Source organism: Cervus canadensis, chromosome 1, assembly GCF_019320065.1.
Source record: "Cervus canadensis isolate Bull #8, Minnesota chromosome 1, ASM1932006v1, whole genome shotgun sequence".
Classification (NCBI taxonomy): domain Eukaryota; kingdom Metazoa; phylum Chordata; class Mammalia; order Artiodactyla; family Cervidae; genus Cervus; species Cervus canadensis.
The window spans coordinates 97,801,436-97,945,614 of NC_057386.1; the positions used below are offsets into that span (position 1 = coordinate 97,801,436).

The following is a 144,179-nucleotide window of genomic DNA, read 5'->3' on the forward strand; positions in this document are numbered from 1 at the left end:
GAGATAATGCCATTTGCAGGAATATAAATGAACCTAGAGATTATCATACTGAGTGAAGTAAATCAGACAGAGAAAGATAGATATCATATGATATTGCTTATATGCAGAATCTAAAAATGATACAAATGAACTTATTTATGAAACAGAAACAGACTCATCGATTTAGAGAATAAATTTATGATAACCAGTAGGGGATGGGTAGGGAGGAGGGCTAGAATGGGAGACTGGGATTGGTATGTACACACTGCTATATATAAAGCAGATAACCAACAGGGACCTACTGCATAGTACAGGGAACTCTACTCAATACTCTGTAATAACCTAAATGGGAAAAGAATCTGAAATAGAATAGATGCATGTATATGTATAACTAAATCACCATGTTGTACACCTGAAACTAACATAACATTGTCAATCAACTATACCCCAATAAAAATTTAAGAAAGAGTATTGAAGTACAATGGAAATCAATTTGATGCTTAAGTTCTCATGAAGTTTAGACAGAAACTACAGGTATTTCTAGGCCACTGTCAGTATTGGAATTGTCCTGTCCCATTCCTCCACATGGCAGAACTTTTAAAGAGGAAGAAAGATCTGAATTTGAGTGCTTAAAGGAACAGTTCTATTACAATTTTTGGTATTTTATCACTTGGAAGTTAATTCTTTCCTTCTATATATATTCTAATGCCTTGATCTTTTTTGCATTGTCAAATGTAGTCTTTTTAGGATTACAGACAATACTCTAACTTCTCCCACCCCCATATCACAACCTTCTTTTCCGGGGGGGGGAGTCATTCCCTGTCTGCTTCCGCTGCGCCTGCCTGTTTGCCTTCTAGATTCTATTTGCTGTAGAAGCAAAAACGGTAAGTCTAAGTGAGACCCAGAGGTCATCAACCCTTGCCTCTGTGCCAGGACACACAAATCACCTAAACCAATCACTAACCTGTTTTTTAAATACTTCCAATCAGAGAGATTCCACAACTTTGTTTTTGTGAACGGTTGTACTGTACAATGGCACGCTGTAAATGTCTCTTCCTACCCATGTGTACTCCTATTTGCCTGTTCTATTTTAACCCTCATTTGCATTAACCCTTTCTTACCTTTTAATGGATTTCTAGGCCACTTCTCAGAAGAGGTGGGAGATCAGTGTGACTCTGGACACAGCCAGGATGAAAAGGTGAGTCACTGGGAACTCTGATGCTCTAATCCCAGGCCTCGGGGGTGATGGCATTCATCTCAGGAGGCCTTTATTCTACTGCTGCTAAGCAAACCCTCTCAAATGCCTTTGAATTCCAAGAGTCTGTTTCTAAACAGGACACTAGAGGGCTCCCGGGGGTTAAAAATGAGCGGAGAAATATTTGAATGAAAACTGCTTCTGGACGGCATTTGTTTTTTTCGGAATTTAAAATTAAAGTTTTTTTTTTTTAATATTAAAAAAAAAACCCTCACATGTCTTAAAAGTGGGTTGTCAGCAGCCAGTTAACAAGTATCCGCTTTGCTTTGCAATCAGTAGTTTTCAAGGGAACTTCTAAAGCTGAGCTGAAATATTTGAAATGTGGAACACTCTTGACCATGAAATATGTTCTACTTACATGCCTCAGCCTTTAAAAGTTCTTTGCATTAGAGTCAGAGATTACATTCTTCCTGGAGCCAAGCATGGGGCCAGCTGTGTAAGTAACGTTGCTTACCAGTTCTTCTTCTTTTTAATAATGTGAAAAAAGACAGCTAGAGAGCTTTGGGTTTTCTTTCAGCTGAATTTGGTGGAAAGAAAAGGACTAAAAAGCAGTTTGATGCGTGTTTTGTGTTTATGTTTGTGTGTGTGTAACCGAATAAATGCAATTACTTCCCAGATACGTGAGCATGCATGGCTTTATAGTATAATGACCCTTAATGTAAGATAATGAAATGTATTATGAAGAAAAGATTGTACCATCAGATTAAGAGAATATATTTCTGAATTTGAATGTTAATACTTGGTGCTTCTGCCCAGTTAATTAATGCAAGGCTTATAAAAATAAATAGAAGATAGCTATAGATTTTTAAAACCCTTTGTTGCTTTTCTTAAAACATTTTTTAATTTCAAAGAGAAAAGCCTGGATTTGTCCAATTTTAATGCTTTTCCTTCAGGATCAAATTAAAAGACTAGCTACAAGTTATAAAACAGTCTTGGATTTTGGTAGTTTGTTTTCACTAATTGTAACTGAATATCAAATGTATACATCTATCTTGTTTATTTTTAAACTCCATTTAAAAATCATTTAGTGGGGACGGTAACGAAAGGAAAGCGTCCCGTTTTTTAAATTTCCTCTTGTGGAGGAACTGAACGGGAGTTTGAAACTGACTCAGTGCACTGTTTCCATTCATTCCCAGGAACTAGTCAGACTTCTCCTTGGGGAGACTGATGGGGGTGTAAAAGGTTTGTTGTGGCCAGTGTCAGAAGCCCTCCCGGCTCCATCACCAACGCCGAACTTCCACCTCGACCCCCTGGAGACCACTTAGACACCTGAGCGGAGGCGACAGCTGCGTTCAGAAAACCATGCTTCATGTCAGCAGGCACCAACGGCCGAGTTTAAACTCTGTTCAGCATGTGGACACGGCGGAGAAATGAGCTGTCGGGACAAGCCAGGGCAGCTCATAAACTGGTTCCTCTGCTCCTTGTGCGTCCCGAGGGTGCGGAAACTCTGGAGCAGCCGGCGCCCCAGGACGCGGAGGAACCTCCTGCTGGGCACTGCCTGCGCCATCTACCTGGGCTTCCTGGTCAGCCAGGTGGGGCGCGCCTCTGTCCAGCACGCAAGGCCGGCAGGAAAGGGGCCGCACCGGAGCCGGGCTGCCACCGAGGCCCCCTTCCCTGAGATACCCCTGGATGGCACGCTGGCCCCTCCCGAGTCCCAGGGCAATGGCACTACGCTGCAGCCCAACGTGGTGTACATCACCCTGCGCTCGAAGCGCAGCAAGCCAGCCAACATCCGTGGCACAGTGAAACCGAAGCGCCGGAAAAAGTATGCGGTGGCTTCTAGAGTCCCGGGGCCCGAGGCTTTGGTGGGACCATCCCTTCGGCCTCAGGTAGCTGCAAGGGCAGCGGATCCTGGAGTGCCCGGGCACGTCCCAGGGGCAAACCTGGCCAAGGCTGGGGAGCGACCCTGGAGGTGGATCCAGGGTCCGGGAGCGCGAGGTTGGGGCGCCGATGTGCATCCGCCCCTGGCCGGGGAGAGCAACATCCGGATCTACAGCGAGAGCGCCCCGTCGTGGCTGAGCAAAGAAGACATCGGCCAGATGCGCCTGCTGGCCAACGGCGCCGTGGCGGCTCTCCAGCCGGCCCAGTCCAGGAGCGGAGCGCGCCTGCTGGTGCTGGAGGGGACTACCCGGCCCTCGGTGCCTGCCTGCGGTCCCAGCCCCTGCGGGCTGCTCAAGCCGTCTCTGGACATGAGCGAGGTGTTTGCCTTCCACCTGGACAGGATCCTGGGACTCAACCGGACCCTGCCCTCTGTGAGCAGGAAGTCTGAGTTCATCCAAGGTAACCCTTTCCCAGGCTTCGTTCTTTGCAGCTGTTGGGGATTGGGCTTGATTTTCTCTTTTGCCTCCCTCTCTTTTTCTAAATGATTTTCTCCACCCACGGTTCCCATTTGGACAGCAGCAGCAGCGTGTCTATCCACGTGGTTGGCATCCTTGATTTTCCCAGCTTTGGGAGGATGCAAGAGTGCTGGGGAGAGGCTGTCCTCCACAGGCAGGAGAAAGCCCCCACCACGGTAATCTGAGCTCTCTGTTGCCCTGACCTTGCTTCCCAGAGGTTTATTAAACCTAATTAAAGCCAGTGGCAATTTCAGTGATGAGGAGTGGAAGCTGGGGTGGAAGAAAAGAACTTGCGGGCAGTCAGACATATTATTAAATAGGATACTACTATGGAAGTAAGTAGAATGTTATGCATGGGAAGTTTTTAGAAGTAAGGGGATCTGTTTCACACTTGATAATATACATGTTTCGATGCTGTTCTCTCAGATCATCCCACCCTCGCCTTCTCCCATAGAGTCCAAAAGTCTGTTCTATACATCTGTGTCCCAGCCTCCAACTAATAAAAATAATTGGGAAGAAAACAAAACAAAACAAAACAAAAATAAATAAAAGAAGGGGAGAATGGGTTATCTTTTTTTCTGCAGATGGAATCTTTTTAAGAGGCCCAGAACCAGATCATGTTAGATTCAACACCTTCTTTTTTCACAAAGGTGGGTTTAACTGTTTTCATTTACAAAGCTAATGAGGTCAAAAGAGGTGATTTTTTCCATAGATACACTAATCAGCTGGTGGTTTCTCCAAGTCCATGACTATGGTTTATGGAACCTGAGTGTCCAGATGCCTTCAGGTGATAAACATTTTGTCAAGTTCCGGGGTGTACAGCCAGTTGCTTCGGTTGCAGGTGGCCAGGACTGGTGCGTGGCCATGCCCATGCCACAGAAAGAATTTTCTCTGATGCCTGAGGCAATTCCAGAGTGTTAGGACAAAGTAGGGTAGGTCCCTTGCTTGTATTTGAAAACACAGTGATCCCAGAAGTTGTCACTAGCTCAATCCAGGCTAGTCCAAGAGGCTAAAAAGAACCCCAAAGAGATTCTAAGCTCAAAGGCTGTTTCTTTACTTCCTGTCACCATGTGAGTACGAGCTCAGTCACTTCAGTTGTGTCCGACGCTTTGCAACCCCATGGACACCATGGAGCCCGCCAGGCTCCCCTGTCCATGGGATTTTCCAGGCAAGAATACTGGAGTGGGTTGTCATGCCCTCCTCCAGGTTATCTTCCCAACTCAGGGATTGAACCGGCATCACTTATGTCCCCTGCATTAGCAGGCGGGTTCTTTACCACTAGAGTCACGTGGGAAGCCCCTTCCTGTCACCATAAAAGCATTTCATCCCAGGCCCTGTGGAGTATGGACTGGAATGCATTAAAGCCTTGGGAGTGGTCAAAAGCCAAACTGCATTTTAATGACTTTAGGAGTATCTTAGCCTTAGAATGGGTACTTCTTGAACTAGCTGTGATTTGCTTAGAGAGACTGGTCATTCCCTACTCTTCTTGGTTCATGGCTAAGTGCTTCAGATTCACAGGTGTGTTTCCATGTCTCAAGTTCGCAGAGTCTTCACCAGGATGAGGCCAATGTGAGAAAGCCTCTCTAACATTTCAATCAAACGTTGGTAAAAGCTCATTTCTAGCGGGTGCTTGCTATTTGCTAAACACTACACAAGTTGAGACATACAGTCCATATACACCTTGATTCCTGTGTTTATCACAACAGTGCTAGCAGGTAGGTACTATTATCATTTCCACTTTGTAGATGAGAATACCGAGGCTTATTTAGGCAAAGTAATTGGCCTCATATTCATAGCTAAGCTCGGTTTTGAGCACAGGTCCAGCAAACTTCATGACATCAGCTCTAAGCCTTTGGGCTTAGGTGGCTGTATCACTTCCTCCAGACAGAAGCATCCTGGAGAGAAGGGAGATCCGGGAGGGCGCAGAGACAGAGACAGCAGGCACACGCTGAGGTTCTCCTGGGCCAGCAGCACAGAGGGTCCCCCAGGAAGGCTCTCTTGCCATTCATTTCACGTTGTAAAAGCCCTTGAGAAGAGGTGATGCGTGCTCGAATGTATCCTGAGGAACCATAGTCTGATCCGTCCTTCCAGCTTCCCTGGGAAAATGCTGGATGGAGTTGGGAGAGTGAAGTAGAGTTAGAAGCCTGGGCTCTGCAGCCAGACCGCCTGAGTTTGAATTTACCAGTCATGTGACCCTCCATGAAACAATACCCACCTCAAGAGGCTGTTGTTTGTTAATCCATAGAAAACCTTCAGTGTGTGTGTGTGTGTGTGTGTGTGTGTGTGAGTCACTCGGTTGTGTCCGATTGTTTGCGATCCCATGGACTGTAGCCCACCAGGCTCCTCAGTCCACGGAATTCTCCAGGCGAGAATACTGGAGTGGGTTGCCATCTTCTTTGCCAAAACCCTCAGTCAATATTGGCTGTGTGTATTACTACACTAAGCATGTGAGGTACCAAGTTCATTGAGTATAGCCTCCAAGCCTCATCTGTCGTCTTATTTGTTTTAATTGAAGTGTAGTTGATTTACAGTGTTGTGATAGTGTTGGGTGTACAGCCCAGTGATTCAGTTATACGACACATATATATTCTTTTTATACACATATATGAGCACTCTGCACAATATAATTTTATTCATGGAGACACTGTACTGATATAAAGATTCTTTTCAGATTCATTTCCTATAGTTTATTAAAAGATTTTGAATATACAAAATAGACTCTGTGCTATACAGTAGGTCCTTGTCGGTTATCTGTTTTCTATATAGTATTGTGTATCTGTTAATCCCAAACTCTTAATTATGCCTTGCTCTTTGATAACCATACATTTGTTCTCTATGTCTGTGAATCTATTTCTCTTTTGTAAGTAAGTTCATTTGTATCATTTTTTTGGTGGTTCCACATCTAAGTGATATTGTATATTTGTCTTTCTCTATCTGACTTGTTGTACTTAGTACGATAATCTCTAGGTCCATCCATATTGCAGCAAATGGTATTATTTCAGTCTTTTTTATGGTTAAGAAATATTCCATTGTATATATGTGCCACATCTTCTTTATGCATTCCTCTGCTGATGAACATTTAGATTGCTTCCATGTCTTGACTATTATACTGCTGCTACGAACACTGGGGTGCATGTGTCTTTTTGAATTAGTTTTCTCTGGATACATAATTTCTTTTTTTTTTTTTCATTTATTTTTATTAGTTGGAGGCTAATTACTTCACAACATTTCAGTGGGTTTTGTCATACATTGACATGAATCAGCCATTGGATACATAATTTCTTTATGTGACAGGACGAGGACTGAAACCCAGGTGTCCTGCTTGCTCAGTGAAACTTCTTGGTGCCAGGATACCTCTAAGGTATTTAATTATGTTCTCCAAATATCCAGCATCTTTGTGAATGAAGAAGGCGGTTGCATTCAATTTGAAGGAGGCATTTATAATCCCAATACAGACGGGTGTTCCCCTCTTCTTTCAGAAGTAAGTGGTTATGGATAGAAACTGGCAAGGTTGCACTGACATGACTCTCTGTGATTAATTAAATAGCAAAGATCATATTTCAGGTAATACCAGAACTTTCTTTGTTCTTTCTTTGATTCTTTCTCCTAGAATGTAGTTATTGAGAGTCATAAAATCAGGCCAGTTTCCTCAGGAGGCTAGGACCTAATTTAGATATAGTTATGAGCACTCTGCACAATATAATTCTATTCATGGAGACATTGTACTGATGTAAAGAACATACATAGGTCAGTTCTGGTTGTGGTAAGCGATCCATAGTCTTAGTTTCCTGGTATCTACCTCTAGCCTTTTTCTGACTTGTGTCTTTCTCCCCTTGATTTCCACAGATATGTGTATCTTCCCTCTAGGGTCCTCCTAGTCCTCTCTTGGTCCAAGCTTAGCTTTATTTGCGCCTCCGCATCTACCTAAGTTGGTGATAGATCTCATCTAGGTACCCAGCATCTGCTTCTGGCTCATTCTGTGTCACTGCTTTGTAACTACAATTGCTTGTTGGATCATCTCTTCCTTCCCACTAGGCTCTAGGTCACAGGGTAGGTGCTCAGTAAATATTTTTGAATAAATGTAAGAATGCATTTTTGGACTGTTCCACTGACTCTAAGCAGTAAATCTATATTTGCTTCAGGCTTTCAAAACTCAGGACAACTGCTGCCATTTTTTTGTCCTAAATCCAGGCTGGTCTTTCTCCTGCAGTATCTTATAAATAGCTCTTTGGAAAGGGTAATGAAAAATGTCCTTGGCAGCCTCTGAATTATGCAAATAATAAGGTTTATGGAGCTTATTCTTGTGAGACCCATCAGTGTAATATGGGCTGCAACCTCATGTGCTCAGTCACTTAGTTGTATCCAACTCTGCAGCCACATGGACTGTAAGCCGCCAGGCTCCTCTGTCCACGGGATTTCCCAGGCAAGAGTATTGGAGTGGGTTGCCATTTCTTCCTCCAGGGTATCTTCCCAACCCAAAGATGGAACCAGTGTCTCCTGCTGGCAGGCAGAGTCTTTACTACTGGGCCACCCGGGAAGCCCTTCATACCGTAATGTATGGTGGCATCATACAATGGTATGGTGGCTTCATACTGTGATGTATGTGACCTCATACCACTGAGCCACCTGGGAAGCAACCTCATACAATAATGTAATTTGATAATGAGTTTTCTGTAGGAGGAACAGTGGAACTCAGGTATGTGTTTTTCTGATGATCTGGCTTGGTCTGGGAGTAAAGCTTTTGATATCTGGGAGAGTGGTTAGGGAGACAGTCCTGTAAGTAATCTGCTCTAAGTGTTGTTTTTCTTCTCTGACTTTTGATGAATGTTTGTGAAAATGAATTAATGCTTGGTGACAAGAACACGGCTAGTCTGTCTTGTGTGGTGAATACAGATATTTTGCTTATCTCAGTTAATCTTTCAAAGAAACCTATGCAGGAGACACTGTCTTCAATTTTGAGAAGAAAGAAAGATAAGAAGGAGGCAGCTCAAGGTCATACAATGAGTTTATTTTCCAGGAAGAATTCAAGCACTTGTCTTGTAACTTTCTGTTTATCATCTGCTTTCCTCACCAAATCATTTCAGGGGCTTTAATTAACTGTGTCTTCTTTCCCCATCACCACAACCTATTCATGTACTCATTAGTCAGTTATCTGACACAACTAGACACTGATGACTTGCATGCTGATGAACAAATATGGGCTGTTTTATTTCTTAAGGAGACAACACTGTAACCATAGCAAGAATAATATTGAATGTCACCACGTGTCAGGCACTGTTGTAAGTACCATGCGCCTATTATCTCATTAAATCCTCCTAAACTTTTATGACAGGTACTCTATGAGAGACATTTTGTGGACGTGGAAGGAGAGGCCTAGTGTAATTAAATACCTTTGCTCATAGTCATATAAATTACCCTGATGTTAAAAGGGTCCATAAGATGCAAAGGGAGATGTAAAAGAGCATCAGAGGCTGTGATTGAATGATGTGCCTGTTGCAGCCCCTCAGATGAAGCTTTCTGCCCATTCAGTCCAAAGACAAAATGTCCCAGTGATAAAGCTCATCTCCAGGTGTTTCTTTATTTGTCTTTTTGTAAAACTGACAGAGGTGATCCTGTCATCCCAGAGCCACTGGCTAAGGTTCATCTGGGGCAGGTTCTTGGTTGTACAACTTGATGAATTCTAGATGTCTCTCCTTGAATCCCAAAATATATAAATGTGAAATTAGCAGGTATACTGAACCATTTTCTGACAGATGTCACTCCAAATATATCCTAGAAAATAAGAAGGGTGTACTTGGGGAAGCGTAAGGTTGTAATTAGGTAGGGAGGGTCAGGAGGGGACCATCCTAAAAAGTCTAGCCATGACCACTGGGCCAGAATCCCATCCTATGATACCTGTGTGGGAAATACAAAACTGAAAGATAGCATCAGAGGCTTTGTAAAAAAAATGCATGTTTGCAATAATGAAATATTTTTTTAGTTGTGAGTCTATAAAGAATCTAGTGTTATGTATCACAGAACATCTTTACTGCATTTGATGTCATTTATCTGTTGAATTACTTAACAATTCCGCACAGCAGACAGTATTAATACTTTATATATGGGAATCCTGAGACTTGGTAAGGTGTATATTTGCACAAGGATACATAGCTAGTGAGCAGTGGAAGTGGAATTTGTTCCCAGATCAGTCTCATACTACAGTCTCCCATGTTGCTTCTCTTACCCACAATACCACTCAAACATAATTTGATATAATCATGAGATAGTGACAGCAATGTGCAAATTTTAACCTGGTGACTTCTGACTTACCATTATGCCAGCCTTTCTATTTAACCTATTTTTTCAACTCAGCCATTTAATATTGATACAATTTTCACTCAAGGGAAGTATGACCATACTACTCTAAACACGGCTACAAGGGTTCAGTTCAGTTCAGTTCAGTCGCTCAGTTGTGTCCAACTCTTTGCGACCCCATGAATCACAGCATGCCAGGCCTCCCTGTCCGTCACCAACTCCCGGAGTTTACCCAAACTCATGTCCACCGAGTCAGTGATGTCATCCAGCCATCTCATCCTCTGTCGTCCCCTTCTCCTCCTGCCCCCAATCCCTCCCAGCATCAGGGTCTTTTCCAATGAGTCAGCTCTTCGCATCAGGTGGCCAAAGTATTGGAGTTTCATCTTCAGCATTAGTCCTTCCAATGAGTACCCAGGATTGATCTCCTTTAGGATGGACTGGTTGGATCTCCTTCCTGTCCAAGGGACTTGCAAGAGTCTTCCCCAACACCACAGTTCAAAAGTATCACTTCTTCCACGCTCAGCTTTCTTCACAGTCCAACTCTCACATCCATACATGACCACTGGAAAAACCATAGCCTTGACCAGACGGACCTTTGTTGGCAAAGTAATGTCTCTGCTTTTTAATATGCTATCTAGGTTGGTCATAACTTTCCTTCCAGGGGAGCAAGCGTCTTTTAATTTCAAGGCTGCAATCACCATCTGCAGTGATTTTGGAGCCCCCCAAAATAAAGTCTGACACTGTTTCCACTGTTTCCCCATTTATTTCTCATGAAGTGATGGGACCAGATGCCATGATCTTAGTTTTCTGAATGTTGAGCTTTAAGCCAACTTTTTCACTCTCCTCTTTCACTTTCATCAAGAGGCTCTTTAGTTCCTCTTCACTTTCTGCCATAAGGGTGGTATCATCTGCATATCTGAGGTTATTGATATTTCTCCTGGCAATCTTGATTCCAGCTGTGCTTCTTCCAGCCCAGCGTTTCTCATGATGTACTCTGCATAGAAGTTAAATAAGCAGGGTGACAATATACAGCCTTGACATACTCCTTTTCCTATTTGGAACCAGTCTGTGCTACAAGGGTTATTGTTGTTTAAGTACAAGCTAATGCTTCCCAGATCTTTTTGTTTTACCATAAACAATTACTTGTATGTAAATGTGACTGAACATATTAGTATGTTTTCTGCCAAACTGTCCTTGGGAAAGCCATCAATCAGGACAGAGGTCACCAGATACTGTGTAGTGTTTATACATTTAAATAAGTTTTTAACAAAATATTTCAAATATGTATCTAAGGCAATACAAAGCAGATTATGTCCATGTAAAGGGCAGAGGAACCCAGCGGCCCCTGTGATCCTCCACTTAGCATCTTGGCCAACCTTTGTGGCAGTCTGCTCAGCTCCGCAAATGAATCCCAAGGGCTACCATTTTGGTAGCATTTAAGCATCCTACTCTTTTTCATGCCTAGCGTGGAAGATGCATTATGTTTGCTTTATTTTTAGGATACTGCTTTACTGCCACAGAGATGTCAGACTGAATTAAGGTAGCCTCGTCCCAGGAACTCTGTGCAAGGCTGCTTGGATGACGAACTGCAAGCACCCCACCAACTTGCATTGAAATTCATTGTAAATCCCAAGTTGCTCACTGTTCTCTGCCTGTACTGCCTCGTCTTATCATAAAGCAGGAGAAATATGCTGTGTATTTTCCACTCTCCTCTTGAGTCCATGTGAGCTGTGCTGTGAGTTTCTGGCTGATAGTGAGACTGCCAGGGTAGGGAGATCACAGCTGCACAATTCATGTTGTCTCAAGCTCACAGGTAAGGACAGAGGTGTTTTGCAGGGAGTTATAAAAATCACCCAGATGCCCATACAACTTGGAAACACCCTGACTTCAAAATCTTAGAAATCTTGGACACGGGTGCAAACTTTCTTAAAATATTAACTCAAGAGTGTAGGAATCATGTCTTATTTTTGAGGAGCTGGGAGGAAAACACGCTGTGTTCTTTATCAGAAAAGCCTTGAGGGTTTATTTCTTTAGCAATCAAATTGAGTTGGTAAGCTTCACACACAGGTTTACTGAGCATGGGCTCCAAGCAGCGCTAGGCTCTGCTATTTTCTTGTTTGCTCATTACATACTTTCATTGGCCAGGTAGGGGAACCTGGGAGCCTTCTCTGCTGTTCTTCTGGAAGGTGCCCCTGGATCTCCCATGAAGCTGGGATAGAAGGGTCAGTGGCTAATAGTTGCCACAGTGCTCACAGCCTGAAAATGGCATGTTCCTCAGTTCCATGCAATCTGTTTCCTTCTTCAGCATCACCTTATCTTTTTTTCTTTTAAGTAATATTTATTGAGCACCTGCTATGTGCCAGCCACTCTTCACTGGGGGCTATATCAGTGGACAGAACAGCCAAGAACCCCTGTCCCCATGGAGCTGACATTGTTGGACCAGGTGACAGCTCATAGCCTGGAGAGGTTCTTCATATGACTCATGATTTCAAGATTCAATTAGCATGAGCCTGAGCCCAAGGTCATGACCTTTCTGTTGGGACTGAATCTGTTGCCGTCTCTAGGTGGGTTAAGGACTACACAGGTGCCGATCTCAGTTAATGGGCAAATATTGACATTTCAGTTGAGTTTGGTTGTAATTTGTAGCATGTACTTTTTCTTTGTGACTCTAAACATGAGGAAGAAGCTGTAGAGTTTTTAATTCAAATAGCTTTGCAGTTCACAGCGTAGACTGGCATATCTGTTTGCTAGGGCTGATACCACAAAATACCACAGACTGGATGGCTGAAACCTTTATTTCTTACAGTTCTGGAGGCTGGAAGTTCCAGGTCAAGGTGTTGGCTGGTTTGGTTTCTTTGAGGCCTCTTCTCTGGCTTGTAGACAGCCACCTTCTCACTGTGTCCTCCTATGAGCTTAACTGTGTGATCCTGGGCCCCTTGCATTCCCTTACTGTGTCCAAATCTCCTCTTTTTTTTTATTTAAAAAAATTAAAATTTTTCAAAAAAATGTTTTTAGGATTTTTTTTTTATGTGCAGTTTTTTTTTTTTTTTTAAAGTCTTTAAGTTTGTTATACTATTGCTTCTGTTTTATGTTTTGGTTTTTTGGCCAAGAGGCATGTGGGTCTTAGCTCCCTGAACAGGGATTGAACCTGCATCCCCTGCACTGGAAGGAGAAGCCTTAACCACTGGACCATCAGTCAAAGTGAAAGTCGCTCAGTAGTGTCCAACTCCTTGCGACCCCATGGACTATACAGTCCATGGAATTCTCCAGGCAGGCCAGAATACTGGAGTTGGTAGCCGTTCCCTTTTCCAGAGGATCTTCCCAACCTAGGAATCGAATATTTCTCCCGCATTTCAGGTGGAATGTTTACCAGCTGAGCCACTAGGGAAGTCCCCAAATCTCTTCTTCTAAGGATATGAGTCATATTGCATTTAGACCACTCTTAATTCCCTCTTTAAAGGCCTTTCTCCAAATGCAGTCACCTTCTGAGGTGCTGGGGTTGGGACTTCAGCATGTGAATTTTGGAGGAACACAGTTCAGCTCATAATGACTGGCAGTCTAGACTTCCTGCATTTGAAGCCAGGTTCTACCACCTGAGAGTTGTGTGGTCTGGGAGAAATGACTTAATCTTTTCCTACCTTATTTTTTTCAAGAGTATCATGATATTGGTAATGGTACTAACCTCATCGAGGTGTGAGCATTGAGTGAGCTGATGTGGATAAAATATATATAACAGCACCGCCCCTCCCAAAAGGACACTCAGTGATTGCTATCTGCTATTTTCATTTGGTTTCTAAGCTAATTCAGCTCTTCGTGATAATGTCTCCTTAGATTTTCTTAGTTTGTCTCTCTAAATTGATGTTTACATGAACTAAATAAACAGACCCGTCATGTCATTTAATGAAGGTACTTCGGGTGGATGGTGGATGATCCCAGTCTTTCCTGTTTGTGGAGTGCGAGGCACTTTACCTTCATCATCTCACCAAATTGTATGGCAGCTCCACACACCAGTTAGTCTTGAACAGGTTTCCTGTGGGGAAAACGAGGCTCAGAGAGTAAACATTTCCTCCAAAGGCTGGCAGGTCGTGTGCAGTGGGGCTGGGGCCCAGCCTTATCCTTATCACTGTATGAGCCTTCACCATTATCCTCTCACCTTAATGGATTCTCAGAGGGTGTGGGCTGGGCCTTCCCAGGTAATCACCATCCACACCAGAACCTGCTACCTCCATGGCTTTTTAGTATGATTCCCGAATGGAGCCAGGATGCCTTAACTGTCCCCTTCTCAAGACGCTGATTTAGGGTCACAAGGAGTGAGGCAGTGTGTCTGCACCACTCCTGTCTTTATCATTCCCAGTCTCAGAAAATTATGGAGATGTGGGGCTGGGTTGTAGAATGAGGGCCTGGAAACCCCTGGACATCCCCACTTCTACTCCTCAAGGGCCTCTGATTCTTTTTGATCCATTTATACTGTTGTTGTTCAGTTGCTCAGTCATGTCCAATTCTCTGCAACCCCATGGACTGCAGCACACCAGGCTTCCCTGTCCTTCACCATCTCCCAGAGTTTGCTCAAACTCATGTCTATTGAGTCGGTGATGCCATCCAACCATCTCATCTTCTGTCATCCCCTTTACCTCCTGCCCTCAATCTTTCCCAGCATCAGGGTTTTTTCCAATGAGTCGGCTCTTCACATCAGGTGGCCAAGAGTATTGGAGCTTCAGCATCAGCATCAGTCCTTCCAGTGAATATTCAGGACTGATTTCCTTTAGGATTGACTGGTTTGATCTCCTGCTGTCCAAGGGACTCAAGAGTCTTCTCCAATACCACATTTCAAAAGCAAAATTTCTTCAGCACTCAGCTTTCTTTATGGTCTGACTTTCATATCCATACATGACTACTGGAAAAACCAAAGCTTTGACTATACAGACTTTGGCGGCAAAGTAATGTCTCTGCTTCTTAATATGCTATCTAGGTGTGTCATAGCTTTTCTTCCAAGGAGCAAGGGTCTTTTAATTTCATGACTGTAGTCACCATCTGCAGTGATTTTGGAGCCCTAAGAGATAAAATCTGTCACTGTTTCATTGTTTTCCCATCTATTTGCTGTGAAGTGATGGGATTGATACCATGATCTTCATTTTTTGAATGTTGAGTTTTAAGCCAGCTTTTTCACTCTCCTCTTCTGCCTCATCAAGAGGCTCTTTAGTTCCTCTTCACTTTCTGAGTACAGTGAAATCATCACTTACTAGGAGGTCACATCAACCAAGTGTTTATTCAGGGGCCATGGACCATTGATTAGAATCTACAGGCTGGAGATGGAAAGTGGGGGATTCTGAAAAATTCACTCATTTATTCATCAGCATATTTGAATGCGTGGTCTAGACATTATATCAGCAGCTGGAGAACCAAAGATGATTGGTGATGAGTCCCTGTTCTCAAGAGCTCCCAGCTTGGAAGACGGGAGGTGGCTAAGCAAACCCATCCTACAAAAGTGGTCAGGTAAAGACCCCAATGGAGATATTTTTGGGGAACCCTGCAGGCACAGGGAGGGATGTGTATTTAGGGGGATAGTTAGGAGTACTGCAAAAAGATGTAGAAGCAGTAATGTCAGACTGTGGATGAAGTGAGAAATGGGTGGGTGTAGAAGATGGAGAGAGCATGTGCCTGGAAAACAGTTCTGGGAAAAGGACATTAGCGGTTGGAGGGGGAGAGTGGAGAATGACTGGGTTTGTGTCATGGAAGGACATGGACTTCATCCCACAGACCATGGGGAATCATTGATGCGTCTGAAGAAGAGGGGTGATGCGATGAGCTTTGGACTGCAGGAAGCTTACTCCAGTCAAGAGTTCATGGCTTCTTCATCTATATTAGCAAACACTAAATGACCCAGGACTGCATCACCCAGATGTGACCAACACTTTATTGGCAAAATGTGATTGTCTGTGGGGCCTGGCAGTGATCCCATCCTCACGATCCTCTGAAGCTGAGGTCGGTTCCTGTTTTTCAAAGTGGAATATTGAGGCAGGAAGAGTCTGGAAGTTTCCATTTTCATAGCGGAAGTCCTGGGCAGACCTCGAAAGCAGAAGTTCCTGTCCATGAGTCAAAGCTTCAGAACAAAGAAGGACACGTTTTAAAGTGGAACTGATGGTTTGGATTGTTTGAGTTGTCTGTGGTGGAGGAAGTCACAAGTGCCTCACGCTTAGCTAATGCTTGAGGAAATGTGGAGATTATTTAAACTCAGTTCAACCTCAAGAAAACTAGTGAAACAGAAAAGTAACTAAATGCATTTGTTTTTTTTTTTTTTGTTGCAAGAACTAAATCATCCAGAAATCGGATTCCTAAAACAAGCTCTTATATTCAGGGCTCGACTGTCTGCATAGATTCTTAACATATAAAATATGTGGAATTCTGCCTGTCTGTTGTCTTCCCCTTTTAAAATCATAAAAACCTAATATAAATTGGTTCTTTCTAATATGTGACAGTGCTGTATTTCAGTGTCTGTCTGGATCTCTTACCACCCTGCCAGACAGGTTTGGAAGATGGTCGTTTTACCTCTTGGGACACTCAGTGCCTCAGTCAGGGTGGCTGGAGGACTGGGCTCCAGTCCTATGGAGACCAGAGATACTGTCAAGAGTGGAACCCTGGGACTGCCCTGGTGGTCCCGTGGCTAAGACTGCATCCCCAATGTAGGGGACCCGGGTTCTATCCCTGGTCAGGGAACAAGATCCCACATGCCACAACTAGTGATCCTGCATGCTACGATGAAGACCCAACATAGCCAAAAAAAAAAAAAGGGGTGCAAGCAATAGTTGTGACTTCTTTCTTGACCCCATCCACACTCTCAGGTCTTCTTTAGAGAAGCTTCTTCTCCTTATCAAAGGCTACAGCCCAATTCCGGAGCCCAGCAGTTTTTTGTTTTGCTTGTCTTTGCACTGAGAGCTCAGACTTTATTTTAGTCCTTCATTCACTCCCTTCAGAACATTCTTCAACTGGCAGACATGTAACCTGATCATCATTACACACGTGTTTGCCTGATTCTACTGAATTCCTAGCTACAGCCTGGGTCTTGCCTGGGCTGGGATCTGGTAGGGCCTCCATTTTTGGTATGCTTCACTCTGAAACTCTTTCTATCAAAAACAAAGGGACAAAATGGGTCCAGAAATTAACGGGCAGTGGTAAATACATACTTTTGGAATAAGAGGATGTTTAAAAGCCTGAGTGTCTAATTCTCTGTCCCTACCCTCTCCCCCAAGGCCATCAGAATCTTGCATTCTTATTTACCCTCTTTCACATTGACTAACTTGTCCATGTTCATCAACACTAAGCCAAGAGGTCCTGCCTGCTTTTTTCACTTCTGTCTAATACTTTTAATCACTAGAACCCTACTATGAAAGGCACTGTAGAAAAATAGAGCAGATCATTCATTAACAACCAGACACCTGCTACTGTCTCACGGGAGGTACACCCCTTCGACACTTGCTTTTAGCAGATTAGAGTTTTACAACGTTCAAATTTTCCTTCACTGCATCAGACAGTTGCAATGGTCCTGGGCAAAATTTGTTTCCCATAACAGAGATGAGCCTCAAGTTTTGGTGGGTCTTGGTTTTCTTTAATGGATTTTGGAGTTATTTTAATGAAAGGCTCTAAGCTGAACTGTCTCTTTCCTTTCTGTCTTGTTCACAAGAAGTCTTGGAACTTGGCCCATGTGATAAAAAAAGGCTTCTGACTTCAGAGCTCAGGGAATTTTACTTATTTTTGCCCACTGATAGATACAGATTGACAACTCCACCTGTAGTTCACAAAGACAGGTCACCAGTTCAAGGTGAAGGGCAGTTAGTAAATTAGGGTAGAGGAGGCTGTGTATAACATTCATTCTTAGTGGATTTTCACATTCATCTTCTCAAAAGAATGTCTTCTTTGTGCTTTTGAATAAAGAACAGACTTGGGAGAACATAAAAATTCAGGGGAACTATTCAGATTTTGGAAAAAATAAGTTTTCCTGGCAAGTCTCATTTTCTTAAAAGACAGCTGTATAACCTTTCGTTTACGTGAGCACCCACATATCTTCTAAAACCCCACTTCCTCCCCACTCTGACAGTTAGAATTTTATTTCTTCACTGTAAAATTTCTCTCGAGAGCAGAGTGCTGCATCATTTTGACAAACTCGAATGTGAAGAGATGAATGCAGCTCATCTCTGAGGCACTTCAGGTAAGTTGCTTTAACCCATTTCCTGCTTTCAGAGACTATTTCTCTGTCATGCCTTCAGATCTATCAAAGTTCATTTAATGCTGTTATCAGCCATGTTTTATACAAAGTGGAGTTATCCTCGCAGTAGCTGCTCACAGTTCTGAGCTCTGGAGCCATCCTGGCAGCTGTCACTACCTCAAGGGAGGGCAATGTGCACAAATACTCTGCAAGACCTGTTTGTTGGGAGGAAGAGCGGGTGGTCTACCCACTCTCAGAACTGGCCCTGGCCCTGCTTTCTGGAAGCCCCTTTCCCGTGGTGACTGATGTCAGGCAGGGCAGGACAGAACCTCTTTCTCTGACAGTCAGAATATTTGCTAATGGGAGATGGATGTGGAGGAAAACAGTCGATACTGACTGAAAACCAATTATTCCTATCTGCTGAAAGCTCCCTGTGGCCGTTTGAGAACAATTTTTAAAATGATTTAATAGCAAATGTATCATTCAAAAAAATTTAAGGTTTAAAAAGGAGAAATGGAAAATGAAATGCAACATACTCATAGACTGAAATGGTAATAATTGATTCACTACAGTCTGTGGGTGAGAGATAGCCCACAGCCCATTTTTGTGTTTCGTGAGCTACCAGTGGTTTCTACAATTTTTAAATTGTCGAAAAAATATCATCATCATAATAATATTACTATGACACTTAAGACATGTATAAACTATATACATCAGTGTCTAATAAAGTTTTATTGGAACTTAGTCACCACCCTTTGTGTATGTATTGTTTTCACTGCTTTGTGTCAAAATGGAGGTGAGTACCTGCTAGTGGACACTGTATGACCCTCAGTCACCATCTGACCATGGGGCTAGATATCACAGTTAAAGTGATAATACTTAAGAATATTTAATTGTAAGAGACATGTTTGCAATATAACATTTAGTGAAACAGTTCTGACAAACTATATATGTAAGACGATTCCAAATAGTTTATTATCCTTGTATGATTTTTGTGTCTTTCCCTTGGTGGAAATGTAAGTTCTATGAAAGCTAAACAGCCACAAAAAACAAAACAAAAACCAAACAAATGAAAACCTGACATGTATGCATGTGTGTATGTATGTGTGTATGCTTTAGGCCTAGAGCAGCACTTGAGATATAGTAGATGCTCAATAAACAAATAAGGGCTAAGGGAAGGTTGATGAATTATGTGATTGTATAATGCATACATGTAATAATAGTCAAAGCAAAACCTTTCTAGGATATGCATATATGTGAGGCACCATGCTGAGAACTTTAAATGCATGATCCCATTAACCCTAATGCAGTTAGTTTTGGAAGGTACAGTATTGCCCACATTTTACAGAGGATGAAAGCAAGGTTTGAAGAGATTATATAACTTGTCTAACATCACAAAGCTAAGAAGTAATGTGACCAGAATTCAGAAAGTCTCTTGGGTTCCAGAGTCTGAACTCTAACCACAAGCTCTATTCCTTAAATTTCTAAAAACAATTTATTTTTTCAGGTGCGAAAGAAAGACATGGGAAAGTATCTGATGTAAATATACAATTACTAGGATAGGAGATTTTAGATGATTGTTGTTTTCTGGCTGTATATATATATTTCTTGGTATTATAGTTGATTAGAATATTTTATTAGTTTCTTGTGTAGCATAGTGGTTCAATGTTTCTGTAGTTTTATACTCCATTTGAAGTTATTAAAAATCATGGTTATATTTTCTTGTGCTGTATATTGTGTCTTTGTGGTTTCTTTGTTTTTATGCATAGTAGTTTGTGACTCTTAATCCGCTACCCCTGTCTTGCCCCTCCCACTCGCCTTCCTCCACTGGTAACTACTAGTTTGTCCTCTGTGTCCGTGAATCCGTTCCTCTCTTGTTATATAATTTGATTTGTTTTATTTTTTAAATTCCACAAGTATGTGATAACATAGAGTATTTGTCTTTCTCTGTCTGACTTATTTCACTAAGCATCATACTCTTCAGGTCCATCCATGTTGTTGCAAATGGCAGAATTTCATTCTTATTACCGGGTAGTATTCACTGAATGTATACACACACACACACACACACACACACACACACACACGCACACACACCACATCTTTGTTACCCATCCTTTTGTTGATGGACATGTAGGTTGTTTCTGTATCTTAGCAACTGTAAACAGTGCTGCTGCAAAGATTGGGATGCATGTATCTTTTATAATTAGTATTTTTGTTTCCTACAGATATATGCCCAGCATTGTAATTGCTGGATCATATGGTAGCTCTAAATTTCATTTTTTGAGAAGCCTCTGTATTGTTATCCACAGAGGCTGCACCAATTTGCCTTGTTAGTAACAGCGTAGGAGGGTTCCCTTTCCTCTACACTCTCTGCAGCTTTTGTTATTTGTGTTCTTTTTTGTTATTGAAGGATCATTGCTTTACAATATTGTGTTGGTTTCTGCCATATATCAACTTGATTCAGCCACACAGATACCTATGTCCCCTCCCTCCAGAACCCCCCGCCTCCCATCTCTCACTCCATCCTACCCCTTTAGGTGGTCATGGAGCAGACCTCCCTGGACCACACAGCAAATTCTGACTTACTCTTTCACATATGGTGATATATGTGTCCATACTATTCTCTCAGTTGTCCCACCCTCTCTTCCCTCGCTGTGTCCACAAGTCTGTTCTCTATGTCTGCATCTCCATTGCTGCCCCACCAATAGGTTCATCAGTACCATCTTTTTAGATTTCATACACATGTGTTAATATACAAAATTTGTCTTTCTCATTCTTATTTCACCCTGTAGAATAGACTCTAGGTTCGTCTACTTCATTAGGACTGACTCGAATGTGTTCTTTTTTATAGCTGATATTTTAGTAATATTTCATTGTGTGTGTATCTATATCTATCTATCTATATACCACAGTTCATCTGTTGATGGACGTCTAGGTTGCTTCCATGTCCTAGCTATTGTAAAAAGTGTTGCTACAAACACTGGGGTGCATGTGTCTTTTTCAATTATGGTTTTCTCAGGGTGTATGCCCAGTATTGGAATTGTTGGGTCATAAGGTAATTCTAACTCTCTTGCATTGTTGATGGGAATATAAATTAATATAGCTACTATGGAGAACAGTATGGAGATTCATTATTTGTATTCTTTATTATGTTAGCCATTCTGACAGATGTGAGGTGATATCTCATTGTGATTTGATTTGCATTTCTCTGATGATAGCAGGTTAAGTGTCCTTTCATAACCTATTGGCCATCTGTAAGTTTTCTTTGGAAAAATGTTTATTCATGTATTCTCATTTTATAAAGCTTTCTTTATTTTTCTGATATTGAATTGATGAGAAGTTTATGTATGTTGGATATTAGCCCCTTGTCAGTCATTTCATTTACAAATATTTTCTTCCATTCAATAGTTTTTCTTTCTGTTTTGTTTATGGTTTCCTTTGCTGTGTAAATGTTTTTAAGTTTAACTAGGTCTCATTTGTTTATTTTTGCTTTTATTTCTTTTCTCTTAGGAGCTGGCTCCAAAAAATATTGCTATGATTTATGTCAAAGGATATTCTGTCTGTGTTTTCTCCTAGGAGTTTTATGGTTTCAGGTCTTATATTTAGGTCTTTAATTCATTTTGAGTTTATTGTACATGGTATGAGGAAACATCTGATCTAATTCTTTCAACATGTAGCTGTCCAGTTTTTCCAGCACCACTTAATGAAGGACTGTATTTTCTTCATTGAATATTCTTGCCTCCTTTGTTGTAGATTGACTATATGTGTGTGAGTTTACATCTCCATTCTCTATTCTGTTCCACTGATCTGTGTGTCTGATTTTGTGCCGTACTATACTATCTTGATCACTATAGCTTTGCAGTATTGTCTGAAGTCAAGAAAGCATGCTTCCTTTAGCTCTGTTCATTTTCCCTCAGGATTGCCTTGACAATTTGGGGTCTTTGGGGTTTCATAAATTTTAGGATTATTTGTTCTAGTTCTGTGAAAAGTATCATGGATATTTTGATAGAGATTATAGTAAATCTGTAGATGGCTTTGGGTAGTATGGCCATTTTAACAATATTAATTATTCCAAGAAGGCAATGGCAACCCACTCCAGTACTCTTGCCTGGAAAACCCCATGGATGGAGAAGCCTGGTAGGCTGCAGTCCATGGGGTTGCTAAGAGTTGGACACGACTGAGCGACTTCACTTTCACTTTTCACTTTCATGCATTGGAGAAGGAAATGGCACCCCACTCCAGTGTTCTTTCCTGGAGAATCCCAGGGACTATGGAGCCTGGTGGGCTGTTGTCTATGGGGTTGCACAGAGTCAGATACAACTGATGTGATTTACCAGCAGCAGCAGCAATCCAAGGGGGTGGGATATCTTTCCATTTTTTGTACTGATATAATTTTCAAATTCCTTCATTAGTATTTTATATTTTTCAGTAAATAGAATTTTTACCTCCTTGATTAAGTTTATTCTTAGGAATTTTATTCTTTTTGATATGATTGTAAATGTGATTGTTTCCTTAATTTCTCTGAGAGTTCATTTTCAGTATATAGAAGAGCAACAGATATCTATATATCAATCTTGTATCCTGTAACTTTACTAAATTCATTTATTAGTTCCAACAGTTTTTTTTTTTTTTTTTTGTGGAAACTTTAGTGTTTCCTATATACAGTAAGATGTCGTCTTTTAGCTATACATTTTAATGTTTTTCCACATTTCCTAAAATGAATAGATTTACTTTTTAAAAAAATGAAACAAATATTTCTAAAGCAAAGGAAAAAGCAATGCAGAAATTGTTAACTGTTTATGTGCATCATTTCCTCCTTTCTCTGAGGGCCTCGTGTGCTGAGGAGACTGCTGGTTTGTCCTTCTTGTACATTAATTTGTTTTGTTGGAGTTCAGTGTTGGGTTTTGACTCCCCTTGAGTACTTTCTAGTCCTGAGAATGCAAAACACTAGCTGTGTATCACTTTGTTCCAAAGATACCAACTGATAGAGCCTCTTGGTGTTAATATTTCGAAGTCCATATCTTTGTAAGCTTCCCTGGTGGCTCAGTGGTAAAGAATCCGCCTGCAATGCAGGAAACACATGCAGGAGATGCAAGTTTGATCCCTGGGTTGGGAAGGTCCTTTGGAGAAGGAAATGGCAACCCCCTCCAATATTCTTGCCTGGGAAATCCATGGACAGAGGATCCCAGTGAGCTACAGTCCATGGGGTCCCAAAGAGTTGGACATGACTTAGTGACTAAACAACAAAAAAAATCTTTGATAGCTATGCTGTGTCTCTTACATGTGTTTGGTTACACTGGTTTATTTGTGTCTCCCACTACATGATGGACTGTTCCTGTTGTTATTGTTGTTTGGTTACTAAGTCATGTCTGACTCTTTGCTATCCCATGGACTGAAGCATGCCAGGCTCATCTGTCCTCCACTGTCTCCCAGAGTTTGCTCAAATTCATGTCCATTTTGTCGGTGATGTTATTCTACTATCTCATCCTCTGCCACCCCCTTCTCCTTTTGCCTTCAATCTTTCCTAGCACCAGGGTCTTTTCCAACGAGTCGGCTCTTTGCATCTGGTGGCCAAAGTATTGAAGCTTCAATCCTTCCGGTGAATGCTCAGTGTTGATTTCCTTTAGGATTGACTGCTTCTACCTGAAATTTATTATTATTATTTTTTAAATTGACATAGTATTTGGAGCATATACATTTAACATTATATTTATCTAGCATCTAAGAAGATAATTAGGTCCCGGTAGCACCAAATCATTTAGGACAGTAAAAGAAATAAAAAGGGGTGAGATAACAATGAAGTTCTTTAGTCATGGTTCCTCTTTCTTTATTTTTCTTTTAATTGTACATCAGTGACTGTGACCTATTTTCCACAGTCTAAAGGACTTTCTACATGCCCTGTCCTAAATTGCAAGGCTAAAAGGAGAAAGATTTTTTTTTTTTGAACAAAAGTGGAATGTAGGTGCTTAGAATGATTAAGTGAATGTTATTAATATTATTGAGGTCCCTGGAACACCAAATTGAAGAGTGGTTAGAAGAGTGACTGTCCTTGCATTAAAGACCAGAGATAAGAACTCTACATGAAGGCAAACAAGCAGGGTGGGAAAATAAATCTTTAACAAAAACAGTTATAGATTGAGAACCTCTCAGGTTATTTGAAAAAGCTTTAAAAATTCCTGTGATGTGTCTTGACATTCCAGCCATAGTTTCAGAGGCTTCTATTGTTCAGGCTTGTTAAGAATGAGTTAAATGGGATTTTTTAGATCTTTGTGACTTACTTTATTTATTTTTTTCCCAAGAGATCATTCTGATTTTTAAGTTACAAGCAAAGCTGCTCATCATCCTCTTTGAGTGACTTTATTTGACAGACATGGAGGCTTGAGAGACATACTTTTGGTTTTAAGCCTGTAGTATCATTTAATGTACAGTTTAGCAGTGAAATTTCTAAACTATCAAAACTGAGACAAAAACATTCAAGTGACATTTTCTTTGAAATATATTCTATGCACTGGAAATTGAAAAAAATGATATTTGCTTAAATATACTTTATGCAATTTTATGTGAATAAATGATCATTTACCAGCAGTGCCATTGTTCCATCAGAAAAGAAAAAAGAAAAATACCCCAAAACACCTCTAAACCTCTTACTTCCTTTTTCTTTCTTTGGAGATTATAGTGACTGGTGTGAAACATACAATTTCACTTTTAAATTTGCAACTTCTAAAAATTCTTTTTCTTCCTGACATCATACTGTGGCCTCAGAAAATCAGACAGTTGTTATTACAAATAGAGTGCAGCTCTACTCAGACACTGAATAGACAATTATAAATGTCTGGATTCTTTCCTTTTTCATGGTGGCTGCTTTTAGATGTGGAATAAAACCACATTAACCAGAGGGTGTTGTTATTGGTGGTTACAGGCCTATTCCTGCCACATCTATAAAGTATCTTTTTTTTTTTTTAATCCTTTTCTTTCCTTGTCTAACAGTAACTTTCCACCGTATAAGACTGTTATCAGGAAGCATCATAAAGGTATATGAATATTAAATTATTCAGAAGACAAAGGGACCATAAATGTCACCTAATCCAACTCTAGCACATGACAGATGAGAGTGTAAAGCTGTGGAAGAGTGAATGACATCCAAGGGCACACACAGAGTCAGTAACTTGCTAACTGTTTTTTTCTCTTCTTTTTTTTTTTTTTGCTTTTATAGATGGCCGCCCATGTCCTTTCATCCTCTGGGATCCATCTTTGTCTCCAACAGATAATGAGACCCACTCTTCTGTTAAGCTCACTTGGGGAACTTACCAGCAGTTGCTGAAACAGAAATGCTGGCAGAATGGTCGAGTACCCAAGCCTGAATGGGGCTGTACTGAAATACATCACCACGAGTGGTCCAAGATGGCCCTCTTTGATTTTTTGTTACAGGTAAGTTTATTCAATCAAGTAAGTAGTTACCTGAGACTAGCACTGAGTTATGGCAGTCTACAGCTAGGAAGTTTCTGCACCTTTTGGGTTTTTATGAAAGTGTAATTTAAATTCTATAATGTTGTATTTGTCAAGCCTGGTACAACGTCATAAGACATTATATCCTTTAGGAAATGTTCAGAAATGTCCCTTAGCCCTTTTATTAATTTCTGAATTGGGAAATCTTCAGTACATTACTACTGGAATCATCATACCTATCATAGATATAATTTATTATGATAACCCATCAGTGGCTTTTCAAGGTAGGCAGTCTCACAGCACTTGGGAGGTAAGTAAACTGAAGTTTGGTGAGGTTAAGTAACTCACCCAAGTTGTCACAACTGCTCAAAACTGGGCTGGAATCCTGGGATCTGGTGGTAGTAGAAGTTTGTCTTCTTTCTATTTTTCCACACTGTTTTAGTAGTCCCTTGGTCACTTTTCTTACAGTCACCATTTCCTGTTTTCTTTCCAGTAATTCTTTGTAAATACATCATTAAGATTGACATTGGAGAATAATAAATGTTGTCCATCTACATAACTGCATGATTAGATGTTTTATAGGTTTCTTATAACTTTTATCTCCTTCTGATGAGGATCTCATGACTCTTCTTGTCCCCTCATTCCAATTACTGCCTTCCTCTTCTTCCACTTTAGAAAAGCTGCCTTTCTGTTGTTGTATTGTTAATTAGTATTTTGTGGCAATTTAGGACTACCTTAGGACATCTGCAAAACATTCTCCTTTTGTTAATTTTGTGTGTGCATATGTTTGTGTGTGCCTTTTCAGCAAGGAACTAGAGAGGGACGAAAATGTAGGAAGAGGGGCTTCCCTGGTGATCTGGTGGTTATGAATCTGCCTGCCAATGCAAGGGACACGAGTTTGATCCCTGGTCCAGGAAGATCCCACATGCTCAGAGCAGCTGGGCCTACACACCACAACTACTGAAGCCATTCCCTTAGAGCCCGTGCTCCACAATAAGAGAAGCCACTGCAATGAGAATCCTGTGCACTGCAACTAGAGAGTAGCCCCTGCTCACTGCAATTAGAGAAAGCCCAAGCAGCAATCAAGATGCCATGTGGCCACAAAAAAAAAAAAAAGTATAGAAAGAAACCCAGTTTGGTGAGAGCCACAGGAAAGGGATTAGGAACTTTCGAGGAGAGATGATCTCTGGTGTCCATGCCTCAGAGCCACCAGTGAGAACTGAGCTGGGAGCAGGCCACTTGGTTTGGGGAGGAGGCCATCAAGAAGCACCAGATACTGATAAACTGTGTAGCTGTGAGGCTCAGGCCAGGCTCCGGATAGGTATAATCTTATTATTCCATTTATTAGCATACTCTTTCTGTGAGGTAGACACCTTCTCTCCATTGTACAAGTAAAGTCACTGAGGCATAAAGAGGTTATTATTGAGAACTGTGAAGTGTCTGAGGTCTTACTCTGCTTGGAGGCTAACAGGTTAGCCAGCTGTAGATGTTAGCAGAAGACAAAGGACTCCAGATGAGAGACAAATGACTTCATTACCCATGCTCCTCTGCCCTCAAGGCCCACTGGGGAGTTACGGAGTGGCCTCACTGAATGCTGCACACAGTGGGTTTCTTGTACCTTCTAAGAAAACCTCCAGTCTTATTTCATTTTTTTTAACTGAAAAATGAAATGATGTACAGCATTATGCTGGTTTCAGGCATACTCCACAGTGATTTGACACTTGTAGACATTGTGAAATGCGCACTATGATAAAGCTAACATTCATCCGTCCCCATACAAAGTCATTACAATATTATTAATTATATTCCTTATGCTGTATGTTACATCCTTGTGACTTGTTTATTTTATAACTGGAGGTTTGTATTTCTTAACCCCTGTCACTTATTTCACCTGTCAATCTCCCTCCTCTCTGGCAACCACCCGTTTTTCTCCTCAACATTTAGAAGTCAGTTTTCCTTTTGTTTTGATTTTTTGCTTATTTTTTAGATTGCACATATAAATATGGTGTTTGTCTTTATCTGACTTATTTCATTTAGCATAATGCCATCTAGATCATCCACGTTGTCACAAATGGCAAGTTTTCACTTTTTTATGGCTGATAAGTTTTATATATATATACATATATACAGATATCTCACATCTTTACCCATTCATCTATGGATGGACACAAGTTGCTTCCACATCTTGGTTATTGTAAATAATGCTGCAATGAACGATGGTGTGCATAGATCTTTTCAAATTTATGTTTTCTTCAGGTAAATACATAGAAGTGAAATTAGTAGATCATATAGCAGTTATATTTTTAAGTTTTTGAGGAACGTCCATCAGTTCAGTTCAGTTCAGTTGCTCAGTCGTGTCTGATTCTGTGACCCCATGGACTGCAACACACCGGGCTTCCCTGTCCATCACCAACTCCTGGAGCTTGCTCAAACTCATGTCCATTTGAGTTGGTGAGGCCATTCAACTATCTTATCCTCTGTTGTTCCCTTCTCCTCCTGCCTTCAATCTTTCCCAGCATCAGGGTCTTTTCAAATGAGTCAGTTCTTCTCATCAGGTGGCCAAAGGATTGGAGTTTCAGCTTTAGCATCAGTCCTTCCAATGAATATTCAAGACTGATTTCCTTTAAGATTAACTGGTTTGATCTCCTTGTAGTCCAAGGGATTCTCAAGAGTCTTCTTCAATACCACAGTTCAAAAGCATCAATTCTTCGGTGCTCAGCTTTCTTTATAGTCCAACTCTCACATCCATACATGACTACTGGAAAAACCATAGCTTTGAATAGATAGACCTTTGTTGACAAAGTAATATCCCTGCTTTTTAATAAACTGTCTAGGTTTGTCATAACTTTTCTTCTAAGGAGCAAGTAGCTTTTAATTTCATGGCTGCAGTCACCATCTGCAGTGATTTTGGAGCTTAAGAAAATAAAGTCTGTCACTGGTTCCATTGTTTCCCCATCTATTTGCCATGAAGTGATGGGACCAGATGCACTGATTTATATGCCCACCAATATTGCACAAGGTTTCCCTTTTCTCCACATTCTTACCAAAAATTTCTTTTGATAATAGTTATTCTGATAGGCACAAGGTAGTATCTCCTTGTGGTTATTTGCTGATTTTTTGGGGAGCAGAGCGATTGGTATGCAGGATCTTAGTTCCCTGGCTAGGGATTGAACCCTCACCCACTACAGTGGAAGTGTGGAGTCTTAACCACTGGACTGCAGGTAAGTCTCTTTCTTTGCTAATTTTTTTTCCTGTGGTTTTATATTTCCCGGGTGATTAGTGATGTTCAGTATCTTCTCATGTGCCTGTTGGCCATCTGAATGTCTTCTTTGGGAAAAATGTCTATTCATATTCTATGCCCATTTTTTAGTTGTTTTTTTGATGTTGAATTGTATGAATTCTTTGTATATTTTGAATATTAACCCCTTAATAGATATATAGTTTGCAAATATATTCTCCCATTCAGAAGGTGGCCTTCCTTTTCTTGACAGTTTACCTTGCTGTGTAAAAGCTTTTAGGTTTGGTAGTCCCATTTGTTTATTTTTCCTTTTGTTTCCCTTGCCTGAGGAGATAGATCCCAGAAAAAAAATTGTTAAGACAGATGTCAAAGAGCATACTGTCAATATTCTATCCTAGATTTATGGTTTCAGGCCTTATATTTGGGTCTTTAATCCATTTTTTACTTTATTTTTTCATATGGTATGAGAAAGTAGTCCAGATTGATTCTATTGTACACAGCAGTACAGTTTTCCCATGACCACTTATTGAAGAGGCTGTCTTTCCCCACTGTATATTCTTGCCTCCTTTGTTGTAGATTCATTGACCATATAAACTTGGGGTTATTTTGGGGCTCTCTATTCTATTCCATTGATTTATATGTTTGTTTCTATGCCAGTACTATACTGTTTTGATTACTGTAGTTTTGTAGTATAGCTTGAAATCAGGGACTGTGACAACTCTAGCTTTTTTTTCCCTTCTTTCTCAAGATTGCTTTGGCTCTTTTGGGTCTTTTTTGTTTTCATACAAATTTTGGAGTTATTTGCTCTAGTCCTGTGATAAATGCCATTGGTGTTTTGACAGGGATTGCACTGAATGTGTAGATTGCTTGAGTAGTATAGTCATTTTAACAAATATTGATTCTTCCAATCTATGGGCACAAAATATCTTTCCATTTGTTTTGCCATCTTCAATCTCTCATGGTTTTCAGAGTATAGATCTTTTTCTTCTTTGATCAGGTTTATTTCTAGCTAATTTATTCTTTTTGATATAATTGTAAAAGTAATTGTTTTCTTAATTTCTCTTTCCGATGGTTCATAATTAATATTTATAAATGCAGCATATTTATTTTTTATTTTTAATTAGAGAATAATTGCTTTATAATGTTGTGTTGGTTTCTGCCATACAAAAATATGAATCAACTCTAAGTATACATATGTCCCCTCCCTCTTGAATCTTCCTCCCACCCTGCACCCCATCCCACCTGTCTAGATTTTCAGAGAATCAGGTTGAGCTCCTTGTGTTAAACAGCAATTTCCCACTAGCTATTTATTTTGTATATGGTAATGTATATGTTTCAATAACTACTCTCTCACTATGTCCCACCTTCTCCTTCCCCTGCTGTGTCCACAAGTCTGTTCTCTATGTCTGCATCTCTATTCCTGCCCTGCAGATAGGTTCAATAGTACCATTTTTCTAGATTCCATATATGTTAATATATGATATTTGTATTTCTCTTTCTGACTTGCTTCACTCTGTGTAACAGGCTCTAGGTTCATCCACCTCACTAGAACTGACTAAAATTTGTTCCTCTCATGGCTGAGTAATATTCCATTATATGTACCATGGCTTCTTTATCCATTCATCTGTTGATGGAAATCTAGGTTGCTTCGATGTCATGGCTATTGAAAATAGTGCTAAAGTGGACCTCAAGGTACATGTGTCTTTTAGAATTGAGGTTTTCTTAAGGTATATGCCCAGTAGTGGGACTGCTCAGTCATATGATAGTTTTATTACTAGTTTTTAAAGAAATCTCCATATTTTTCTCCATAGTGGCTGTATCAATTTACATTCCCACCAATAGAAAGTTCTTGCACCATTTTCTCTACATCCTCTCCAGCATTTACTGTTTGTAGATGTTTTTGATGATGGCCATTCTGATGGCTCATCAGGTAAAGAATCCACATGCAATGCAGGTGACACCGGAGACACTTGTTCAATCCCTGGGTGGAGAAGATCCCCTGGAGAAGGAAATGGCAACACACTCTATTATTCTTGCCTGGGAGATCCCATGGACAGAGGAGCCTGACAGGCTACAGTCCAAAGCGTTGCAAAGAGTCAGACACTACTGAGCAACTAAGCACATTCGGACTGGTGTGAGGTGATACCTCATTGTAGTTTCGACTTGCATTTCTCTAATAATAAGCAATGCTCAGCATTTTGTTTATTGGCCATCTATGTATCTTCTTTGGAGAAATGTCTGTTTAGATCTTCTGCCCATTTTTTTTATTGTGTTGTTTTTCTGATATTGAGCTGCTTGTATATTTTGGAAATTAATTATTTGTAAGTTGTTTCATTTGCTATTAACTTCTCCTATTCTGAGTGTTGTCTTTTCATCTTGTTTATGCTTTCTTTTGCTGTACAAAAGATTTTAAGTTGAGTTAGGTCCCATTTGTTTATTTTTGTTTTTATTTCCATTATTCTAGGGAGTTGGTCATAGAGGATCTTGAGGTCAAAGAGTGTTCTGCCTATGTGTTCCTCCAAGAGTTTTATAGTTTCTGCTCTTACACTGAGGTCTTTAATCCATTTTGAGTTTATCTTTGTATATAGTTTTAGGAAGTGTTCTAATTTCTTTCTTTTACATGTAGCTGTCCAGTTTTCCCAGCACCACTTATTGAAGAGGCTGTCCTTTCTCCATTGTATATTCTTGTGTCTTTTGTGAAAGATAAGATGCCCCATAGGTGCATGGATTTATCTCTGGGCTTTCTATCTTGTTCCACTGGTTTATATTTCTGTTTTTATGCCAGTACCATTCTGTGTTGATGACTATAGCTTTGTAGTATAAAGTCAGGAAGGTTTATTTCTCCAGTTCCATTCTTCTTTCTCAAGATTGCTTTGGCTATTTGGAGTCTTTTGTATTTTCATGTGAATTATGGAATTTTTTGTTCCAGTTCTATGAAAAATGCCATTGGTAATTTGATAGGGATTATATTGAATCTGTAGATTGCTTTGAGTAGTGCAGTCATTTTCACAATATTGATTCTTCCAAAACAGGAACATGGTATATCTCTTCATCTGTTTGTCTTTGATTACTTTCATCAGTGTCTTATACACTTTCTGTATACAACTTTTTTGTCCCCTTAGGTAGGTTTACTCCTAGGTGTTTTATTATTTTTGTTACAATGATGAATGTGACTAACTCCTTAATTTCTTTCTGATCTTTCATTGTTAGTGTATAGGAATGCAAGGGACTTCTGTATATTGATTTTGTATCCTGTGACTTGACTAAATTCACTGATTAGCTCTAGTAATTTTCTGATAGTATCTTTAGGGTTTTCTATATATAGTATCATGTTGTCTGCAAACAGTGAGAGTTTTACTTCTTTTCCAGCCTGGATCCATTTTATTTCTTTTTCTTCTCTGATCGTCATGGCTAGGACTTCCAAAACTATGTTGAATAATAGTCATGAGATTGAGCACCCTTGTCTTGTTCCTGAAATTAGAGGAAATGCTTTCACTTTTTCACCATTGAGAATAATGTTTGCTGTAGAAAACCAATCTAATGAGGTGTTGCTAGCAGACCTGCCCAACATTTGCCCCAGAAGGAGACATTATTTTTATTATTTGGTCAGGAAGAAAATCTATCTTCCATCCCAGAAGGAGACAGTCTTTGTAAGTTGCAATGCTTTCTGCTATAGTGACATCCTTGAACAAAGGTTGCAGAACAAAGCTTGATATAAGACATGCAGAAACACCATGAAGAATTGTTTCTCAATAGTTACCTCTTTCATTTGTTGTTACTTAGCAAGTTCCCAAATAGAGATTTCAGCAAGTTTGTCTAACTGCATTTCATATTTTACACTATTATTTTACAGCAACTACCAAGTTATTTTTAGTTTAATGAAAGAAGTTGGTGTGATAAAATGTTGTAGCAATAAAGTGGATAATGTATGAAGACTTCTAGGGTGAAGTATGTAAAGGTACTCACTGTAGGGGTTGAGCGGCGTAGTTGTTGAAAGTCCTGAGGGTGATGATGCCTTGTGGGAGCAGAGGATGGAGTTGAAGTTCATGAAACTAGTGGTGAAATCTACAAGAAAAGAAAGACCTTGAGGTTTGCAGCCTATGATCAGAAGAGCTAGCCAATAATGATTACAGGGCACGTCTTGTTTCTGGTGATATTTTGTTGTTGTTGCCCTGATTCTTGGTTTTCTCTGTGTGTTCTTTCCCTAGTTGTGGTGAGTGGGGGCTACACCTCATCGTGGTGCATGGGTTTCTCATTGTGGTGGCGTCTCTTGTTGCAGAGCATGGGCTCTATTCAAGGACTTCAGTAGCTGTGGATCTTGGGCTTAGTTACTCCGAGGCATGTGGGATCTTCCTGGAGCAGGAATCAAACCCATGTTTCCTGCAGTGGCAGGCAAATTCTTATCCACTGTACCACCAAAGAAATCCGACATTTGTTTTAATTTTCGAACCTTCAACTAAATCTCAACAGCCTCTTTCTTTATCATTTTCCTTTCTGTTGAAGGAAGCTCTAACTGTTCTCATACAATGAAAATATATTTATGCAGCATCCACTATGCAGGGGCAGCAAAGTCATGTGAAATGGTTATCCCCCACTACCCTACCCCAAGTTTGGTTTGTAAAACATTATTTAGTTAGGAAAATAGAGTGTATAAAACAAAAAGATAGATCCATGTAAAATGGCTGACTGAGATAATATAAGTTCCTATTGTTATGAGGTCAAAAGAAGAAGAACCTTTGGCCATAAAATAGTAAGGAGGAAGTTTGAGTAGGGTCATAGGCTGTGAATGATAAAGAAGATAAGAAAAGTGTGTGAAAGAACATGGGATTGGCAATGTTCTTGTGATATTTAGGATATCCTAAAGACAGGCACATCACAGGAGATTTGGGGTTTGGTTCAGACCACTGGGCTTCTCTGGTGGCTCAGATGGTGAAAAATCTACCTACAGTGCAGGAGACCCAGGTTTGATCCTTGAGTTGGGAAGATCCCCTGGAGAAGGGAATGGCTATCCACTATAGTATTCTTGCCTAGAGAATTCCATGGACAGAGGAACCTGGTGAGCTACAGTCATGGGGGTCACAAAGAGTTGGACACAGCTGAGCAACCAACACTTTCTTTTACACTTTTTCAGACCACTACAACAAAGTGACTATGATGACAAAGTCAGTCACACAGAGTTTTACATTTCACAGTGCATATAAAGTTTAGTTTGATAGTCTATTATAATCTCTTAAGGGTATAATAGCATTATGTCTAAAGAAAGCAATGTACTTAGGTTAATTAAAAAAAATAACGCTGCTGAGAAATGAATCCAATGGACTTGCTCAATGCAGAGTTGCTACAGACTTAGCAAATGCAAGTTCTTGTGCCTGATACACAGTGAGACCGAACAGAAACTTGGAGTTTAGAACAGAGAAATGCTTATTGCAGGGCCCTGCAAGGAAACTCCAAAACCCGGATCACCCCCAAAGGCTTCAGCAAAGTATTTTTAAAGGCAAGGTCACCATGTTCCTGTGAACTTCCAACAAGACAAATGTTATTCTCTATCTGCAGCTTTTTTCCCCTATATGAATGGAAAAATGTTATACCCTTAAAAGTTAGAGACTTGAGAATGGGCTATCATGTATATATATGACTCTAGGCAACATTCTTAACTTGAAGCAAAAGCAATAGAATACAAAAGTTAAAGTAAAATATGGAGTCAGATTTGTTTTTTCCTACTACAAAGCCAACTTGTAAAAAACACATTTTCTGTGGAGCACAATAAAATGATATATGCCTGTATACCATTTATCTGAAGGAGTTATTTAGGGGAGTAGTTATACTCTCTGTCTATAAGAGATACAATAGAACATTGAGGAAGAGAGCTATTTTTAAAAAATATAGTTATGTTGTAACTCTCTGTTCATTACCCTGACTCAGCAAAAACCAATCCCAGCTGAGCCACAGTCTCATGAGTACATCAGCCTTTATCATCACTGTGTCTATTGCCTGTAGTTGTGAGGATGTATCTGGGTATCACTCTAACAAGTTTTCAACAAAGATAAATATTTCAAATTCTTAAACTAATACTATTAATGATCTATCAGTCATATAACATGTGCTATATGCATGGCACTGTTCTAAGACTTGCTCCTAAGCACTAAAGTATTCACTTATTTAATTCTCATGCCAACCTTATAAAGTAGATACTGTTATTCCCATTTTAGAGGTGAGGAATCAAGGCAAAGAGAAATTAAATAATGACCTGGATCATATACCTGGTATGCAATAGAACCTGGAGTCAAACTCAAAGAGTTCCAACTTGAGAGATAAATTTCCTACAATACCTCTTCCTCTTCATTTTATGGGGGGTGGAGTGGAGGGTGGGGGGTGGATGGTTGTCTTCCTGTTTTCCAAGTCAAAAATTTGGAGTTGTGCAGGTGTTTCAGGATACTTACCCTTTCATCCACACAGTGACCAAATCCTTGATATCTGCCCAATCCATCTTGTCTCAGGGATAGTTCACACTCTTACGTTAGTTCAGGCTTTGCCATTTATTAACTGGATGATTCCCTCCAATCCACTCAAATTGTATGAGCCAAGGTCACCTTGGGCTTGAGACACCAGGCCTCAGGCTACTACCTCAGCAGGAACTGATGCTCTTGGCAGATCAGCTCTATTTGTAGTCTACCCTCTGCTTCTGCTGCTTGGGTGGGGAAGGCAGTCTTTCTCACCCTTGATAATTCATGAGAATGAGATCTCAGCAAGCCTTTCCTGAAACTGTTCAAGTAAAGACACAAAGATTAGAGTTCCTAATTATGGCTCCAGTAAAAGCACTGAATCTAAAAGTCAGAATTTAATCTGGTTGGTAAGAAGTTAATCTGGTTGGTGTGTATATATATGTATACACACACACACACACATACAAAGATGGCATCTGTGAGAATGGGTTTACATTTTTTTTAAATTCATCCAACATTTATTTACTCCCAAAGTCTCAGACAAAAGGCTACTTTTTCACTAGATTTTGCAGTGTTTTATAATTCTACCAGTAATGTATGAGAGTGTCTGTTTTCTTCTCTTTCCTACTTTGGTAAATGGAAAACTAATGTTTTTGCTGATTTTTATGGAGGATTATAAGGTCTTGTATATATTCCAGTTCTTTCATTACAAGTGAGATTGAGGATATCATATTTTCATCTATTGATCATTTGCATTTTGTTTTCTGTGAATTGCTTGTTCATATCATTGATCTTTTTATTGCATTCCATAATTTTTTTCTTAACGATTTATAAAATCATTTTTATATCTGTAAAAATAGCCATTGTCCAATCCTAAATGTCTCAGGTAATTTTTCTTTATTGTTTTCTTTTGAGTTTTCCAATAGTAGATTTTATGCTAGAGAAATTTTACATTTTTTTGTAAGGTCATATCTTATCCTTTTACTTCTTATATTTAGCATGATACAATGTTTATTGAAAATGTTTACTGAGAAAATAAATGAACAAGCTTTGGCCATTTTTCATGAGTACCATAATGAATAGTTATCTTTTATACAATAATGCTTCCCATCAATTACTTTGAAATTTTTATTTTAAAGTTGAATATAGGCCTTATTCAAATGGTGTTTGGGAATATGTTGGATTGTGGTGGATAGATTTTGTAAGCAGTCTTAGAAAAGTTATGCCTGAAACAAATTGAAATCACTTGCTCTGTGATGTTGCAGCAAGGACAAGAGGATACAGAACACAGTTGTTAATTTTCTGTACACAACATTCTTTCTGTTTCACCCAGTTAACAAATCTACATTCCCAAAGGCGATGGCATTTTACTGGGTCTGTAAAATGTGATAGAGGCACAAGTAACCTTTTATTCTTGAAGCGTGGGGTTCTGAACTGAGTGGATAAAAATTCTTCTCCATTAGTATGACAAAGAGTAGTATTCTAGAGAGCATTTGAGTTTCCAAGATTTGGTCAGATTTCTTTCAAAAGATTAAATAAAATAACAGAAGATTTAGGAGGTAGAAAACTTGCTTTTTAACCTCAGATATAGTCTGTATAATAGGAACTGAGATTCTGGAACCAGCCTGCTAGGCTTGAAATCTAATTTCCAATGACTAATTTTTTTTCTAGGTCTTGGTTTCCTTAACTGTAAAATAGGAATAATCATATTGTTTATATAGATTATATATATCAATAACAATCATATTGTTATTTAGAAGATTCAATACTTTTTATACACATAATGGATATAGAATAATGCTTGTTAACACAGGAGGTGCTCAGTGGGTATTTCATATTAATTAAGAAATTGATTACCCAGAAATAATAGTAGAGGTAAATATTAACATGAGAATTAAAGTATTTTATCATTATTTTCATGTATTAAATTATAAATTATTCCCAAACCATTTCATTTTTTCTACTCTCATGTGCTTTCATACTTATATTTAGATTTTAGCCTATTAAGTTTTAATTATTTTTGATTACTCTGTCTTCTTTAATAAACTGTGAATTTCTCAAGGGCAAGTCCCTGTCTTACTCAGCTTTATAACCTTTCAATTAGCAGCAGCATGTCTGAAAATGTTACAGTTACTCAGGGCAATTTTTTTTTTTTGATCAAAGAAAACTACCTGGTTACATCAAAATATTAAATTCAAAGTGTGAAATTAAAAGTGTTAAAAGTGAAAGAAATAAAAGCGTACTTGCCTTGCAGTAAAGAAATACAGTTTTGTTAAAGGCAGAGAATGAGATGTTTAGAAAATGAAAATCAAATGAATAGAAAATGTTTAATATTTTTACTATTTAATAAAGTCCTCCCTGTATTTATATTTTTTGTTTATTTGTTGGTAAGTTAAGGGATGTTTCTATAGACAAGGACCAACATAAAGGTGTCTTGGGAGATGTTTGCTTTCACCATAAACAGAATAAGTCATACATATTTCTTTCCAGTTGGATTTGACAGATGCTTTTTGAGCTCTTCTCTTTTATAAAAAATTTTTATTTTTACTTTTTTATTTTCCTTTATATTGGAAAATATTTGATTTACAATGCTGTGTCAGTTTCTGGTTATGGAGCTAAGTGATTCAGTTATATCTATCTATTTATATTTATATATCTAAATCTCCATTCTTTTTCAGATTCTTTCTCCCATTTAGGTTATTACAGAGCATTGCGTATAGTTTCCTGTGTTGTATAGTAGATCCTTTTTGGTTATCTCTTTCACATATAGTGGTTCATATATGTTACTCTGAAATGAGCTCTTTTCTGTTCCAGACACTCAGTAGGTTTAGCGCTGGGATAAAAGGCTGAGACTGTTTCCGTGCCCACAAGAGTCATGAAATCAGATAGAAGAGACAGATCATCACAGAAGAATATGTTATGTCTAATAATTGAGTTTAACAACCTGTAGAAACAAGTGAGATATTATGTGTTCTTATGGAATTTGAGGTAAAAATATATGGACAGAGAATGTGACATTTAATATAGAAATGTAAGAACTGGCAGAAATCAGGTAAGCCACAGGAGTTAGGAAGAGAGTTTCAGAGGGATGGATGCTAACAAAGGACTGGAAGAGGGGAAAAGTTCCCCGAGTGGAAGAAATGATGTTTTGGAAACTTCCTCTTCCCTTAAATTAAGGTAGTTTCTTCCAGATGTCTGTGAGTAGTAAACTTGTGATCACAGATTCGGTGAGTAGCAACAGTGTGAACTGGTAAGCCTGGCCCCTAGCACGCTCTCTCCTCTTTTACCTTGGCTCATGGTTTAATATGTCAATTTAATGAATCAATTAGCATGTGTTAAACTCTGACCTATTCTTCCCCGCTCTTTATTCTGTGAGTTGTTTTTTGCTCTTAACGGTGTGATAATAGTAAAAAGGGCTTCTCAGATGGCGCTAGTGTTGAAGAACCTGCCTGCCAGTGCAGGAGACATAAGAGATGAAGGTTTGATCCCTTCATCAGGAAGATCCCCTGGAGGAGGGCATGGCTAACACACTCCAGTATTCTTGCCTGGAGAATCTCAAGGACAGAGGAGCCTGGTGGGCTATGGTCTATAGGGGCACAAAGAGTCGGACACTACTGAAGTGATTTAGCTCACACAGCACAGTAAGTAAAGGTAAAAATTTCAACTGACTATTAAGAGTAAACATTACTCTTCATTAAAAAGAAACTGAGTCTGTAGGAATGTTCTATATGCCCAGCAAAGAAAGATTCCTGCTGTGTGTGGTCTCCATGGTAGTTGATGACAGGCTTCTAAGCATCCTTCCCCTTTATCCGTACAGCTCAGTGATCAAGGGCCTCGCTGCCAACTTTGGAGGTCAGTGCAGAAAAACACTAACAAGCAGGTAGGTGTTCTGACAGCAAAAGGCATAGCAATCCAGGGACCCAGACACTGGTATTTCAAATACATAATTTGGGTCAGTTTTATTGTTTTTGTGTAATTAGCACGCCCCTGGCCATGTATTTATTAGTAGGTCCAAACAAGCAAATATAGGTTCTCATTCATTTGCTGGCAGATAATGAGGGATGATCCCGTTGGATTCTATCTTGGCTTCAAGTAGCAGAGAAAATCTGGGATTAGCTTTGGCAATATCTGTTGGCATGCTGCAGTAGCTGGGCTCTAGGGAGCAAAGACTGCCAAGGATGATGAGAGGATTTAGAAAACATTACATTCCTGCTTTTTTATTGTTTGTTAAAAACTCAACAGTGGTTCACTTGACTATAGAGTCACTTTACTAAGTCACTTTACTGACATGGAGAATATGTCAGTCCAGGCTTTAAAAATGGCAAGCTTCTAACTTTGCAGATACTCATGTGCTAAGCACTGAAATGTATTCTGGTTAACTAATAAATTTTCAAACTGTAAAACTAAATTTGCCCTTTTGATATTCAAAAGTCTGACTTTGACATAGTTTCTTCTGTATGTATCCTCACACTGTCACTAGAAGAAACTATTTTAGTATTAATGATGCTCTAATATAGGGACTATTTATTGAAGAGACCTCAGAAGACTTTATGGATTAACTTGTGACACTATAGTTTCAACCTTCTGAGTACTGCTTGCAATATGTGAGCAAATTGTGTAGAAAATGTGGTACCATTGGGCCGTACAGCAGCTTTATTATTTTTTATGTTTTATGTGTAGAGATAGGGAAGTGAGGTAACAGAAGCATATTTGCTCCTGATGATATCAAAGAATATAGGGATTTTTGTTTTATTAATTAAATTAATTTATTTAATTGGAGGCTTATTACTTTACAGTATTGTGGTGGTTTTTGCCACACATTGACCTGACTTAGCTATGGGTGTACATGTGTCCCCCATCCCAAACCCCTCTCCCACCTCCCTCCCTACCCCATCCCGAACCCCCCTCCCACCTCCCTCCCTACCCCATCCCGAACCCCCCTCCCACCTCCCTCCCCATGCCATCCCTCTGGGTTGTCCCAGTGCACTGGCTTTGAGTACCCTGTCTCATGCATCAAACTTGGACTGGTGATCTGTTTCACATATGATAATATACATGTTTCAATGCGTTTCTCTCAAATCATCCCACCCTCACCTTCTCCCACAGAGTCCAAAACTCTGTTCTTTATATCTGTGTCTCTTTTGCTATCTTGCATATAGGGTCATTGTTACTATCTCTAAATTCCATATGTATGTGTTAATATACTGTATAGGTGTTTTTCTTCCTGACTTACTTCACTCTGTATAATAGGCTCCAGTTTCATCCACCTCATTAGAACTGATTCAAATGTGTTCTTTTAATAGCTGAGTAATATTCCAATGTGTATATGTACCACAACTTTCTTATCCATTCATCTGCCAGTGGACATCTGGGTTGCTTCCATGTCCTGGCTATTGTAAACAGTGCTGCAATGAACGTTGGGGTACACGTGTCTCTTTCAATTCTGGTTTCCTCGGTGTGTATGCCCAGCAGTGGGATTGCTGGGTCATATGGCAGTTCTATTTTCAGTTTTTTAAGGAATCTCCACACTGTTCTCCATAGTGGCTGTACTAGTTTGCATTCCCACCAACAGTGTAAGAGGGTTCCCTTTACTCCGCACCCTCTCCAGCATTTATTGTTTGCAGACTTTTTGATAGCAGCCAGAGTATAGGGATTTTGGCAGGGAAAAGATATAAATAAAATGGCTAAGCCATGCTAAGAAAATATTTTTATTAAGGAAGAATTTGGGCTATTTTAATATTAATTCCAAGAAGATTTAACATACATTTTTTACTTAATTATTTTGTTATAATACTTGAATGTATAGCACTTTATTTTTAAATGAGTCCTTCCAGTCAGAGAGAGAGCATGAAGGACATCATTTTTGCACCTGTATAGTTAAACTGTAATTTACTTTTAACAAATAAAAGTAAAACCTTTTATTTTGACAAAATTTTATTTTTAATAAAGGCAACTTGTCTCTTCAGCCTCTCAAACTTGAAGTCTGGAAGCAAATTTGTCACTTCCTTCCCTAACCGTGTGGTTTCTCTACTTACCTATTTCTTCTATTTATGACATTCCTATTTTTAAATCAGCTAGATTTGAAATTTTTGAGTCATCTTTGCATCTTCCTTTCCTTGGTGACTTGTATTTGAGTAGCACTAAACTTTGACAGTTCTGAATGATTCCACATGTTTCTTTTCATTCTTACTAATGCTGAGAACAACCCAGACCCGAATCAGACTCACCCCTATGGGTCAAGATGCTATGAGACTCTGAAGTGATTTCCTGGTATCTGGCCTTCCCCAGCACAATTTATTGTGCAAATCACTGCTGATTTCTTCTCTTCTACTTCACTTAATCGTATTACATCCTGTGAAAAAAAAAATTCTCCTAAGACTTCTATTTGATTGGAAAGTGAATTTTAAATGCCCCAATGCATTGAAAAAATGTATTATAGACAAATTAAACATATAGAAAAGTAGAACATTATAATGAGCTTTCAGGTAGCTGTTATCCATATACATCAATCAGTCACCTCATGGCTGGTCTTGTTTCATCTCCATCTATCCATTTCCTGTGCCCACATTTATTTGAGACAAGTCCCAAACATCATATTTCATCTGTGAATATTTCAGTATGTATTGTTGGAAGATAAAACACAGAAGCACATTACCACTATCACATTCATAAAAAAAATTATCAACAATTTCAGTCAGATATCTTGTCAGTGGTCAAGTTTTTAATTGTCTACTAAATATCTCTCTATGTATCTCTCTATGTATTTATCTATGCATCTGCCTATGTATTAAAGTGTATATGTATCTGTCTCTCTATCCATTTATCTCACAGTTGTTTTCTATCAGGATTAAAATGAAGGCTACCCTTTGTGAACAGTTGGTATGTCTTAATGAATAAACTCCACTTCATCTCTTCTTTTCTTCCCTTCATTCTACTTATTGAAGAAACTAGGTTGCCTGTTTTTAGAATTCTGGACTCTGGAAATTGCTAGTTTAACTTCTTGGTGACTTTATTTTGTCCTCCCATCATCTCTTTCCATGTAAGTAGGTGTCAGGCTTAGAGACTTGATCAGACTTAGATATAACTGATTTTATCTAGACTTCTTCACAGATAGTGGTGTATTGTATTAGGGACTTGCTGGTGGGTGTCGAGCTGGTTCTTCTTTTCAAGATAGTATCACATGTATATTGATCACTCAATATTGATCCATGCATTCACTAGCCATTGAAAATGAGGGTGTTCTAATCCTGTCATTACTTCTTTGTTGATTAGTTGGAATACTTCTTTACTTTAGGGAGTAGTTTCCCTTCATCTCTTATCTGGTTCTAAGTGGTACAGGTCATGTAGCATCTGTTTATCTAGAGGTATGGTTTACATAGAAGAAAATTAGCGTTACTTTTTAGAAACATCATGACACGAGCTTCTAACTTCCTTTTTATTCTCATCTGTTATGATTCTCTTATATAATATTTGTGTACCATAGGCTGAGAACATTACAGTTAACAAGCACAATAAGGAGGTATGTTTATTAACTGCCTGTGTTAACTCTGTGTGTGAGTGTGTGAATTTTGCAGTTTGGTGTATTCCAAACTGTCAGTGATGGAACATGCCCCCAACTCTTCTTTACTCTCTGCTCACCACCAAGACTCTGCTCCTGCTCCTATCTGATGTACAGGCTGCTCACCCCTCCAAGTCCAGCTCAGATTCTGTCTCTGCAGAGTCTCTGGGACTAACTTAATCTGAGTAATCTCCCTTTCCCCCCCGAATGTCTAATACAATTTTTTTAAAAATCCTACACGTTTTTAATTCACTAAATTCACAGAGAAATAGCATAGATAGCGTTCATGTAAAACAGACTTGGGTTCAAATCCCAGCTTCTTCCAAGTCACCTCTGTAACCCTGGGCAAGTTTATAATCGCTCAGAGCTTTACTTTCTTCTTTATATGAAGAAGAAAATGATTTTACTTCCATTGGAGATTTGCTGTGAGAATACCATGAAATAATTCACATGAGGTACTTACCATGGTACCTGCCTGTCAAGAGCTGAGTGTTTGTTCACCCCAAATTCATATGTGACTCCCGCCCCCCCCAAGGTGATGGTATTAGGAGGTGGGGCCTTTGATGAGATCCTGATGACAGAGCCCCTAGAATGGCATCAGCCCTCTTAGGGAAGAAGCCCAACAAAGTCTCCCCGACCCAGTCCCTTCTGTCTGACTCCTCACTGAGTCTGGAGTGTAGCCCCAAAGAGAGCTGTCACCAGAACCCAACCACACTGGCCCCATGATGTCAGACTTTCAGCCTCCAGAGCTATGAGAAATATATGCTTCTCATTTATAAACTAACCAGACTAATGGACTAAGACCCTGATGCAGAGTAAGTACTCAATAGATTAACATAGTTATCATCTATAACCACCCCGTTTATAGGAACTGAATTTATATGGAAGCTATGATTTTCTGAATCTCCAAATACTGCAAACCTTTAGTGGTGGGAATCATGTAGGTCTATCTTTGAATTTTCTGCAGTGTAGAGTTGCTCCTGGTAGCCTTTGGTGATGCAGGAAACCATGAGCATATGGGAGACCATTTCCATGGAACTGCCATCTGGTCAGGTTGGGGTGAGGGGCATTTTTGCATACATAGGGGAGCTGCAGACAATACCTCCTTTGGTGCTTGTTAATTACAGGTTTCTCCACTGACAGAATTCAGGAAACTAGCTGGGATTTTATTCTCATATTCTATTCCTTGAGATCTCCTTGTCAAGACAAAAAAAAAAAAAAATCAAAGAACAACAATGGTCTTAAAAAGTAATGTGTTTTTCAGCTTCTAGAAATATCCTGTCAACTTCTTGTGCATATTGGCTTTCAGAATTTTCTTTAGAGATAGAAATATGTAAAAGTTAGTGAAAGTCCTTTTGACCACCACCTCATGTCCGCTTCATGCACTTTGTCCCCAGAGGTGATCACTGTCATGACATTTGTATACATTTTTTCAGCCAATTAAAAAATTATTTTACATGCACAGTACATGGATATCTGTGTGTTTAAAAAATTTTACATATTGAAAATGCAGTTGAGTACATGCATTTGTCACTGCTGGTTTTTTTTTTACCAATTGCTTATACTTTTAACAATTCAAGAAGGGCAGGGTCTAGCCAGGCTGTGGTTTTAGGATGAGGGAGGTGGGAGGTGGATATTAGGGAGGATCTATTCCTGAGAATATAGGTCTACAAGGCAGCAGCCAAGAAGTTTTTCCAGGATTGGAACTGGAGACTTAGTGCGACAAATCCCACATTATTGCTTTTGAACTGTAACATTATGTGAAAGGCTTTGCTTGGTTTCATCAGTATTCTGTTTAAATAATTTGCTTTATAACCATTTGTTCTATTTTTCCTGTAAGCATATCTTCTTGCTTTTAATTTTGCTTTATAAACAAAACTAAGAATTCTAAGTGTACAGATGCTGCTTCCAGGGTTCAATTAAATTCAGCAAACTTGGACTGAAGGATTTCTGTGTTCCAGCTAGACATCCTCAGGCATCCTTTCAGGTTTTGTGTCTTGGCTCTCAAATCTGACTCAGTGTCATTCCCAGGCCTGGGAACTATTGTTCTCTCCTTTCTCAGTGTGATTCCTCCTCAGAAGGCTCCTTGGTAGACTCACACACCCAATTCCATCTACGGAGTCAGTAACATCTGCAGAAATGGACCCGTTAGAGCACACTTCTCTTTAAGAAGTAGAGCCATACCAAAACCTCGGGGAGATTAGAAAACCAACAGTAGAATTATATTGGCCTGTATTTCAAAAGGCAAGCAATTTTACTTTTTATGACCCTCACATGGAATGTACTTCTGTTGCTAAAAATTCTCTACAAGAACATGGCAGGATGGAGAAAATCAGTACAAGGTCTTGACGTTTGTCAATCTGTGTTTGTGGCCTGGACATCATTTCTCTAGTGGAGACCTTTTAGAGACCACATTCTCTCACTCTAGAGAATTTAAGCTATTTATTTTATTTTTCACGGAGACAACTTGGAAGAGAACGAGTTGCCCGGTCACAGTAAGCCTAGCGCATGATAGAGGTGACCTGGCCTCTACAACAGGAAGGTATTTCTGTAGATCCTGTACTGTGCTCTGTTCAATCACACAGTTGTGTCTGACTCTTTGCAAACCCACGGACTGTAGCCCACCAGGCTTCTCTGTCTATGGAATTTTTCAGGAAGGAATACAGGATCAGGTTGCCATTTCCTATACCAGGGGAACTTCCTGACCTGGCCTACTTCCTATAATGATTCTATGTGTCTCAAAGCATCTGCCTTCTCTGAAGAGGCATAGAGGTGCTCAGACATCTTCTTCTGACTTCGAAACCTTTAAAATTTTATATATCCTTTCCACCTACTGTCTAGCATTTATTCTCAGAACTTTCTAGGATGGATTATGCTAAAGCCTTATTTGCATAAAATGTGGACTGGATGACATAGGTCTTTGTTGTTGTATCTTTCTGAATCAAAGGGGAAGTGTCTGGTCAAATCCATTATATTCATAAACCTCATGTTACCAAATGACAACCAACTGAGCATTTCTGGGTCAATTCTAATTTAGCTATTAATCAAAAGCATGATCTATTTTCCTTAATAACAGGTCATTTTTTCGTATTTCAATCCTTGCCATGGCATTTTTAGGCTGTGCTGAAATTGATGAGTACATAGTCAGTATATATCAGCCTTAAATCTTGTTGTATCCATAGATGGACTGGAGAGATCAGGGATTGGAGGAAGTCTGTGTGATCCTGTAAATAATATTTTGAGACTCAAAGATTGTTTAATGCATCATTTGAGCTAGCTTTTGGTATTAGTTTCCCCACTGATCCAATGCCATTGAAATGTAGACACTTTGAAACCATCCTTGACTGCTCTGTTCCAGTAAACTATGAGGTCTAAGTTTCGGAGCTCTAGATAAATATGCCACAAAGTAGATAAGAATCCATGGAAAAGGCAGCAACAGTATTGCCACAGGGACAATGAGAGGGCAAGCAGATACTTGTCTGGCTCAATATATATTATATTTTTCTATGTAATCATTTAAAAAGATTTATGGTTCATTTGGGCCAACTGAATAGACTCAGAGAGACTTAGGGGAGAGCTGGTCCATAAGGATTCTGTTAGCACAAGGCTCTTCCCAACCATATTCAAGTTGTTTATGGATGCAGATAACTAAGAGATAATGAGAGCTTTTAACATTTGTTACTGTTTGTGGTCACATTGAATGGGACTGTTTGGGACAGTGGCTTTTCTGTGGCCCTTTCAAGTTGTGACCGTGAGGTCACAACTACTTCTATAATAACACTGAAAGAGGTTTTGCTTTTTTTTAATGATGTTTACAAAATTTGCAATCATGGGGTGAATCTGTTGGTGCCTTAGGATGAATCAAAGCTGGCACCAGAACCTCCCAAGGGTCAAACTGCTCTCTGTGGCCAATGGACTCATGTGAAAAGACACATGGAATACATGCCTGATTCAATCAAGAAAGTCCTTGATGAAGCAATGTTTGTATGTTGATGATGTTTTTAAGTCTTAACCCTTAAGTGTACACCTTTTGAATATTCTGGGTAACAAAATGGAAAGTGTATATAAAGCACTTCTACTGCTTCTCACAGTGCAGTGGTTGTTTTGAGGAAAACTGCTTATTCAATTGTTTGAATCAGGGGCTGAGCTCACTGCAGAGTTTTTCCTTTAAAACTATTTTAACTTGTGAGAACAATTCCATTTCTCTTATTATTTTTAGAAAGTGTAGCAATTTCTTGTAAAATTGTTAATGTGTAACAAGTATATCTGTTATTTTTCAATGAGTTAATGCATAGCTATTCAATTTTTTTCAGTTTTAATTTCTATATGGTAGATAACCACATCAAAGAGGCTTTTGAGGCTCCCATCCTTTTAAAAATGTCAAAATGTTCTAAAATAAAAAAGTTGGAGCACTGTGGCTCTAGGGTAATTTTTCTGAAATAAACTTAACTTTGCCTATATGGACTTCCTCTGTGGCTCAGTGTAAATAATCTGCCTGCAATGAAGCAGACTCGGGTTTGATCCTGGGTTGGGAAGATCCCCTGGAGGAGGAAATGGCAACCCACTCCAGTATTCTTGCCTGGACAATTGCATAGACAGAGGAACCTGGTGGGCTATTGTCCATGGGGTGGCAAAGAGTTGGACATGACTGAGCACACACGCATGCAATTATTTGCTTGTATAGGCTCTAAAAACTTCAACGTCATTACATTTTTGTAATTCTAATATTCTTTGATTTTGATTTTAAGACTCTGAGCTTTTTACACAATACTGGATAGAGGAAGACATGGAGGTCCGGCCTGATAAGAGGTCTTTTAGTAGTTTAGTATCTCCATCAGACAGACTTCAATAGGAACCAGCATCCGTTCCTTCATTTTCCCCCACAGACTTTACTTAGAGTATGTACAATGCACAAAACCTGGTGTGGTCAATGTGGAGGATGTACAGTGAATCACACATAGAGATGATGGATTGGAATCTCCCAGAAAACAGGAATCTTGTCTTCTCTACACTGGGGGCAGTGTGGAAGAGGTAGAATTTGGTAGAAACCCACATCATTCATAGCTGTGTCTCCTTGGGCAGGTTCCTTAGCTTCATTGAGATTTTTTCTTTATTTGCTAATATGAGAGAAAAAAAATGATACCTTTGGCTCAGTTGGTAAAGAATCTGCCTGCAATGCAGGAGACCCAAGTTCAATTCCTGGGTCAAGAAGATCCCTTGGAGAAGGAAATAGCACTCCACTATGCTTACCTGGGAAATCCCATGGACAGAGGAGCCTAGCGGGGTACAGTCCATTGGCCCATAAAGAGTCAAACGTGACTGAATGACTGAGAACACATATGTGTGTATAACTGAAATCCCATGGGCAGAGGAGCCTGGCGGGCTATGCTCCATGGGGTCGCAAGAGTCGGACATGGTTAAGCGACTATACCACCACCACCAAACTTTTGGGTTATTTTAATAATTAGAAACTGTATGATACAAATTGCCGTGGTGGTAGCCTTGGATTTTATTTCCAAGCTACATAAAGGGCTTTATTTTATAGCTTTTTGCCAACCCAGGGAGCATAAAAACAAATCCATTTTCAAACAGGAAATTCTATACATATGTGTAAAAATAATCTTTTTTAAAGTTTAATATATTAAAGCAGAATTCATTTTTCACTTTTCTGATTTTTCCCTTCTAGCTTTATTGAGGTATAATTGAGAAATACAATTGAATATACTTAAAGTGTACAATGTTGTGATTTGGAGATGTGATTTATATATACGTTATGAAATATTTACCACAGTCAAGCTAATTAACAGATTCATCACCTCACAGAGTTAACCTTTGTGTATGTATATGTTGAGAATGTGTAAGATCTACTCTGTTAGCACATTTCAAGTGTACAATACACTGTTGTTAAATATAATCTGATCCTCAGGACTCATCCAGCTCCTCCCATCCAAAGACTAACCAGGCCCGACCCTGCTTAGTTTCCAAGATCAGACGCGATTGGGTGTGTTCACGATGGTATGGCTGTAGACAGAAATTATCCATCTTCTAACTGAAAGTGTGTTTCCTTTGACCCACTCAACAGCCCCTGGCAACCACCATCCTACCCTCAAGCAATATTTATTTTTAAATAGCCAAAGAATAATCAGTCTAGCAGAATTAACTTTTTATAAGAGAGCCAGTTTCCATGAATAATGAATTTCAATATCTTTAGGATATATTACATTAAGTTGTGTTAATCATTGTAAAAGAAAGAATATTTCATGGTGCTTGTTAAAGATGGTGAATGAGACTTTATCCAGGACCATCGAGACAGGTGTAGGGATCACTGCGATGGGATTTGACAGGGAGACAGGGAGAAAGATGGGGCTCCATGCAGCAGTGCAGGTGGGGATTTATAGCCAAGGAGCAGAGGAGGGGTCATGGGAAAGACAAGGGCTAAGAGCAAACAGGGGGAAGGGGAGTTCCAGGTAAAGTGGCCTGACCAGATTCTTGCTAAAGACAGGTGACAAGACCTCACCTTGAGGATGGTGGAAGCTGAGGACCCAGGTTAGCTATTAAGTGTGATCAGGTAACTCCGAGAGTAAGGACTTTTCAAGGTTCTTGCTAAAAGTTAATTTTATAAGGAAGTGTACCGATAGGCTTAGGAGAATTCAGGAGACTAACTAAAGTTTGGTCAAGCAAAGTAGTTGTGTCACCACAATCAGAATTATGTTTTAGTGCAGTCATTTAGTTTATTTTTACTTATTTTTGTGACTATCCTTGTGTTAAAATACTACATGATAGGGTACAATAAAACTGATAGAAATTTCATAAAAATGCTAAAAGTGAATGCATGTCAAGTTGAGCAAAGCAAAAGCTTTTAATGTCGCTGCCCTGAGATGTAAATGTACATCGTTTTAAAATTACCGGGCAACCCTATTTAATGTTAAATCATGAAAAATGCTGTCTCAGTTCATTGGAAAAACAACATTTTTAAGAAACAGTACTTATAATTAAGGTTATTTTATTGCTGTTTTAAATTTATTTGCTTCATATAAATCCATTCTATAAATGAGAACTTGATAAAATGTAAAAATTATTGTTTCTCTTGGTCCAAGTGCTCTTTAGAAATCTTTACAGGAAGGTGGGTGTGCCTTTGATAGAGGCTATTTTCATGCAGCCCTGCTTTTGCAGATTACAGAATGTGAATTTTCTTTTCTTTAAAAATAGATTGTCACTTCCCTGGTGACTCTTTCCAGAGTCTTTCTGTGGCAGGATGATGTTTGATTTCTGGTATTTATTCAGAGTTACATGAATTCAAAATATTACATCTGTCGAGACTTCCCTAGAGGCCCAGTGACTAAGACTCAGTGCTTCCACTGCAGGGGGCATGGGTTCCCTCCCTGGTCTGGGAACTAAGATCCCATGTGCAATGTGGCATGGTCAAAACAAAAACAAACAAACAAAATTATTCTATCTATAGAAACAGATCCAAATATATTGTAGTGTTAAAAATAGCTTTACTTATATATAAAAAATTAAAAAAAGAATAGGCTTCCCTGGTGGCTCAGAGGTTAAAGCATCTGCCTACAATGCGGGAGACCTGGGTTCAATCCCTGGGTCAGGAAGATCCCCTGGAGAAGGAAATGGCAATCCACTCCAGTATTCTTGCCTGGAGAATCCCATGGACGGAGAAGCCTGGTGGGCTACAGTCCATGGGGTCACAAAGGGTCCAACCCGACTGAACGTTCTATATATAAAAAATACTATTATGTCTTTACTTATGTTCAGCAATGGGACGTAAACTGGAGAGTCTGTCTTGAACTGGTACTCAATGATTGTTATTGTTCAATGCGGAGCTCTGGATTATAGGTGGTGTAAAGCCTGTTTACAGAGGCCAAGGCACAGGGGAACTCATGTCCATAGTTAGATATATGTACTGTAAATGATTTTTACTTTCCTCATTGTTCATAAGCTGCTCTGCTGGGCATTTGCATGCATACTCATTTAACAGGCTACCTGTTGCCATGGTAACACAGAACAAAAATGAAACCTATTCTTTTCTGAGGTGAGAGTTCCTCAGCAAGACAGATGCAGGCTGGTGAGAACCTCTGCTTTTGTTTTTGCTTTGTCGAGTTCCTAAGGTATCAGGCCAGGTCTGTGATCACAGGTACTGTGGGGGCCGTGGGGTTTGTTTGAAGTTGCCCTTCTCTATGATCTGGTAGAAGTCCACACATCCATTAGACCACAGGGATCCAAATATGGCTCCACTGATGACATGGCAACCATGTATTGATCGACATCAAGACAAACCCAAGTACAGGGATTTCCCAATGTGAGTTATTAGCTGATGAATAAATAAGCCCATCTGTTTGTGTTTCTCTCTTTCTTGGGTGGGGATGATAATGTTAGTGATTCTCATGCATTTTCTAAAGACAAATGAGATGTCAAATGAGATCACTGAAATTCAAAGGAATTTTCCAGAAAACTGCAAATTACAGTCCTGTTGTTACCTCTGTCACATCTTCTTGTCAAGTGTTTATCAAATGTCTCTTACAAGCAGGATGTCATGCGGACTCCCTGCGGAATGTGAGACTTCTGGTCCAATAGTGACATTGAACCCACATAGAGACGCCAACCAGGAGTGGATGATGAGCACAAGCAGCTCTGTTCTTTGCTCCCTGCCCATCTTTCCCCACTCGTTAATACTGGATGCTGTTTTTAAAAGACCCATGTCTTACTCTGCCAGCATGATTTTATTTACTTGACTCTTTCTAAAGAAGGGTGTTTGGAAGAGCTTTGTAAATAGCCAGATTCAAAGGGGATACCAACCATCAGGAAAATTCTCTTAACAATAAAATTTTATCAAGTGCCTGCTCTGTGCCAAGCGTTGGATGAGTTACTGTGCTAACACTTTACATATTTTATTGCACAATTTAAACTTTCTCTCTAAAAATGCAGTTTTCTTTGTAAAATTGCAGTTTTTAATTTTTATTCTATTTATTTATAATTTTTAACATTAAATTTTAAGTATACTTGATTTATAATGATTCAGGTGTATGACCAAGTGATTCAGCTTTATATATATGTCATATATATATATATATATATATATATATATATATACACACATATATATATGTTCTTTTTCGGGGCTTCCCTGGTTGCTCAGCAGTAAAAAAATCTGCCTGCAATGCAGGAGACACAGGAAATGCGAGTTTGATCCCTGGGTCCGGAAAATCCCCTGGAGGAGGGCATGACAACCCACTCCTGTATTTTTGCCTGGAGAATTCGGTGGACAGAGGAGCCTGAGGTGTTACAGTCCATGGGTCACAGAGAGTCAGACATGACTGAAGCGACTGAGCATTTACACGTATGTTCTTTTTCATATTACCATTATAGGCTATTAAAAAATTTTGACTATAGTTCCCTGTGTTCTCTTGTTGTTTATCTATTTTATATCTTGTAATGTGTATATTTTAATCCCCAATTTCCAATTTATCTCTCTCCCCCGAAAAGGTGGCATTTTTAAAAGAAATAATTTGAAAAGAGATGATGAGAAGCTTGAGGTATTGACTTAACAGACCAGAGGCAGACACCACACATGTGCTCACTCAAACCTTCAAATAAGTGAGGAAAGACAGGTAGAAAAATAGGGTGATAACATTACCTAAAATAATTGACTGAAAGAAGTTTTTGGATCGGAGAGTTTCTCATCTCTGTTCGAAAGTATCTCTTCATTTTAGTCTCTCCAGCTTCTGAGCACATCTGGCCTCGGTTCCCTTCGGTTCCTGTTCTTCTGATGTCTCCTGATGCCCTGCTCCCTGCCTTCTCCTCTTCCAGCCTTGTGGGAGAAGGTGGTGGTGGAGCCTGCAGATACATCCATTTCTCAGCTTTCGCTGTAGGCACTGGGCCCTTTGTCCGCTCCAGCTCCGAGTCCTTGGCTTCATGCCCCCTTTACCTGCAGGAAATGGGCTCAGACTGTGCTACTCCAGGTGTGGTCAGGCACCTGGTCAGTCCAGACCCATTCGCGGAGAGAGAAGGGCAAACACTGCAGATGACCATCTAGAAACTTTGATATCCCTTTGGTAGAGTGGTTTTGTCTGTTGAATCTAACAAGATATTTGGTTGGTATTTTGTATCTTTTTTTTTTTTTTTCTTTAATTAATTAATTAATTTATTTTTTTTGTCATACATTGATATGAATCAGCCATAGAGTTACACGTATTCCCCATCCCGATCCCCCCTCCCACCTCCCTCTCCACCCTATTCCTCTGGGTCTTCCCAGTGCACCAGGCCCGAGCACTTGTCTCATGCATCCCACCTGGGCTGGTGATCTGTTTCACCATAGATAGTATACATGCTGTTCTTTTGAAATATCCCACCCTCACATTCTCCCACAGAGTTCAAAAGTCTGTTCTGTATTTCTGTGTCTCTTTTTCTGTTTTGCATATAGGGTTATCGTTACCATCTTTCTAAATTCCATATATATGTGTTAGTATGCTGTAATGTTCTTTATCTTTCTGGCTTACTTCACTCTGTATAAGGGGCTCCAGTTTCATCCATCTCATTAGGACTGATTCAAATGAATTCTTTTTAACGGCTGAGTAATATTCCATGGTGTATATGTACCACAGCTTCCTTATCCATTCATCTGCTGATGGGCATCTAGGTTGCTTCCGTGTCCTGGCTATTATAAACAGTGCTGCGATGAACATTGGGGTGCACGTGTCTCTTTCAGATCTGGTTTCCTCAGTGTGTATGCCCAGAAGTGGGATTGCTGGGTCATATGGCAGTTCTATTTTCAGTTTTTTAAGAAATCTCCACACTGTTTTCCATAGCGGCTGTACTAGTTTGCATTCCCACCAACAGTGTAAGAGGGTTCCCTTTTCTCCACACCCTCTCCAGCATTTATTGCTTGTAGACTTTTGGATAGCAGCCATCCTGACTGGCGAGTAATGGTACCTCATTGTGTATTTTGTATCTTTTAAAATTTCATTTCTCTTGTAATAAATTATTTTGTTTTATTTTATTGTATTCTTTTTTTAAAAAAAAGTTTCATTAGAAGGACAATGAATACATTCGTAAGAATATTTATCATAATAGGGTCTTTATGAAGCTCTTGTTCCCTGAATTCTTGAGATGATTAGATGAATCTAATGGAAGCACTTCTAACTATGAGTGATGATGTTCATTTATTTATTTATTGAAGTATAGTTAATTGACATTGTTGTGTTAATTTCAGGTGTAGAGCAAAGTGATTCAGTTATACATATATAGATATGTATGTGTTTTAGATATAGATATGTATGTATTTTAGATTCTTTTCCTATTATAGGTCCTTACAAGATATTGAATATAATTCTCTGTACTGAACAGTAGGCCCTTGTTGGTTATGTTTTATGTATAGTAGTGATTATATGTAAATCTCAAGCTCTTAATTTATCCCTCCACCTTTACCTTTCAGTAACCATAAGCTTTTTTTTCTATGTCTGTGAGTCTGTTTCTCTTTTGTAAATAAGTTCATTTATATAATTTTTTTCATTCCATGTATCAGTGGCATCAGATGGTATTTGTCTTTCTCTGTCTTATTTCAGTTAATATGATAATATCTATTTTATTGTCTTTTAACAAAGCAACAGTCAACATGGAATGTGAAGCCTGGGGAGGGAAAAGACAAAAATACCAGGTTTTTCACTGTAGATCATTTGAGAAGTGACCATCTAACATACCCTTAGGTTCTCTAAAATGTCTTTTGATTTCCTACCTTCATGCCTTTGCCTGGTTTTTAGCTAATACTACCTATCTCTTAAATCCCAACTGTAATATCCTCTTCTACATGAATTTTGCCTGAACTTTTCATTGAAGTTCATTGTGTTTCTGCAGAAACCTTGTGACCAGTGATTATTGCAAGTAGGATCATTTAACCTTCTATACAAACACACTTGTCTTTCTATAGCACCACCTTTGAAGGCTGTCCCTGGGAGATACACTCAGGGTAGATAAGAGATGCACTTTGAAGGGGTGGACATCTGCTTTAGAATCCTGAATTTCATCATGTATGAGCTGAGGGACCCTGAGTCATCAGCTAGCTTGTCTGCACAGCAATGTCCTCATTTATAAAATGGGACTCTTGGTAGCACCTAGGTCTTAAGGTTGCTATGAAGATTGAATAATCTATGTAAAGATTTAAGTGTATAATTCCTGGCACATACAAAACACTCAATCAATTAATGCTATTATGTTTTTCATTATTAATATTAACATGTTTGGACTATTTTAATTGTCTTTGTTCACACAATTAAATCAGTCATTTAACTGTTTTACTTTGAGGAAATAGAGATAAGAAACTCCCACAATTGTACTGACAGACCCACATTTTGAAGACACAGCTAGGATGGGTGGGATGCAGAAGCCTGGGAAGTGACTGGATTTCTGCAGATTTCTTCTGGGTCTTAGAGAGCTAGTCAGGGCAGCTAAGACTTCCTTGTTTGGACTCTGCACACATAGCTTGAGTCACTCATAGATACTTTTTCTTACAGACAAAACTTACACCACCAAAAGGAAAATGGGATTAGAAGAAACTTCAGAAAGGCCAAATATCTAAAAATACCCCCACCAACAAAGTATTTGGCTGGAACACTTGAATTTTCTGAGTATAATTTTAATTAGGTAAATACTGAAAATATATATTTTTCTAAAAGAGGAAAGAGTAATTTTATGGAAAATAATGATTGTCATGAATCTTCAGATTCCTTCAGAAGATCAATTTTGCAAAAGACTTTCCTTGTTTTAAGGAGTGAGAAGATATGAATTTGAACAAGCTGCTGCAATGGTGATCAACATGTAACTGCTTAAACAACAAGATTTCCTCCCAAACTGGCTTTTTTGTAGGATTATTATCTAAAAACATAGACAGGAAGTTGGTAACTGTGGTGCTTGATCATGTGATTGTTGTTCAGTTGCTCCGTCATGTCCGACTCTTTGTGATCCCATGGACTGCAGTAGGCCAGACTTCCCTGTCTTTCACCATCTCCTGGAGCTTGCTCAAACTCATGTCCATCACATCAGTAATGCCATCCAACCATCTCGTCCTCTGTCATCCCCTTCTCCTCTAGTCCACAATCCCTCCCAGCATCAGGGTCTTTTCAAATGAGTCAGTTCTTCGCGTCAGATGGCCAAAGTATTGGAGCTTCAGCTTCAGCATCAGTCCTTCCAATGAATATTCAGGACTGATTCCCTTTATGATAGACTGTTTTGATCTCCTTGCAGTGCAAAGGACTCTCAAGAGTCTTCTCCAACACCACAGTTCAAAAGCATCAGTTCATCGGTGCTCAACCGTCTTTATGGTCCAACTCTCACATCCATACATGACTACTGGAAAAACCATAGGTTTGACAATACAGACCTTTGTTGGCAAAGTAATGTCTCTGCTTTTTAGTGTGCTATCTAGGTTTGTTATAGGTTTGTTATACTCCTTTTCTTCCAAGGAGTAAGTGACTTTTAATTTCATGGCTGAATTCACTGTCCACAGTGATTTTGAAGTCCAAGAAAATAAAGTCTCTCACTGTTTCCATTGTTTCTCCATCTATTTGCCATGAAGTGATGGGACCAGATGCCATGATCTTAGTTTTTGAATGTTGAGTTTTCAGCCAGTTTTTTCCTCTTTCACCCTCATCAAGAGGCACTTTAGTTCCTCTTTGCTTTCTCCCTTAAGGGTAGTATCATCTGCATATCTGAGGTTATTGATCTTTCTTCCCGCAATTTTGATCATGTGATAGTTAAATGAAATGATTGTTTTGCTGTGTGCTCTAGACAAGTGAATATATTAAAACCATATTATGGATACATAGATGTCTAGAATATGTTTTGTTAGGTCTTAAAAAGGAGGTGAACTCTACTCAAAGTAAGCAGAAATATATTCAAGATATAACGGAATTAAATGCCAAGCAAAATGACACTTAATTTAAAGGAGTGGATAATGATTTTGTGGTCAGATTATTTTGGATATATTGAATGTCAATTTGAAAGAGAGCCCATAAACACAATTCTGGGAAGACCTAGGGAGTGGTATTTAAGAGCTGCTTAGGCCCTTAGGAGACAAGGCCAGTAAACAAAGACATAGTTTACTATAGGGGAGGCTAAGAAAAACAAAGTAAAGCAGTTATTTGAAGCCTTACAGTGTGATTCTCTGTATGTGTACACACACACACACATACACACACACACACACCATTTGAAAAGTGGTGATATACTCACCAAGTACATGCATTATCTGAATAAAAGGAGTGATAAACATTTTTGGAAGAGAAGTTAGGCTGAAATAACACACCTACTTTCAATAACAGGGCCTGTGAGACTTGAAGGGCACAGCAGTCTGACAGGGAAGTGGTGAAATCATCATAGACTGTTGAATGATTCAAATTGGATCAGACAAAATGCTTTTAAAATACACTGTTGGGGGGAAAAAACATACACCATTGGAAACAATCTCACGTTGGGAAGGCAGTAAAAAGATGGACCTAGAGCCCATCACACAGAGTGAAGTAACTCAGAAAGATAAAAATAAATATATGTTAAGGCATATATATGGAATCTAGAAAAATGGTACTGGTGAACCTATTTGCAAGGCAAGAATAGAGATGCAGATGTAGAAAATGGGCTTGTGGACACAGCAAGGGAAGAAGAGAGTGGGATGACTTGAGAGACTAGCTTTGAAACATGTATTAGGTTGGTACCAAAGTAATAGCAATTTTGGACCGCGAATTTTAAATCATTATCACTAGGCTCAAACACATCTTTATTTATCAAATAGGAACCATTACACTCAATACATTTTTGCCAACTGGAAATAAGTTTGCTTATTCCTGTAGTGTAAAAATTCATGCTTCCAGATTCCACGGAGTCTTGGAAAGCATTTTCTGTTTCCTGCTAGTTGTGGGAGCATTTTCTTTGCAAAAAGTTGTTGAGATGCTTGAAGAATTGGTAGTAAGTTGGCGAGAGGTCAGGTGACTATGGCAGATGAGGCAAAACTTCGTAACCCAATTCATTGAACTTTTAAAACATTGGTTGTGCAACATCCAGGTTGGTGGTGTTGTGAAGAAACGGGCACTTTCTGTTGACCAATGCTGGCTGCAGGCATTGCAGCTTCCAGTGCATCTCATCAAGTTGCTGGGCATACTTCTCAGATGTAATTATTTTACCAAGATGCAGAAAGCTGTATTGGGTCAGATCGGCAGCAGACCACCAAAGAGTGACCATGACTTTTTTTAGTACAAGTTTGGCTTTGGGAAGTGCTTTGGAGCTTCTTGTCAGTCCAACCACTAAGCTGGTCATCCACTAGTTGTTTTATGGAATCCACTTTTCGTCTCATGTCACACTCCAATCAAGAAATCATTCATTGTTGTTGCATAGAATAAAAGAAGAGACACTTCATTTTTTTTTTATCATAACAAAAGTAGTACATTTATTTATTTATTTTTTTATTAGTTGGAGGCTAATTACTTCACAACATTTCAGTGGGTTTTGTCATACATTGATATGAATCAGCCATAGAGTTACACGTATTCCCCATCCCGATCCCCTCTCCCACCTCCCTCTCCACCCGATTCCTCTGGGTCTTCCCAGTGCACCAGGCCCGAGCACTTGAAGAAGAGACACTTCAAAACAACAATTGTTTTGATTTGCGATCAACTCATGAAGCACCGGCTTATGAAGCTTTTTCACCTTTCCAATTTGCTTCAAATGCCCAGTGACTATAGAATGGTCTCTGTTGAGTTCTTCGGTAACTTCTTCTGTAGTTGTAAGAGGATCAGCTTCGATGATTGCTTTCAACTGGTCCTTGTCAACTTCTGATAACCGGTCATTTCACTCTCATCTTAAAGGCTCTTGTCTCCTTTGCAAAACTTCTTGACCTACTTCTTGACTCACTGCACTGTAGAGTCGTTAGCAGTTCCTGGGCCAAATGAACTGTTGATGTTACAAGTTGTCTCTGCTGCTTTATGACCCATTTTGAACTTGAATAAAAAAGTCACTCGAATTTGCTTTGTGTCTAACATCATTTCTGTAGTTTAAAATAAGAATAAAATAAACAGCAAGTAATAAGTCATTAACAAAATAAATAAAGCAAGAAATGTGCATTAAAATGATGTATAACATAACCACATTTGTTTAAGAATGTATTCCAACATCGAATGGCAAAGTTTGACAATGTAAAACTGCAATTATTTCTGCACCAAACTAATACATCACGATGTGTAAAATAGCCAACAGTAATTTTAAAAGGATGCTCTAAGTTGCTCTGTCTCACCTCTAACCCTTAATGCTTTCTTGTAGTCTAAAAACAGAAAGATATAATATTTATAGAGTACTGGAGGTTAGGGCCTAGATGCTAAATTGCTTGTTATCAAACAATATTATATGTGATACCCCTGGCTTTGTTGTAGTGACAACAGAAATGCTGCTATTTGTTTTGGCCCTTTCCCGCTACTAGAAATCAACAATGAAGAAAGAGCTTAGGGTTCAGAGCACCGTTTAGGAATTGGTTGGTAGATGTGTCTTTACAAGTAAAGCTCTAAACACGCTTATCCAACACAACACACCTTAATGTTGTAGCCAAAGTGAAATAAGATTAAGCTTTCTCCCATATATAATGTCATTATAATTGGATAAAAGCATACAATGATGATGGGAATAGGGTATAGAGACTCTTTGAGAATTATTAGCTACTGTATATATAAAAAAGGGACGTTGAATGAGAATCAGCTCGCTGAAGAGGTATTTTTTACATTCTCCCTGACCCCTTAATGGTGACTTGAATAACTGGCAAGCACATACCACCTCTTCATATCATTTGATTTCCCTTATATTCAAATCTGTCAAGATAATACATAAAAGGAATCAACTGAGGAGAAAGGAGTAAATTCATTTTTCTAGTAGTTTCCAACTTACGCTTTTTTCATTTAACCACAGTGATGTGATTGGGTCTCTCTTGCTCATTTTTGGGAAACATTCAACCAGGCCTGGGAGCTTATGTGCCCTGGAGACAGCCAGTGTGACATTTTTGGATAAACCCCTGGTTAGGCCCATGACCCCACAGATCAGCTTGCCTGAAGCTAGTTCTGCCAAGGTCCCCTGATCTGTACACTGTTTCTCAACCAGCACCATACCCTCTGAACTGTCCAAGAGGCTGGTGGCTCATGGAGCACCTCATCCCATGTGACTGCTTTTATATAAATTTCATAGAAAATTGGCTTACACTAACTTCTCATATAACCACTGCTTCCCAAAGTATGCTTTTTGATGCAAAGTCTGCTTACTTGCAGAAAGCAGAGAGGAGGGTCATTTGTCTGGTCGTGGGTTTGCTGTGTTAGCGAGGCAAAACTAAACTGATTCATATCCCTCTGGAAGTAGTGCTGGTTTGGGTGGGGTGCTGGCCCTGGGTGACATTTGCCTCAGTGCCTGGCCCACTGCTGGGTGGTAGAAGATATTACATAAACATTTGTTGGATGAATCAATGCAGGATTTTTGCAACGGAGGCTCAATTTTGGTACTACTGTTTCTGCTTTTCTGTCTTAGCAACTGACGACCTAGAGTGACCAGCCCTATAGGGTCTGCAGAAAAACAGGAGGAAGAGAAGAGATGGGAGTTTAGTAAATAAAAGAATAAAAGACTTAAAATGACAAAAGAATAGAAATGACAGCTTGGGGACTTCCCTAGTGGTCCAGTAGTTACGACTCTGTGCTTCAATTCAGGAGACAGAGGTTTAATCCCTGGTCGGGGAATTAAGATCCCACGTGCTGGGTGGTACTACCAAATAATTAAAAAATAAAGACAATCTGTGTCAAGCCATCGTTTGAATCTTGAGCATACGTACAATCTTCGACTAGACAAACTATTCAGTGTGGTGTATTGGGGGAAATGTGGCATTTTGAAGACAAACACAACTGCGTCTGAATCTTAACTTTGCTACTTACTAAAATTCCATGCAGAGTACAATATTTAACCTCTCTGAAGCTCAGTTTTCCTTCACTGAAATGGAGAAACTACCTTTTGTTTCAGAAGCTTGTTTTTTTCTCAATCATTTCATACAATGTGTACATGTGTGTCTCAACAATACTAATGACAGTTTTCATTTTTTGAGTATCTTCTAGATGCCTGGGTCAGGCTGGATTGTATCCAGACACTTTTGTGTCCTTAACCCACCAAAAGTACAAGGCTAATAGTATGATTCCTGATATACAGATAATTAAATTTGAGACTCAGTATTGTAAAGGGAGCTATACAAGTTTGCGGAACTGCAAAGAAGAAACTTGAGTTTAAGTTTATCTAACTACTTAGCCTAGGCTTTAATTTACCATGATTAATAAACATTATTTTTTCCCTTGCCAAAAAGATATGGAAGTAACCCAATTCTCCCTTTCCTAGTTAATGTCTGCCCTCTGTAGGGTGGTCGCCCTACTCCCACAATAAACCCCAATAAACCAAAGTGTTCTGCTCATTCATTTAGAATCTAACTTTGCGCTCCATTATCATTGGGCTATCATTGTCGGATATCACATCTTTTCCATAGGTTTGTTCTCAGTAACTTGGAGTTTTATACTGTAATCCTGAAATCCAGAGAGAGTTAGGGAATGCAGTAAACTTTTGGAGCCACTGAGATAGCCCAGATTTTCTGGATGTATCCAAGTACAGTGATTCGTATCTTCTGTTCCAAGTATCATCAGAGATTCTTCTGGCCACACATCGACATATGATGTCAGTGGGAACTCTGAATGTGAAGGGTGGAGATGCTTAGTTTGGATGATCTGCCTATGGAGCTGTTAATGGAGCTGGGTCAGAAGGATATGAAATTTGGACTTATTCTGACAGTTAATTAAACAAACCTGGCCCCAATTAAATTCTGGCAAGTCAGCCACTTGGAAAGTACTTGTTCTTTGGAAATCTAACTTTCCCAAGTTTTGTTTTTACTCAGTATCTTGGATTTTGTTTTTGTCTTCCCTTTCAGATTTATAACCGCCTGGATACCAATTGCTGTGGGTTCCGACCTCGGAAGGAAGATGCCTGTGTACAGAGTGGACAGAGTTCAAAATGCGACAACCAGGATGCCGTGGTTCTAGCCCACATTGTTCAGCGAAAGCAGGACCCAAGACGCTTGGTTTTTATAGATAACAAGGGTTTCTTTGACAGAAGTGAAGATAACTTGAACTTCAAACTCTTAGAAGGCATCAGAGAGTAAGTTTCCTCATATAGTAACATCTGCAGGATTTTGCCTTTCTATTGAATACGTAGTAAGGTTTGAGAAGACTCATATCCTATGTCTGATCAATTTAACCCTTAAAGAGAATCTGGGAATGAAGGCCCAGAGAAGGGAATCAAACCCAAGGGAAGTAGAAAAAGGGTGCAGCCAGGTTTCCCTGTAACTAACCTGTGCAACCTACAGAGGTCCCGCTGCCTTTCACAGGCATCATATTGCTTGGCCCTCAGTGTGAAAATCCAGGTGGGATGAGGTTGGAAGCATGCAGGTGTCTCTGGAATAGGAACTAGCCTGGTGGAGGTGAGCAGGTCACAGGGCCTCTGTTACAGGGTGCAGGATGGGGGAACCAACAGACATTCAAATACTGACAAGGCAGGATGTCCCAGGACAGAATAAACTCAGTGACTTTGATAAACACGTGGGAAGTTAGAGGCAACCTGCTGAGTAGAACACAGTAGCCAAGAATAATGGCTGTTCAATTCAGGTAAGAGGGTTTCTGAGTATTTGGAAATCCTTCTGTAGACATAGATTATGGGGACAAGTATCTTGAGCTTACACTCAAGAAGTATTTGGAAATAAAGGAAACTAAGATGCTCCATAGTGACAGGGACCTCACTGTAGAGTCTGAGATATTCATCCCCAAACATGGGAACTGAAGCTACATTTCAGACTCCCCTTCATAAGCACCCATTCAATGTCTTTCTTTCTTTTTTCTTAATTGATTAATTAATTTTTGGCTGCACTGGGTCTCCACTGCTGCACGTGGACTTTCTCTAGTTACGGTGAATGAGGGTTATTTGTTGTGGAGCACAGGCTGAGTAGTTGTGGCTTGCAGGGTATAGAGTGTGGAATCAGTAGTTGTGGTCCGTGGACTTAGTTGCCCATGGCATGTGGGATCTTCCGGGATCAGTGATCAAACCTGCATCCCCTGAATTGGCAGGTGGATTCCTATCCACTGCACCACCAGGGAAATTCCCTTCATTGTCTTTCAGCCTTGGTCAGAGATCAGGGTCACTAAGAAACTGGGGTGTGTGTCTGAGACTTGAAAATAGGAGGGTGCTCTAGTGAGACAGTCCACCAGCCTTGTGAAGTTGAGTGATTGCTGGGGACACATGAGCAAGTCTAAAATTGAGAGTAGAACCCAGGTCCTCCAATCCCAAGTCCAGCCATTTTTCTGCAGTAACTCATGGCATTTCTGCTGTTACTATTTTTCTTGTTAACAAAACTCTGAAGCATATTTCAATAATTCTTCCTAGCATCATGAATTAGGTAATGGGGAATTTTATGTATTTCCAATGCTAGAGTTAATGAGCTTCAGGACATCCATTTTCATGAGTTCTTGCCATGACTTTCTCTGTTAATACCCATTTCTTACATCTCTGTGGATGGAAGGTAAAATATAAGTGTCTGCTAAGTGTCTGAGCTGAGAAAATTTTATGTGTAGGAAAATTTACATACCAGTGGCATCACTTACTAAATCGATATTATGGAGTCTTCTTAAATCCCTGAATTTCCTCTTAGAATTAATAGTGCCTGGAGAATCTATCTCTCTCATACATTCATAAAAATATGAATAACATTTTACTTATGCTTTCAAAGGAGATTTAACCCTAAATGCATTATAAGGAGTAATGGGTTTAAAGTTAAATCTTCTTTGAATATGCAATTTCCACATTCAAAAGCAAAAATGAAGATTTCACTAACCCAGATTTATGCATAGAATATTTCCATTAAGCAGCATAGCGCAGAGTCAGGTAATTTTTTTGATTTTCCTTTATGCAAAGGATTAGACACTAAAGAGATCCATGAATGTAGCGCTTCATCTTGTACATTTTGCCAGAGCTAAGTTAGTTCAAGGGCCAGAGAATTAATAAATCATGGATTATTAATACTTCCTATAGCAAAAATGCTTAATTAATACTATGGTTACTAAACTCTAAAGGACATGTCTTTGGGGTGCTCAGAGCATCTGATTAACATTATTTAATTCCACACTTACTCAGACTCGTTAAGCACGTCCAGCTCTTTGACCTTTGGTCTCTTGGCAGCATCAGAAATGCTGGAACATATGGACTGCTGTATTCATGCCCCTTCAGTGCCATCCCCAGCTTGATCCATTGACATTTGGAAAAGATGCTTAGAGGACTGAAGCTCTTGGCAAACTGTACTCTTGGATATATATTCTGTTTTAGTTTTTAAGGAACTACTAAATTTACCCTTAAACCCCAGTATTTGTACTGTACTTTTATCAGCATTTTAATGAAAGCTGGGAGAGAGGCTAAATTGGAGATTCAGCAAAATGTTGCTTTTAATTTTGAACCAGAAATTTTACTAAATCCTTTAGATAATGTATGTGCTGTATCCCTTCCTTTATTCTTTCTAAATGAGGAGCAGAAATCATAATGCCCTTCTTTAGGTAATTCAGCAAGGATCCCTCTAAATTGACCTCAGGTTTTCCAGAGAGGTGCTTCCTTGTGGAGTACCCTGGCCCTCAAACTTGAGTTTTGCTAAATTTATTTGAAAACAAATTAATATTCTGGTTTAATATAATGTTTCCAGATTCTTAGAATTTTTGAAGTATTATCTGAACAAAAGGCATTTCAGTCTTTAATTGGGCATTTTGGTGTGACTTCTTTCTTTACACTACATGTATTTTGTATAATTTCTCATTAAGTTCATTCATGCAACTCTGCTTCAGGAAGAGTAATTTACTGAAATTGTCAGCATTTTTTTTACTTCTCATATTTTCTTGCATATAATCTCACATTGACACTTAAAAGGATAGGATTCTACTCAACAGATTAAAGTGGTTTCTTATGGGTGCAATGGAGTTTAAATTTGAGGAAAGTACTTTTCCAGATTATCAGAATTCTTGCTAATTCTGTCCCTGTCTCTGCCTACATATAATGATCTTAAGTAAGACATTGGTATGTCAAATTCTCAGTGGTATAGAAAACTCAGTTCCTTTGAAATCTGTTCTTCTATTACATAATTATTGAGAAGTATAAGCTAGACACTGACAGAAATGTTTTGATCCTCAAAGTATTATCTGATAGTATGATTTATACCAGATTAATGACTGGCCAAACCACTGGGCAGGGCATAGCATTTCCAAGCAATTACGAAGAATGAAATATCATTTTCTCTTTTCAGGTTTCCCGAATCTGCAGTTTCTGTTTTGAAGAGCCAGCACTTACGGCAGAAACTCCTTCAGTCTCTGTTTCTTGATAAAGTCTACTGGGAGAGTCAGGGGGGTAGACAGGGCATCGAAAAGCTGATCGACGTGGTAGAACAGAGAGCCAAGATCCTGCTCACCTACATCAATGCACATGGGGCCAAAGTGTTACCTATGAACGAATAACAAAAGGTCTTCTGGCTGGTGGTCCAGTCCTTTCAGAGATGAGGCAGTGGAGATGAATACACAAAGTAAATGAATTTAATCTAGTAAATATGATGAGCCTGAGCACGATAGCAGTCTTTAAAAGCTTTTGCAAATATACTGCTAAAATGTATCTGTTTACATTTTCCTTTAACATCATGACCTGGAGTCTCAACATCTGAGCACAGAATGGTTGCAATTTTTATCCCAGTTAGTTGTGTTAAAGCATCTGTCACATTGGTTAATAGGATAGTATGAACGAGAAGTGGTGATTCCTTTAATAAATCCGATTTGATGCCATTTGCTGGTTTGACCAAATACTAATGGGAACAGTTCTGGACATCTTTCTGTTGTTGACTGTTAGAACAGACAGCAGTTTCAACGCTACCCAGAGGCAACTCTACACTGGAAAATGGAGGTGTATAATCTTCAGAAACTTCAGACTCTATAGTAATTTTAAGGAGAAATGTTGGTTTATTTGTAAAACCCCCAGTGTATATTCTATTATATCTAAAAATGATCAGCCAGCTCTGTGATCCTCAACACAAGAATCTCATTTCCCATTCCCTTTTGGAAATGTATTAACATTTTGTCATCAGTATAGAAACCTACATCTGACTGTTTATACATTAGGTAGCTTTACTCTCTGTTTTGGTCCAACTTATATCTGGTGGCTTAAAAATTCAATTTTTAGGTATAAAGTTGCATATGTGAAACTACGCTTATTGAGTGTCTTTTGGTTGGGTAGATGCTCTTTTTACATTTTTTGTCATTTTTACTAAGGATAAGCTAAAATTTCTGCTTATTTCATAAATAATAGTGGATTTCTTCAAGCTTGTTCTTTGTAATTATATTTAAACAGAATTAATTGATATTGTCCAGATTTGACAATAGGGCCAGATATTGAGTGTTTGAATATATTGTTTGACTTATTCTAATATGAAAAATAGGAGCAAAATAAGTTAAAACCCAACTCTGATCAGTTCTCCTCAAGTGAAATCACATGACTAGAAACAGGAAATTGGAGGATATTTAGCCTCAAACAATTCTCTCTGAACTCTGTTGTTTAGTCAATAAATCGTGTTCGACTCTGCGACCCCATAGACTGTAGCCCTCCAGGTTCCTCTGTGCATGGAATTTTCCAGGCAATAATAGTGGAGTTGCCATTTCCTTCTCCAAAGGATCTTCCTGACCCAGGGATCGAGCCCATGTCTCCTGCTTGGCAAGTGGATTCTTTACCACTGCACCACATGTCCTTGGAGGCATCTACATCATGTTGTTTGACAGATGTTCCCATAGAACATGTATGATTTCTCAGTTCTGCATGTTATTCCTAAAGTGCATCCCATTTTCTGTGTTCTAATAAGGGTCACTCAGAATCACTGAAGATTAGAACTACTAGAGACAGTATGATAAAGGCTAACCTATCTATAGATTTTAATTTATACAAACATTTGGGCAAAGTGACATAACATGTAGATTATAAGAAAACGTAGACAGAGGGAAAGGGGATCATTTGGTCCTCTAATTATAACTTTTCTAGGCTTACATTCAAGTCCTACTTTTTAGCACCCTCACTTCACAGCTGACCCTTAGAGAGCTGGCCTTCAGACCATACCGTCTTCAGCGTTCCCTCTGTAGCCCTGAGTGCGTCTCCCCACCCTCTGCCCCATACTTTCTAAGTACACATGGACTCTGCTGAGTCTCCACCGCTACCTGCTGTATTTGGTCTTTTTAAGATCACTTTGTGTCTCAATAATCAGCATATTAATGAGACATTGGCCTAACAGAAGTCTGGAGATGCAAACTCTACATTAAAATAACTCTTTGTCAAGTTGCCTTATACCTTGTCTTATCTAGGTGGCATATTTGCATTTTAATATGCCTTTCATGGAATATACCATCTTGTCCAACTTTGTGATACTGGTGCTGGAAATCCCAGGTTCCTCAGAAGTGGCTTTGATTTTGCGTCTTAACCTATACCTCTTCTGGGCAACTTGGTCCTCCAGCTGGTGGGTCTCATTATTTCCAGTTTTTCTGAAATGCAAAGTATCAAATGACAGGTCCAGGAACACATGTTTAATTTAGTCACCTTTGCTTTTTAACAATATATGTTGTTTTAGAATCAGTGAATAATTCATGTTATATTATTTTTGAATAATGGATGACTTCAGGCCAGGCTTTTCATTCTAATAAGTAATACTCTTCTTTTACTGAAACAATGAGAATACTCTGTGCCTTTCAAATGTACTCATTATGCTGCAGTTTGGTTCACATTGCACATTATGGGGTTTATTTATAATCTGATAAATTTAAAATAGAGCAGTTTACATAGGCAGACATACAAAAGCTTATTCTTGTGTGATTATTTTTAAACTGGTATTATGAAAATAAATACATATCTTAAAAATGTGTCATAAAAATGTTAAAAATTAAAGATGTGTACTTTAAATTTTGTCAGTGTTTTTGTTGTTGTTGTTTTGTTTTTATCTTATTTTATAGGTGAACTGCTTTTCAGAAGTGAACTCTGGGGGAATGTTTGCTACCTTTATCCATGATAAAAGAAATAATTGAATAGTCGAGAATTATACTAGACTGTGTTTGTGTATGCATATATTTGATATCATTAATAATGATATTATGCCTTCCCTTGGTGTACATTTAGCACTCTTTTAGGTGGTATGCAAATTACTTAACAGATATCATAAATTATAAGAAGATACTAATTTGGGGTTTTCTTTGCTTGATGTGAGTCTTACCATTATATTTAAGGCTTCCTTGGTAGCATTCATATTTATTAAATTTATTAGGCACATGGGGAACTTATTAAAACATAAAATGTCTTAGACTTGTGCTCAAAATATTTATAATCTCTAAACTTCTGTAATAGCCTGTTTATACCATTATGCTTTTAGATATATGGTAAATTATATCCAGTGACTGAAACAAAATAACCTAAATGTAGATTCATCTATACATTGTCTTATGAAATTCTAATATTTATCTCAGTACAGATTAAATAAGGCACATTTAGAGCACTAGCCTGAAAATATGATATGAAATGGTATTGATACATAAGTCAAATAAAGATGATGAAGGCATTTCTCTAAAGAATAAATAATGTTATCAAGAACCAGGAACTTTCATGAATGAAAGATGATTTGACTTGTCAGAAAAGGTATTGAACACTTGGAAATAGCCCCAAGTGTTTTTTCAGTGCAATGCTGGACTTGATTTTGTATTGAATGGGCTATTTAACAATGCTTTAAAGCAGAGGTTAACTTGTAGATTTTTACCCCAGGAAGATACAAATAATTTCTGTCTGGTGGATAAAGCAATCCTACCTTAATGGCTTTACAAATTATTACCCTGTTGGACATTAGCCAGTTTTTTAAAAATTTGTCCAACAATCTTATCCTAACACTTGCCTGTAAATATTTAGCTTTTGAAACACTCTTGAAATCGTAGTATCATCTTACTAGTTTCCTTGTTATTAATTATTGTAATAAAATCTTTGAGTATGTTCATTTTATATTTGCATAAGAGTTGCGGTTTTACCTTTTTGAAGATTTTGGTTTAATAAACTTTTGACTGTAGAGTCTTACAATTGTATTTACTTGAGTGTCATGATTTTAAATTTTGAAATTTTAACAACTTTCAAAACAGAGTCACATAATTTAAAAAACTGAATGCTACCATTTGATCAACAGCTTAAGTTTATTTTCATTTCATCCTTTAATTGGTTAAGAATTGTTAGTTGATTATCTACTTGAAAGGTCCGACTCAGATGGGTTACAGGCAAACTTTGTTTTGCAGTCTAAAAATGCACATTGTACATGAAAGAAGTCACATAAATCGTTTCTTATACTAGCATTGCATGTAGTTAAAATAGTTCAACATTTTGTTTTTTCTTCTTAGAAAGGTATCTTTTTACCCTCATGTCTCCAAAGTGCATTTTATTTGTTGATAAAAACATACACAATTTTGCATGCATTAAGAAATCTCTATGCATCTTCTTAAAAAGTAATGTGTGTTTCTTAGCAGTGCTTGTCAAGATTTTTAAAGCTTTTGAGACAAAGAGATTATAAAAACCCTTCCTTGTCAGGGGCCTTTTTGTCATGCTGCAGAATAGCTAGCTGAGCTATATTTCAAAAGGCAAACTGGGCTGCAGGGAGTGTGGCCAGTCACTAAATGAGACTGAAACAGCTGTGATTTTGCAAGATGTGCCAACATTTTCTTTAGCTCCAGGACACCAGACATTATCTGGCTCATAAAGTACTCTATGTTATTGGCTCAACTTCTGTTTAGGAGAACAAGATATCTTGTTCTATATCCTCATTTCAGGCCCTCAGGAGTACTAAAATTTGAAGTCAATGTTATTTTTTGACCATATAATACTTTAAAAAATAAACTGCAGTTCACAAATCCTCTCTAACTTGGTGAGAATACTTACAGTTAAACTTGCAAACTTTAGGTCTTTCATGAGAGAATTTTGAAAAATATATTGCATCTCCTAGGAAGGAGTGTCTTCTTCTCTCTCAATCAGGTAACAAGTGACAGTTAAAATACAAGACTTTCCTGAGAGTTTCACTGACAATTATGGCAGTACTATTTGTGTCATTTCCATCTTACTGTATTGTTAGTTGCAAGCAGAGAGAATATGTTTAAAAACGAGTGACATGGTGGCATCCAAAGTAGAAAGTTCCTAATTAAGGACTTAGATTCCTAATTAAATCTTGATGTTGGCCCCAGATTATTTTCCAGATGCTAGGAGTAACAGGTCTCCAAGTTGTGACAACCAAGAATATCTCCAGATGTTGCAAACTGTCCCCTGAGAGGCAAAGCTATCACCCTAAGGTTTAGAACTACTGCTTTAGTCCATTGATAAAAAGCACCCCCCTGCCCCACCATAGAAGGTAAACCTTTAATTTTCTTTTGTCTTCTCACATTCATAAAGATTGTCCAATTCCTCATATTAGAATGGGTTGCCCTGCTTTATGGCATCAATCAGAGTCCCAAGAGGTTTGATGGTTTGGGGGAAGGGGTCTAGAAATAAGCCACTTGAAAATCATGAGGATGAGACATCTTGGGCTCATCAAGACAAATTTCAGGTGAAAAATGTGTATCTGGGAGCATATCATTAGAGTGAAGAACTGACTCCATGCTGCATCTGTTTCTCTTACTTTAGCCTTTGCTTCCCATTTCTTTTGTTCATTACAAGGATACTGTTTATACATCATGGCCTGCCTCAGGGAACCCTGACCCCTCTGCCTGAATGTTAAACCAAAATGCTTCGTTCAGAACCCTGTCCACCTGTGGATGGCTACAGGAAGGAAGAAATTAACACCCCTTCCCCCAGGCTGGCCGTTCCAGGAGATACTTGCAAGATTAATGACTTTTTATTTTTCCTCCTCACCTACCCCCATCTTTGTTTTATAAAAGAACCTGGAATCCAGACCCCAATAAGATGGTTGTTTTGAGACATTAGTCTGCCATCTTCTCAGTCTACTGACTTTGTATTCCTTGCCCGAACACCTCGTCTTTTGGATTTATTGGCCTGTCGTGCAGTGAGCAGAGTGACCTTGGACTTGGTAGCAATATGATAAATTAAACATCAGGGAAAACATTTTGGATTGAGTGGTGGTAAAAGTGTTTACCTTCTTCTGTCTCTGGGGCCAGTATCTGTGTCCTTTGACATGAAGACTGGTCTGTAAAGAAGACATCCTCTGCTCAGGACCCTAACAGTCCTAGGAACCTCCTCCCCTACCTTGACAGAAGATCAGACATTGTGGAAGGTGTTTCCTTGTTAGCAGGTGAGGAGAAAGAGAAATGAAGTGCATTAGAAAGAAACTGTTGGGCCAGGGTACAGTTGCAGCCAAAGGGCAGAGCATAATCACATGGGAGATCTAAGAAAAGGTTAGAATATCAATATAATAGACCAAGTAGTGTCACGGGAGCGAAGTACCTTCAAATCTCCATGGCTGGAAACTGCTAAGTTTGATTTCTACTGGCAAATGTCCATCCCAGCTTGGCAGGAAGGCTTCGCTTTTCATAAAAACTGGAGATTCGAGCAGGTGAGCAGCCTGGATGTTTTCATCTCTGTGCCTGAGTGAAGGGAATTTCTGAAGGGCTGGTACTTTCAGGTACAAGTCATCAGACAAAGCAGTTTGAGAATCGGTTAATGAACTATCTGGTAAATAACACTGGTAACTACAGTGGATGGTAAGAGCTATTAAACAAATGATGACTCTGATTATATTTGAAGCAAATACAAGCTACATCTTTTGTCCATCCACCAATCCTCTTCTTCTGGGGCCCTCCAACCCACTGTGTCACTTCCCCTCCGTCAGGGCCCCCAGTCCCTATTTGAGAGGTTCAGGGATGTACATGTGACTTCCACTGGGCAAACAACATCTCTTTATTTAGCTTTGTTTGCTGTCATCATTGATTGGTTCAGAATTGAACTCCTAACTGACTAGGAGAATGTGCCTCAGAATTTTAGAGCTGGAAAAGAGAAAAAAAAAAAAAACAGGAATAAAGTACTAATGGGCAATATTCTGGAGATCTTAGTCAGACTTTCTTCTTCGTAAGCTGGAGAATGCTGATGGAAGAAGAGCTGGCAACGGGTAGCTGCGCCCATGGTCCTGTGGCTTCTGCTGTCTTTGTTGCCCTGGAGATGACTTCCAATTCTTGCCTTGAAATGTCTCAGTATCTTTCATTGCTTTTTTGCTTCAACTTTTGCCTTTTTGCTTCAACTTAATCTAGGTTGATTGTTTTTCTGATGCTTGCAACCAACAGAAAAATCTCTGATTTAGCTCTTTTTCTAAGCCAAGTTTAGAAAGCATGTCATGATTTTTTCCCATGACAGACGAAGATGTCCATGTTCTTAGATGCTCTTCCCCTACTTCTTTCCTTCATGAACCAACTTCTGAAATATGTATCATCGTGCTCACATTGTTAATCTTCTTACTGTTTACTTTCTAGCTTCCTCCTCTCACAGGTGCCTTATTGCTTTGTGTGCATGGATTTCCTGCCCACCATCAATTATAACTTCTGCACTCCTGAGGTCTTTGTTTTTCCTCCTTCATCTCTTTGCTGACACGTTTCTTCATCAGATGATTATTAAAGACTTACTCATGAGTTCTATATTCATAGAGACATCCTCATTTGTGAATAACAGTGTTTTATTGATGTATTTCAACAATAGCCTGGTGATAGGAAATTTGGATTTCATATTTTATTTTCAAAACAAAATGCCCCTGGAGGTTTGTAGACATTGCACATCTATTATTTGGCTTTGAACATTACTAATAAGATTACAGAGGTCACCCTGGATTCTTCTAACTTGTAGGTGATTTGCTTTTCAAATTTTGTTGCACATTGTGTTTTTTCTTCATTCCTTAGTTTTAATAAATTCTCAAGACATGTCTTAAAGCTGGTCATTCTACATCAGATTTTCCTAGAACACAACAAGGAATCAACATATTTATATTTTCCTTCATTTCAGGAATACTTTTACAATAAATATTTGAATATTATTTGCTTCTATTTTTTAGGTTTTCAGATAAAGAGATATGTATGATGTGTGTATGGAATCTGCTTCTGAATTGTGTTTTCCTTATTTGCTTAATTTTCTCTATATTTTTCCTTCACAAAATTTACTATTTTCTCAAAGATTTTCTTTATATCTCTGACTTTATCTCAGCAGTATTTACCCTATTTCTAACTGGTTCTAATTAGTCTTAATTCTTCTAAATGAATTTATCTTCAAATTTCCTTTTTAGAAAGCTTGGTTTTCATTTTCTGCTTCTATATTAATTTTGTGTTGATTGAAAAATTTTTTTAATCTTTTTAGGTGAAATAGATTTTCAAAGAGTTTTAGAATTTTCTCAGAGACTGTAGGAAATAGTTTCTGAAATTTTTCAAGTAAAATTCAAATGAAATAAAGTTAAAATTGTATTTCCTCAGTCACACTAGCAACAATTTAAATGTTCAGTAGCCATGGGTGCTTTAATGGATACTCTGCTGTCATCAGCACAGGTGGAGGATGTTTCCATCATTATAGAATGTCTACTGGCTAGCATTGCTGCATAGCACAGGTGTCTCTGTATATTTTCATGTGCCACCCTCAGCAACAGCTGCTGTTCCCCAATCTCTATCTCAACCTCATCTGCCAGGTAACACATCTAGGTTAGGGTTGTGGTCTCTGTCTTAGGCAGCTCGGGGTGCCATAACAAAATGCCACAGACCAAGAATTTACTTTTCACAGTACTGGTGAGGGGGAAGGCCAAGATCACGGTGTCAATGGGGCCAGAATCTGGGGAGGGCTCTCTCCTTGGGTTGTAGATGGCCACCTCCTTGCTGTGTATTCACATGGCCTTTTGGGGGTGTGCAAGGGTAGAGAGAGGAAGCACGCTCCTGGGTGTCTCTTCTCACAAGGGAACGAATCCCATCATGAGGGCTCCATCCTCACGACCTCTTCTAAACCTCCCAAAGATTCCCAGCTCCAAGTATTATCACATGAGATTGGGGCTTCAACACATGAATTTTAAGTGTGACACAATTTGATCTATAGCACTAGCCTTTCAAACTTCACATCCTTTTTGCATAAAAGATGCATTAATTCCACGCAAATAACCCTCAAGTTTTAAATTGTTTCTGCATCATCTCTAAAGTCAAAAGTTCAAAGTTTGATTTAAAAATCATCGAAGTCACATGTGTAGGAGACTTGAGCTATGATTCATCCTGAAGCAAAATTACCCTCCAGCTGTGAACCTGGGAAACCAGGCAAGTTAACTGCTTCCAAAATACTGTGATGGGGCAAGCATAGGATACCATTCAGAAAGGGAAAAATAGGGATGATGGGAGGAGGGAAAAGGACCAAGCAAGTCCCAAACCTAGAAAGGTGATTTTCACTGGCTCTTAAGTCTTGAGAATAACCCTCTCTGACTCTATGTCCCACCTCCTGGGACCACTGAAGTGCCAGCATCACCCCCACAGCTCTGTCCCTGTTGCTTTCTGAAAGGGTCCTGCTCATGTGACGTCTGGGAGGGCAGTGAGTGGAGGCATCCTGGCCCAGTGAAAGCAGAAGGAACTAGTTCTGGCCCAGAGCCTGTGGGGAGAGTATCAGCTCTGATGATCTCTGAATCACCTTCAGCATTATCGTTCCATTTCCTTGAGGAAGAGTGCACCTTTATAACTAAAGAGCTTCACAGTCCTGTGATGTAGAATCATGCAGGCTGAATAGTCCTGTGATTTGCAGTTAGCAAGTTTGACAGCCTTCCTTCATTCTATTCTGCTTTCTCTGTCCCTTTGACTTCAAAATGGCAGTGTCTTTGGTGGTATAACCCCATTTTCTCTTTGTTAGGTTTCTTAGACCCTTTTGTTTATTTTCAAAGAAATCTGCACTCTGCGTTCTGCTTTTGGTGATGGTCATCTTATAGCTTTATACTAGACACATCATTCTTTCCCTTTTGCATCTTCTTCATTCATTTCAGTGGTTTCTGAAGAAGAATCATGTCTTTTATCCCTTGCCATGTTTTTTTTTTTTTTTATGAGTTTTTCTGTTCTTAAGAGAATCATGTGAGAAAAGAGTCTGTTGGGGTGGACTGGAATGTGTGTTGGGTGAGAGGATGTGGAGACCTGATCTAAAAGCTCTAGAAGTTATTAGTTACAAAGAAATCGAAGAGTGAGGCAGGATGGGTCTAATTTTGAAGTAGTTTTCATACATAATTGTGGGCCATTACATAAAGGTTTGGAGGAAATTAACTAACCATTCTGAGAAAACTGTCATGGCTATGGGAGATAACATGAAAAGATATTCCAGAAACACCATGCAATAGAAATAGTCTGCTCTGGCTTAGATCCATTTTGTGCACCTGTAGTCATCACACCAGTAGTTATCTCTAAAGGGAACTATGTTTACCAGGGAAGGTCACCTGAGTTTGTATCATTGAGAAAGATTCAGAAGGACTGAGACACACACACTCATGCACACACACACACACGACATACAGGACAATAAATCTAGATACAGAGGTAGATTGCTTTTATTTCTTTCTTTTTTTTTAGGGGGTTGGTTCTTGATGAAAAGGCTGATTTCACAGTTGATTCAAAACCAAGTGATTTACTATTTTCAGAATTGAGGCTTTTAATTTAAGTGAGGGTGCCCCAAACCACGAGATTAAACCACACCTCAGGATTTTCTGGTATAATTAGCTCTGAACTGGTGATGACTAGATAATTTTTTAACTTTATTTCTTTAAGGCTTTATTGACTTGTTCATGTGATAACTATTTCTTGAGTGCCAACTATGTGTCAAGCACTGCCTTAGATCTTGGGATATAGTGGAGGAAAATAAGGGATCACTCTTTTTTCCAGCAGCTTTCTTCTTCAAGTCTTTGATCATGAAATTGTAAAGGTTAATATCTGTCTATATGTGGTAGAATAGAAATCAGAAGCATTAGCTAATTTTTTCACACATAAGAAAAACTAATTTTGTATAGAGTTCCTTTAGCCTTTTCTTTCTGTTCTTCAACTGTTCCTACTAAAAAGGCATGTTATTTTTCAGATATGTTTATGAATCAAAATCTCTTGTGTAATATCTCAAATATCCTTCATGATAGCTCCAGCCAATGCACTTTATTGTCAGGAATTGTGTGTTTTGCGCCCTTGATGCTCTGTTCTTCTTCGATTTTATCTTTGGTAAAAAAAAAAAACAACTCCTCGAATAAATCATGACAAGGACTCTGAAAAGAAAGAACTTGGATTTAGGCCAATCTGGGTAGCATGCTTTCAGATCAAGGAAATGTTCTAAAATCAATATTTAAATAGCATATTTGGCAAAATGTTCTGCCCTGAAAGGAATGGGTGACATTTTTTTTGAAGGGAAAGAGTAATGGGAACCAGACAGCAAAGTTCAAGAAGCCAGTTCCTGTAAGCCTGCTTCCCTCTGTTGCAACATCATCCCCTTCAACAGCTTTCAGAGTCTTAGATCTATTCCTCCATTATCAATTGTATTCTCTTTCTGTTTTGTTTTTAGAGCATTGCAGAATTGCTACCTTCTATTTTGTTTTATGTGAAAAGCCTCTTCAATGCAATGTCTGACTATTGGAATCTTTTTCTGACATATGCAGCTGTTTCATCTATGTAAAACCTCCAGTGGTTCTTTCCCTTTTCCACTAACTCAGATTTATTCTCTTTCTCCGAGATACAGATATATGGTTCTTGATATTCTGTCCTGTTCTCCTACTTCCCTCAAAGACTCTACCCCATTGCCCCCCCCCCCCCATCTTGTTTCTCTTAAGAAATGCATAGCTTTGTTTCTACTGCCTGGGACAATGACAGCTAAATCAGCTTTGTCTAATGAATAGTTTCACAAACCTCTTGTTTGTCTTATTTTTCAGCTTTTTGAAAGTTTCTTGAATGAGTACTGGATACCATTTGAATCAATGGAGAAGAGCAGGACATAAAGAAAGAGGCAAATAATGAGTAGAATGAGACACTTGGATAACTGGTCATTATGTAGGCTCATTTGGTATCAATTTTTCATTTATATTTTGAAAATGATAATCAGTGAGTTATAGAAGGTTGTAACAACATAGATCTCTTAATTTAATAATGATAGCTACCCACCAGTCAGAATGGCCATCATCACATTTCTACAATAATAAATGCTGGGAAAAAATGCTGGAGAGGGTGTGGAAAGAAGGGAACACTCCTACACTGTTGGTGGGAATATAATTTGAGGCAACCACTATAGAGGCACCATAAAAAACTAAAAACAGAGCTACCATATGATTACAGTAATCCCACTCCTAGGCATATGTCTGGAGAAAAGCATAACTCAAAAAATACATGCAACATAATGTTCATAGCAGTTCTATTTACAATAGCCAAGACATGAAAGCAACCTAAATGTCCATCAACAGAAAACTGGATAAAGAAGATGCAGTAATATGTACAGTGGACTATTACTCAGCCATAACAAGAACGAAATAATACCATTTGCAGGAACATAGACGGACCTAGAGATGGTCGCACTGAGTGAAGTAAGTCAAAGACGAATGTATCACTCATATGTGGCTTCTAAAAAAAAATTGCATAAATAAATTTATTTACAAAACAGAAACAGACTCACAGACACAGAAAACAAATTTATGGTTACCAAAAGGGAAAGATTGAGCAGGGGAAGAATAAACTAGGAGATTGGATTATCATATAAACATTACCAAATATAAAATTGATAATCAACAAAGACCTACTATATAGCATAGGGCACTATTCTGTAATAACCTGTATGTGAAAAGAATCTGAAAAACAATGGACAACTGAATCGCTTTGTTGTACACATGAAACTAACACAATATTGTAAATTAAATATACTCCAATATAAAATGAAAATTTAAAAAAGATAGTTACCATATCAGGTTCACACTTTGAGGCTGCTATATATACTGTGATATACTTCAAAACATAGTATCTGCTTTAGTCCTCTCCACTCTATCTGACACAAGAGAAAATTAAAGAATGAAGAACAAGAACAGCCAGGAAATGACAATCTGAGAGTCATATCCAAATCCACCCAACTTTACAAGCCCTGCTTGTGACAATCAGGTCACGTGGCCTACACAAGTCCACCCAGGACTCTCCACTCTTGTCAAGTGACTCACTTCCCCGAGAGAATTTGTATCACTTATACACACCGAGATAAACTGCAGAAACCATGGCCAGATGCTGAAGTGGAAACATTGTCTGATAGCCATCGGATTGAGAAAAGGGTCAGCCACTCAAGTTTTTCAGTGTCCGTCTCATATTTGGTTCTACTCAAGCATATTGAAATGACAGTGACCATTTTCCAAGATGGGTACCTACTCTTTAAAATCATTATCTTCTTGGTCCATATGTTTGGACTTCCTGATTCACAGGAGACAGAGAATGCCAGCTCAGAATTGCAATCTCAATCCATTTGCCATGATGCTGAGTTACACAGAACTCAGGCACATGTAAAATAAATACCTCTTTCTGTTCCAAGCCTTGATGAGCATTTTTCTTGATGCATTTGGATTCCTCGGGTAAGAAAAATCACAATGTAAAGCCATTCTTTACATTCGATGTTGTGAGTTTGAACAAAGGGCTGTGAGACCGCTGTGGTGTGAAAGCTGGCGAAGTTCACAGAACAAAGGAGGGCAAAGCCCCCTTAAAATCACAGCATTCCACTTCATTTTACTTTGTGTTGTTATGTCGAAAATTGAATTTGCTAGTTTGCAAGTAGATATAATAGCCAGTTAGAGCTTTGTTCAACTGATTAGTTAGTGTGTTTTAAAGCAAGAGATTGAAAAAACAATTAGCAGATTTAAACTCATATAAAATCAACTCTGTGGTGAGAACAAATTTTTACTTTCACTGAGAGGCATACAAAAAAGTTTATTTTCACGATCAAAATGGATACTTTAAAATTTTTTTAACATGACTTCGATTGAAGCATTTTTTGGCATTCCTGTTGCCAGTTGTATGAGTGATAACACTCTTAAAAATGATATTAAGTACCCAGCATATATTTAACAATCCAGTATCTAACTGGTTGGTTTATATGGAATTTTGGAACTTATATATTGAGGATTGTGGAGGACTGAGAGCTAAAAATAGACATCTCTCCCTTTATTGTTGTGAGCAGGTTTTTAAGCACACTGGACTCTCCAAGCAGACATCTATCTCATCACAGGCATGAAACCATGTCAAAGCTCATAGCCGGGGGCTATCTGAGCCTGTAATGCACAAAGCAGTATGAAATCCATGGCTTCAGTCCAGTGTTTTGTGTGGGAGATAAGGTGTTGTTTTAGAATATTATGTTCTTTCTTATGAAGATAATAGGCTATCAAAATCTGTTCCAATGCCATATGTAATTATGAGAAGCAATACCTGAACAACTGGTCAGTCCAAGACCCATTTTAGAAGAGGCTACTGTTGGAAAACAAAGCTCCATCAATCCATCTATCAAGATGTGCATTCATACAGCATTGATTTATTTTTATTCATGTCTTTCTCTATGTCATTTGCAAAAAGACTTGAAGCACCTGGTTTCACTTGCCCCCAGTTGAAGCTAGAAGTAGCAAAACACTTATGCTATAAAAATGCAAATGATGAACTTTTGGAAGCTGAATTTTGATCCATAGCAAATAGAGATTAAAAAATAGAGTGATTCATCTGAAAGGCTTTGTGTATAGGACCTCACAAAATAGAAGAAAATCAGTGAGTTATTTAGGACCAGGACAATCGATGTATTAGGAAATGGATGAATATGTGAGAGAAATGTCATCAATGTCACAGCTGCATTAAGCTTCACCAATGTTAATATTAGCTTTGAGATTAAAGCCAAAGGCTTTATCATATAGCTTATATAAATAGAGATTTAATGCACTATATGTTTATACATACATATAACATACATACTATGTTTACATATATTATATACCTAAATATGTATATATAAAGACCCTGATGCTGGGAAATATTGATGGCAGGAGGAGAAGGGGGCAACAGAGGATGAAGTGGTTGGATAGTATCACCCACTCAATGGACATGAGTTTGAGCAAACTCTGGGAGATAATGAAGGACGGGGAAGCATGGTGTGTTGCAGTTCATAGGGCTGCAAAGAGTTGGACATGACTTAGAGACTGAACAACAAACAACAATATATTTAATACACACAGATGCATAAAATATATACATATTAAATACGCTCATGTATATTTATATAATGTATGCTGTGCTGTGCTAAGTCACTCAGTCATGTCTGACTGTTTGCAACCCCATGATCTGCAGCCTGCCAGGCTCCTCTGTCCATGGGGATTCTCCAGGAAAGAATACTGCAAGGGGGTAGCCTATCCCTTCACCAGGGGATCTTCCCAACCCAGGAATTGAACCCAGGTCTCCTGCATTACAGGTGGATTCTTTATCAACTGAGCTACCAGGGAAGCCCTATATAATGTATATACACATGCATTTATGAGTGTATAGTGTACATATATGTATCTATATAATTCATTAACTATTTAGTAACTATGTATAACATTTCATAGCATATGTTCAGGCATATACACCAAAAACTTGAAGTCGTTCTAAGTTCAAGATCCTCAGAAACTCTTCAGCTGGTGTTAACAAGTGACCACTCCTGGTTAATTTCTGGTATGTATTAATTAATCCCTTCAATAAATATTTCCTGAACACCAGGCATATCCTCAAGTCCAAAAAGAAGTAGCGAACTAAGCAGATATGGTTCTTGACTTTTTGAAGCATATATTTAGGGAAGAATATGTATAATAACATTGAAGATTGCAGTGAAAGTTGTGAGCAGAGAGCTGTATTACTGATCAGGGCAGAAATGAAGGCCCCCAGAGGAAGGGATGTGGAGGCTGAGATCAGAGGGCTGAGAAGCAGTTACCCCAAGAATGGGAAGAAGAACATTTCAGGCAGAAGCATCAGCACATGCAGAACCATGAAAGTGGGAAAATATTCCATGTCCTCCAGAAAATGAGATAAAGCTCTTATGAAATATGGCAAATGAGGGAGAGACACTGCAGGTGGATGATGAAAGCTGAGGCCAAGATCATGCACCTCTGACCCAAAGGCCTTGCTAAGGAGTTTGGATTTCATCCCAGGCTTGGTGAGATCACTCTGGGGTCCCTGTGGAGAATGAGTGGGAGACAGGCGATGTTTTCCTGAAAGTTTTACTTTTGGTTTAGGTTTGGAGGATTCATTAACAAAAGACACCACTCATTACACACACAAATAGTTTTACTTTTTTATAGACAATCATTTGAATTAATTTAAATATGCAGTCATTAAAAGAAAAGAAATAGAAACAATAGAGAGAAGTAACAGCACATACATCACCAAATTGGGCCAACCAACATTCGTTAAACAGCTCTGGGAAGTCACTCAATAGCAATCTGGAGTCCTAGTTGGGAAAAGTTCCTGAGTGGTGGGTCTACCCAGTGGGTGAGACTTCAAATTGCAGTTTGTGGGTCTCCTGCTTATAATCCCAGGCCACAAACAGATACCATCATCAAAATTGCATGCAAAAATGCAGCTCTAGTTTTACTTTAACCTTTTTGCAATGCTATATGTTTTACCTTGTGAGTCCCAGAATTTTGTTAGACCTTGGGAGTTGACCAGACCGCCAGGTGCTCAAGAATTCTAAGACCCACTCCATTTCTTATCTAGAGTGCCATCTGATTTGCTCTCCTTGCAGGCATGGAATCCAGGCAGTGTCCAGGCAGGTCAGAGTCCTACTCTCCTGTTTCTGAACTTGAACATGACTTTTTCCATTTTACTTTTTCTAACGAATGTGGAGGGTGGGGAGACGGGACAAAAGGCCACCCAGTAGCTCCAATGAGAGATGGTGAACCATTATAGGGACAGTGGAGATGGAAAATCAGTGAATTTAAAGTGTTTAAAGTGTATCTTCCATCTACTAGATGGAAAATGATGTTTTCAAGAATGAGCACAAGGTTTCTCACTTGAGTAATCAGGTTCATTATGTTGCCCTGACTCAAATGGGTATGATCCAGTGAGAAACAACTTTGGTGCATTAAGAAAAAAAATTTTTTTTTTTTTGTTTGACAGAAGTCATTGTGCATTCGAGTGGAGATGTTAAACATAGATGTGAGGTGTGAGCTGGTCAGGGCCTTTCAACACTGGTGTCATTTGAGATTTTGGGCCCAGGTAACATCCTGGAGACTGTAGAATGTTCAGCGCCATCTCCAGCCTGTACATGCCACATGCCAATGACAACCCGTCTTGCTCTGACAATCAACCTTTCTGCAGACATTGCCAAATGTCCTTGGGGGTAAAACCACCACTGACTGAGAACGAATGGCTTAGAAATATAATTGGGAATTGTCAAAATAAAGATGAAATTTAAAATCCATGAAAGCAGAAGAAATTACCCAGGTGCTTTCAGTTCCTGCAAGATTGAAAAAAATATCAAAAAAAAAAAAAATCAAAAAATGCAGAATTCCTCCATTAGGATTGAAATGTCTGATAAAATCTTTCTATCAAAATGTAACATTGAGAACATAAAAAAAAAAAGAAAATGCCTAGAAAATGGTATTGAAATATAATATAAAGTAACAGGACTATTATATGATGATAAAAGTAAGAAGGAATGGAATTTAATAAACATGGAGCTGTTGTTTATTATAAACATATCAGCTGTCGCCTGATTTTGGAGGTGCAGAGGTTACTCACCACATGAAGAGAAAATGGAACTTGAATTTTAATAACCATGCAGGGGCTGTACAAGGAAAAGATTCAGGGCTCCTCAAGAAAAACATTCTTTCATAAAGGCTGGGCTGTAGAAACCTGAAGCTTAAGTGAAAGGTGGAAATGAAATATCTAGCTCTCACCCAATGTTTAGCAAGCAAGTTCCTATGTCTGGTGTACGGAAAAAGGTTCCCCTCACCAATCCAAAGATTTGAAGGCTGACCTTTATCTGAGATGGCCAGACTGCCCAGCTGAGAAACTAATACAAGGTGGTCCTTGGGATAACTCTGGGAGTTACAGAAGAAATAACTCAACACTTCCTTGGGGCATCATCCTCAGAACCAGTCAGTACCTGAGACTCCAGTGAAAAACAAGCTCCTCTCAAAGAAGTAAAAAATTTTAAATTAAAATATAAAGAACACATTTACTGAAAGTTTACAGGAAAATCATTGCTTTAATCATTTGAAACAATAAATAATGTGAGACTTACTATAAATTAATAATGTGGTAAATGAAAATCATTTTCATGATTAAATATGTATATGTATATATTTATACGTGTACTAAGTGGCACAGTTGGTAAAGAATCTGCCTGCTGCAGGAGACTCAGAAGATGAGGGTTTGATCCCCGGTTTAGGAAAATCCCCTGAAGTAGAAATGGCAACCCACTCCAATATGCTTGCCTGGAAAATCCCATGGACAGAGGAGCCTGGTGAACTACAGTCCATGGGGCTGCAAAGAGTCAGACATGACTGGGCACACACCTTTACACAAGAAGAAGAGGCCAGGAATAAAATAAGACAAGATGGAAACCAGACAGTAGGCTCTTACTCTACAGAAACTGGAGAAATTGGAAGATAAAGCTGAGGAAATATCACAAATTAAAAGTAAATCAGTAAGAATAGTCAAAGAGAGCAGAAAGATGACTTCGTTGTGAAAGAGCACAGAAAAGACCCACACGTATCTGTGAGGAGTTCCAAAAAGACAGCACAGAGGGAAGAGAGATGTGGTAATAACACGAGACAAAGCCCACGAATTTCCAAAACTGAACAAAGACAAATTCTCAAAGTGAAAATACTTTTAAAAAGCAGAGCATCCAGTAAACGGAATAGGGCAGATGACAAGAAGCAGTAAGACCTGTCCTGGGTGAACAACAGTTACAGAAGGTGGATCGGGGGTATCAGAGCAGCCAGACACAGGAAGAACCCAGGTGCCCAGCAATAGACACCAGGCTTCAGAAGACATGAGACGGATATGTATAATGGAATATTACCCAATCATTAAAAGGAATGACATAATCCCATTTGCAGAGACCTAGATGGATTTAGAGACTGTCATAAAGTGTGAAGAAAGTCAGATAGAGAAAAATAAATATCATATATTAACACATGTATGTGGAATTTAGAAAAACAGTACAGATCAACTTACTGACAAAGCAGAAATAGAGTCACAGATATAGAGAGCAAACTTGTGGTTACCAAGGGGCAGAGGGACAAATTAGGCCTTTGGGATTAACAGATACAAACTGCTGTCCATAAAATAAGTAATGTCCATAAAATAAATAATCAACAAAGATTGACTGTATAGCACAGGGAATTATACCCAGTATATTGTCATAAACTATAATAGAATATCATCTACAAAAAACCTGAATCACTAGCCTGTACATGTGAAGGTACCACAACATTGTAAATCAACTATTCTTCAGTGAAAAAAAAAGAATATTTTAGAGATTCATATCTGAAAAAATTTGTTCGTGTGTGATTTCACTATATGCAAGTGAAAAGTGAAAAAAAAAAATCTACCTAAATATAACATTTTTCCTCCAGGGCACAAGGACCATCTAACACCAGAACTAAAGCTCTTCTGCTTCATTATAAAAAATTTGATCTTGAGGACTTCTGTCTACTTCAAATCAAATTAAAGATTCTTGGCCTCTGCCCAAAATCTTTCACTTGGTTTTAAGAAATGTAACTTGTCTGACATTTAAAGTTTCCTTTAGTTTTATTAAAGTAACAAGAAATAAACTCTACTGTGTGAAAATATTTTTCAGATTTTATAAAATTATGATAATAAAACATGGTTTTTACATTTATTTTTTTATTTGAAATGTTCTTTGTATCCTAAAATAATTTGTAAATACTGCATGAGTAGTTGAAAAGGATATATTCTCTTAGAAATATGGAAATTCTGTTCTCTTAGAATCTTAGAAAATTTCATACATGTTAGTTAATATCATTAAGTGAAAAAACAACTTGCAAAAATTTTCCGAATTTTGTTTTGCTTCCCACCATAAGCCTGTAGAGTTTTGTTAGAAATTTCCTCTCTGTATTATTAATGATTTTTCCTATAGTCTCTATAGAGACTTTAATTTGTGTACTTTTTCCTATGCCCTTGCATTTTAATGTAAATATTTTGTTATATTTTTCTGTATTCTTATTTTTGACATATCTGTACTATTTGACTTCAGATCAATTTCTCTAAATAGCAGATAGCTATGGTTTTATTGTTCAGTTTAAGAGCCTTTGCTTTTAAGTAAGTCAATTTTAGTCATTTAATTCTATTGCCAATATTATTGCTCTTGGTATAACTTTAATTTTGTACTTTATGGATGTTTTTAGGTTATATGTTTCTAGTTTGTCTTCTGTCACACAAGCTATGCTGTTTTTATTCATATTAATAATAGCTAGTATTTGTAGTTGCCAGATGTTTTATGTAATGAAAGTGATATTAATAACTCGTGTATCTAGCTCTTTCTACGTGGCACACACTTTGCAAAGATTTTCAGTTTTAAGTCTCATAACCACATGTGAAGCAGGAGCAATGATGACCCCTGATGTGTTCTGGTGAGAAGATGTTGCCTGAGAAAAACAAACATAAGACAGTGAGGAGGAGAGGTGAATTTAATCCCAGAGGCCCAGTGTCCTCCAGTGCATCAGTTCAGCCGATTTCCATAAAGACTCTGTATGTGAGATGTTATCATCACATGCTGCAGGTGGAAAAAATGGTACTCAGGGCAGCTAAACACATTGCTCAGTTTCACCAAATGGTGAGCAGTGGGCCTGGGATTTCAAACCCCAGTGAGAACTGGGAAGATGAGAGAGTCTATGTTTCCCTAGGAAACATAGGGACATTGGATGCTCTATTTGTTTAGCAATTTGCCAAGAGACAGCACAGTGTAGTAGGTAAGAAGCTAATCTCAGGGCTGGAAAAAGCCCAAGATTAAATCCCAGCTGGACCACTTTCCTTCCCTGGGCCCTGGACAAGTGTCCCATCTCTCCTAAACCCCAGGTCTTAAATGTAAATTGAGGATGAAAAATAGCTGCACCTCCCCGAATGTGTTGCTGTGAGGAGTAAGTGAGGTGACTCATTTGAGGTCCCCACTGATACAAGTTCCATCATAGAGGATGTGCTACAAGGTGCCCTAGAATAAATTTTACATTTTAAAATTCTAAAGCAGGTAACTAACAGAAGGAATGGATGGTACTTTGAAAAAGAAGTGAAGACTTTGGAAGCAATAGGGACATATTTTCTATATTCAAATGCCTGAGGAGATTTCATGTAGGAGATGGAAAAATAATCATTCAAGGCTTGCCTCACAAACAAAGACAGGACTTGTGGTTGGAAGTTGTAAGGAGCTTAATTTCATTCCAATTAGGAAATGCTCTTGCAGTCAGAACTATTCATAAATTCTCTGCTTCTGAGGATGTTTGAGTGGAGCTGGTTTCTGTGGGTCTGACCCTAGATTTTTAGGTCAGTATTTCCGACACCTTCTAGATGCATTCTCTGTTTTTGAATTTATAGTAGCTTCAATTTTGTCAGAATCTGTTACCCCCAAACTGTAGTGCACCACACTCCTCTCTCCGAGGGAATCTCCAGGCAAGGATAATAGAGTGGGTAGCCTTTTCCTTCTCCAGGGGATCTTCCTGACCCAGGAATTGAACCTGGGTTTCCTGTATTACAGGCAGATTCTTTACCAACTAAGCCACCAGGGAGGCCTTATTTTTGCATGCTAATCATTTAATTAAAAATTTTTTCTGAGTGCCTAATTTATAAGTAATAGTTTATAAATCCCTACTTTCCTGGAGCTTCCATTCTCATGGGAGGCAGCAGATGATAAAAAAGCCAATGATTGCATAGAAGGTTGAAATATCTCAGTGGACTGGAAAAAAAACTAAAGGAAGCTCAGGAGATAGGAGTGCAGGGTGGTCATTTTAAACTGAGTGATTTGGGAAGACCTCAACAGGAAGGTGATATTTAGAAAATACCTGAAAGCAACAAGAGACTGAGTCACACGTGATTAGGGAAAAGATCATTCCGAGCTGAGGAACATTCCTTGAAAAGGTCCAGAGGTAATAGCTGCCTTCTGCGTTCTGGAAAGAACAAGAAGGCTAGGGTGACCAGAGCAAAGGGCCCCATGCAGGGAGTCAGAAGGAACAGAGTCAGAAAATTAAAGGGCTGTGCCATGTAGAGACTTGTGTGCCATTGTGAGTACTTTAACTTATACTCAGAGTGAAGGATTTAAGGATGACACCATCTAACTTCTTTCTTAATAGGCTCCCTCTGGCTGGAGTGTGGAGAGCACATTTCAGGGGCAAGAGCAGAAGGAAGGGGGCCAGAGAGGGTACTCTAATGATTTATATGAAGCACCATGATGCTTTGGACCGCAGTGGTGAGATGCTGGATACACTTTGAAGGTGGGGCTGCCAGATTGCCTGTGGGTTTGAGAGAAGTAGAATGAATAATGGTCAAGATGGGGGAGACTGCAGGCTGGATGGTTATTGGGGTCAGGGGAGAGGTCCATTTTGGCACATTTAAGTTTGAGGTGTTTACTAGGCATGGTGGCTCCTGAAAAAGAGTGAGTAGCACTATAGGTGGAAAACTATGCCATCTTAGTGCCATGCCTGAAATCTAAGAAAAAGAAAAAACAAAACATGGCAAAGAGAAAGATTAGAAACTGTGTCTGAGAACTGACCACTTATTAGTGACCTTCAAACCAAGTGTCTCTGGGGTACTGGGGGTGGAAGTCCAATTGGAGTGATTTTTTTTTTAAATGTGTGGAGAGAAATTAGAGATGGCAGCAATATACCAAACATAGTCTAAAATAATAAACTCATCTTGAAATTTATATTACCTGAAAAATCTAATTTTCTTACATTATTTTTTTTTATTTTTAAATACTCCATGACTTTTCCCCTCTATTTATCCCTATCTGAGTCTTGGGGTGAGATCTATACTTGACAGGGAAGAAGAATAATTAATATTTCAAAAGCTTGTTTGCACATTATATGACCAGACCATTAGGAAAGTCAATAGTACCTTGAATTATTCTCCTATCATAGTTAATGCAATGATTCATTAGGTAAGTTATACCTTTTTGGATATGCTATCATCATGATACAGACTTTTAATATTATGAAGTTATATTTAACAATGCAAATTAAGCAACTCTGGTTATAATTTCCTTAATGAGCCTTCCTAACTGGCACTGGATTGAAGATTTCATGACTCTCAGAGCCTAACATACCAATCTTCCAGTGTATTCTATGAAAGAATATCCTTATTTGGCAATGGGAAGAATCAAACTTGAAACATAATTTTCTTTTTTATTTCTCAGAAACAGAAACTCCTGGGGCTTTAATGAGTAAGCTTCTTTAATGTTGGTGGAGTTATTTCAGGGAAGATCCCATAGAAAGCCCAGGATGTGCTCTGCTCACTAACTAGTGTCTGTAAATATCTCACATGATGGTAGGTTTCTGGATCTCAAAACAATAAAGGCCAAACTACAGAGTAAGTTTTAGACTATTGTGTTTTACATCATGGGTTCTGGTTCTATGTTCATTTGGGTGATCAAACATCCCCTAGGCACCGCTTTGGCTTGTGTTCTGCATGCCATACCTTCCTTGACTTTTCTTGTTCTGTCTCCTCTGATGACTTTCAACCAATCCACTGTCATTTATTTACTGCTGCACTTCATATTTGCATCTTCTCTGGTACTTGACTAATCACTCAATGGCAGTAGGAGGGACAAAAGCCACAAAAAACATAACCGGAGAAGAACTGGGCTGGAAAAAATGGGCAAAAGTGAGGACTAAAGGTAAATAAGTAAATCCTGGGCAAGGATCCTTGGAATAGACTATGTCCACTTGATGGATATGGGATCTGCTTTCCAGGTTACAAGAGGCTAGGAAATGTCAGTGAAGTATGGAGGTGAGAGCTGAGGACAGGAGTAAGCCTTGTTTATGGCCCTGGCTGGATGCATGCTGCAGAGATTACAGCAATGGATGAAATAAAGTCTCTACTGCTGAGAAGTCTAGGATTGAGAGCTCGGTGATCTCTCTGAAAACTAGAGATAAAATATCAAGTGACTCCATAATAAAAATAATTATAGACTAGGTATTATAAGAATTAAACAATCCATATAAGCCAAAATATTAGCACATTTGAGACAAAATTTTACTTTATGAAATGTGCCCTTGTTAAAGATTTTATTTTCTCTAAGTTTTAAGGGATATCTCCAGTCATTTCTCAGGGAGACTGGAGAAAATGAGCTTTCCTTTCAGTCTGGGGTGAAGGAGGGGTATGAAGAATAAAATCAATAGCCCTCCGGCCTCAGCTAATGGGCTCAGAGGGTTTCAGCCCCCACATTTTGCAGCAGATGTGAAGAAACAAGATCATCTCCCTGAACTTCTCCTTGCCACGGGGGCCAATGGTGATGGCACCTCCTGGAACTCTGAAATCTGGGTCAGGATATTTGCCTGCCTGGACTCACTAGCAGGAAATACAAATTGTGCTTCTGTCCTGGCTAATCCATGTGTTCACTTTTCTCCAAGTACACTCTTCTCTCTCTCATCTCCAAAGAGGCTGGGTCTGGACTGCCCATTCATAGCCAAGTTGACGTGAGCAATATCAGATCACCAATAAGTGCTGAAATCACTGTTAAATCCCATGCAACAGTTGGTCAGGAAGCATTTATTTATGATTTTTAACAGAGCATTGGATTTCCAAGTGCTTCTCCAGAATTATTTTTCATTAGAGCAGATTAATCACTTGGTAGATTTTAACTTTGATCTTCCATAACTTTGACATTTGTTCACTTTTTCTTTTGCTAAGGATTAACCTGCTGACTAAATCCAGGTCCTTAAGAGACATATCTAAACAAACCTGCAAAAGAGCAGCATTTCTGTAGAATTTCCTTTGATGTGTGCTGCTAGAGGAAACACACTTCACTGTTCCTTTCAGGGTATCTTTTGTAAAGCAAAGGTCTCTCATTTAACTCCAGCAATTTGATATTTGATGAATTTCTATTGTTGCTTTTTCCTCAAGGTAAATAGTCTGTTTTGCAGATTGGGGTTTGGATTTATTCATATTTAAAAAAATATTATCTCAACAAATAGTGGGGAAATCTTCTGCAACATTTCACGAAGATGGAATTAGACTTTGCCCTAATTACAAAGCAGTTGGTTTGATCCCTGGGTTGGGAAGATCCCCTGGAGGAGAAAATGGAACCCACTCCAGTATTCTTGCCTGGAGAACCCCATGGACAGGAGCTCCTAGTGGGCTACAGTCCAAAGGGTTGCAAAGAGTCAGACATGATCGAGTGTGAGCTTGAATGATTGCTGGAATTTTACAGTTCCAGGCGAGGAGCTCCTCATAAAACTAACCATAATGAATGTTGCCAGCCTGCCATGCCTCCTCTACTGAGGTCAGTGTAATCCAGGGACAGAATCATTGGTTCCTGCCTTTCTTGTACATCCCTCGTGTTCTATAACTTTCTTCATCTGCCATTTACTGGATTCGGGTTGGAGTTTGGATTTCAGATAGCTCTGACCTTGGTGTGTTCTTTTATTCTTTTTGGATAGCAGTGTGGATACACATCTGCTTCTGCCATTACTAATGCCAAAGTTATTTGCCAAGAATAGAAGATGGGTTTCTCAATATTTTGCAAATAAACCCTATTTTTAAAAAAGGATATCATGGGAATGAGAATATTTTGCAGTTAAATATCATATGATATCACTTCTTTGTGGAACCTAAAATAGGATACAAATGAACTTATTTACACAACAGACCCAGACTCATAGATGTAGAAAACAATCTTATGATTACCGTAGAAGAAAGATGGGGGGAGGGATCAATTAGGGGCTTGGGATTAACAGATACACACTACTACTATATATAAAATAGATATAACCAAGAAGAACCTGCTGTATAGCACAGGAAACTAGATTCAGTATCTTGTAATAACTATAATGGGAAAGAATCTGAAAAAGAACACACATATATATATGTGTGTGCATGTAAATATATATATGATGTGTTTTATATATATATAAAGTATATATATAATATATATATGTACAACTGAATCACTTTGCTGTACACCTAAAACTAACATAACTTCATAAACTAACTATATTTTAATAAAAAAGAATGTGTCCCCAAATAATAATGGAAAACTTGCTCACTATATTTGGAAGTGAAAAATATTCATAAATCATAATTTGCTTCTTAGATGGGCAGAAAATCTCTGGCTCATCTTCCTACTCAGGGCATCTACACTTGATCTAAAAATTTCAAAATAATAGCCAAAGCAATAATGGTTCACGAATGCTTTTTCATTTAGTTTTGCTACCACTAATCTCTGCAGGAGGTGAAGAGCACTTTATTTTTTCATACTTCATTTTAATGTACCTGTTAAGTACACATGCCTTCAGGGTTTCTCATACTTGGTGCTCATGTGGTTCTGTTGGAAGTTCCAGGAATATACATAAGGAGGTGGCCCCTGTCTGTAGGTGAAAATAAAAAGACATGGGGTGCAGCCAATGCTTAAGACTCCACTTACATTTTCAAAAGTTGTCTATGGCCACCCCTTCTTCTCACAGACTGAAAGACCGAAGAGGCTTGGGGCAAAGTCCCAGCAGGTTGCTCGGTTTGTTTTATGACTTATTTGTCAATTCATGACATCGTGGATGTTTATTTTTATCTTGTTTCATGTCTAGAGAATCTTGCCAGGGGACACACTGTTGCTAACATCCTCAGTGTCTTCTCTGTTCACCCATCTCCAGAGTAGCTTATGCAAACAACGTACTGATATTTTCCAATTTTAAATTCCAAGGGAACAAATATGCTACTTTCTTAGAATGCTACCAGGAAGCAAAAGGAAATTAATCCAGATTAAATTTCACCAGTCATGGCCGAATTCTTATCAGTCATAAATCTTTTAAAACTTTTTAGGAAATTTTATAAAAAGTCTCTTGGCCACTTTTTTGTATAACGTTTCCCCCTTTTAAACAAAATATTGTTTCAAAACTCATATAGGATAATGAATCAAACAACTAGCTTTGACAGGTTACTGATGTGTGGCTTTGATGTACTTTTAAAATGAACTATTTATAAATCCATTAATTGTAAGTCAGGTATGAGTTCCATCCCTGGGTCAGGAAGATCCCCTGGAGAAGGAATTGGCAACCCACTCCAGAATTCTTGCCTGGATGATCCCATGGACCGAGGAACCTGGCAGATTACAGTCCAGAGGGTTGCAAAGAGTTGGACATGACTGAGTGACTAACACTGTCAGTGGTAAGTTATAAATTGGCTTTCTAAGTGAGTGCCTTATATGGACATAGTTGTTGTATAAATCTTATTTATTATATTTATGTATATAAGCTGCCATAAATTTTTTCAGAATTTATTGTTAAAAAAAAAAAAACAAGCAGATTTTTCTTCTCTCTTTCCACCTAGAACCATGCATTCTATACTTAGACTTCAAAATATTGAACTTAAATGAATAATCTTGATGTTGAAAAAGCCATCCCCCAAAAGTTCCTTGACAGTCTGGTGGTTGAGAATCCACTTGCCAATGTAGGAGACTCAGGTTCAATTCTTGGTATGGGAAGATCTCACATACCCCTGGGCAACAAAGGCCCTGCACCACTGAGGCACAAGCCACTAGGGCCCAGGAACCACAGTTACTGAGTCTGCTTGCTGCGACTTCTGAAGCCTGAGTGCTGCAGAGCCGGTGCTCCCCTCAACAAGAGAGCACGCCCTGCCTGCAGCAGCTAGAGAAACCCCAAGCACAGCAATGAAAACTCGGCACAGCCAAAAATAAATAAATTAATTAAAAAAGACATCCCCCAAATTATTTATTTTTCCCAATTCTTTAATGTGATTGTCAATCAATAGTGGTCAATTCAATCAATTTCAGTAAAATCATGTTTGGATGATACATTACAAGGAAATGTCTAATGTAAATCCAGAATTTTGATATGATTGCATCAGTACATACACAAATGAATCAGCTCTATTTTTTTTTTTTTTTGTTCTGCAGAACATTAGTTTCTAATTCTAGAGATATTTAAAGCATGACTCTTAACCGCAAAGGGTTGACTGAATCGGTGCTGTGCTATGAGGACTCTGTACTAGCTCTGGGGGGTGTAGGTTTTGGGAAAACCTCATCTTGTGGTGAGAAGTGTGTGTGTTGGGTGGATGTGGGGGTAGGAAGGATTCTGCTTTCTAGAGACTGAAAGTTTCCATTAAAAAAAATGTTAAGAATAACTTAAAGTTTTCCATTGCAATGTATTTGCTCTAGTGAAATTTATAAAATTGTATTCTGCTTTAAATATAATGTAATTACATTTAAAGTTTGGGGGAAGTGGAAAAAGAAAAAAAAATCACTCACAGCTACGCTACTCTTATATTAACCACTGTTAACCTCTTGTTGCATTTTGTCCATTATTTTTAATTTTCCGTATATTAAGCTCCAAACACCTTATTTGACATTGCTTTTTCAGGCAGATAATAGTGAATTATCTATGGAGCCCTGACTATAAGTACTTTACAAACATTATTCCATTACATCTATACAACATTCCTGTGAGGCAGGGACTATTTATTAGCTCTGTTTCACAGACAAAAAGAATTGAGGAAGGCTATAAAGGTTAATTAATTTGTCCAAGGTCATATTCATATGGCCAGTAAATTGCAATGTCTGGCCTTAAATCCAGGAAGCTTAACTTTAGAGTTCTTGATTTAAATGTTATGCTATAATGTGCAGCTGCAAAGCTACTTTTGGTGGAATTTATATAGCTTGAAAATAAAATTATCTGGCTATTGCCAAAAAGAAAAACCACTTTAACATATTTCTCCATTAAAGATACACGTTATGGGCTCCAAGTTAATTTTGTAGATTGATTATATTATTTAAATTTATTGGTCTAATTCTTCTGATCAAAATTATGGTTAGCAATGTCTTTAAGGGATGTTTGGCTTAGTAACTAAGTAACTAGTTGAGTGGCTTTACCTTTAATTTTGTCTGAATTTTCCCTCCTCCCATGTAGGTTCTTAATCCTTCCCTCTGTTTTGTTTTGTTTTTTGACTATGGTTACCTAACTTAATCAGGGAATATGTTTGGTGCTGCAAAGACATTTGCACACTTTGAAATTCATATTTCCTCTTTGGTTTTAAAAAAGGAATTGAGGCAAATTTAATCCTGCTTCTTTTTAAAATTTATTTCCGCTGTAAAGCCACAATAGTGCCTGAGATTTCAGATTGTATAGAAAATGAAAATTGGAGAAAGGATTAGTGAGTTGAAGGGAGGAAGTCATAACTTACCAAAAATCAATCTGAATTTTTATTGCCCAGTTTCAGGGACATCAATTAAGAATGTGATTGTTCTTTGTGTAACTGTCTTTTTCATATTCAGAGCAAGACAATAGCAGCTGCCCAAGCAAACCCTTCAGTGCTCTTTTGAACAAAGTGAAATGCTGAGAGTTAGGATAATTTCAGGAAGGAAGCCAATTTTGAGACAGTTTAAGCAGCTGAATAGAACCTGAGTGAAGTTTTGGTTTTTTCTAAAAGCTTATTTATTAAAGAGTGATCATAGCAAATGTTCACCATATTGACGTGTTACAGTGTACTCTTAATCCTCAGAATGGGAGACAGAGGGGAGAATTCCTCTCCTGAAGACAAAACTGGGAGCTCTCTCCTTCACACTGTTTATAATCAGGGATGAAGAGCAAAGGAGAGAAAAGCTGGAATGATACTATGGTAAAAGTATTTTTGTGAGTTTTGAATTAAAACCAGCACTCTTTCCAGTAGCCAAGACATAGAAGTAACCTAAATGTTCATTAAGGGTTGAATGATAAAGAAGATGAGATACATACATACAATGGAATATTACTCAGTCATAAAAATAATCAAACAATGCCACTAGCAGCAATGTGGGTAGACCCAGTGAAGTAAGTCAAAGAAAGACAAATGTCATATGATGTAACTTATATATGGAATCTAAACTATGATACAAATGAACTTATTTATAAAACAAATAGACTCACAGATATAGAAAACAAACTCATGGTTACCAAAAGAGAAAGACAGGAGGAGGGATAAATTAAAGAGTTTGGGATTAACAGATACACATAACTATATATATATCAGATATATAACAAGAACCTACTGTACTGTAGAGGGAATTAGACTGTATATCTTGTAAATGGAAGAGAATGTGGGTTTCCCAGATACCTCAGCTGGTAAAGAATCCACCTGTGATGTGGAAGACCTGGGTTTGATCCCTGGTTTGGCAAGATCCCCTAGAGAAGGGCAAAGCAACCCACTCCAGTATTCTTGCCTGAAGAATCCCCATGGACAGAGGAGCTTGGCTGGCTACAGTCCATGGGATCTCAAAGAGTCGGACATGACTGAGTGACTCCGCACAGCACAGATGAGAATGTAAAAAAAAAAACAAAAAAAAACAAACAACTATATATATGTGTGTGTGTGTGTGTATCTGTATCACTTTGCTTTAAATAGTATTAAATAATCCTTAAATACCATCTGATTAAATAGCTGTTGAATCAGATGTAGGTGAACCTGGGGATATCCACAGAGGACAAGAGAAAAAGGAATACAAGCTTTATGTGATTGATAAATGATACATAAGTAGCACTATGTATTGTTACCACACATGATGTATGGAATGGATGATTATACATTTTATATTTCAATGGCCAGTGTTTGAATTTTCTTTGATTTCTATGAAGGCTTTGACACCTGAGTGATCTTCAGAGTGAAACCAAACACTGAATTCTTTTCTTCTATAATAATTTTTAATTTAACTTAATTTTTATTGAATTCAATATTTATTCATATTTTTTACATTGATATTCAATATTGATATTCAATATTTATTGAAATCAATACCTATTGATTTACAATGTTGTTAAATTCAAGTGTACATGAAAGTGATTCAGTTATACATATATGGGCTTCCTGGGTGGCTCAATGGTAAAGAATCTGCCTGCAATGCAGGAGACATGGGTTTGATCCCTGGGTAGGGAAGATCCCTTGGAGAAGGAAATGACAATCCACCCTAGTATTCTTTCCTGGAGAAGCCCATGGACAGAGGAGCCTAGTGGGCTACAGTCCTTGGGGTTGCAAAAGAGTCAGAGACCACTTAATGACTAAACAACAACATATATTAATATGTGTGTGTGTGTGTATTCTTTTGCAGGTGATTTTCCCTTATATTATAAAATATTGAGTATAGTTCCCTGTGCTAAACAGCAAATAGGTTCTTATTGGTTATGTCTATTTTATATATAATAGTGTGTATCTGTTAACCCCAAATTCCTAATTTATTCCTTTCCTCTTTCCCTTTTGGTAACTCTAAATTTTTTATACATCTGTGAATCTACTTTTGTTTTGTAAATAAGTTCATTTGAATCTTTTCTTTTTAGATTGTACATATAAGTGATACATGATCAAATCAATGAATTCCGTAAAGTATCTAAACAATCAGACCCAAATGGGATCTTGGCTTAAGTGATTCTTGACATGTAAATTCTTCAACAGGTAGGGCAGTATTATGGGTTAAATTGTGTCCTCTCCAAAAGATTTGTTGAAATCCTAATCTCTAGCACCTGTGAATTGGATCCTTCTTGGAAATAGCGTCTTTGTAGATTTAATCAGGTTAAGATAAGGTCATGATGGTGGATCATAATCCAATGTGACTGGTGTCCTTATATGAAGAGAGGCTCTTGGGCACAGATGCAGACACACAGGAGAACACTATTAGGATGGAAGCAGAGACTGGCAGGAACCACTCACAAGCCAAGGAACCAGGAATGCTTGGCTAGGACCAGAGGCGGGCAGAGAGGCATGAAGGAGCGTCCCTGTCAGAGCTCTCAGGAGGAGCCAACTCTGCTAACACCCTGATGGCAGACTAAGGGGCTCCAGAGCTATGAGACAATGTTTCTGTTGCATTAATTTACCCAGTTTGCGATCATCTGTTATGGCCACCCAGGAAACCAGAATAGGTAGGAAACTTCTTCCAAGCCATCTTGTCCTGGGTGATGGGCTTAAAATAAAGCCAAGTAATAGAAAAAAAACAAAAACAAAAAACAAAGCAAAACCTCAAAAGTCAGCTAACTATTGAGTTGGCCAAAAAGTTTGCTTGGGTTTTTAAGCTTCATTTGGGATATTCTCATAACAGCTTACAGAGCAACCTGAATGAACATTTTGGCCAGCTCGATACTTCCTTTTCACTGAGGGAAACCAAGTTTTGAGAAACCTGAGGACTCTGGCCTTGAGATCAGTGTTCTCACTGATCACCAGAAAGGGAGTCTTTTTTCCCTCCTATGTTTAGAAGCTCTTCACAACTGCCCTCAGGTTCAACAGTTTCTGAACTTTGTGACTCTCTGCTTTCTGCCATTCTAGTGAAAACAATGTCAAAGTTTGACTATTTTAAGATGAAAAGACAGGAATCATGCCTAGAATTCCAGATTCAGGTGTACAAATGTGTGATTGTGAAGACAAAGAATGACAGCTCTCAATGCGCCATCATGAGGCTCCTCATGTGGTTGACACGTTCTCATTAGCAACCATGTAACACTGTTTGTCTGTTGTCCCAACATGTAGCGGTAGTTATATACTCTGCTCCATCACCTCTCCCTCATTCACTGCCTCCCATGGAAATCAGGGGAGCACCATGGGGATACCGAAACTATCTGGATTGCTTAATTGTTAAAGACATAAAAGGAATAAGTATTACTTGATCAGGCAGTCTTGTCTGCTTAAGCACTAGCGAGCACTGCCCCAGATTCTTTGAAAGAGTAAAAAAAATATTTAGGCATGCTCTTTGTCTTCCAGGAACTTAAAATTCTGTGACATTAGGGATCAACGTGCAGACTCAGGGCTCAGGTTGTCCTGTCTTTGATCTGACCTCCATGAAAAGTATTTCAGAAACATAGCATGAATTATCTTCTCTCTGCTTCATTTCTAAACTCTTCAAATGGTAGTAGCTACTACATATGCCAAAGGAATTATTTAGGTTAAATCAAGTGTTTGGCTTATGGCAACTGCATAATAAACATTGGCTATTGTTACATTACTGATATTACTGATGAAATTAGTTTCAAAGTAATATTATTAACCAATACAAAAAATAATTTTAGAGAAGAGTCTTGGGTGTGAATGCTAAGAAGGAAGAGTCAACCTTGAAATATATATATCTATATGTGTGTGTGTGTGTTTGTATGTATGCATACACACACACATAAACATACACACACATATATAACTCACTGGAGAAGATTCTGATGCTGGAAAAGATTGAAGGCAAAAGGAGAAGAGGGTGGCAGAGGATGAGATGGTTAGATAGCGGCGCTGACTCAGTGAGCATGAATTTGAGCAAACTCTGGGAGACTGAGAAGGACAGGGAAGCCTGGCATTCTGTAGTCCATGGGATCAAAGAGCTGGACATGACTTAGCCACTAAACAATAACCACAGACACACACACACGTATATTATACAATATAAAAATACAGAGAAATATATATACATACACACACGCACACACACACACGCACACACACACACACACATATATACATATGTATATATAACTCATTGCACGTGAGTGTATTCACTATTTTAATATAGGTAAAGAGCCAGTATTGTAGGCCAATAAAGGAGAGTTTACCAGTGGGTTGTGTAGAAAAGCAGTCTGTCCAGTTAATTTTTTCATCAACCGAGTAGAAAGGAATAACAGGCAAAATTCTTTTCTTAAAACTTTGAATTTGACTGAATGTTTTTAAAAAGATTTCTGTGAATGTCATTCTCATTGCTTAAAATGAATAGAATAGTAAAATTTAAGTTACCAAACCTTAGTTGTGGTAGGCAGAATAATGATTTCCCTAAAGATATCTATCTCCTACTCTTTAAATGTTGTGAATATTTTATTTGGGTTGATGCAAAATTAATTGTGGTTTTGCGTTGTTCAGCTTTGTCATTTGACATTGGAATATATTCTTATATAAATGTGGTTATGTTATACATCATTTTAATGCACTTTTCTTGCTTTATGTTTTTTCTTTTTGCTAATGATTTATTACTTATTGCTAACTTTGTATCTATTTTAGACTATAGAAATGTTGTTAGACCAAAAGCAAATTCGAGCAATTCTCTTATTCAAGTTCAAAATGGGTCATAAAGCAGAGGAGACAACTTGCAACATCAACAATGCATTTGGCCCAGAAACTGTGAATGAACATACAGGGCAGGGGTGGTTCAAGAAGTTTTGCAAAGGAGATAAGAGCCTCGAAGATGAAGAGCATAGTGGCAGGCCATAAGAAGTTGACAAGAACCAAATGAGAGCAATCATTGAAGCTGATCCTCTTACAACTATATAAGAAGTTGCCAAAGAACTCAACATTGATCATCCTATAGTTGTTGGGCATTTGAAGCAAACTGGAAAATGACAATGCTTTATAAATGGGTGCCTCATGAGCTGACTGCAAATCAAAAAATCATCATTTTGACTGTCATTTTCTCTTATTCTATGCAACAACAAAGAACCGTTTCTTGATCAGATCATGATCTGCAATGAAAAGTGGGTTTTATACAACTGGCAATGACCTGCTTAGTGGTTGGACTGAAAAGAAGCTCCAAAGCACTTCCCAAAGCCAAATTTGCACCAAAAAAGTCATGGCCACTGTTTGGTGGTCTGTTGCTGGTCTGATCCACTACAGCTTTCTGAATCCTGGTGAAACCATTACATCTGAGAAGTATGCTCAGCAAATTGATGAGCTGCATCAAAAACTGCATGCCTGCAGCCAGCATTGATTAACACAAAGGGCAGAGGTGATTATGTTAAGGATCTTGAGTTGTTGAGAGTATGCTGGATTATCTAGGTGGCCTGGTGTAACTACAAGGGTCCTGAAGGGCAGAGAATCTCTTCCTGCTGTGGTCAGAGAAAGCTAGGACTACAGAATAACTGTCAGAGAGGTGCAAATTTGCTGTCTTGGAAGATGGAGCAAGAAGTGATGAGCTGAAGAGTGTGGGTGATCTTTAGCAGCTGGAAAAGGCAAGGAAATGGATTCTCTCATAAAGCCTCCAGAACGAAATTGATTTTAGCTCACTGAGATCTGTGTCAGAATTTGGATCTACAGAAATATACATAATAAAATTGTGTTGTTTATGATAACTTCTGGCAGCCGCAACAGAAATATATCAGTTAATGAACATTATCAAAAGTTAGGAAGAGAAAAAAAAAAAAAAAGTTAGGAAGAGGACAGTTTCAGCCTTTCCTGCTTTCTCTTTAACTATCTCATATTTTTTCCTTAGTTCCTTTAGTATTTTTTTTTTTAAGGTAAGGGATAATTTCCTCTTTTGCATAAGATATAGTATCAGAGACTGAAAACACCCTTCTGCTTGGTAAAAACACAAAATCAAAAATCCAGACAGTGTGTAAAGAAAGTTTTCAAGACACTGGTTATCAGACTCAAAGCCTAATGATCCCCAAAAGAAACAAAGAAAGTGAGTCCTGTTATTCATTTCCCTTCATTACTGCCCCAGGTTGTCCGATGGGGAAGAAGGGAACTTACGTGGAGCCCAGGAGACTCCTGTAAGAGTTGGACCTGAGTCTCTATCTGGGGAGACAAAGGAGTCTGGAGTTCCCAGGACAGAGCCCTTGGAAACAAGTGTTGCTCAGTTACTTAGTGGTGTCTGACTCTTTACAAATCTATGGACTGTAGTCCACCGAGCTCCTCTGTCCATGGGATTCTCCAGCTAAGAATACTGGAGTGGGTTGCGTTTTCCTCTTCCATGGCATCTTCCCGACCTGGGGATCAAACACGTCTCTGGTATTGCAGGTGGATTCTTTACCACTGAGCCTCAGAGAAACCCCTCGCCCCCATCCCAAAACAAGAGGGCTGCACAGAGCTTGCTCCCTGGAGATCTAAAGACTAGATCCTCCTGGAGGTTTCATCAGAGCACTGGCCAGTGCAGAGGAAGAATGAACTGTCCAAGCCTGAGGAAGCAACCAACCAAAACTGCTAGCGAGAACAGTGACTGGCGCTCACACAGCCTGGGAATAGTGCCCGTTTCCAGTATCCAGACTGGAAAAACTCATAATTCAAGGTAGGTCTTGCCCGAGGAGCAGGAAATTATTAGTCTTAGACTGAGCAGCTCTCTAGAGCTGCCTAAAAAACCAGAAAGGCAAGATCAAAAAGCTTTAATTATTTCCAAGTACTTAATTGCATATTAAAATAAAACCCCCCAAAAAGCAAAATTCACCACTTATTATTCTCTTAGTTTTTCTTTCTCTTAGTTTTTTTAAGATTAATTTTTTATTGAGGTGTAGTTGGTTTACAATGTTGTGTTAGTCTCATGTATATAGTACAGTGTTTAATTAATATATATATTTTTTTCATATTATTTTCCCTTATAGGTTATTACAAAATACTGAGTATAGTTCCCTGTGCTTTGTAGCAGGTCCTTGTTGTTTATCTATTTTTATACATAGTAGAGTATATATGTTATACCATGTTTGCTATTGAATTGAAGCTTACCAGGCACGCAAAGTTGGAAAACATTATGCATAGTGAAGAAAATAATCAGAAAAGCCAAAGCAACCCAGAACTGCCATAGATGCTATAATTAGCAAAAATGAACCTGGAAATAGTTATAACTGTTTTCCATATGTTTAATGTGTTCAGTAGAAAAAGACCAAATTCAAAATTTTAGAGGCTAAAGCTTCAAAGTATGACACAAAATACATTGGATGGAATTAACAACAGATTAGACATCACAGAAGAAAAAAAAATCAGTGAATTTAAAGTTATGGTAGCAGGAACCATACAAAATAAAAAGCAGAGAGAAAAAAATTAAATGAAAAGCACCAGTAGGTTGTAGGAAAACTTCAAGCGGTCTCATGTATTCAAGTTCCTGATGGAGAGAGGTGTAGGGTCAGGAAAAACATCTGAAGAAATAATGGCCAAAACATTTCTAAGCTTGATGAAAACCTTAATATAGACACTCTACCCAACAACAGACTAATATGCCTTTTTTCAACTGCATGTGGAAGATTTACCAAGATCACTCACATTCTCAGTCATAAAATTATGTCCCAATTAAACCTCAGCAAGTGATTTGTAAATACTGGCAAGCTGGTTCTAAAATTCATAAAGAAATACCAAGGATTTAGAATACCAAAACTATCGAAAAGCCAACTTTTAAAAAGAACAAATTTACAGGACTAACTCTAACTGATTTCAAGGCCTTTAATAAAACCACAACAATTGAGTAATGAGGCATTGCTATTGAGATAGACAAATAGATCAATTAAAAGAACAGAGGTCCAGACATAGACTCACATGTATAGGGACACTGGATTTTTTTTCACAAAGGTGAAAGAAATTCCATGAAAAAAGGATAGTCTTTTCAACAACTGATTCTGGAACAGTGGAGTATTTACATACAAAAACAAAAAGCAAAATCCTTTAATCATACCATAAAAAATTAGTTTAAAATGGATTATAGATATAAATATCAAACCTAAAATGGTAATAATTCTAAATGTAAACATAGGGTAAAATCTTTGTGATTTTGTGTTAAGCAAAAATATCTTCGATGCACTACCAAAAGCATAATCTACAAAAGAGTAAACTGACAGATTGGTCTTTCAACATTAGAAAATAAAAGAGAAAAACTCCTCTTCAAAAGACACTCAAGAGAATGAAAAAATAAGCCATATACCAAGAGAAAATTCAAAGACTTGAACACACAATATGTAAAAATCTCTCAAAACTCAGTAATTATAAAACAAGAACCAACCCATAAAAATAGGCAAAAGATCTGAAGAGTTGCTTCACAAAAGAGGATTTACAAATAGCAAATAAGCAAATGGGATTTCTTGGTAGCTCAGATGGTAAAGAATCTGCCTGCAATGCAGGAGACCCCAGTTCGACTCCTGGGACAGAAAGATTTGCTGGAGAAGGACTGGGCTACTCACTCCAGTATTCTTGGACTTCCCTGGTGGCTCAGCTGGTAAAGACTCTCCCTATAATGTGGGAGACTTGGGTTTAATCCCTGGGTTGGGAAGATCCCCTGAAGAAGGGAATGGCTACCCACTCCAGTATTCTGGCCTGGAGAACAGTCCATGGAGTCACAAAGAGTCGGTCAGGACTGAGTGACTTTCAATAAGCAAACAAACAAAAATTATTATTGTTAATAATAGTTAACTCATTAATTATTTTTGTTGTTTAGTCACTAAGTTATGTCTGACTCTTTTGCAACCCCATGGACTGTAGCCCATCAGGCTCCTCTCTCTGTGGGATTTTCCAGGTAAAAAGACATTTTTTTATCAGGCAAATGAAAATTAAAACCACAATGGGATGTCACTGTAGACTGTGCAAAAAGAACAAAAACTTAAAAGACTGACCACACCAAATGTGAACAAAGATGTGGAGAAATAGGACCCAATAAACTGGTGGCAGAAATGTAAAGTGATACAATCACTTTAAAAAACAATTTGGCAATATCTTTAATAAGCATAAAGCTATCAATCACATGATCCAGCCATTTTTCTCCTAGTCGTTTATTCAGAAAATTACTCAAAAACTTGTCCGTAAATATTCATGGAAGCTTGATTTTTAGTAGCTAGGAGCTGGAACAATAAGTGTGCATCAGTTCAGTTCAGTTCAGTCGCTCAGTACTGTCCGACTCTTTGTGACCCTATGAACCGCAGCACGCCAGGCCTCCCTGTCCATCACCAACTCCCAGAGTCCACCCAAACCCATGTACGTCAAGTCGGTGATGCCATCCAACCATCTCATCCTCTGTTGTCCCCTTCTCCTCCTGCCCTCAATCTTTCCCAGCATCAGGGTCTTTTCCAATGAGTCAGCTCTTTGCATCTGGTGGCCAAATATTGGAGTTTCAGCTTCAGCATCAGTCCTTTCAATGAACACTAATCTCCTTTAGGATGGACTGTTTGGATTTCCTTGCAGTCCAAGGGACTCTCAAGAGTCTTCTCCAGCACCACAGTTCAAAAGCATCAATTCTTCGGCACTCAGCTTTCTTTATAGTCCAACTCTCACATCCATACATGACCACTGGAAAAACCATAGCCTTGACTAGATGGACCTTTGTTGGCAAAGTAATGTCTCTGCTTTTTAATATGCTGTCTAGGTTGGTCATAACTTTTCTTCCAAGGAGTAAGCACCTTTTAATTTCATGGCTGCAATCACCATCTGCAGTGATTTTGGAGCCCAGAAAAATAAAGTCAGCCATTGTTTCCACTGTTTCCGCATCTATTTGCCATGAAGTGATGGGACCGGATGCCATGATGTTAGTTTTCTGAATGTTAAGCTTTAAGCCAACTTTTTCACTCTCCTCTTTCACTTTCATCAAGAGGCTCTTTAGTTCTTCACTTTCTGCCATAAGGGTGGTATCATCTGCATATCTGAGGTTATTGATATTTCTCCCAGCAATCTTGATTCCAGCTTGTGCTTCCTCCAGCCCAACGTTTCTCATGATGTACTTTGCGTATAAGTTAAATAAGCAGGGTGACAATATACAGCCTTGACATACTCCTTTTCCTATTTGGAACCAGTCGGTTGTTCCATGTCCAGTTCTAACTGTTGCTTCCTGACCTGCATACAGGTTTCTCAAGAGGCAGGTCATATGAATGGATAAACAAGTAGTGGTACACCATGTGATAGAACCGACTAAGCAAGAAAAACTGATATCTAATTATACATGTCCCTTGGATTGCAAGGAGATCCAACCAGTCCGTCTTAAAGGAAATCAGTCCTGAATATTCATTGGAAGGACTGATGTTGAAGCTGAAACTCCAATACTTTGGTCACCTTATGTGAAGAACTGACTCATTTGAAAAGACCCTGATGCTGAGAAAGATTGAAAGTGGGAGGAAAAGGGGACAACAGAGGGTGAGATGGTTGGATGACATCACCGACTCAATGGACATAAGTTTGAGTAAGCTCTGGGAGTTGGTAATGAACAGGGAGGCCTGGCATGCTGCAGTCCATGGGGTCTAAAAGAGTCGGACACGACTGAATGATGAAATAAACTGAACTGAACCGAATTTATACATGTATCAGAATGGATGATTTCAAAATATTAATAACTCTGTTGAGGGAAAAGAACCAGACAGAAGAGGGCCACATACTTTGTGACTCCCTTTATGTATGACTGTAGCTATATTCACAGTAACATGCTTATTCATACTAGTCTGTACTAATCTGTAGTAACATAAAGCAGATCAGTGTTTGCTTGAGCAGAGGGAAGGCAGGAAAGAATGGCCAGTTTGGGAGACAGCTGTATAATTTGATTGTGATGGTGGACCTCACAGTGTGGACATCTGTTACTCAGTATGCGCTGTGAGAATTAAATGCGTTTATACCTGAGAAGTCTTAAAAGGTGTGTTAAAAAGTAACATGCCTGCAATTATTAAATATTAATATAATGTCTAAATAAAAATATTTCCTGTATCAGTCTTAAAATTTTCAACTCTAAATCTCACAATCAGGACCTTTCTTCTCATCTTCTATGGTTTTGTTTTTCATCCTCTCCCTTTCATGAATTTTTTTCCATTTGGTTATGATTTTTAATTCTCTTTTTATTCTTATTCTTAAAAGGCAGCCCTACTGTTTCTTTTGCTGCCCCTAAATTTCTTTGTCGTTGAAATCAACGGATAGTACAACAGTCTTTGAGAAAAAATTCAACCCAATAATTATCTTTTGGATGAAGAAAATTGACAAAACTGATTAAAAGAATGTGCCTGCATTCAACAACTCCATTAAAGACATTTTATATGATTGATCAGCTTTTATATTAAAAAATCCAACATTTGATATGTACAAAGTAATAATTAATAGAATTGAAATTAATGAATTTTGTCCAAAGTTTTACTTTTGTTTTAGGTTCCAAGGGTTTGCTAACAATAGAAACCACTTGTTACTCACAAATAAATGATTTTAATATTTAATAGAGGATTATTTGACTTAATTTCAATATACAGTCATTAAAAGAACAGAAATACAAATAATAAAGAGAAGTAACAGCATATACATCACCAAATTGGGCCAGTGACCTATATTCAGACTTGTATAGCACTGGGAAGTCCCTCATTAACAGCAATCTGGAGTCTCAGTTGGGAAAGAGTCCTGGGCAGTACATTCACCACATGGGTGAGAGTTCATATTGCAGTTTGGGGGGCTCCTTTTTATAACCAGACCATAAACTGATATCATCATCAGTCTGTTCCTCTGAAAATACAGCTCTGTCTTTTTTTTTTTTTAAATGCTGTTTGTTTCACCTAATGAGTCATAAGACGTCTTAGACCCACTGGGGGAGGTGGCTAGCCAGGCCCGCAGGGACTCAGAAGAGGCCAGGACCCATTCCTTTCATTGTCTAAAGTGCTGCCTGACTTGCTGTGCTTGGGGGCAGGCATGGAATCCAGGCAGATCAGAAGCAGGTCACAGGCCTGTTCTGCTTCTGAGGCCTGAACAAGACATCTTCCATTTAAATTTCCCTAACACACTACTTTTCTAATTAATAAAGATAGAGACATAGACAATCCTGATTATATTTAGCACTATAGAATACTGGAGGGGAAAATGCAAGGTTTTTTCATAATTCTAGTCCTTGAAGTTCATGCAAGAAACCATCAAGTTCTACCTACTCATAATAGTAAAACCAAGACTCCTACAAGGAAATAAAGCAGTGTTTTAGTTCTTAATTTAGTCAGGGGCATTAGAGACAGTGGAGAAGGAGGTGGCAACCCACTCCAGTATTCTTGCCTGGAGAATTCCATGGACAGAGGAACCTGTCTGGCTATGGTCCTTGGGTTTGCAAAAGAGTCGGATGCTACTTGGTGACTAAACAACATCAGAGACAGGTTGGGAGTAAAGAGAACTGTGGTGTGTCAATTCATATAAACCATCTTTAAGTATGCCTTTTCTTTCCAATATAGAAAGGGAAAATAGGCTAGAGAAATCCAGAGATAAAGCAAGATGTTGTAGTAATCCTCTCATCGAGGAAGGGCTATGTTGGTGGCACAAAATAGCCCTGCAATTTTCTTTCCACTAAATATAAGAGGAGGGATGGGTGGAGGGCAGTAGTGATTATTTAACACAGGTTATGAGTAACTGGAGTCAAATAGCATTTCATCTGTGCCCTGTAATCATACTTTTTATCCCTTGTGTGTATTGCCAAACACGTAAACAAAAATGTCTTCACATAAATTTAGCTTCACAAACTCTTCTGTAAGAAATGTGTACTGAATACATACCATAGCAACAGCTAACATTGGTTTTGTTCAACCACAGAGACTCATACAAAATGTATTAAAGGAAAGAAACAGTTTTATCAATAGTCTACACTTTAAGAAATATGGACATGTCATTTGGTACAGCAACTCATTAATGTTTCAGAATTTGCTGTCTGTTGCCTTAGAATAGTGTGATTTATTGTTTCTTTATTGTTAATAAAGTGATTTTTCTATGGAATTGCTTGTGGCTGTTCTATCTTGAGCTGCCACTATGACGATTCTAGACTGTTTTGGCCATTGTGTGGGTTAAGAACCTATAAAAGTTGTTTCCATGTTGGGCTTTTTGTGTCTCCATGGAAACTCTCCATGAGTTAAGTGTGAATGATGCGTGGTCTTTGATGAAGCAAATTTTTATGAAATAAATGCCTTCATGAGCCATTTGTGTGTGTGTGTGTGTGCTTCTTTTGTGTGTGTTTTGTGGGATAATTTCAGAATCTCTCCCTCTAAAATTCAGCACCCAATTTGCTTTTGTTGGTTTTGGTTCTTTCAGTTTACCGATGAGCTTCTAATTTTTGTTTTATCTATTGCAATTGCTTTTTGCAAATTCCTCTGTGTCCTCTTTCAGACAGCTCTGTGGTAGTACTGGAAAGTTATATGTCCTGTCTCAGAAGTGATCATTCTCCTTCCAACACTGTATTCAGTGTAAAGTTGCAACAAAACAAAACAAAAAATGTGCTGTCAACAACATATCTGGCTGAAGATGTTCCCCTGCTTCGTAAATGACTTTTGGAATGAAATTAATTTTCCTTCCATTTTCTTTACAGCAAACTTGTAAGGAAGCTCCTGCTGCTGCTGCTGCTAAGTCACTTCAGTTGTGTCCGAAGCTAAGCAGGGGCAAAGCCAGAGTATTTCCATCAAGCATTTAAAATATTCATTTTATTTATTTAATTTATTAATTTAATTTATTTTACTAATTTAATTTACTTAATTTCTCTAATTCATACTACTCATTTTATTTAAATATTTAAACCTATACCATTATTAGTATAAGTATTTAAAATTTTATCCAGGAATATGGGGCTATTCCAGTATTTTTGGTAATAGAATTCTAATTGCAGTATTTAACACCAGTATTAGACAATGCTAACCCTAATAACTTAATATTTAAATAAAAATTTAAAAATGTATTTCCAAAGTGGCTCCACTATATGAAAGCCATATAGGCTACACTATACGAAGATTTTAGTCATCCTGGTGGAGGCAGGGTAGGGGTATCTTCCAGTGTTTACTTGAATTTCCCTAATGGCTAATGAGGCGACCATCTTTTCAGGTGTTTAGTAACTATTGCATATCCTTTTCGGAGAAATGCCTATTTAGATTCTTTGCCTCATTTTTAATTGGGTTGTCATTTTATGGTTGAGTTAAAGATTTTTTTAAAAAGTTAATGAGGGAGACTTCCTTAAAGCTATATTTTAACTGGTGAGTTTTAACTGACTTAAAAAAATGATTTCTACTTTTAATATAGTCTGTTCTACATCAGCCTATTATATAGCATTGATTATTATATAAAAGTATCAATATGGTTTTATATTTATTTAAAAATCAATCTTGGCAAAATAATTTTATTAAGCATTAATTTTAAAATAATGCTATCTTTTCCTTCAAAGGTAATATTTCTTAGGAAGAAACACATAGAGCATATTTTGAAAAGCTAAAACTGCTTATTGCTTAACAAACAGTAGGGCCTGATATCAAGAAAATTTTGTAATTCCAAGGAGACCTTGGCATTTAGACAATGACAATATTGTTTGAATAGAAGTCATTTTTAAAATGACTCTAACTTTTTCCTACCCTGCTTTGGTAATTTTCCTGAATGTCTGTGAGGGAAGATTAACAATGTTGTCAACGCCAGGTTGGTGTCTGAACCTTGAAAACTTGAAGTGAGCTGAATGTCATAGCAAGAAATAAAAATATTTTCTGCAAAACAGCAATTTCTAATGTTTTGATTCTGCAGATCTCTGGAAATACATGTTTGATTTTTAACATGGACACTCTCTGTAAAGTGGCAAAGTAAAGGACAGTATAAACAATAATACTCAAAAAATGATTAGGAAAAGTATTATTAGTATAGTTCTCAAGGCTATTCTCAAAAGGTCTTCAAGAATAATATCACTTGTAATTGGAGAAAAATTTTAAATTATATTCTTGGCATTTTTATCATCTAAATAAATCTGTCTTTCACAAAACACAAGTTAAAAATTTCAACCACCACAAATTAATCTCTTTTTTTGATTTTTTAAACTTTTTTTTTACTTCTTTCCTTTTTATTTTTTTAAATATCTTTTTATTTAAAAAAATTAGTACTTAAGGTGTAAAATTTTTCCTTAAATGTTTTACCTGTGAGCTTCCTGAGCATAGGGACCTGTCTTATGGACCACAGAACTTGAGATGTAGTAAATACTTAATATATGTTTATTGAATGAGTGAACTAAGGCTATTTTTTCGTTGGTGAGCTTTCACTGACTTAAAAAAAAGTGATTTCCACTCTGTTTAGCCTAATTCTAATATGTAACATTGATTTTATTTAATAGTATTGATGTAATTGTATACTTTATAAATTAAAGGCTACCCCAAACTGGGGTACTTGGGATGGACTTGGTCTGCTTCACCCCAAGAGGAATTGGAAGATTCAGAGCCATCAGGAAGAAAGGTGGGCAAGGGAGGCTTTGGCAAGTGGGGTGATGGGCTTGCCCTCCTGCTGGGATCCTTCCAGACCCTCAGATCTGGCAGGAGGGGGTATGTTTGGGACAGGGGACTGGAGAGGGGTTGTCGAAGGCTGTGGTGTCTTGTCTCCAGGGCTCAGCGGACCAGGGATCTTGGTCATCTTCCTAGCAGTTAGCTTGGTCCTTGTCACCAGCATCTTCCTGATGGCCTCCTTAGGGCTGGCAGAGATCATTGTGTTCCAAAGCAGTGCAAACTCAGGGAACTAGGAGGTAAACACCAGGTTATCTTCCTGGCTTTTCTTATTATATTCTTACATATTAATTTTTTTCCCCTAAAGTAGGCTCTCTATTATGGCTGAGAGTGTCTGTGAGTGTCACGATGAAAGGATGATCAAATCCTTGGGCACAGACCTCCCATAGCGTTTCAACTGTTGGAACATGGCCTGTGATCCCTTTTCTCTTTCAACTCTCTCGCCCTGGAATTCCAGCTAGACCCAGTACCTGTCAGAGGTCACAAGCCTACTTCTCAGCTTCATTTGCTTTAGTTCCTTTCAGATTCTTGGGAAAGAAAGGGAAGAGGAAATGCATTTGCCTTTTACATGATTTAGCCAATGATTTACAAAACAAACAGACATTGGTTGCAATGGGAAGAATTGTTGCCAACTATAAAACATTGGTCTTGCACATCATTCCTTCCTGATGCTGGATATATTTAGCCAATGCCAAGTTAGCGCTGCAGCAAACCCGTGTAGCAGTGATTCTACAAAGCCACTGCTGAGAAGTAATAAAAATCAAAAGCATTCCACTGGCAACAAATCAACTATTTCAATAATTTTATTTGTAAGAATGCAAGCAATCTTAGGCATGAGTTAGTATTCTTGAAATCCTGATTATACTAAGCTTCTTTCAATTCTGGGCTCAATTAAGAAGTTAAAATTATGTAGGAAAGAACAAGCATGACAATAAACCTCACTTCACCTTAATCGTGACCATGAATGCATTGCTTTTTCTTCCCTAGGGAGACAGAAATGCTGTGCGAGAGATAATGAAATTCATTCAGAATTAAAAAGAAAATTGAGGAAGTGAAATATAAAAGAGATTTTTAGGGGTAAAGGACCTTCAAGATGTAATCTAGTGATTACTCAACTGTTCATATTTGGCAGATGAGAAAATTCAAGCCCAGAAATATTCATTTCACAAGAACAGGCTACATGAGAGACTGGGCAATAAAGTTGAAAGTAGAGTAAGAATTAACTATCTGTTACACATCTACAAAAGAGAAAATATGCAGAAAGTAACCACTCACTAAACCTATGCTAAAACCCATGGTCATAGATGAGGAACTTCACTCCTTGACAGTCATAGCAAATTATCATGGTTCCTAGTCTTTTGATATTGAGAAATAGATATTGTGACCTGGAAGGTCTTCTGATTGGTCCTCAGAAGCAATAATTAATAGATGTTCTGTCAGTAAAAAGAATGACTCTTTGACCTTGATTGACTAATTTTTAACATCTTGCAAAATTGGTTTTTCTCTTTTGATCTGTCTCTGACTCTGCCTGTCTCCCTGTCTCTTTCTCATACACACACATGTACATATACAAACTGGTTTCATTTTATTTTTTAATCTGAACCATTTGAGGGTAGGCAGACTATGCCATACTCCTTTATCTGTTAATATTATAAGTATTTCATAAGAACAAAGATATTCTCTTATAAAACCAAGTATAGTTAGAAAATTCAGAAAAGTTGATTTCAATCTAATCTATGTTTTATCCCTTGTAACTAAACTAATTATATTAGTTTCAGATTTATTTTTTTTTGGTTGTTTTTGCAAAAATAAGCAGATACATATATGTTTTCTTATTTCCCTAAATAGGATTGTTTTGTACAATAGGTTCATTAATTATACAGAAGTAAAACACAAGCCAAATTTGAAGTAAACATAGTTTGTAGATTTTGAGATACTTTTATTCTTTCCAATGTCTTTTTCTTTACCTCTTTCCTTCTTTCCTTCTATATTGCTTAAAAGTACATTAGAAAAAGCCAAACCTGATTTGCCAAGGAAATGGTACTATTAGCAGTGATGAATTTCCAAACAGAGAATTAATATGATCAAACCTAAGACTGTGGCCATTGTGTGAAGGAGGAAATAAAAGGGGAGACAGTGGAGACTAGCAGACCAAATAAGGATGTTATTGTGATTTTCCAGGTGAGAGATGTTGAAAGTCTGAACGAGGATCATGGCTAGAGGAGTAGACAGTGATGGTCTGAATCTGGAGGATGAGCAGGGGAAGGCGAGTATGCAACAAGGTTTTATAGCCTTGGAGTATGTTGTTGTTATCGAAAGTAGAAAACAAAAGAAGGCGTAGTTTTGGGTGGTGGGGAGAGGAATGATTTGGTGTAGACCTAGTGAGTTTGAGTCGTTGGTGTTCTAGCCACGTGGGGAGGAGCACAGCACAGTGTGATAACATAAATCCATGTGGACTATCACTCAGTCAGAAAAAGAATGAAATAATGCCATTTGAAGCAATACGGGTGGTCCTGGAGGTTGTTGTACTAAGTAAAATAAGTCAGATAGTGAAAGACAAATGTAAAGTGATATCACTTATATATAGAATCTTGAAAAGTGATACAAATGAACTTATTTGTAAAACAGACTCACAGACATGGAGAACTTATGTTTACCAAAGGGGGATTAATTAAGAGTTTGGGATTAATAGATATACACTGAAAGTGAAAAGAAAGTGAAAGTCGGTCAGTCCTGTCCAACTCTTTGCAACGCCTTGGACTGTACAGTCCATGGAATTCTCTAGGCCAGAATACTGGAGAGGGTAGCCTTTCCCTTCTCCGGGGGAATCTTCCCAACCCAGAGATTGAATCCAGGTCTCCCACATTGCAGGCCGATTCTTTACCAGCTGAGCCACAAGGGAAGCCCAGATACACACTACTATGTATAAAATAAATAATCAATAAGGACCTACTGTATTGGACAGGGTACTATGCTCAATAGCTCAATAGCTTGTAATAACCTATAAGGAAAAAGAATCTGAAAAAGAATATGTGTGTGTGCATAACTGAATCATTTTGCCATACACTTGAAACTAATACAACATTGCAAGTCAACAGCACATCAAATCTATCAATTAACCCATGTAGAGTCACATAGAATGCTGTATGGACTGGGTGTTGCAGGAACAGTTTGCTCTGTAGTTTCATTTTATTTCTTTCACACAGAGCCATATTTTCTGCTTTGAGCTTCACATGTAGGGTTGCAGTGAACAAGTGTGATGCTTTAGGCTTGTGCATATGTGCTAAGTCACTGCAGTAGTGTCAGACTCTGCGACCCTGTGGACTGTAAATCACCAGGCTCCTCTATCCATGGGATTTTCCATGCAAGCATACTGAAGTCGGTAGGCAGTCCCTTCTCCAAGGGATCTTCCTGACCCTGGGATTGAACCTGCTTCTCTTATGTCTCCTGCATTGCAGGTGGATTCTTTACCACTAGCACCACCTGGGAAGCCCTGAGGCTTTAGACTTCCTCATGGTCAAACCAGAAGGCAGGCTGAAACATGAAGTCTGGGTTTTATATTCTACATAGCTGTACAGAACTACTTAAAAGTCTAGCCTTTGGAAAGACAATAGTCTTCTAAAGGCATTTTGTAATGTTGCATCATGGTGTCTGTAAAGAACTCTGCCTATTGAGTTTTCCTGGTTTTCTTTCTGTAAGACCTGAGTAATACCTGATAATGTAAGTGCATTTAACATGGGTCAGTGTCCAACTGTCACCCTTGTTCATGGGAAAAACACACATACACACAATTTTTCTGGAAAGGACTCAAGCTTCTATTGTTACCAGAATTCTTTCCATGGAGAATAGATTTTGTTTTTCTCTTCATATAGTTTTCCTGTTGTACATGGAGAGGAAATATTTTCTCTTGTTTCTAACAAACAGTTATGCACAGAAAATGCAAAACCTTGTTTGAAAGAGAAATGATTCTCTTTACTGAGAGAGAAGATGGCTTTTACAAGAATTCCTAATTGTTAGGAACAAGTCCCCAAACTGCCTTGTCTTTTCTTGGGACGAAACAAATCAGGTTGGCAGTGGGGGGGGAGGAGTAGGTAGATACCCATGGCATTGCCCAAGAGGCAGTAGGAGCTGTAAACAAGTTTTGCTTTTCTCCAGTTAGAAGATTGAGGCCCCAGAGTTTTCAGGAAGGACAAGCAGGATAAGCCTCCTTGGCTCCCTTTGGGGAGAAGTCATGATGCTGGCTCCAGCTCCCTCCAGGATACATAGAGGCAGAGGAGACCTGCCTCTTCTGGTCCTCACCTACTCTTCAGGGCCAGTCTCATTCTTGTCAGCCTTGTATTTAAAAACCAGGTCTTATTTCTCTGCATGCTCAGTTCTACCGGACTCTGCGACTCCATGGACTATAGCCAGGTTCCTGTCCATGGAATTTTTCAGGCAAGAATACTGGAGTGGGTTGCCATTTCCTTCTCCAGGGATCTTTCCGCCTAGGGATTGAACCAATGTCTTCTGCAGTGGCAGGTAGATTCTTCACCACTGAGCCACCAGGGAAATGCAAGGCCTTTCAATAAAAGATCTTTTCTTGAGTATGTTTCCAGCCTTTCTACTCTGGCCTTTCAAACTGTGCCCCAATACAGCTTTTCTGAATTAAGTCTCCTCCTCACCCCTTGAGATGGGACAGGCTGGAATCTGGGACCCTTTGCTGCAAAGCTTGCACCTGGACACACCTCTCCTCTAGTAACAAAACACAAAGAAACTATGAGGGACTAAAAGTAACTGCTCATATGTGCAGTTGGGGCAAATTCTGGACCCAAAATATACAAAAAGATAAAAGCCCAACTGCTACCTCTGAGGAGCCTGGAGCAAAAACCGGGTGTTGGGAGCAAAAGCAGGGTACTGTGCATACTCTTTGCACAACATCACCAGAGGGGTGGGCAAACAACCTAACGCGCCCCTCAGGCCTGACCCCTGGACACACCCCTACCCTCCCCCATTTAAGGGACCAGCTCACCACCCACCTCGGGGAACCAGCAAGGGAACACGTTGCTTGTTCTTGCTCCACCCTGCTGCAAGAGGGGCCTCAATAAAGCCTTGCCAGGATTTCTTCTCTGACCTCTAGTCAATTTCTATTGATTAAGGAAGCCAAGAACCCTGGTCAGAACAGTTTGACCCCTCGATGTGTTGTGTGTAGAACCATATTTGTGGTGTATATTATGTGATATCATTGACATTATTGTCTTACCTGATATGACTTATATTAATGTCTTGATATTATTATCTCAGGACTATTAACCTCTGGAATTAGACTGTACAACCAATAAGAAAGGAAGAGTATTTGGGTTCTAATTTAAATTTTATCATTAACAATTTATCTGATTTTGTAGACATCATTATAGTCCCTGGGAGCCCATCTCTGTAGCTGCAAAATGCACATTGGTTTGAACTGCGTGGATCCACTTACTTGCTGATTTTTTCTGGCTGAATCCAGGGATTTAGAACTCTTGGTGTGGAGGCTGACTGTAAATTAAGTTATACTCAGATTTTGAACTGCATAGGGGTTGGTGTCTCTAATCCCCGCATTACTCAAGGGTCGACTGTATTATTAGCGACTCCAACTGCTTCTGAGAATTTGAAAGAATAAATTTTGTTAATAATAATAAGGTACTTGGGAATATTGTATTATATAAGCATGACTGAAATTTATGCTCTTCATCAATTATTTTGCAGTCATCTAGAAGAGACAGAGTTTTAAGAATGGTATACTGAGGCAAATTGTTATTCTGCTATTTAAAATATATCTTCCCAAAAATATTATTCAATACATAAGCTGTCTAATAAAATTCTCTAAATATATCCCTTAACCATCTAGATCTGTTCATTAGCCATACTGGTCATAGAGAAAACTTTTGTAACTGTATAATAATAGCATAGAGACTGCTATTTGTTATAAATGGTGAAGAAATAGAGTAGGATAAAACTAGCATGTATTTGTGTTAAGTATGAACAATACTACTCACTATCTTATTAGTTAGTTTCTATGTATCACATGTGCTAGGATTAAAAAGACTTAAGAAAAGAAACCATCAACAAACTGCAAAGATAGTCTGTGAAATGAGAAAAAAATATTTGCAAATCATATCAATAACCTCAGATATGCAGATGACACCACCCTATGGCAGAAAGTGAAGAACTAAAGAGCCTCTTTATGAAAGTGAAAGAGGAGAGTGAAAAAGTTGGCTTAAAGCTCAACATTCAGAAAACTAAGATCATGGCATCCAGCCCCATCACTTCACGGCAAATAGATGGGGAAACAGTGGAAACAGTGGCTGACTTTATTTTTCTGGGCTCCAAAATCACTGCAGATGGTGAAGGAAAGTTATGACCAACCTAGACAGCATATGTCAATGTATGGCAAAAACCACTACAATATTGTAAAGTAATTAGCCTCCAACTAATGAAAATAAATGAAAGAAAAAAAAAAAGCAGAGACATTACCTTGCCAAGAAAGGTCCATCTAATCAAGGCTATGGCTTTTCCAGTGGTCATATATGGATGTGACAGTTGGACTATAAAGAAAGCTGAGTGCAGAAGAATTGATGCTTTTGAACTGTGGTGTTGGAGAAGACTCTTGAGAGTCCCTTGGACTGCAAGGAGATCTAACCAGTCCCTCCTAAAGGAGATGAGTCCTGGGTGTTCATTGGAAGGACAGATGCTGAAGCTGAAACTCCAATACTTTGGCCACTTGATGCGAAGAACTGACTCATTTGAAAAGACCCTGATCCTGGGAAAGATTGAGGGCAGGAGGAGAAGGGGATGACAGAGGATGAGATGGTTGATGGCGTCACCGACTCAATGGACATGGGTTTGGGTAGACTCCGGGAGTTGGTGATAGGGAGGCCTGGTGAGCTGCGGTTCATGGAGTCACAAAGACTCGGACATGACTGAGCAACTGAACTGAACTGAACTGATATCTGATAAGGGGTTATACATAATTCATACACTCCACTGCAGGAAAAACAAAACAAAAAAAAAAAATAACACAAATTAAAAATACACAAAGAACCTAAATAGATCTCTCTCAAAAGAAGATATATAAAAGGCCAACAGATTTCTGAAAAAATGCTCACCATCACAAGTCATTAGGAAAATGCACATTAAAACCACAATGAGATATCACCTCATCCCTGTTAAAATAGCTATTATCAAAAAGGACAACAAATAACAATTGCTCACAAAAATGTGGAGGAAAAGAAGCCCTTGTGCATTGTTATTGGGAATATAAATTGTGATGTTATTGTGGAAAACAGCATGGAGTTTCCTCAAAAACTAAAAATAGAACTACTATGTGATCAAGCAACTCCACTTTAGGAATACGTCAAGGAAATAAAATACTAACTCGAAAAGATATCATCACCCCCTTGTTCATAGTAACATTCTTTTTGATAGCCATTAACAGTATTAGAATAATGAAAAATATTTGCAAACACAATATGGTTTTCTTTGTGAGATCTTCACCTTAGGCCAGAAAATAAATTGTGAAATAAAAAAATTAAAGAATGCACCAATTCTACCATTTATCATTAATGTGAATCCAAGGGGAAAGGAAGGTGAATGTATAGTAACAAAATGATGTCAAGTTAGATATTAGATAGGTGAATTCATGAAGTCACAAAAGACATATGCTGATGAGATTTGAAACTCTGAATTATATTTGCTTCTCAGTATACATTTATGAATCTATTATGTCTATCACATGGACCAGTGGTAGGCAAATTACCACACACTGCAAACCAATCCAGCCAGGCTTCTCTCTTATAAATAAAGCTTTATTTGAACACAGCCATGTCCAATCATTAACCTGTTGTCTATGACACGCCAATGGCAGAGCTGTGTTCCTGTTACAGAGATCAATTTTGTTACGCAGTCTGAAATATTTACTATCTGTCCCTGTATCGGAAAAGTTTCCTGATGCCTGAAACAAATCACAGTTAAAAATCAAACATATGATTTTTTTTTAAGGAAACTCCATACTGTCCTCCATAGTAGCTGCATCTACCTACACTGCCACAAACAGTGGAGAAGGGTTCCCTTTCCCCACACTCTCTTCAGCATTTATTATTTATAGATTTTTTGATGGTGGCCTTTCTGACCTGTGTGAGGTGATGCCTCACTGTAGTTTTGATCTGCATTTCTCTAACAATTAGTGATGTTGAGCGTCTTTTCATACTCCTTAGTCATCTGTATGTCTTCTTTAAAGAAATGTCTGTTTAGGTCTCCTGCTCAATTTTTTTGCTTGGGTTGTTTGGGTTCTTTTTGATATTGAGTTTTATGAGCTGTTTACATATTTTGGAGATTAATACCTTGTCAGTTGTTTTGTTTGCAAATATTTTCCCACTTTTCTGTGGGCTGTCTTTTAGTGTCATTTATGCTGTATCGTGCAAGGAACTCAGCTTGGTGGTCTGTGATGATCTAAATGGATGGGATAGGTTTGTGGGAAGGAGGGGGTCTGAGAAGGAGGGGATATATGTATACACATAATTGATCCACTTTGTTGTACACCAGAAACTAACACAATGCTGTCAAATAACTATATCCCAAATAAAATGAAATAAAACAGATGAACAACAAGGAAAAAATCCAAACAAAGAGTACAACAGATTGTCTTACCTCTCTTCCATGTGGAAGCAAAATTAATAATGATTCACTCCTGTTTCTCTGGCTGTGTTTTAATTTTTATTGTTTCCCTTACATGTGAAGGTTGGTAATAACATTGTGTTTTCAACTTATCTATCTAAACATATGGGAGTATTTCCTTTTGAAGATGTTATTGAAGTTAATGGTGTTGCTTCTCTACATTCTATAAATCAAATCACATTTCTAGTTATTGTCCTGTTAGCAACTGCTTTGTCAATTATTAAGCAAAGGAGTATTTGAATGTCTTACTAACATTTTAAGGTTAAAGACAATGTTCATTTTTTAGCTGAATATTTAGTTGCTCTTTCTAATACTTTTAATTCTCTGGGAGTCAGCTCTGGGGAAAGATAAATCTGCATTAGCATTTTTCTTTTTTATTCTTTCTGTACTTTTTCATAAGAGCACATATCATTGTTTCAACAAGATCATGATGTGTTCAAGACAAGTCAGTGTCCAGGTCCTGAGTAAAGGCAGACTTCCATACCTTCCCTAATTAAAGAGTCTACTCTAGAAATATAAAATGTTCTTATAAAGTTTTTGTAGAATGGCCTCTATCAGTTAAGTGAGGTGAATAGAGAGATTTAGGAAAGAAATTGCTCTCAGTTGAACAATTCAGAGTGCAAGTTGAGTACAAGTTGATAGAAGTCTGAAATTGTATCAGAGAACGTTGAGTAACATATCAAGAAGGATTTAAGTGAATGGCTTTTGAGATTAAAGTGAAGCTCTGAACAAAAGTACTCCAGAGAGAGCCAAGAATTGAAACTGGTTCTCACACCAGGAAGGTCCTTTCATAGGACAGGTCCCAGTACATCTGCAGATTCATGTGTTTCGGGTTATCATCAGTTCAGTTCAGTTCAGTTGCTCAGTTGTGTCCGACTCTTTGCAACCCCATGAATCTCAGCACGTCAGGCTTCCCTGTCCATCACCAACTCCCAGAATCCACCCAAATCCATGTCCATTGAGTCAGTGATGCCATCCAACCATCTCATCCTCTGTCGTCCCCTTCTCCTCCTGCCCTCAATCTTTCTCAGCATCAGGGTCTTTTCTAGTGAGTCAACTCTTCGCATCAGGTGGCCAAAGTATTGGAGTTTCAGCTTCAGCATCAGTCCTTCCAATGAACACTCAGAACTGATCTCCTTTCGGATGGACTGATTGGATCTCCTTGCAGTCCAAGGGACTCTCAAGAGTCTTCTCCAACACCATAGTTCAAAAGCATCAATTCTTCATTGCTCAGCTTTCTTTATAATCCAACTCTCACATCCATACATGACCACTGGAAAAACCATAACCTTGACTAGATGGACCTTTGTTGGCAAAGTAATGTCTCTGCTTTTTAATATGTTATCTAGATTGGACATAACTTTCCTTCCAAGGAGTAAGCGTCTTTTAATGTAATGGCTGCAGTCACCATCTGCAGTGATTTTGGAGCCCAGAAAAATAAAGTCAGCCATTGTTTCCACTGTTTCCCCATCTATTTGCCATGAAGTGATGGGACCAGATGCCATGATCTTAGTTTTCTGAATGTTGAGCTTTAAGCCAACTTTTTCACTCTCCTCTTTCACTTTCATCAAGAGGCTCTTCTTCACTTTCTGCCGTAAGGGTGGTGTCATCTGCATATCTGAGGTTATTGATATTTCTCCCAGCAATCTTGATTCCAGCTTGTGCTTCTTCCAGCCCAGTGTTTCTCATGATGTACTCTGCATATAAGTTAAATAAGTAGGGTGACAATATACAGCCTTGATGTACTCCTTTTCCTATTTGGAACCAGTCGGTTGTTCCATGTCCAGTTCTAACTGTTGCTTCCTGATCTGCATACAGATTTCTCATGGGGAATCCTTTGAACCTTTTAGCATTTAGGGATCCTTCACCATTGAAATGTGAAGGTGCTGTTGTGTGTGCCCTAAAAGAGATTGTTGTTGTTTAGTTGCTAAGTTGTGTCCAACTCTTCGTGTACCATGGACTGTAGCCTGCCAGACTCCTCTGTCCACGGGATTTCCCAGGGAAGAATACTGGAGTGGGTTGTCATTTCCTTCTCCAGGGGACCCTCCCAACCCAGGGATCAAACCCACATCTCTTGTTTGGCAGGTGGATTCTTACCACTAGGCCACCTGGGAAGCCCCAAAAGGATTGTTCCCACCCTACTAGTTATTCTGACTTCTAAATAGAGGCTGATTTATCAGAAGCATAGCTTTACTTCCAAAGATCATGATACAGCAAATATCAAAACATAGAGTTGCAGATATGGATAAAGACAGTTGTGTCTGAATATATAACATATTTTAGATTAAGCATGGATATTTTTGAAATTTTCTGACTTCATAGAAGTCCTATTTCTGTTTCTCTCATCTGTCATCTTAATCAAAATACGTATCACAAATATTTACCTTTTACTTTTGGCAATAATTTAGCCTATGATAAGCTTATTGCTGATGTCAAAGCAGACAATTATTTTATTGGTGTAAGTTTTCATTAACAGTGCCATTTATTTACTTGTTTGAATTGGAATTGCAAATAGACTACAGAATTTAAAGTAAATGATATGCCATGATATGTAAACTTCCCATTCCAATGCTGTCAGATGGCTATATATCTTCCCTGGAAACAATCACCATTACCATTTTCTCCTCTCTCCTTCCAGAGCCAGTCTGTGTATGTGCAAGCACTGACTTATATATTCTTTTAGATAAAACAAATGGTACCATGCTCTTCATATAGTTTGGAACTTTGCTATGCTACCTCAACAGTAAACCTTTGAGACTGATTCCTATCAGCACTTCATTATTTTTAACAGCTTCATAACATGCCAGTGCATGAATATGCCATAATATTTTTAACCAGTTCTCATACCAACATGTTGTCAAATGTTCTGGCTTTGTGTTTCACTTTTTTTGTGTACATATATCTGTGTAAGTATGTGGGTGTTGTGTGTGTATAGATGTGCGGACAGAGCTCAAATACAGAGGTTACATTATTTGGTGCACTAGAATATATTATTGGTCTGTATGAATCTCCCTTATTATTCTTTTTTTTTCTTTTCCTTTGTTTTTTATCATCAAGTACATTTCCTCACTCTCCTCCGCCATAGGCATTACTAGTGTGTGTGGTGCTTTTCCTTGAATATGTGTGTATTTTTGTAAACTGTGAATATTTTTTAGTGTGCTTGTGTGTATTTAGAAATTGCGTTAATGGCATTGTTATTGTTCTATAATGTGGCTCATTGGCACTGCTTTCTGAAATGCTGCATGATATTTTTTCACATCTATGATTTTTCCTTAATGATCTTTTTTCACATGTCTATGACTTTTTCCTAATTTACTTCCCAGGAATTGACACATAGGATGTATCCAAATTTTGTGATCACAAGTAATTCTGTAATAAACATATGCACACGCATTCCTGTACACCTGTATATGAGTTCTTCTACATCGAGAGGTAGCATTGTTGGACCATCCTCACAGTTACTATGTTCTCAGATTTTCTTCACATTAGTTTTGCCTGGTTATAGTTCTGCCTGAAACACAGGAGGTTCTTATTTTCTCACATCCTTCTCAGCATTTGGTATCATATAGCTTTGTAGTTATTTTAATGTGATGGATGTAAAGTGATAAATAATGATTTAACTTTGCATTTCTCTGATGATTCAGTTCAGTTCAGTCGCTCAGTCATGTCCGACTCTTTGCGACCCCACGAATCGCAGAACGTCAGGCCTCCCTGTCCATCACAAACTCCCAGAGTTTACTCAAACTCATGTCCATCGAGTCGGTGATGCCATCCAACCATCTCATCCTCTGTCGTCCCCTCCTCCTCCTGCCCCCAATCCCTCCCAGCATCAGGGTCTTTTCCAATGAGTCAACTCTTTGCATGAGGTGGCCAAAGTATTGGAGTTTCAGCTTCAGCATCAGTCCTTCCAATGAACACCCAGGACTGATCTCCTTCAGGATGGACTGGTTGGATCTCCTTGCAGTCCAAGGGACTCTCAAGAGTCTTCTCCAACACCACAGTTCAAAAGCATCAATTTTTCGGCACTCAGCTTTCTTCACAGTCCAACTCTCACATCCATACATGACCACTGGAAAAACCATAGCCTTGACCGGATGGACCTTTGTTGGCAAAGTAATGTCTCTGCTTTTTAATATGCTATCTAGGTTAGTTATAACTTTCCTTCCAAGGAGTAAGCGTCTTTTAATTTCATGGTTGCAGACACCATCTGCAGTGATTTTGGAGCCCCCAAAAATAAAGTCTGACCCTGTTTCCACTGTCTCCCCATCTGTTTCCCATGAGGTGATGGGACCAGATGCCATGATGTTAGTTTTCTGAATGTTAAGCTTTAAGCCAACTTTTTCACTCTCCTCTTTAGGGAGATTGAAACACCTGCATCTGCTTCTCAGTCTGAAAATTTTCACTTCCTAGTCACATATGTCACCTTTTTGTTATAACTTGGGATGCAATCTATGTTTCCCAAACTTATAAAAGACTCTCATATTCTAGACAACATTGTCTTGTTATTTTTTGTTTTTTTCTTTCTTGCAATACCCCAAGCCCATAATGTTCTCTCAAACTTTCTCTGTAAAGCAAAAATCCTTAATTTTGATATATTCATATTCATCAATATTTCACCTTTTGATAGGTGATACATTTTTACACTTAACCTTTACAGTGTTACATTTCGCATTTTCATATACTTAAGATATCAAAATTTCCCTTGTGTGAAGTATGAGAATAACAGTACAAATTAATTTTTCTTAATAAATTTCCCATTTCTTTGACATTGTTTCTTAAATAATCACCATTATTCTCATACTTCTTGGTTCCATATATAATCATATTGATCCATTTAGCACTGTCAGTTCTTAAGGTTCTCTCTTTTTCCATTCATAATTTGACAACTTGTATTCCTATTACACACATTTTATTTCATGTCTGTGTTGCTTGTAGTGCCATCCAGTTACATGATTGCACTTCCCTTTTCACTTTATTTTAGTAGAATCTGGATATTGTTTTTTCACATCTTTTTTTCTTCATCAGTTTGGCCAGAGTTTTATCAATTTTATTAATCACTTTTTAATCAGCTTTTGGTGTCACTGATTTGTTTCCAGGTTTTTCTTCCCCTTTTTAATATAATTGATTTATTCTCTGCTTGTATTATTCTCTCCCTTTTGCTTACTGTGGATTTCATTTGCTTTTCTTTTCCTAGTTTCTAAAGGTGGAAGCTTAGGCCAATGATCTGGGACATTTTTCTGCCCTGATGAAAGCATTTAAGGCTAGGGTAGCTAGCTATTCTTTAGTGATCACTCAGGCAATCTTTTCCTATCACATTTAGTCTCTGCAGGGCTTCCCTGATAGCTCATTTGGTAAAGAATCTGCCTGCAATGTAGGAGACCCTGGTTCGATTCCTGGGTTGGGAAGATCTGCTGGAAAAGGGATAGGCTCCCCACTCCAGTATTCTTGGGCTTCCCTGGTGGCTCAGCTGGTAAAGAATCCACCTGCCAAGCAAGAGACCTGGGTTTGATCCCTGGGTTGGGAAGATCCCCTGGCAAGGGGGAAGGCTGCCCACTCCAGTATTCTGGCCTGGAGAATTCCATGGACTGTAGAGTACACGGGGTCGCAAAGAGTCAGACATGAATGAGCGACTTTCACTTCAGTGTTTGAAAAAGACTTTAAACTTCATCTCTGAGAAATATTTGTTACAGGTATAGATACCTGGGACAGAAGATTTTTTTTTCTTCTTCTTCAGAATTTTAACAATACCACTGCTTATCTTCTCACTTACATGGTTTCTGATGGGAGGAAGTAGTAATTTTCATCACTGTTCCCCGGTGCATGGTGGGTCTTTCCTTCCTCTGCTACCCTCTACATTTTCTTATCTTTTTCAGCAGTTTGAGTGTGATATCTCTGTATGTGGTTTATAAGTTTGTATCCTGCTTTGGGTTCTCTTATCCTCTTGAATCTCAATTTTGGTATCTTTTATTACTTTTGGAAATTATAGCCATTATATTTTCAAATATTTGTTCTGTCTTGTACTCTGCCTATTCTCTGGCTGAGTCTCCAATTATAAGTATGTAGGTGATTTGACTTTGCCTCACAGCTCTTTGATGCTTTGTTTGTTTTAATACTTACTTTCTCTTTGTGCTTATGTTTTGGTGATTTCAAAACACCCAAACTGACCCATCTCCAAGTTTGCTGGTTCTTTCCTTAGCCAAGAATTCCTCAGTGGATCTTAACTTAAGCCCCAAGGCTGACAGGTGTCATTTTCTCTCCCTAAATCCTTTGTCCTGATGAGACAAAGAAGCATTCTCATCACCAATGGATCAAAGTCCCTGTTGCTTCACACTCTCACCAGCATTTGGTGTTGTCAACGCTCTGGCTTTTGGCCTTTCTAATAGGTATGCAGTGGTACCTCATTATTTTAATTTGCATTTCCTTGATGATATAGGAGCATCTTGTTGTATTCTTATCTGCTATTAGTATGTGTTCCTTGGTGAGATATCTGTTAAGGATTTTAGCCCAATTGTTAAGTAGGCTGTTTGTATCCTTATTGCTGAGTTTCAAGAGTTCTTTGTATATTATGTGTACCAGTTCTTTATCAAATATCTTCTGAAAATGTTTTCTTCCATTTGTGGCTTGTCTTCTCACTCTATTTACGTTGTCTTTTGCAGAGTAGAAGTTTTTTATTTTAATGAAGACCAGTTTTTTATATGTATCTTCATGGATCATGCCTTTGGTGTTATATTCTTATTAATTTTCATTATGAAATTTAGAGCTGTGTTAGTTCCCAAAGAAATGACTATTATGTTTTGTATTGTAATCTTAAAAAATTTAGAAGTTATATGAACAGAATTAACATCTTATTATGTGAAGTCTTTCTCTTTAACAATAACTTTTACTTTACAATTGTTCGCATTTCTTTTAGAATTCTTTCAGTTCAGTCACTCAGTTATGTCAGGCTCTTTGTGACCTCTTGAACTGCAGCACACCAGGCTTCACTGACCATCATGAACTCCCAGAACTTGCTCAAACTCATGTCCATTGAGTCAGTGTTGCCATCCAACCATCTCATCCTCTGTCGTCCCCTTCTCCTCCTGCCTTCAATCTTCCCAGCATCAGGATCTTTTCCAATGAGTCAGTTCTTTGCATCAGGTGGCCAAAGTATTGGAGCTTTAGCTTTCAGCATCAGTCTTTCCAACGAATATTCAGGTCTGATTTCCTTTAGGATTTACTGGTTGGATCTCCTTGCAGTCCAAGGGACTCTCAAGAGTCTTCTCCAACACCACAGTTCAAAAGCATCAATTCTTCGGTGCTGAGCCTTCTTTATAGTCCAACTATCGATTCCATGCATGACTACAGGAAAAACCATAGCTTTGACTAGATGGACTTTTGTTGGCAAAGTAATGTCTCTGCTTTTTAATATGCTATCTTGGTTGGTCATAGCTTTTCTTCCAAGGAGCAAGTGTCTTTTAATTTCATGGCTGCAATCACCATCTGCAGTGATTTTGGAGCCCGCTAAAATAAAATCTGCCACTGTTTCCATTGTTTTCCCATCTCTATGCCATGAAGTGATGGGACCAGATGCCATGATCTGAGTTTTTTGAATATTGAGTTTTAAGCCAGCTTTTCCACTCTCTTCTTTCACTTTCAACAAGAAGCTCTTTAGTTCCTCTTCAGTTTCCGCCATAAGAGTTGTGTCATTTGCATTTCTGAGGTTATTGATATTTCTCCTGGCAATCTTGATTATAGCTTGTTCTTCATCCAGCCCAGCATTTTGCATGATGTACTCTGCATATAAGTTAAATAAGCAGGGAGACAATATACAGCCTTGATGCACTCCTTTCCCAATCTAGAACTAGTCCATTGTTCCATGTCTGGCTCTAACTGTTGCTTCTTGACCTGCATACAGCTTCCTCATGAGGTAGGTAAAGTGGTCTGGTATTCCCATCTCTTTAAGAATTTTCTAGTTTATTGTGATCCACAGTCAAACGCTTTGGCATAGTCAATAAAGCAGAAGTAGATGTTTTTCTGGAACTCTCTTGCTTTTTCTATAATCCAATGGATGCTGGCAATTTGCTTCCTCTGCCTTTTCTAAATTTGAATTTAGAATGCCTTTTCTAAATTTGAATTCTTGAATAGCATTTAAAATTTTGCTTATGTTCATCTTGTAGGCTTCTTAAGTTTATTCCTAGATATTTTGCTTCTTTTGTTTCATTTCAAATGAATTATCTCTTCCAAATGGCAGTTATTTGGTGATGTGAAGATGATTGATTTCTATATATTTAATTTTCCACTGAAATTTGGTAAATGCTTTTATTGCTTATAATTTTTTAGCTGTTTCTTTTGTTCTTTTCCCCTAGAAAACAATAATATAACCTAAATATAATGATAATAAAATTTTAAATTTCCATATTTCTTTTCTTCTCTGATCTAACTGAACTAATAATTTCAAAACAATGTTATTTAAAATGATGATAAAAGATATATTTGTTTTATTTTTATTTCAATTAAATGCTGCTAATGTGTCTCAATTAAGTATGATTTTTACAAGTAACTTAAATGTCTTAGATTGAGAATACTAACAGATACTTTAGTTTCTTGTTAATGCCCTTTCAGTGAATATAAAGGTCATTTACATGACTTTTATTTATTGTTTCCTCCATCTTCAAATTTATAGAAATAGATATATTAACATTTAAGAATCCTTACATTCTTAGAATAAATAACAATTCATAAGCTGTATTGTTATATTAATTTGCTTTTTGGAACCTGCTTTTATTTTTACAATTATAATATTCACTGAGAGTAAGTTCTACTCAGCTTTCCTTTTCTGTTGTTGTTCTGTGTTCCGAGTATATATTATTCTTATTTCTTAAAGAGTTTTTGGGTTTTTTACATTCTTTCCCCTGTTTTATTAATTTTTTTTTGAAGAGTATGATTGCATTGTGGTGAATTTTTCCTTACAAGTTTGGTAGAAATCCTGGTGAAACTGAACATTTGAATTTTGGAAAGAATAGCTTTATAGCAACATATTCTAGAGTAATTGGTCTGGCAATATTTTATACTGTTTCAGGCTTTAATTTTAATTTATATACTCAGATAATTTATCTCCTACAAGTTCTCATTGTCACTGAGCAGAGTAGTGAGTAAAATATTCTCTCATTATTCTCCTAGTGTTTTCTCTGTCCATGGTTACTGTCCACAAAAACATTTCAATGTTTTGTATTCATATTTTACTTTTTTTCTTGTTTCAATGATTAATGGTTTAAATATTTTTTGTGTTTTAAAGAAAATTATTCTTAATGTATTTTTATTCTATTAATCTAAAATTTTTAATCCATTAAAGTCTGCTTTTATGTTTATTAGTTCCATTTACTTGCCATAAGTTTATTTTTTATATCCTATCAAGAGAAAAGCTTTCGTGATTTATTTTACTTATTTTAATCTTTTAAGTATTAATGTGACATTTAAAATATAGATTTTCTTTTGTATAGTGTTTTAGTTGTATAACATGTTCCCTCAAAATTTGCTAGTCTGGTGTGAACTTGCATTTCTTTCAGAAGTTACTTCCTTATGCCAAATACATTTTGAATAATCAATTTTACTGAGCCAAATTAACCTTAATGTACTCAGTTACTTTGATGTGGCTCTATATAATTAATAAATAAAAATGCATCTACCTAACATTATAGGGTGATAAATACATACAACAGAAATACATTTTTCCATCTGAAAAATTTATTTCATGAAACAGCAATAATATAGAAATGAATAAACTAAGTCTGAATCTTTTAGGTCTCTTTTGATTAGCTGGTTTGCATATCCTTATACAGATATTGGGCTTCCCAGGTGGCTCAGTAGGTAAAGAACCTGCCTGCAACGCAGGAGACACAGGAGATGTGTGTTTGATTCCTGAGTTGGGAAGATTCCCTGGAGGAGGCTACGGCAACCCACTCCAGTGTTCTTGCCTGGAGAATCCCATGGACAGAGGAGCCTGGTGGTCTACAGTCCATAGGTCACAAAGAGCTGGACATGACTGAAGTGACTGAGCACACAAGAGTACAGAGAATAATGATTTTATTCTAATCACCCTCTTAGAAATTTGAGAAATATAGCTAGCTTCCTCCTGTTTCAGTTTGCAAGTCTCCACAAGCTTGAGAATGATGCAATCTGCTGGGTCTAACACAGGATTTCACAGGGCCTGAGAGTGGGTTTGTGTCTTTGGATCCATTAACAGCATTTACGTTGAGTTTTATGGAATTCTGAGAATCAGTTCATTTTTCATGATACGCAATTTACTCACCTTGGCCTGAAGATCTGGAAATTAGATAGGATTTAAAATTTTCTCTTCCTCATACACTCAGTGAGCTAAATTGTACTGGGATCTGCCTGTGTACAGGTCTTACATGAGGACAGAAGGCAAGAGGGATGCAGGCTAAATAGCTACTCTTGCCTTGAGATGAAAGTTACTATATTGACATTTCCACATTCAGTTCTGCTGAGTGCATGGCGGGATTGTGTGATCTGTGCATCCCCACCTCCTCTCACACTCTCTGCCTACTCCATGCCCAGCGCCAACATCGGGAGCTGGATAGTGACAATGGTAATAATGATAGAATTGATGATTACTGAGTATTTGTTATGTGCTGGTTTGGTTCTAGATGTTTTCATTTACAACTCACTTCATCTTCACAACAAACCCAGGAGGTAGGTACTATTACTGCAGTAGGCATCCCAAGGTTGTCCAGTTCTCAATCCCCAGAACCTGTGAATATGTTGTGTTACATGAAATATTACATGGCAAGCAGCATGGTTTTAGATGGAATTAATGATATTAATCAGCTCTTAAATTAAGGACATTATGCTGGAAAATTCAGTGGGCCCAGCATAACCACCAGGGTTCTTTCTTTGGGAATTTTGTTTTATTGAAGTATAGCTGATTTACAATGTCTTGCTAGTTTCAGGTGTACCACACAATGATTCAAATGTGACAGTTGTCATATCAGCATGCATTAAAAAAGGCATCAAAATTGGTGAATTTCATGTAGCCATCTTAATCTTGAACATGGAATAAAAAAGCAACATTTTCAGCATAATACGCTTTATTATATCAAGAAAGATAAAAATCAATTGAAATACAAAAAGAAAAATTTTGTGGAGTGTATGGAGAATGTACCATCAAAAAAAAGCATTCTGCACTTAAACCAAATTGTGATGGGTGATGAAAAGTGCATACTATACCACAATGTTCAATGGAACAGATCACGGAGCAAGTGAAATGAACCACCACCAAAACACTAAAGGCAGATTTTCACCCAAAGAAGGTGACGCTATGTGTGTGGATTGGAAGGGAGTCCTCTATTATGAGCTCCTGCTGGAAAACCAAGCAATTAATTCTAACAAGTACTGCTCCCATTTGGACAAACTGAAAGCAGCACTTGAAAAGTGACCCATTAGTCAACAGAAAGCATATAATGTTCCATCAGAATAATGCAAGACCACATGTTTCTTTGATGACCAGGCAAAACTTGCTATTGCTTGGCTGGGATGTTCTGATTCATCTGCTGTATTCGCCAGACATGGCACATTAGAATTTACATTTATTTTGGTCTTTACAAAATTCACTTAATGGAAAAACATTTCGACTCCCTGGAAGACTGTAAAAGGCAGCTGGAACTGTGTTTAAAAAGATAGAAATTTTGGGGAAGATGAAATTACAAAGTTGCCTGAAAGAATAGCAGAAGGTAGTGGGACAAAACAGTGAATACATTGTTCAATAAAGTTATTGGTGAAAATGAACAATATGCTGTTTATTTTTATTTAAAAGCCAAAGGAACTTTTTGGCCAACACTATGTGTATATATATATCCTGAAAAAGAATGTATATGTAATATTCTTTTCCTTACAGGTTATTAAATGTGCAGGAAAGAGGTAGCATGTCAGAGTCACAGAGAAATATAAAGATGCTCTTTTATGCACTTTGCAGATGCAAGAAGGGCCACATAATGCATACAAGCCCTGGAAGCTGTAAAAAGCAAGGAAGAAGATTCTCCTCTTGAGCCTCAGGAAGGACCCAGCCCTGTCAACACCTTAATTTTAGCCCAATGGGGTCCATTTTGGACTTCTGAACTCCAAGAGTGTATAGTTATATGTTTGTGTTGTTGTAAACCACTAAGGAGGTGGCAATTTGTTCTGGCAGCAATAGGAAACTATTATAATTATCATACTTACTTGGCAAAGTTGAGCTATGAAACAGAGGTTAAGTAGCTTGTCCTAGGTCACTTGTATTCACAGGCAGAATTGGGAATTGAACCTGGGTTGTGTGACTCCACAGACTGTATTATTGTTATTGTAAAACCAAGTTTCTTAAGGCATAAATTACCTTTAGTAAAATTCATTGTGCAGTATTACGAGTTTTAAGAAATGCATGTAGCATGTGACCAACATAAGAATGAAGATCTAGAACCTTTCCATCACCCCAATAGCTTACGTGGTACCTCCTTTGTAGTCAGGAATTTTCTCCATCCCACTCCAGTGCCTGGAAGCCACTGACTTATTTTTTGTCTCTATGATTTTGCCTTTTGCAGATTGACACATCAATGGGATAATAGCTGTATGAATAGCTTGGCAATTCACCTCCACAAACAGATTATAAAACCATACTAAATTGCCAAAAACAATAAAGGCACTGGAAATTGATCAAAAGCAGATAACATTTTGAGAAGTATTAATTGCTAAAAGTCAGTGAGAGCTTTGGGTAAGGACATCCTAGGAGTCTCTGGCAATCACTGGACTGCTCACCCCCTCACCCATCCCCCAGCCTGTGTTTGGATAGCAAGAGCTCTAGTTTCACAAGAGGTGACTGGGTGAAAAAACCTGTGGCAGACTGACTCAATTTCAATTTAGAGTTGGAGGTAAAATCCCCTGCTTTGCTGATTAATAGTGGTGATAGACTCAAGTGGGAATGGGCAGGAAATACATCCCAGCCAGACATTTCATGGGTAGATTCTGGAAATGAAGGAGTCTTGGAAGTGCTAAAATAAGCAATTCCCATGTCCACTGGCTGAGTGGGAGCTATGTGCGTGCAGAAGAGATCTAATAGAACAAAACAAAATAGAACTATCAAACACACGAAAGGAAAGCTAGCATACAAAAGTAAGCTTGGAGAGACTTGAGAACAGACTGTGAATTTGAATGTATTTCCTAAACCACAGCTAAGGGTAGAAACCATGTGTGTTTGAGGTATTCGAGTAAAAGTTTTGTTCAAAGCATTAACTCAGTTCTTAGTTATGTAGGTACAGGAGGTAACATTGGGGAAAGTTGAAAAACAAACATTGGATGGAAGACCTGAGCAGAGATATCTGATTGTGTACCATGGAGCAGGTAGATTCTGAGGTTAAATCCAGACAATAACCCTCATAAAATAAAAAGGGAATTTCTATAGAGCTGATACAATAAATCGTCTAAAATGTATGATGTCAAACAAAACTATGGGACATACAAAGAAGTAGTAAAGCATGGTTTATACTCAGTTCCAGAAGCAGAAGCTGTCCATAGAAACTGCTTCTGAAGGGGTCCATTTGACGGATGTAGCAAAGACTTCAATTCAGCCATTAAAATATGTTCAAAGAATTAAAGGAGACAATTTGAAGAGTAAAAATAAATTAGGATAACAAGTTAGTAAATATAAAATATCAATAGAGAAAATAAAATCTAGAGTCAATTATTACAACAAATGGAATGGGAAAATCAAGAACAGATTTGAGTTGGTGGAATAAGGAATCACTGTGAACATGAATTAGATCAATTAAAAATAGCCAATTTTGACAATAGGAAACAGACTGAAGAAGAGTGAAGAGACAATATGACACATTCCAGCTATGAATCCCAGCTGTCTCCTGTCTCCAACTAGGAGATAGTAAAAGAAACAGAAAAAAGAAAAAAGAAATGAAGAAGTAATGGCTAAAACTTGCCAAATTTGGTGAAAAATAGAATCCAAGAGATCACAGATACTCATAAAACCTAAGTAATATAAGCTTAAGTAATATAAACACAAGAAACCACAATTAAACATTGTCAAATTGCTGAAAGACAAAGGCAAAGAGAAAATCTTGAGAGCCATAAAACAAATGGTTGTCAATAATATGATTAAGAACTGACTGCTTATGAGAGACAATGGAGCCCAACAGGCAGGATAGAATGACATATTCAAAGTGTTGATGAAGAAAAATAGAGTCAATGAATAAATATTCTGTGTGTGCTTACATATAAAGCTAAAAATCAATAGAGAAAGTAAATATGGTAAACTAATCATGCTTGTTTATCACAAAGGAAGGCAGATAAAGAGAAACAAAAAAGATATGAAATGTGTAAAAAAAATAGCAAAATGTAACTCCAACCCTAACAATAATCATTTTAAATGTAAATAGACTAAACATTTCAATCAAAAGGCAGGGATTGCTAAAGTGAATAAGAAAGCTTTCTATAAAATAAATATTTTATTTATAGCCAAAGAAATAAATAATTGAAAGCAAATGATGGCAAAATGATATACCATTCAAACTGCAACTATAAATAATCTGAAGTAGCTATATTAGTATCAACATTGGCTTTAAGAAATATTGCTAAAGACAGAAAGGGACATTTCCTATTGATAAAGTAGCCAATATGCCATGAAGATTTAACAACTGTAAATGCATTTAAATGGAGTCCTTAAATAAATTGAGAAAAATCTTATATATTCATAAGAGAAATAGACAACTCAACAATCTTAGCTGGAGATTTCAATACTCCTCTTGTAGTAATCACAAGGCAACCAGAAAAAAAAAAGCAAGAAGGATACAGAAGACTAAAATGACCCTATCATTCAACTTGACCTAACTTATAGAGGACTTTCACTCAACAGTACAGTTTCACTGCATGTGACTCATCCTCCAGGGTAGACCCCAGGCTAGGTCATAAAACAATTTTTAATAACTTTAAATGGATGAATTAAATTGGAAATAAACAACAGAAAAAAGTCTGTGCTTAGAGGAAAATTTGTAACTTTAAACACTTATAGTAAAAAGGGAGAAAGAGCTAAGATCAACAGTCTCAGCTTTCACCTTAAGAAGTTAGAAAGCTAAGAGCAGCCAATCCAGTACCAATAAGAGGAAGATGGAAATAATAAAATCAAGGTAGAAATCGACAAAAGAGAAAAACTTTAGAGGAAATCAATTAAACAAAAAGTTCTTTGTAAAGATAACACAGTCAATAGATATTTTACTAGACTGATGAGAACAAAAGATGGAGAGAGAGAAACCAGAACATAAAAAGGAATGTCGAATGTTGTACATTGACCTTGATCTCACCTCTGCCAGACACAGATTGCACATAAAGGAACTCCTAGATAAATTTGGGACACTGGATGACATTAGTCAAATAGATGTTTCTTATGCTGTAATGATGTGGAAGCAGTAGGAGGGGGTTTGACACAACCCTCAGACTCCTGGGGGAGTTCTTTGAATAGCAAAGAATTTCAGAAGAGAATCCAAAATTCTCGATGCCACTAACAAAAGTTGGGAACTTAACTAAGAAACACTTAGTAAGATGATCCTCTGGGTTTGATGAGAGACCCAAGAAAAATGTTTTTTCTTTGAGAAAGACATAGCTCATATATTTTGTTAGATTGCAGTGACAGGAAAATTATCTTAATTGATCAAATTTTACTTATTTTCCAGGGAACGCTGTGATTCACTCAGTTCAGTTCAGTTGCTCAGTCGTGTCCGACTCTTTGTGACTCCATGAACCACAGGACGCCAGGCCTCCCTGTCCATCACCAACTCCCAGAGTTCACCCAAACTCATGTCCACCAAGTCGGTGATGCCATTCAACCATCTCATCTCTGTCGTCCCCTTCTCCTCCCACCCTCAATCTTTCCCAGCATCAGGGTCTTTTCAAATGAGTCAGCTCTTCACATCAAGTGGCCAAAGTATTGGAGTTTCAGCTTCAACATCAGTCCTTCCAATGAACACCCAGGACTGATCTCCTTCAGGATGGACTGGTTGGATCTCCTTGCAGTCCAAGGGACTCTCAAGAGTCTTCTCCAACACCACAGTTCAAAAGCATCAATTCTTTGGCACTCCACTTTTAGGTGAACTGATTCAAGCAGAGACTCTTAGACCCTGGTGATAGGACCTTGGCAAACCCAGGTAACCTCTTTAAGTTTCCATATCTGAAATATGAGCTTCCCAGGTGGTATAGTTGGTTAAAAAAAACAAAAACAAAAAACTGCCTGCCAATGCAGGAAATGCAAAAGATGTGGGTTCAATCCCTAGGTCGGGAAGATTCCCCGGAGAAGGAAATGACAACCCACTCCAGTATTCTTGCCTGGAAAATTTCATAGACAGAGAAACCTGGCAGGCTACAGTTCATGGGGTCTCCAAAGAGTTGGACTTGACTGAGCACACACATATTACTACTACTACTGCTATTCATCCCTAATATAGTGTGAATCATAATCTACTTAAACCTAGTTATACAAACAATAAGGTTGTTTTGATGTGCAAATGATATAAAATATGTGAAAGTACTTCATAAATGTTCAAAGCATTGTAAAATATTTATCTCTGTATATATAAATTCTTGTCCATTTCTGGGCAAGGGGCCTTTTCCTAATTTTTTGACTGACTCTTTATTTTTCCTATAGTGTGCAATTTTTTTAAGTTTTTCAAACTATTATGGAAATTTATTGTTTTATAGTTTCTTTGTAAAAAGTTGATAATCTGAGGCCTTGTTAACTCTGGTAGTGTTTCATTTTCTTGTAAGTTTCTGCTAGATCTAACACATGAGATCAGTCTACGTTTTTCTGAAATTTGTATCATAGTCTTCCTACAGTAGTACTGATGGATGCTTCTCTTCTTTACCTCCTCAAGACATGCTTCCAGGTAATTCACACCAAAATACAGATTCTTGAAAATGATTTTAGGTGAGAGTTCTGCTAAGGACATGGGTCAGAGGGACAGAGGGTTTGGTATTTAGTACAGATCAAAGTTTTCACAACCCCCCAATATTTGGATTCAGTACTTCTGAATGGGGCCTGGACATCTGTATTTTTAAATAGAGTATTTTAAAACACTGAAAGACACCCCAGCTAAGAAGTTCTTATCTAGGGGATAAAACATTCCAGAGAGTCTAGCATCAGTCAGCACATGTGAGGTTTTTGGAAGGGCATCCCGGACTGTTTGGCCTACTTGAATCACATCACACAGATCATTGTTTGGTGGCCTTAAAACCAGTCAGCACATAGAGCCCTCTCTGGCATCTGACCGTCTCTGAAATAACACAGGAAGACTTTCTGTCATAGAAAAATATAGAAGCTAATAGAGAAGTAGAAGCCCAGTATGCCAAATATTTTTATTGCATGTCCTTTGTCCCCTCTATATAATTATTTATCTTAGTGAAATTGTTAATGTTGATGAGTAGTCAGTTTATGAAATATAATTCAGGGTAGGCTATACTTTATTTTTTTATTCATTGAGTTATACTTGAACTTGGAACGTCATCCTCAGAGATTAGATTTCACAGGTGAATGACTGAATAATTTAGGGTTCATGTTTATAATAATGCTGGGGTCTCATAAGGTCTTTATGCAAACTTGTAGTTTGTTCCTGAACAAATTATTGGAAATAGAAACACATTTAATTTATTGCAATTGTACTTAAGATTAAAAAATTGTGGAATAAGGAGGAATGTGTTTGAAAATATTTTAATTTTCTACAGGATTTGAAGACAATTCTTAGGAAAGAGTTACCGTAAAAGTTATATATAATTTTACCATCTAGATTAGAAGCAAAATATGTCATTTTTTTCATATTCTTTTATGGAAGTGGATGTAAAGTTCCGATGATATTACAAAGCCTTGACTCTCAGCAGCTGGTCTTCCCAGCCATGCGGAAGTCAGAGTTGACTTTGAAGATGAGGGCAAAGGTCATTTGCTTTAAGCAAAACATGGTACTGTTTTTTAAGTCTCCAGATGACTTTGATGTAACCCCAGGTTTGGGAAGCACAACAGTTTAAAATGTATAAATTGGTTAAATAAAGGTTTCTGTCTTTACAAGTAAATTTAATCATGTCAGTTATTCTTTATAAAATATACTTATTCACTGGCTTTTAAGTGCTAGGCACCATTTCAGATATTTTCACATCCATTATTTCAACAGTTTTTTTTTTTTTTTCCAGAGATATGACTCGGTAGATTAAAAATACAAACAAGCAATGTTAGCCTCTCTTCTTTGAAAGGAAAGCAACATAGCATCATGATGCTTAAGTATGAGGAAATAGCTTCAATAGCTACTGTTTTAAAATGAAACAGGCCTTGTCAGATTCCTTTTCTGAAATATCACTCAAATTGTTTTGTTGTTGGTTCAGGGAATAGTGAGAAGATTGATGAGAGGACAGATTTATTCTCTTTTCTTATTATAAACCTTCTATTCTGTGTGGATGATGTCACCAGGAATGACTTAAAATATATAAAGTTTCTGAGAAAGTTGAGGGTACAGTTTTGTTATGAGGAAATGGGGTCCCAGGTGCCTGGAATGTGAAAGTGTTGGATGACCTTAAAATTCTCCCCTCCCCCTGAGTTTTTTTTTTAATTAATTAATTTTAATTGGAGGATAATTGAACATTGTAATGAGTTTTGCCACACATCAACATGAATTGGCCATAGGAATACATGCATCCCCCTAATCCTGAACCCCCTTCTACCTCCCTTCCCACCCTATCCCTCTGGTTTGTCCCAGAGCACCGGCTTTGGGTGACCTGCTTCATGCATCGAACTCACACTGGTCATTTATTTTACTTAATTGAGATATTGTGAGCTCATTTTAGGGATGGGTCTCTGCATAGCCACTCTTTTAAAAAGTCCCTTATGAGGTCTCCATGCTGCATTCAGTGCCGGGTATTTGGGAAAAATTTCTTCTGAACAGCCTTTTTTTTTTTTTAAACTTATGGTTGAATGGGGACAAAATGATACATAATATGTCAAAACTCTTAAAATTCCTGATTTCTTCTTCAGGGCCAAAACCTCAGAGAATCATTGCAAAACTTCCTCTAGAATCCCAGGGCTCTTGGTGGAGTTGATTCACTGAGCATCCAGGACGAGGGATGAAATTCTTCCTCAAAAGGGCCTGTGGGAACCACAGTTGGGCAAGTTGAGACTCAAACTGATGTCTGTCCTCACCCGTTTTCCTGAGACTCAAAAAAGAAAAGTCCAGCTTAGATACTAAAGAAAAGCAAAACCCAAACTCCTTTGCTTCCTCATGCTTTATAAATCAAAATTCTCATTTAAGGAAGAAATTTAATAGAGTATTTTGTCCAAACACCTACTTAGAGAATTAAAGTACTATCAATTTTTTGGTTTAATCTCTGATCATGTAACAGAGGCCTCAAGAGGCTAAATAATTGTTTCCAAATTACATATTTGGAATGGCTAAATATATATCTAGCCAAGCCTTCTCATTCTTGAGGATGATTTAGAGTTTAAACAGCTGTTTTTTAGGTTTTGACAGCTATATAACAGAGTTTTCTAGGATGGCAGCCATTTCCTTCTGTCAGTCTCAGCCTCAGGCTGAAAGGTGAAAGTTTTATTTTTTCTCTTCCTTTTTTAAAACAGCAAAGTTGATTTGGAAGGATCAGCTGTTTTAGGGAGGATCTCATTTGTCCCTCTCCAGTCATCCCTCATCTTTCCATAGCAAACACCAAATTCCTCCTTCTATATTTTTGGTCTGAGCTAGACTAGTTAAAAATTAAAGATGAGGTTCATGCTAATATCCAGATTGTCTTTGTTACTCCCAAATTCAATAGCTTTTACATATGGAGCATATTTATGTGATTTGATACATTATGATTTTTTAATTGTCAACACCCAGCACCTCTTCAGCAGGCTGTCCTTTCTATTGCATGAGAGCAGGTCCAGTTAGATCTGAGTAAAGATCTCTTAGAACACTGAACCAAGGGGATATTACTCACGTAGACATAAACAGGAGAATTCAGTCATGTCACTCTTCTATTCAATTAATCCAGGACATGGTTTTCATGGTGATTAAATAAAAGTGGAAATAAATACTGAAAAAACTTAATGCATTAATATTCCTAAATCTTATTTTACCTCTAAATGTATCTGTTAAGACAAATTGGTCTTGACTTGCATTAAAATAAAGATTTTAAAGATTGTAATAAATGGTATATTGAAGACAAAAATCAAAAATTTCTCCAAATTTGCATCTCTAATAATAGATATGTCTTTGACCAAGTGTATTTTTTCATTTTTTTTTAAATCTACTTTTCCTCTTCTTGAGGAGAGGAATTCTTTAATCCCTGGATTAATAAAAAAGGCCAACTTAAACCAAAACCTGGTGGCTCAGATGGTAAAGCATCTGCCTACAAGGCAGGAGACTCCGGTTCAATCCCTGGGTTGGGAAGATCTCTGGAAGAAGGAAATAGCAGCCCACTCCAGTATTCTTGCCTGGAAAATCCCATGGATGGAGGAGCCTGGTAGGCTACAGTCCATGGGGTTGCAAAGAGTCAGGCATGAATGAGCGACTTCATTCACAAACCAAAACCAAACCTGAGAATTATTGAACTGATATATCAATACTTTTAGAAAACATCATAATTCTTGTTAAAAGTTGTTTTATAACAAGAGAACAAGTCTGACTCCATACTGGATCCATTCCTTTACTTCTAACTCTTGTGTTCTGTTGCCTGTGTTTAGTCCTGCTGGCTCCGCATCTTTGTGAAAGAATGTTGCTTATAGCCTGAAATACACCACATAGCTCATTCTCAAGACTCTGTCTCCCAAATTTGATCTTTAAAAGTATACATTTTCCCATCGATATAGAGATAACAAGTTGCAGAACAGAGAATAACATTTGCCTTGTTGGAGTTTTACATGAACGGGTGACCTGAACTATGTGGATGGTTGCAAGAACAAAGGATTCTGTTGCCAAGAAGTTTGTAATAGCCAGTCACACTGCCTACTCCTTGTTAGTATAAGAAAAGTCTGAATTCTAAGTCAGGCAAGATGGTTTTTTGGGACATGAGTCTGCCATCTCTCCAGCCTTCTGGGCCCCTGAACGAAGTCACTGTTCCTTGCCCTGACAATTCATCTATGTATTGGCCTGTCCTATGGCAACTGGGCTTTCCTGGTGACTCAGATGGTAAAGAATCTGTCTGCAATGCAGGAGACCTGGGTTTGATCCCTGGGTTGGGAAGATCCCCTGGAGGAAGGAATGGCTCTCCACTCCAGTATTCTGGCCTGGAGAATTCCATGGTATAGTCCATGGGGTCTCAAAGAGCTGAACACAACTGAGTGACTTTCTACACTTTCCTGTGGCAAGCAGTATGAACTTGGACTTGGTAGCAATTCTAAGTAGAAAAATTTATTTTTTGTGTGTGTCATTAATTTTAATAAAGTTATTTTTAGGCACTGTGTATTAATATGCATTCAGAAAAAATTTAAAAATATAAAAATAATGATTCTGAAAAAGAGTAATTTAACCAAAAATTACAGCATACAAAATCTCACATAGAACTTTTTATTACTGGATGGAGGTAATAGTGACAAAACTTACTTACTTTGTTGATACCGTCAAGAAGAAGATATGGTTTCTTTCATTTCAAAGAAAAAAAGGCACAATAATGGTTGATAGTGATATTGTAAAGAGAGAAACCTCAAATTCGGGTGCTGGGTATCTCTATTGAAATATCTTTTTTTGTGTGCTGAATTATATAAATAATTGCCTACTTTGTGTGCATTTTTTATCTTAAAACCTTTAATAAGCATAATTTTAGAGGCAATAGCTCTGTTTCTTTCCACTGCAAATTCAGATGTATAATGGATGATTACCTGTTGTTCTTTTTAGTGAAACTGTTTCTTAAAATGAAAGATACCTGTTTTAAAATCTGAGATTAGAGAATAAGAAGTTAAACTTATCACTCAATTTATTTCCTGGCTTCCAGTTAGAGTGTATCATGAATACAATTTATTAATATAGCACTATTCTTCAACTGCCCTGATAGTCTGTGGATTCCAGCTACTCAAGAGGATTTTGCTACTCAAGAGGATTCTTTTGATTAATTTCCTGTAGGACCTCATAAGACAGTAAATAAAACTCACCCATAGGAATTCTAAGGATTAATGTGGAAAACAGAGTCTTCACTAAATAAACTATAGAAAACAATTTTTTTATCTAAAAAATGTTTAGACCGTTCTTTTGGAATGATCTTGTTTGAGGAACATTAAACAAAACATGAAAATATTCTTTGGGTTCTTCAAATTCAATCTCTGGTATGTTGAATTCAGTTTCTATTGTATCTAAAAAATTAAAGATATGTGTTACCACATTTTTCATGTAGATGAATTAATGTTTATTTTCTTAAGCTAAGCAGATTTCTTAACAGAGAAGTTAACATTTACTATATACATGTATACATGGAAATTAATGGGCATAAGGATCTTGCAGAATTCAATCCTGTTAACTTTAATATCTACTATATTTTGATAGAAGATGAATCAGAGTTCATGGGTTGTTGCTGACACCAGAGTTATATTCTCTGTAACATTGAATTCTTGAGCGTTTCATGCCTTTTACAGGGAGGGAGTGACATATCTCAGAGAGGAAAACAGCTCAAAGCACATCAACTTCTAGAATTTTAGATCAATGGTGTTTTTCAATTACTTTATATGTGTGCATATCAGAAAGGGTAGTTCCATAGAGGCTGTGTAACAAGCAACCACCAAATCTCAATGACCTAAAAATCAGGGTTTAGTTTTATGTTCATTACATATATGCTTTGGGCTCTGTGCCACATCATCTTCACTAAGGAATGTGGGTATCAGAGAGTCTATCATTTAGGGAAGAGTGATTTTTTTAAGCTTTCCACCTGCAAAAGATACAAAATCTCTCACTCTTATATTATTGGCTGACACAACTATTCCAACTTCAAAGGTCAATTAAGCACAATTTTACCACATGCCTGAAAGAAGAGAGCAGAAATAGTAATAAAAATATTAGTGAGCAATACTGATGATTATGCCTGCCTGGAATATTGGTGTCAAATATTTTGAGTGTATATTCTCCGTCCTGTTTAAAAATAAACATTCTCCTTCTTATGAGGGAAAACAACTTCCTAGATTTCTCAGTGCTTCCATAAAATAGCCCTAGCCTTCCGAGACAAGGAAACATATAGGACACAAAGATAGCAACTGTTTGCTTTTATTTTTCCTGGAAGCATTTGACTCCTCACATATTAGAGTTGATTGGTGGCAATTTGGATTAGGATTCTAGGTTAAGTCCCAAGGTGCCAGAAAGACTGGTGAGCTCTCTCTCTCTAGCTATTTACATTCCAAAACCTATGAAGTCCAGAACTTGGCAACATCTCTAGGTCATGAAAGCAGGAGACATTCAGTGTTTATCTGACCTTGGAAAGATGTATTTACATTTCAAAAGTTCAGGGTAAGAATCCAGAATCCTTGCCATCACTTCTCAAAGGGGTAGAAGTTATATATTTTTTCTCCCTCTTTCAAAAAGGGAGGCAGATAGCTGTCTCTACTGGATATAAACAGGGAAAATGCACTGTTCTCCATTCCTTTTCAGATACAGACTGAAACTTGCATAGATAGGACATTTTAACAACATCTAGCTTTCCTTGGTATCACCACCATGATGACACCTCAAGGTATAAGGGACCACAGTGTCATCAGATGATATTTAAGTGAAAAATAATAGTCTGACCTTGGTAACTTTTCCTCATTTGCTCATTAGTAAAGATCAATATTAAAAATCTAACACTTCTCAGGAATAGAGATACAGACAAGAGAAAGGGCATGTGGACCCAGTGGGAGGAAGAGAAGGTGGGGTGAATGGAGAGAGTAGCATTGACATATGTACACTAGCAAGTGTAAAACAGATAGCTAGTGGGAAGCTGTTATGTAGTACAAATCGCTTAGCTTGGTGCACTGTGATGACTTAGAGAGGTGGGTGGGATGCTCAAGAGGGAGGGGGTATGTTATATGCATAGGTATAGCTGATTCTCAGGTGACTCAGTGGAGTAATGCGGGAGATGCCTGCCAATGTGGGAGATGCAGGAGACACAGGGTCCATCTCTGAGCCTGGTAGATCCCTGGAGGAGGCAATGGCCCACTCCACTGTTCTTGCCTGGGAAATTCCATGGACAGAGGAGGCTGGCAGGCTACAGCCCATGGGGTTGCAAAGAGTCAGACATGACTCAGTGACGACTCATACACACTTAGCTGGTTCACTTCACTGTACAGAAGAAACGGACATGACACTGTAAATCATTTATACTCTAAAAAAAATAATCTAGCATTTCTCAGGGAAACCAGCCAGATCCAGACACTGCATCAAGCTCAGGTCTCTGGTGAGGTGCTTTGTCTCCACTTCACGGGGTGATGCCGGGGGTGTGAACTGTGAAGTCCTGGTGTGGCATCTCTAAATGCAAATACATATGACAATAAAAGTTATTTGCCTTGCATATATCCAATATACAATAACTGGTCAGGTCCAAGACACCACAGTAAACACTCCTGGTGGGAAAGGAGAAGAAAGGAAGTCACATGGTCAACCCATCTACATGATGATGACATCTTGTAGGACAATATATCAAGAGCCCACCACCATCCTGCCCCATCACACTCATGCTCTGGGTCTGAATGTTAACTGCTTGCCATACTTAGAACCATTCCATGCATATTCTCTGGGCAGGGTGTTATCTGTAGAACAGACTTCTACCCTTTGTACTCAGAGCCTTCCAAATCCGTGGCTGGATACAGTTAACAGTTATTTGAAAATGTGTGATTACAGCTCAGTCAGGAACTACTTACTGAAACTAACCCTGAGCAAAGATTCACAACTGGGATCAGATACACATGAAATTCCCTATCTTCTCCAAAATGCCTAATTTTTCACTGTTTGAATCTCTCAAACTGTATTATACTGTCTGAAATGTACTTTTTGTATCATTGGTAACATTTTTAGTATTAGTAATAAAAATACAATTATTCTGCTCTCTACATACATACATACATACAGATATGTGCCAATCTGAAAAATGAAACGCATTTTGAATATGCTCTTAAGGCATTACATGAAAAATGAGGCCGAAATAAATCAAACATGCAGCCAAGTTGAACAGAAATACAACTCTTGGAAACCAATTTGGAAAATTTCAGTCAAGTTTTATTCTGATGGAAAATTCCAAATTAAGGAATAGTGCATGCCACCTTAAATTTTCTTTCTAATGAAGCACTTAATGTATGTATATGCATAGTGGGTATATATATTGAGCAGGATCTCATACATTCACAATATGTATTCATAAAAGGATATAATGTGTCTTGGTTTGATACAGCATTGCTTAAACAAACTTTGTTGGCCCTCAGATGAAATGCTTACTGATAAGACAACAAATGTTATGTTTAAAATTAACCTCAAATAAAAATAGAAAGTGTGAACACAAAAGTCAAGTGGAATTTGTTCCTCCCTCCCTCT

The 144,179-nt window shown here is 38.2% G+C and overlaps 1 protein-coding gene across 2 annotated transcripts; it reads left to right on the plus strand.

Moving 5' to 3' along the window:
- The first annotated feature begins 1,134 nt into the window (after positions 1-1,134).
- GASK1B (golgi associated kinase 1B) lies at positions 1,135-67,817 on the plus strand. 2 transcript variants are annotated; one of them, XM_043487588.1, is made up of 5 exons: positions 1,135-1,177; positions 2,371-3,514; positions 25,281-25,495; positions 61,738-61,964; positions 65,140-67,817. In XM_043487588.1, exons 2-5 carry the CDS (start codon positions 2,605-2,607, stop codon positions 65,345-65,347), a joined length of 1,560 nt encoding a protein of 519 aa, XP_043343523.1. In that variant the 5' UTR covers positions 1,135-1,177; positions 2,371-2,604; the 3' UTR covers positions 65,348-67,817. The 2 variants fall into 2 exon arrangements, with proteins under 2 accessions (XP_043343523.1, XP_043343513.1); XM_043487578.1 differs by lacking the exon at positions 1,135-1,177 and adding an exon at positions 1,482-1,670.
- The last annotated feature ends 76,362 nt before the right edge of the window (positions 67,818-144,179 follow it).

Bases quoted from the DNA above. Each gene is read 5' to 3' on its own strand.
- GASK1B (XM_043487588.1), top strand. From the start codon at position 2,605: ATGAGCTGTCGGGACAAGCCAGGGCAGCTCATAAACTGGTTCCTCTGC. The intron at 3,515-25,280 runs GTAACCCTTTCC...TTGCTTTTATAG, and splicing joins GAAGTCTGAGTTCATCCAAG to ATGGCCGCCCATGTCCTTTC. The intron at 61,965-65,139 runs GTAAGTTTCCTC...TTCTCTTTTCAG, and splicing joins CTCTTAGAAGGCATCAGAGA to GTTTCCCGAATCTGCAGTTT.